This window comes from Marmota monax, unplaced genomic scaffold, assembly GCF_021218885.2.
Source record: "Marmota monax isolate L192 unplaced genomic scaffold, Marmota_monax_Labrador192_F-V1.1 WCK01_AAM20220418_F8-fsc00007, whole genome shotgun sequence".
Taxonomy (NCBI): Eukaryota; Metazoa; Chordata; class Mammalia; order Rodentia; family Sciuridae; genus Marmota; species Marmota monax.
Genome location: NW_026692781.1, coordinates 20,520,202 through 20,640,335, shown reverse-complemented (window position 1 = coordinate 20,640,335; position 120,134 = coordinate 20,520,202). Strand labels below are relative to the sequence as shown.

At 32.6% G+C, this 120,134-nt stretch overlaps 1 protein-coding gene across 2 annotated transcripts; it reads left to right on the top strand.

Moving 5' to 3' along the window:
* The first annotated feature begins 14,210 nt into the window (after positions 1-14,210).
* Calcrl (calcitonin receptor like receptor) lies at positions 14,211-114,895 on the top strand. Of its 2 annotated transcripts, XM_046447448.2 has the most exons (16): positions 14,211-14,564; positions 30,574-30,641; positions 74,842-74,932; positions 75,111-75,198; positions 76,249-76,341; positions 78,562-78,697; positions 80,985-81,095; positions 81,197-81,309; positions 82,709-82,800; positions 95,117-95,243; positions 98,020-98,173; positions 99,191-99,251; positions 99,331-99,397; positions 105,552-105,770; positions 105,928-105,969; positions 111,937-114,895. In XM_046447448.2, the coding sequence occupies exons 5-16, from the start codon at positions 76,291-76,293 to the stop codon at positions 112,147-112,149; spliced, it is 1,386 nt and encodes a 461-aa protein (XP_046303404.1). In that variant the 5' UTR covers positions 14,211-14,564; positions 30,574-30,641; positions 74,842-74,932; positions 75,111-75,198; positions 76,249-76,290; the 3' UTR covers positions 112,150-114,895. The 2 variants fall into 2 exon arrangements, with proteins under 2 accessions (XP_046303404.1, XP_046303405.1); XM_046447449.2 differs by lacking the exon at positions 30,574-30,641.
* Positions 114,896-120,134: the final 5,239 nt, after the last annotated feature.

Here is a 120,134-nt window from a genome sequence, read left to right as displayed (position 1 = left end):
AAAGTTAATCAAAAGAGATAAAGAGGGACACTACATACTGCTTAAGGGGACCATACACCAACAAGACGTAACAATCATAAATATTTATGCCCCAAACAATGGTGCAGCTATGTTCATCAAACAAACTCTTCTCAAGTTCAAGAGTCTAATAGACCACCACACCATAATCATGGGAGACTTCAACACACCTCTCTGGCGAATCGGATACAAAAACATATCAAAAAAATTGTGCACCATGATCAAGTAGGATTCATCCCTGGGATGCAAGGCTGGTTCAATATACGGAAATCAATAAATGTTATTCACCACATCAATAGACTTAAAAATAAGAACCATATGATCATCTCGATAGATGCGGAAAAAGCATTCGACAAAGTACAGCATCCCTTTATGTTCAAAACTCTATAAAAACTAGGGATAACAGGAACATACCTCAATATTGTAAAAGCAATCTATGCTAAGCCTCAGGCTAGCATCATTCTGAATGGAGAAAAATTGAAGGCATTCCCTCTAAAATCTGGAACAAGACAGGGATGCCCTCTCTCTCCACTTCTGTTCAACATAGTTCTCGAAACACTGGCCAGAGCAATTAGACAGACGAAAGAAATTAAAGGCATCAAAATAGGAAAAGAAGAACTTAAATTATCACTATTTGCAGATGATATGATTCTATACCTAGCAGACCCAAAAGGGTCTACAAAGAAACTATTAGAGCTAATAAATGAATTCAGCAAAGTGGCAGGATATGAAATCAACAAGCATAAATCAAAGGCATTCCTGTATATCAGCGACAAATCCTCTGAAATGGAAATGAGAACAACCACTCCATTCAAAATATCTTCAAAAAAAAATAAAATACTTGGGAATCAACCTAACAAAAGAGGTGAAAGACTTATACAATGAAAACTACAGAACCCTAAAGAGAGAAATAGAAGAAGATCTTAGAAGATGGAAAAATATACCCTGTTCATGGATAGGCAGAACTAACATCATCAAAATGGCGATATTACCAAAAGTTCTCTATAGGTTTAATGCAATGCCAATCAAAATCCCAAAGGCATTTCTTGTAGAAATAGAGAAAGCAATCATGAAATTCATATGGAAAAATAAACGACCCAGAATAGCAAAAACAATGCTAAGCAGGAAGTGTGAATCAGGGGGTATAGCGATACCGGACTTCAAACTATACTACAGAGCAATAGTAACAAAAACAGCATGGTACTGGTACCAAAACAGGCGTGTGGACCAATGGTACAGAATAGAGGACACAGAAACCAATCCACAAAACTACAACTATCTTATATTTGATAAAGGGGCTAAAAGCATGCAATGGAGGAAGGATAGCATCTTCAACAAATGTTGCTGGGAAAACTGGAAATCCATATGCAACAAAATGAAACTGAATCCCTTTCTCTCGCCATGCACAAAAGTGAATTCAAAATGGATCAAGGAGCTTGATATCAAATCAGAGACGCGCCGTCTGATAGAAGAAAAAGTCGGCTACGATCTACAGTCGGTGGGGTCGGGCTCCAAATTCCTCAATAGGACACCCATAGCACAAAAGTTAATAACTAGAATCAACAAATGGGACTTACTCAAACTAAAAAGTTTTTTTCTCAGCAAAAGAAACAATAAGAGAGGTAAATAGGGAGCCTACACCCTGGGAACAAATCTTTACTCCTCACACTTCAGATAGAGCCCTAATATCCAGAGTATACAAGGAACTCAAAAAATTAGACAATAAGAGAACAAACAACCCAATCAACAAATGGGCCAAGGACCTGAACAGACACTTCTCAGAGGAGGACATACAGTCAATCAACAAGTACATGAAAAAATGCTCACCATCTCTAGCTGTCAGAGAAATGCAAATCAAAACCACCCTAAGATACCATCTCACTCCAGTAAGATTGGCAGCCATTAGGAAGTCAAACAACAACAAGTGCTGGCGAGGATGTGGGGAAAAGGGTACACTTGTACATTGCTGGTAGGACTGCAGATTGGTGCAGCCAATTTGGAAAGCAGTATGGAGATTTCTTGGAAAGCTGGGAATGGAGCCACCATTTGACCCAGCTATTCCCCTTCTTGGTCTATTCCCTAAAGACCTAAAAAGAGCATGCTACAGGGACACTGCTACATCAATGTTCATAGCAGCACTGTTCACAATAGCAAGACTGTGGAACCAACCTAGATGCCCTTCAATAGACGAATGGATAAAAAAAATGTGGCATTTATACACAATGGAGTATTACTCTGCATTAAAAAATGACAAAATCATAGAATTTACAGGGAAATGGATGGCATTAGAGCAGATTATGCTAAGTGAAGCTAGCCAATCCCTAAAAAACAAATGCCAAATGTCTTCTTTGATATAAGGAGAGTAACTAAGAACAGAGTAGGGACGAAGAGCAGGAGAAGAAGATTAACATTTAACAGGGATGAGAGGTGGGAGGGAAAGGGAGAGAGAAGGGAAATTGCATGGTAATGGAAGGAGACCCTCAGGGTTATACAGTGGAGGAGGTAGAGAGAGAGGCGGGGAGGGGAGGGGAGAGGTGGGGAGGGGGGAGGGGGGAGGATGGGAAAGGCAGAGGAGCACAACAGACACTAGTATGGCAATTTGTAAATCAATGGATGTGTAACTGATGTGATTCTGCAATCTGTGTATGGGGTGAAGGTGGGAGTTCATAACCCACTTGAATCAAAGTGTGGAATATGATATGTCAAGAAATTTGTAATGTTTTGAACAACCCACAATAAAAAATTAAAAAAAAAAATTTCATGCATGTGTGATTTTGTCAAAATGAACTCAACTATTATTTATAACTATAATGCAATAATAAAAGAAAAATAAAAATAATTTTGGTGTTCAGCAAGATTGCTGTATATAAAAAACCTATGAAATCAAAAGCAGTTTATATATAATTTAAAAATAGAAAATATTTTGCAGTTACAATAGAAAGAACTCAAAGGTACCTAATAATAAATCCCATAAAATATGATTTCTAAAATATTTAGAGAAAAAATCCATAGAGAAAATTCACATATGTTATTGAAAGACATAAAAAATGAATATTTTCCTAATAAGTATAATCTTTATAATTAGTATTCAAAGCCAAATAAGACATCAATAAAACTACATTATGAAGAAACTTGGTATTTCAAATACAATAAGCCATTTTTTAACATACAGTAGTGAAACAAAATTTTAAAAAAGTCTAAGAATGAAAAAAGCCATAGAGATGGAAAAAAAATGGGTAGGCTATCAATTCAGTAGCACACCCTGAAGTTATAAAAGTTCTTGGAAAATAGAAGAGATAAAATAGAAGAAAAGTGGTAGAGAAGGAAAGGATTCTGATTTGTTCCATTTATTAAAATGGTCATCATAGCCAGCAAAGGAACTCCCCCACAGCATACCCCATCATAAACACACACACACACACACACACACAAATTTCAAATACTAACAACAAAGAGAAAATTCCTAAAAGAATGGAAAAGAACATAGAGGAATAATTCATATACAGAAGTAGAAATAAAAATAAATTCTACATCTCAATGCAAGAATAGAAGGAAGCCACAGATGATTCCATGAGGAACTCTAAAGTATAAGGAATAGCTGTTAGAATCTATTGTTAGAATTCCATTAGCTAATAGTCCTAAGCCATTGTGAGAAATCCTTTAATACCAGTTGGTGTTTCAATTATATTTATGGAGTGCTTTGCTGAAAGACAAAATTAATCAAATATAGAGATATTGAATGCCTTTACTTCACCTCAGGCTTTGGGGGAAAGTTCTGTAGTGTGAACTAAGAGATAGTTGTTTCTTGTACAAATACTGAGATTAACTTGGTGGATAAAATTGTTCTAATTTTCCTGTCCCCACATTTACTCATATTAGAATGCATGTATTAGACTAGATTGCCTACAAACAAAACCCCTTACAGTTTGAATATTGTACAATTCTATGAGAATGTTATTTTAAAGCATCTAATATCAATATTTGGCGATTCCCCAAATGTTCTGTAATGGACAATGTTGATTTTCCACATCCTAGAGTAAGGGAGTCATTAAGCAGTATATATTCAAAAGCAGCCTAGGGTGATACAGCTTGCCATCTCTAAAATGTTTATACTTGTGATTTTTCTTTTTAGACCCTAATTAATTCCCAAACATCAAAAGATTATGTGAGAAGCTCCCATGATACTATTTAATTCACTTTGACAGATTCCAAATCCCTTAATATTGGGGCTTTGTTTACTACCAAAAAGCATTTTCTGAAGCAGTGAATATGTCTACCTCCACATTATATATTCTGGAGAAAATAATTCCTGTGCAGCTGATTTACACCAATTGATCAAAGCCTTTCAGACTCATGAAAACTTTTTAAACAAATTTAAAAGAGCTCTTTCTATTTTTAAATCATTCTTTAAAAAACTAAACAAGTTTAATTAAAAATAAATTAATGTAAATCAGGCTTTTCTAGTAGAAACTATTTTATTTTGATCCATAATTTGTCCTAATAACTTTGTGTGTGTGTGTGTGTGTGTGTATTTGTAGTTGTCAATGGACCTTTATCTTATTTATTTATATGTGGTGCTGAGAATTGAACCCAGTGCCTCATGTTAGGCAAGCACTCTACCACTGAGCTACAACCCCAGCTCCTGTCCTAATAAGTTTTAAACAAACTGAACTTGAAGACAAATTTAGCCAATTTCTTCCAACATTAAGGAGGGATTATTGTTCTTCATTAATTGTTAATTATCACCAAGTCAGCTATGAGCCTCAATGTCTTGGAGGTTGTAATCCTGTAAGGGTAAAAGAAATTGAAGTTAAAGCGTAAAAGTTAAAGGGTAAAAGACCGGGTGTTGTAAAGTTTCTAAGCTGCAAGGTCTGAGTTAAAATGTAAAGGATTAGTTAGGTATTGTTAGGTTTCTATGCTACCTGCAAAACCTGAAATTTCTGTAGCTGTTAAGACAATGCTTGGAACTGCCCAGTAAATATTTCCCCTGACTATTTGGTTGTTTAATAAGGGCTCTGTGTGGTCGCACGTAGGCATTGCAGGGCCTGGACCAATCAGTTTAAATGTAACCCCCTCCTAAGGAATGACCTATCACTCCAGTCTGACCTGTTCCCGCCAATGAATGAACTAATCATGTTTAGGAGTTGTTGTTCAATTTTCCAGCGCCTCATGATGATTTGTTCTGATGTATACAAAGCCCTCCGCCCTCCCCAAAAAGTGTACTTAAGCAGTGCTCAGCCCCTGCTCGGGGCTCTGGGCTGCTTTCCCTTCTTGAGTGGGCACGGAGCCCCAGCATGCTGGTTCAATAAATCCCCCTTCTGCCAATTGCATGAGTGGTCACTTGGTGGTCTCTTTCTCAGACGTTTCGAGGGACCCTTACAATCCAATTTTAATCTGTATTTTTGCAAAGTCTATAATACAATTATACTGAAATCTCCTTCTAAGTGACAGGAGCTCTCAAGTTAGAAGCCAGAGGAAACTCCTACTTCCCTCTTCTTAGTCAAGTTCTTCAATCAGAAAGCTAAGAACTTTGACCTTCCAATAGTCTTTTATTTTTAACATTATCCCCACTCTCAACAGAATGTTCCACAAAATTTGTAAATCACTCTAGGGAAATGTCCAAAGAGTTTCAAAATATGAACAGCTGTGAGCTACCTAAATCATCCATTTTGCCAAGAAATTGCTACTCCAGAGATGAAGAAATAAACAATTACAATTTTTTTTTACTGAAAATATCTGCCACTGTTCAATGAGAAAGTCTTTATAATTGTAAAGCTAAATATAAGTTACAAAATTTTAACTGTTCATTTTGTTCACTTTTTCACAAGCTATACACATACAGACATTTAATTAGGGAGAAAATCTTCAAAATCCAGTCATCACAGCTTCTCTCATTTCTACTATCTGCCAAAAACTGTCAGACACAAATGAAGAATGGGAGAAAAAAGTCAAACACCAGATTAGATATACAAAGTATACTGGATCTGGATTCAAATCAACTTGAATTTGAGCATACAAGCTGTTTTAGTTAGCTTTTATTTTTGTCTCTGTGACGCAAGAAACTGTCAAGAACCATTAAAGGAGGACAAGTTTGTTTGGCTCACAGTTTCAGAGGTTTCAGTCCACAGAAGGCTGACTGCATAGCTCTGGGCCCAAGGTAAGGCAGAACACCATGGCAGAAGGGTGTGGAGCAGCTCAGGACATGACAAGAAGCAGAAAGAGAGCTCTGCACCTCAGAGACAAAATATCAATACCAAAGGTATGCGCCCAGCAACCTACCTCCTCCAGCCTCCTCCTATCTGCCTGAATTCAGTTACCCTGCAGTTAATCTACATGAATGGATTAATCCATTGATTGTGTTACTGCTCTTATCATGCAATTATTTCACCTCTAAATGTTCTCACATTGTCTCACATAGGAGCTTTTGGGGGATGCTAAATATCCAAACCATAACACAGGCTTTTATATTTTTTGTTTTTTGAGCAGTAGCAGTATACCTTTTTATTATGTTGTAAATTGTTTTAATTAGTTATACAGTGCTGAGAGCCATAGCCAAGTAGGAATGACGCATGGCATTTTTTGGTTGAAAGGTGTCACCAGCAAGCCATTGAGATGATAATGATTATGTTAAGATGTGCATTCAATTGGAGATTAGACCCCTACTGTGCGCCTTGGCCTGCTACTTTGGAGCTCTCTTGGGACTCCCAGAGAGTTTCCATTGGTTGGGGAAGTGCGGTAGGAGGGAATTCCGGAGGAGGGACTTCCTGTTGGTGTAGTATGTCTTGGGAGAAGGCCATGTGCATGGCATTCACGGGAGTTTTGGAAATAAAGTTTGTTCCTGCTTGAGTGGCTCGTGATTTTGTGCCCAGCCAGACTGCAGCAATACCGGAGAATGCACTTTGACATCTTTTAAATATTCACTGTTTTATCTGCAAAATGACTGAGAAAATAAAAACAGCAGCACAGGTGCAAAGTGCTTAGAATGCTATCCACTACATCTCAGGCATTCCATGAAATGGTAACCGTTGCTATTACGAGTTACTAAATGCTTAATGGTTAAAAATTTTAGAATAGTCTCTTTGAGCTATAAGAACCATTACTCAAATAATCTAGGCAATTAAAAGTTAAAGAAGGAAATTTGGCAATTATTTTTTCAATTATTTTAATATTTTTAAATATTAAATTATTTTTAATATTTATTTTTCAGATTCCGGTGGACACAACATCTTTATTTTATTTTTATGTGGTGCTGAGGATCAAACCCAGCACATGCCAGGCAAGCGCATTACCACTTGAGCCACATCCCCAGCCCAAAGTAGAAAATGTTAAAAAAAAATATACACTTAGAGAATTAAAACTTATATATTTATTGTTGAGATAATTGCCTAACAGGTAATAGTAACATTTTTAATATAAAAAAAATTAACAAGGGTAAAAATCAGTGAATGGGGGCTGGGGATGTGGCTCAAGTGGTAGCATGCTCCCCTGGCATGTGTGCGACCCTGGTTCAATCCTCAGCAACACATACAAACAAAGATGTTGTGTCTGACAATAACTAAAAAATAAATATTAAAATTCTCTCTCTCTCTTTAAAAAAAATCAGTGAATGGTTCTTTTTATTTTTCTAATGAACCTATGCAAAATTCATTTAAAAATATTTAAATGTGTTCCATGTCTCTAAAATATTTTTTTTAACTGGGAATTGAAATTAGGGGTGTCTTACCACTGAGCTACATCCCAAGTCCTTTTTATTTTATTTTATTTTATTTTTTTGGAACAGGGTCTCACTAAATTGCAGGAGCTAGCCTCAACCTTATGATCCTCTTGCCTCAGACTCCCAAGTTGCCCAGCTCTAAAAGAATTTTATTTTGAAAAATGACCTCTATTTCTTGTGCTATTTCCCTAAATATTTTGAACTTTATCTTTGTGTTCATGTGTGAATAGTATAAGAAATCACAATACGAAATAGAAAACTAGTCAAGTGAGTGTTGATGTTTTAATATCATCATGCTATTTTCTGATTTGCTAATACTGACTCCTTTCCTTTTGTCAATGTGGAATTATGTACAGGAAGCCCAAACAACCTTATTATCTGGTTTATCGTCTATATAATTTTCTTCTAAAGTATCTGAAATAGTTTGCCACCTTAAATATTTTTTTAAGTAATGGGATATGAGCATGTTGTAAAGGAGAGGTTTAGTAACTCAATGCTTTACAAACAAGCGTCAGTTCTACCAGTTTCCAATTGTGTCAAAAGCTCTAAGATTCTGTTCCCTCACCTGAAAAGTGAAAATACAACTTTCACAGGATTAAATAAAGAAAATACCTAAATCATATAACATATTTCTGAAAAAATGCCAGTCATAAACATTATTAGTATTCTGCCTCAACTTCCCTTAAAATATAACAAACCCAATATTGCTATTAGATATTATTAGATACTTAAAATATACGAATTAATCTAATACACAATTGAATTCTTGTTTTGTGCATCCATATAATTAATCCAAATAGAAGAAAGTCTTCTGACTGTAGTATTTTTATTTTCTGGAAAACCACAGGTGCCTTTAGAAATTAATTTTAAGAATATCACATATAAGGGACTATGATTAAAATGTGGACATTAACGTCAACAAATACATTATAATAAGACATTAAAATATTTCTCCAGAAAATTTCTTTGTACTTGCTTCCTTACCTTAATCCTACCTAGCTCAACCAGAATAAAGCATACTCTTAAAACATGCTTTAGATTATATGACCCAGACACTAAGTAAAACAAATCCCTTACAATAGTTCACTTTTGCCCAACATTATTTGTCCTCTCCTTCATGTGGCAACTCTTGTCTTGCTTAATGGACTCAAAACTCCAGAATAAAATATTCAGATGCAGCACTTTTACAGGTTTTGTTTACCTGTATCAGTCTTTCTTTGAGACTGGGTACCCCTCCCACATACCCTTTAATTGATCAGATGCCCTTAACTCCTAGTTGCCTGGAAGAATTATCTGCTAGAAGCTACCAGCTGTCATATACATTGAAAAATATGATGCCATTTTAATTTGTGTCTTTGTTTACACCATGTTTTAATAGTTAACTATTGTTTGCCTTTGCAATATTTTATGAGGTACCTATTTTCACTGTAAATGAACTGTTGTTTTAATTATATAGTCTACTATAAATACCCATCTAGTGTCGCTCTAGCTATAAAATGCTTTGAAATGTTTTTTTGGACATCTTCCCTACTTGTTGGAATCTTTTCATTACAGAAAAAGAGAATTTCATTTTTCTTCCTGTTAGACAGCAACATTTTGTAATTTGAGAATATTTGACACTAGAGGGCAGGATGAGACTGTAGATATCTAATTTCTCAAAGCTAAGTATAACAAGAAGGATTTGACAACTTCTAAAAGGTCTGAAGACTTTTGTGAGGCAAACACATACCATTATCCTTTCATATAAGCATTATATATAGTTATGCATTCTTTTTTTTTCCTTTCTGATGTGCTCATGCTCTGAGTTTTTTTTTAAATTTTATTTTTTAATTTGTTCTAATAAGTTATGCATGTTCTTATATTTACAACTCACATTGTCACAATAAAATTAATATAATGTAAGATATAATAGAGTGGTGTTAAATGACATGAGTAAGTTTTTGAATAAAGTAGAGAAAAACATAAATGGCTAATACTTTCACAAATTATACAATTACTATGATAATAGTTGAATAAAATTATTAGTTTGGAACAAGATTAATACCATTTGAGATCTTTTGAATCTAATGGTTAAATTATTAAAGAAAACTGTGACTTGTTCAATTAAATGCTACTTCAGTGAAGGTGTTAAATACACATTTAAATCAATCTTTTGTTTTCAAAAGCAAGATCAATATACAGCAAATAAGAGGCATTTCAGAACAAATTCACAGAAAATTCAAACCCAGAGATGAAAAAACATTTTTTTTAATGTGAAACTAACAACTATCTTAGAAATAGCAAGAATTATTTTAAACTCCTCTGGCAAAGGAGATCAAAGTCTTCCCAGAGAGTTACTCACTCTAAGCACTCCCTCCCTCCCTCCCTCTTCCTTCCTTCCTTCCTTCCTTCCTTCCTTCCTTCCTTCCTTCCTTCCTTCCTTCCTTCCTTTCTTCCTTCTATTCTTCCTTCATTTTTTCTTTTCTTCCTTCCTGCTTTGTACTAGGATTGAATCTAGAGGTACTTTACTACTGAGCTATATCCCTGGCCCTTTAATTTTTTTTGTTGTTGTTGTTGTTTTTAAGACAGGGTCTCACTAAGTTGCAGAGGCTGACCTTGAACTTGAGGTCCTCCTGCCTTAGCCTCCCAAATCACAGGATAATAGATATGCACCACTGTATCTGGTTGGACTGCTTATTTTATATTTAGTTTTCTGCAATTTTCAAATTCTTACTTCATAGTGAATATTTTTAAAACAACAGTATTATTTCCCTTAAAATGATAAGTTGCATACGTAATTAAAGTGAAAAGCTGACCTTTGATTTTGGTAATAGACAAGAACACAATCTTTCAATGACCCAGCCATTAGATACAGATTCTTTACCAAATGCGATTAATTTAGCTTTGAGAAGTAATGTGGAAAACTGCTAATATAAATTGCTAGATAAAATGTTAAAAGATCAGGCCAACTTGTTTCCTAGCTAGAATAATTTTTTGATGTAAAGTATTATGTGTTTCTTTTCAAATCATTGGTGTGTGTGTGTGGGTGTGGGTGTGTTTTGCTTGGGATTGAACTCAGGGCCTTGCACAAGCTTGGCAAACTCTCACCCACTGAGCTATACTTTCAGCCCTACTGCTGAATTTTTAATCATTCAGAGTGTACAAACTCTTATTAGGTGAATTAAGTATCCCAATATTAGTAATGACTTTCATACTATTTAGAACACAAATTATTAACTCACAATATCATAACCCAAAATCTTAATAACAATTCTGTTTTAAATGCTTTCTTTGACTTCTTATTTTTGCACTTTCACAGGGATGGCCTGTCCATAATATATTTCATGTAAAAGTGTTTCCTTTTTGTTTTTGTTCGGTTTTCTTATTTTCATAGAACTGTGCCATAGGGATTCAAAATAAGTGGTCAGCTTAGTCACTAAAAAACTAAGTAATTACACCATATTTTTGGCCTAATTTGATTAATTTTGTCAATACAATCAGTAATCCAGAGATTTTGAGTTAGCATCTTTCTGACTGTAAGGCCAGTGCATTTCACATGGTAGCCTGCATTCCCTATTGGGGAATAATGGCACTTATAGGTCTATATAGGACAAAGAGGGTAGGCATAAATCCTGTGCATGGGATTCTGCAATGGAAATGTGTGATTGCTGTGTGCACCATTCTTCACTCCTACAGAAAACCCTATTGAAAGTGCTCTGCATAGTCACATGAAGACTCTGTTGGCAGCATCAGCTGCTAATTGTAGAGAATCTGGCACTTGAGCCCTCATGTGCTTGTCAAGTATTCTGTAAATGACTAAATAGCACGACACATTCTGTTTTTCCTTAACTCCCTAAAACACAACTAGAACAGGGTCTGACTCAAAATACAGGCTTAGTCACTCATCCCACCTCATTGATCATTGAAATATATTTTCTTAGTTCTGCCAGTTTTTTCAAAACACTAATCATGTTTAAGTGTATATTTGAAAGATTTTCCACGTGTGTCTTTTCACATAATTTGGTATACTCAGATGAGCTCTCTGAAAGTCCTCCTACCATTATTTCCTCTGAAGTTTGTAAAAGGCCAACTCTTTTTAATTAATTATTTTATGTCTTATCTAATATCCTTTCCATTCCTTTTTTTATTCTAATTTGTTATATATGACAGCAGAATGCATTACAATTTATATTACACATATAGAGTGCAATTTTTCATAAATCTGGTTGTATACAAAGTATATTCACACCATTCATGGTAAAATGCCAACTCTTAATGATATGATTATTGAGATGCCGTTTTCCTGTTGTTTCTCATATGAATGATATTGACAGAAATTTATCCAAGATCTTCATGGATTACAACCATTGCGAATAGCATTGGACAAATAGTAGAGGAGAAAGAGCATTGGATTACTAATCTTACCAACATAAACTCTAAGCGTGGATTTTACTTTGCTACTATTGGGCAAATGTAATGAATGCAAAAAAAAAAAAAATACTGATTTCACATATTTACTTGAAATTATTTTTTAGTTTTTTAAAATAATTTCAAAAACTACACTTTGATCCTTTTGCAAGGTTTCAGATACTATTCTTACCATGGAAGATGCAAAGACAAGGCCTAAGATTACATAAATGTTAAAACCTATTATTTGATTTTGCTGTGAATCTTAGTGTGGGAACACCAAGACTATAAAACTTTGTCAAGACCACACCAGAAAGGATCTGATCCAGTTCTGGAACTTCTTGTCTCTTGGTCCAACCCCAGTGTTTTCTACTTCTTTCTTAGTAGTTCCCTGAGCAGCATGCTAGCTCCACATCAGAGCTCACGACAGCTTTCACTTAAGCAATATACACACTGGTTTTCTGATTGAGGAGTCCTGGTGGTGTCAGTAATGATTTGCAGCACTGAATTTTCTCCTCATTGGCTGAGGAAAACAGCTTAAAAAGAAGTATAGCTCAATGACTCTCCAAAGCAGAGCAAAAGTAAGCTCTTATTTCAAAACGTAATACTATAAAACTAGATAATTTAAATTATATGGTTATTTTTTATATCCCAGTAACCACAATAGCAGCATAAACTCAGTTGCCTAAAAGTCTTCTCTCTTAGCTATAATTGATAGCAATCATCTACTATATATCAAATTTTATGTTTTTATCATGCTTTTATATGTATTTTTAAATCAAATTTGATCACACTGACCAAAAAAAAAAAAAATAACAGATTCTGTAATAAATTTTCTTCCATAGATCCAGGTCATAAAAATGTCAACAGGAATATTTCATTTCAGAAACATGATGTTCTTTAATTTCAGTTGCCTTTGCTTCTATTCTTAGTCTACAAGAAATCTGGGCATCTCATTTTGGTCCTTAATTGCAATAACTTTCCTATATCTCTGTTCCTCTGATCTCAATTCAATATAATTTGAATGACCATCATAGCATCTTGATATATTTCTAAATGTTATGAAATTTGTTGATTCAAAGTCTTAAAGACAGAAAGGATGTCTACTGTTAGATACATTTTTTTTTCTAGTTCATAGATGAAAGAGATGCCAAGATTAATGAACTTTTAGTATTGTCTGGGTTTAGGAGTTAAAATTATCATTGCATCATATACAGGGCTATATTATAAAAAATGACAAGTACTTTAAGTTTAAAACTTTTTCCCCAGATTTTATTCAACAAATTATTAAACATATTCTGGGCATAATTATATTTGGGATTTTTTTTCTTAAAAATTAAATTCATTATATATTTTGCATTACTTTATAATATTATATGATAAAATATCCATGTTTTCTTTAAAGTTAAAGTTTAAAATATTATAATTTTTACATCATAGACAGTGAGAGTTATACTAAATATTTTAAAGTATGCACAATCATTTTAAAATTATGAATTCTAAAAAAATTATTTTCTCTAGTATTTTGTTAAATATATAGTTTGAAAAAATAATGCATTCTATATGCTCATTGGTTTTATGACACATAAATTTACATTATGGAAAAAGTTTTTAAAGTTTAAAAAGCTGCAAGATTAAATTTCTTGACATAATTAGGGAATGTTGAGGATTAAGATTTACCTATCAGTGCTCCAAGTTAGTGAGTTGGATTACAGAATTAATTCTGGTGAATGTTGGTTTTCTTTTTTTTCCATGCTCACTTTATAAAGATGTCTTAGAAGTTTTTCTTGTGATGCTTTATAAACGCTAATTCAACCTAGAAACTCTCTCTCTCTCTCTCTCTCTCTCTCTCTCTCTCACACACACACACACACACACACACACACACACACACACACAAACCCTCCTAACTCCTTTGATTCTTTTATATTCAGATTTCTTTCAAATCACAGGCAGCTTTGTTTGGCAAGTTCTAACAGAACTCACACAAGGTGAAAGCCAGCCAGCTTTTGCTGGTAACAATGTATTCATACAGCATATGATCTCTGTTCAGGCTGCTTCTTGCTCTGGTCTCAGAAAAGAAAGGAGTGCTGCTCCTTTCCTGGGGTATGCTATTTGAGAAAGAGAGTAACCTAACACTAACTGCAGGCGGGGTCAGAGTGATGTAACAGGAAGCTCTGATGTTTCCCTTCTGCTGCTGATCACTTACAATCTGACAACACTTCTAATCTACTCAGAACAACCCCTGTCTCTCCAGCAGAGTGTCACCTCCTGCCTTGGACCATCAGGCTCTGCTAACCAGAGCTCACCCTGCCTGCAGGATCACATTGCATGGCTTTCACTCTTTCTCACCTTGCCTGGGAGTAAATCTCTTTTGCGGAATCTCAGAAAATCAAATTCCATCCTGAGGCTATTTCACCAAGAATTTCCTTAGGAGCTGTGCTGGGTAAGTGCATTATTCAACATAAATATGTTTATTCTGAGTAGTGTTCTCATGTAGTTTCACAGTGTTTCTACCAAGAATTTAGTAAGTGGCATTGAAATAATGTTGAAACTGTCTCATTTATTTCACGTTAGAGAAACCACAGCATATTAACAAAAGTGCACACAAAATTTATTTACTACTGCATATTGTTATTTACAGTGATATTCTAGAAAATAAATTCACCAAATAATAAAAATCTAAATGGATTAAAAGGCATATTTCTGAACAAATACCTTTTTCAGGGAACAATGCCTTTTAAAATTATTTCTACTATGAGCTGAACTTGAATCATGACAGCAGGAAAACATTTCTCCCCCAGGAAGGGTCTTCAAACTTTCCATATAATCAAAGTTCTAAGAAAGGAGTGAAAGGGGTGAGTCCCACTCTGTGCTTAAACTTCAGGTGGAGTTAAACGTAATTAATTTAGATTCATTATATTTACCTTCTCTTCGCCTTTCACTTCTATTTAAACGTGTACCTCTAAGTATTGAACTAATGGAATTTTCATTGTTCATTGCTGCCAAATGTGTTTAAATCTCTTTTGTTAACCCTAAACTGTTTCCATTGTATTTGGATTAAGGGAAAATTGCAAAGGGGGAAAAGAAAGCACCCTAGAGTTAATTAAATGTAGATATTAATTCTTAATTTTAAAACTGTTTAAAAGAACTTGACCAGTATTCCTCTAGGAGATTTTGGGGAGAGGGTGGGATATCAAGATATCTGTGGATAAAGAAGCATAACAGAACTTTCTCAAATAAATTTATTGGGTCATTAAACAGAGAATTAAATTATGTATTAAAAAAAGAACTTCCAGAATAAAACTTACTGAAATGTTGAGATAAGACATCTGTGGATGCTCTTTCCAACAGTACAGACTGTCCTGCACAATAGAAGGAACTAATGTCTATGTAGTAAGTTGTTGGTATAGAGATTTCACAAATTTGTTGAGAAAGAAAGTGAGATATCAGATTTGGGACTAGATTATGTTGATTAGCATATTTTTAAGTAATATGTGTTCTTACCTTAATGAAATTATGTTCCACAAGTTGTCCTTCACTGGAAGCATCCTGGGCTCAATCACTCATAGTCTGGCACAGTAACAGTAGACAATGGATTCATCCTGACTAACTTCTTGGTGACTTTTTACTTGATTTTCCCACAGATTTTTTAACATAATGGAATCTTTGATTAATTTTATATTTGTGATTTCTAAAAGTATTGTGGCTGATTTCTCTCCCCTTTTCAATCTTTAATTCTACTTCAATGTTCCATGACGTATGTGTAGAAATGGGAGAAGTGTTTTAAGAATATGATTTTGTAGTCTTTAGATAATTAGAAAAAGAACTGGAAACAGCACATGACATAACCCAATGTTAGTGGTTAGTAACAAAAATTAAAACAGCATTATTTTAAGTCTGATTATGTTCTTAAAAGGTGGTATTACATTAATACCATATTTTACAATAAAGTAACTCCTCAAACTTTTCTAATAATTATTTAACTGTTAACCCAAAAGACATAATTTTCTTGCATAATTTAATCAAATATACATATCTGTACTAATAGTATAATTCATAATCTTTGCTATCCAAAATATTGTTGAAAAACATATGTAATGTACATTGAGGGTCATTAGGAAAAGACTTATTATTTGAGTAAATAACTGGAAGTTTGAAATAAGCATTCATATTTTCATATAATAAAGTTTGTTTTTTTTAAATTGAATGTCAGAGTATTAGTGCATGTTTTTATCCATAAAGTCAATTTACTTTTCTAGATGGTATTTTCCTATGGTGTCATAAAATCAATACATAAAGTCTTCTACTAGTTTTAAATATGTAAAATGAAACACAGAATTGAGAAATTCTATAACAATGAGAGCTAAAATAGATTTAACCTAAATATTCTATTTTTAAGAGATATGCTTTTGCTTATTGTTTCAAGGTCTTTTTTTTCTAATGTATTTTATCACATGCCAAAGCATTATTTTATAATTTAAGATATCAAGATTCATTTACTTTGAAAGAAAGCAGAAAACAGAAAAATCTGGAAAAATTATAACTGGATCTGAACTTCTAAAAATTATTTTAAATGAATGGCCAAGATATGTGCGCTTTACTCACTGGTGATTCCTAAAAAATATATTCGGGTTTAAATAGAGTCTACATCTTAGAACATATAAGAATATTTACATGCACCTGTGTATACTATACTATGATTTTAATGCAAGTTGGAAATAAATGTCAGTAAAAACTTAAAAATATTATTAAGACAACATATGACTTTATATGCTTCATATTGATGTTTAAAATTTATTAGATAAATACAAAACTAAATGAACTTTAGTTAACAACATTATTCCATACTTCTAACTTAGATCATATTTGGAACCCACATAGCAATAATTTGTTATCAATTTCACTTCTATGTTTAAATTTTGATAGAAATAATTTTTGTACATTGTTTCAGACCTTTACAGAAAACTAACATAATTTTAAAGGATCAACATAGTTACTCACTAAACAAAACTTACGTCATACTTTATGACTTTGAATGGTTCTTGGAAAAAATAATTCTGCTTTTAAAAATGTAATAACTGTGATGTCAACTTTTAAGAATATAAATATATTCAAATCACATTTTTGTAGTCTTTAGCTTTTCTTATCTTTGTTTAGAATTAAAGATGCTTTAGACCCATAAACATAACCATATTATTACAACAGTTTTAATGAAAAATACTCAGAAAATCAAGTTTGAGGTAAGTCTTAGTTCTTGACTTAATCAGAATGTGAGCGATACACTTAATAAGATGAGCAAATAATACACAGCTATTTAAAACCATTCTCTGTGTCTGGTTTTGAAGTCTGTGAGTGAAATGCAAACCGTAATTTTTTAGGAACATATATTTTTTTACCAAAGTATTTGCACTATGTAATATTATTGAATTATGTCAAGAAATCTTGTCATTTAATATATGAAAACTTTCTGATGCAGTTGTGTAGAAATAAAAATTTACAAGAAATACAAGTTAAGTTTGGCATATGAACCAGATACCTTAGTTCTTTCCCATTTACTCACATGGACGCCATTCCACCAAAATTATTTCATCAAGAAGAGTTATGCAACTCACAGATATCTAGGTAGTTTTCACACCATAATTTTAGTTTATCTACTTTTAAATTGGTATATAATTTTGGAGATATATAATTTTAGCATAAAATTGAAAAGATAACAGGTAGAATACAACTAATAGTAAAAATTTGGGATATAAATGTGATGCAAGCATGATATAGGAAAAAAGAACATATGGGATAATTGAATCAATAAAACTCATTTAACTAATAAGAAATATATTTTTATGTCCCTAGTAATTCCAATTTAAACAAAAAAGTTCTTAGTAAATTTATATTATAATTTTTTCACATCTAATTAGGATTATAATTTTTTGTTAAACCAGTTTAGATCAAATAATCTCTGAATTTTTCATATTTGAATAATCTTAAAATTATTAATTTATTTTAATTTAATAATATGTCTTATTGAAAAAGAAGAAATGTATTTAATTTTAAAGACCACCCAAATCTTATTCCTTTCTATTAAAAATAAAATATTATTTCTGACTGTGAACTGAGTAAGGATATATTTCCTAGGTTACTAGATAGAATTACTATCAGGTTATAAGTCATAAATATTTCCTAGTACATATATCTTCTGTAGTTTTCTTCAATTAGTTTCTTAACAAAAGGTTTTATACAAAACTAACATGCTAATATATTATTGTTGGCAAAAAGGGTCAAAATAATGCATTTATTTTAAAAATGTAAACAAGCTTTATCTTTTTAGATTTTCTTGATTTTAATTAAATGTATTCCTCATATCTTTTTATCAATTAAAAGGACAAAAATCTCAACCCAACATAAGCAAAAATAAATAAATAATAAATAACATCTATGATATAGTAAGTTGTAAGTTCTTATTTTATTAAGATAGTTGGATAGAGTCCAGTTTTCAGAGCAACCTTATTCCCATTTTAAAAAAAAATCTTTATATGGTATAAACTTTTAAACAAACTTGTAGTCATTATCTATTCATGTTGAAGTTAATCTGAGCTCAGTTGTATTTCTCAAATAAATTACAGTGACTTCTGTGTGTATCATTTTAAACATTAGTGATATGGTAATATGGCAACTGAATGATTTTTTACAAGAGTGTTCTCTTTCTTAGTCAAATGGAGGATCAATAGTCTATTCTTGAACAGTTAACTTTGGTCTTATCAATTAAAGCTTATATAAATGTCTTATCCAAGTATTGATTTCAAAACTTTCACAAATGAGTCCTAATTTGAACCCATGTTCATTAATCTACCTAAAATCAATTGTTAATTGTTAATGGAGATATGTTGCGTATAAATCTCAATTTTACTTCCATTTTGAGGGTACTTTCGTAAATTCCATAAAATAATATATTGTCTTTAATAGGAAATGAGGATTAAAAAGTATCATCAATTCAAAACTGTATTTTTTTCATAATTTTCTAGATTTTTTTCTTTATGTGAGGCAAAATAGTTTAACTTAATTAGTGGAAACCTAATATTAGAGAAACATGATTAATATTTTATTAATAAATATGCATGTCTCTTGAAAATTTATCTCAATGATTCTTTTGGGGGAGGTTAAATCTTTTCTAAAAATATGCCAATATACTTATTTAGCTAAGGAAAGAAAAGCTTACATGTATGTTTTAGAAACTCAGGTACATGTTGTTTACAAAAGTATAACCTACTGGACTTTGGTTTAGCTCACTCAAATTTGAACCCCAAATTCACCACCTAATAGCTCCATTTCACATTTATAAATGTGATAATCATACTGCTTTATAATATTTCAAATGTAATATGTGAAACCATACATGAAACATGTTTAGCAGAGAATTTAGCAATTAGTAGATATCAATAAATTTTAGTAGTCATCCTAAAACTTTTGTGAATAAGACTGGGCATGTAAATGTTTTTCTATGCAAAAGTTTATTCACCAACCAACATACAGACAATTAGAATGCAATGTATTCATAAGACAAAGAGTAAAAACAAGTGGGGTGTATAACTATAGATTCAGAATGGTCATCCTTTTGTTATGATATAAAATATGCCAATGCATGATAAAACTGATGCTGCTGATTTCTATTTCTACAGAAATTAAACATTTAGAAAATACCTTCATATTAACAATGGTAGATGATATATTATGCAGAAATTATTGTTTTTTTCTATTTGTATGCATGAAACCCAATGACTTGCATGCCCAAAGTCAAGCCTCACAGGCAAACACTGGCAGCCTACTAACTCTAAATTCTAAACATTTTGACCAACTGTTGTCTATTTTCTATTTTTTGGCCTCTTATTACTGATGTTATATGAAGTCAAATATGAATACTGATTCACCAAATGTAATCTTTGGTAAAACAAAATGGAAGAATAAATTTTATTTGTTACTTATTTGAATTTTGTGTTAAATAGTATGTAAGATGTGAATTTAGAAGACTGAGAAGACATTTATGTTGTGACTACTATAACAGCTGTGGGAGCTCAAAATAAAAACTTTGGAATGATCCAATAAACTCAATTTTTAGAGTTCCAAGTTTTTCTTGGATTTTTCTTTTTCTTTTCTTTCTTTCCTCCTCCTCCTCCTCCCCCTCCTCCACCCCCTTCTCCTCCTCCTCCTCCTCCCTCTCTTCCTCTTCCTCCTCCTCCTCCCCCTTCTCCTCCTCCTCCTCCCTCTCCTCCTCTTTCTCCTCCTCTTACCCCTTCTCCTCTTCCTCCCTCCTTCTCCTTCCTCCTCCTCCTTCTCCCCCTCCTCCTTTGTAAAAGTGTCTATATTAAAGAGACTTTTTACTTCTTACTACTACTGCCTAGTGGTAAACACATATTTTCTTATTTATTACTCTTCAAAAATGTAAAGAAAAAGCACCTGTGCAATAGAATAACACAGGTTTGGAAGACAATCTACTCTGAGTATTTGTTTTTGAATATGTATGAATTTGATTCACTTTGGGATTGTAATTAAACTACAAATTCTTTCTCAAGAAATATCAAACTAATTACATTCAGAGGGAGACTCACATTTTCTGAATAGTTGCATGAGTTTCATGGGATCTCTCTTTTTGATGGATCCATATGCTTTCCTTTATATCACCCATATAGAGCTTTTTCAGAATTACTCTTCCTTTAACCAAAGTAATATCTGTCGTAATTGTCATTTCTATTCCTGTTACAATTTAATACTGCCAGAGAATACCTACATGCAGTTATTTCTATTCAAAGATGTTAGGATTAAACAGCATAACATACAATGGGTTCAAATTCAAGGAAATCATCTTTGTTAAAGTATGGAAGGTCAGAGTTATGTTAGAAGCAATAGAAAAGAAGATATTTCAGAATACCATAACCAAGGCAAATGTAACTGTGAGCCAAGTAGGATTCATTGTATTGCTTTTTATTTCAGAAGGTTCTTAGATGATTGCTCAAAATATTAAGGAAAGAAAATAACTGATTTACCAAGTGTTGACACTTCAGAAAACACTCTATGTAATACCCTGGCTACTGATTTTATGACAAGATGAAAAAGTAGAGTGGCAACAGCAGCATGGACTGAGTTCCTACCTTGGATCTGTGTTCTTTGTGTGCATGGTGGAGGGAGGTGATGTCCTCCAGAGCAGAGGGTGGTCCTGATTACCTCACCACCAGCTCACAGCATGGGGCATCACAAATGCTTGTGAAACTGAGACCCATGCTCATAAACTCTTTTTAATCTTGGTGTATTTATTTTGAAGGATGTAGGGTGGATGGAATCGGTCCATTGAATATAAATATATATTAATTTGATGATCAAAAAGACAGTCTCTTCTAATAACTTTTAAACCAAAAACATGGAACATAGTCTGGCAAATGCTTTGGGCAGTTATAAATTTAAGGAACATAGCTGTTGTTAGGAATTGAATTAATTAAAAATGAAATATATTGAGAAAAACTATTTTGAAGATTTCAAAGCAGTTTGGATATTATAGATCTTAATATTTGATCATATCTCATTTGAAGGCCTTCCTTTTCAAATTAATAAAGCTAGACACTAGTCAAAGTTTTATTCTTAAGAAAATCACTTTGTAAACACATCTATTTTGTTTTCATGATTAATAATTTCTTATCATTAAATTGATACATTCGTATTTAACAAACCAGATTCTATCCAGCCTATTTGGTTCAAAATTAATGTATCAAAATTAACAAAGAGTTTATACTTGAGTTTTGATATAACACAAATATCCTTTAAAAACATCCAATAAGTGGATACTTTTTCAGACAAATCTTGAAAGATAAGTTTATTCACTGAGTTCTCAATGGTCTCAACTCCAATACTATGAAGAACCCATGTTCAATACCTTTGATGCTACATGTAGCTGCTGAAGCTAGAGATCCAGGTGTGTTTTTAAAAATCTATTTAATAGACTCTTAATTAAAAATAGTAGATTCCAGCTCAATGTGTCCTAAAAATGTTTTATTGAGTCTGACCATGACATAAGTCTTGAAATGGCATGTGATTTAAAATAGAATAAAGAATGTGAGCTCTTTACATTTGGACAACACTCAGCTCTAATTACCCCAAATAATAAAGACTTTAAGTATTGTCCTCCATCCTCATCTACATTTTCTTTTCAGAAATAATTACATACTGGTACAACTATGGAAGATAAACAGTCCTTAAATATAATATACAAACTTCCCTAGCTGGATTTCTATCACAGTGTATCAATTCCAATTGTAAAAATTATTTGGAATAAAATAAATTTTCAACAAGCAACAAAGGTCATTGTGTATTGCCTCACATAAGAGTATAACAAAAGTTTTTTTTTTTTTAAGTGTACAACAGATGTCAGTAAGAGAGTACTAATGTGAATGAAGTAGCTGAGTATATTTCCAAGTTTATACTTCTGCCCTTTCTGTAATATTTCTAGGTATTTCTTTATAGCAGTCTCTACTTCATAGACAGCTGAATATTTGCATTATATTATTTTGTATGCAGCACACAATATATGCTGCAGGTGCAATCCTGTAGGTGCTAGAATCATTGCATATTTCCAAATATAAAATAATCACAAAATATTCATCACACATGTACCATTATAGCATTTGAATAAGAAAAAAATCCTAATCTTCCTTATACATGGGCCTGTACTTCCTAGATTACAAATATTAGGGTTTCTTCTTCCTCTTGTTGAGTTCCTCAGTTCTAGACAAATTTCCTTCTTGCTAGAACTTCTGATATGAATTGGCACAAATTTAAAGGAAGGTAAGTTTATTATCTAGAAGTGGTTTCTTTGGGTGGAGCACAAAATATTCTCCTTGTAGATATCAACATGCTTAACTCCTCCACCTCCTCACAGTGTCGCCAAGACATAACCATTTCTATGGGGCCTACACTACCCAGTATTTAAAATCAGCTTACACTGGCACTGCCAGAATCCTCTTGCCCTCTTCATGGATTTTAGTTTGTTCCAAATTCTTTTTATAAGGATAAGCACTTTGCTGCAAACCATTTAATACAATGTACATATTCATTATATAATTGCTTATTTTCTGTCCATTCCACTAACATGTAAGCTCTACAGGTATAAAGATTTCCACCTGTTTTTTCTTACTGTATTTCAAGCATTGGTATAAGTGCCTTCACATAGTAGGTGCTTAAAATTTGCTTAATGAATAATGAAATGGATGAGTAGGTATATCTTATAGCAGTCTCTACTTCATAGACAGCTGGATATTCACTTTATATTATTTTGTATGCAGCACACAATAGATGCTGCAGGTGCAATCCTATAAGTACTAGAATCATGCATATTTCCAAATCTAAAATAATCACAAACAAATGACCATTTTATAATTCTTAGGTCAACCTAATATTTATCCCTGCACTGTCTTTCTAAGAGTGATTTTTCTAAATAGTACAAATGAGAATGTTGCTCAGTATTTTAACACAAAATTTTGAAGCCTTCCTCAAATGGCCAACAGTGGCTGGAACTGGCAGAATTTCTTGTTGAAACTGGAAATCTTGCCAACTGTTGCCTCCCAACCAAAGCCATGCTCCATAACTTATTGCCTAGTGGACAGTAGCACAGAGAGTCTATAAAAGGAAAAAAAAAGACTAAAGTTGAAAGAAAGTAAATTGTTTAAAATGCATATATGGTAGAATACAAACTATTTAATTAAAAATGCATATTTGATAAATATTGATTACTAAATATTTGAAAATAATTCTTAAAAAGTAGCTGTCAATGGCCTTTCATCATCGTGTAATTTTATAAGTTTTGACACTTCAAGCCTAAGGACTAATTTATAAATTCAATCATATATATCTGTGTCTTAATATAATCATGACTTGTTCGAGATTCTTACAATGGACTTCCAAAAGATATATTTTGTGAATTGACACAACTCACAACTTATCACAATAACCATCTTTAGCAATTTAGATTCCCCATTTTTGTTTTTGAGAATCAAAGAGCTAACTTTATTGTTTTCTATTAAAACAGAATTTCAATCATTCATTTATCAATATCAAATAATATATTTGTGATAAAGTTATGATTGCAAAACAAAGAAAATAGTATCCTAAAAAAAGATGTATTTGTTTTAAAAATTAGTCTACAAAATTTGTTTCTGGTATGCAAGAATTTCTGTTTGTTTTTGTTATTTTTTTCACTATTATATCCTAAAATCCTGTAGAGGTGCCTACACGTATGTATGTATGTAACAAAACAATCTAGTATCATACGGCACATAATCTTTGTCCCAAGTAGCTTAAAATAGAAAATAATAATAAAACATAAACTTGGCTCTAATTATAATTTAAAAGAAGAACAAAAATTTCTAATTGTAGTGGATTTGGTGAAATGGTAGAAAATATGTGTAAAAATAAATTTCATGTAAATAAATCCTTGACAGAATTTTCAGGTCAATTACTTTACCCTTATAATTTGAGGGCAAAGATTTCTAATTTCTCAGTTTGCAAAGCCACTCCACACTCCCTCAAGCTAGTACTGGTACCTACAGTGACAAATGGGTGCTCCCAATATTCTTGTTCAGAAAAAGGCAGTGCCAGATATCTGTTCCCTCTCATCAAGATTCAGCACAGGAAGCAAATATTCTTAAGAGCCTTCTCTAACAAATACTATTTGTAGGTTGCATATTCTATTATAATGGTCTAATACTAAATTCAGTATACAAACTTTGCTATAAATTTTAAATACTTTCACTACTTAAATTCCTTCCTCTTTGCATGGTTTTGTTTTAGTGGTCTTTCAGCTTTTCCATATGTTGGCTCACCATGACTATGTCAAGTATCTATTCCAGGAAATTGGTACTAGGAATAGAAACATGGCTAGCTAGACTTTACCATGAAATAGGACCTTAATTTAATTTGTAATTCATGATCTTGCCAACAAAAGTTTTTAGCAATTCTCTGATAAGTCTCATTTTAATTAGTTCCTTCTTATAACTTGTTCTTAACTTCAGATGTTTCTAAAGAATTGTTTACATGTATCACATTTTTACTCACTCTTTTAAGCAAATATTTGAAAGTTTTACACACCCAACATCTTTCTCCCTTCAAATACATCTAGAACACCACATTTTGTTGTAGCTGTGGTAATGGGGTCTTTGGCAGATGGCAAGGGTTAGAGGGCTTGGAGATTCACAAGAAAATTGAAATTAAAGGAAAATATTAGGGAGTGGAGCACCAACCAGGAAAACTGATTAGGTTTCAAAAACTTCTCACCTCGAAGATAGAAAGTTTTCATTGTAAGAAAAAAGTTTACTTAGTAATTATTGCTGTGTCGAAAGACATATAAAACCAAGTTGAGGCTGAAATGTGGACGTAAAAGAAATGAAAAGGGGATTGAGCAGAAAAAAGAGAGGAAAAGATAAAAGAAAAGTCTACCCAAGAAGATAAACTGGTTTAAATAAGATATTTTCTTTGTTAGAATAGTTAGGAAATAACCAGGTATGGTGGTGTATGCCTATAATCCAAACAACTAGGGAGGCTGAAATAGGACTGCAAATTTGAGGCCAGCCTCAGCAACTTAATGGACCCTGTCTCAAAGTAAACAATAAAAACGAGTGGGGATATTATCAGTGGTAAAGCATGCCTGGGCTCAATTCCTACTATTAAAAAAAGAAGGAAGGGAGAGAGGGAGAGGAGAAATAGGGGAAAGGAGGGGAAGGGAAGAAAAGGAAGGGGAGAGGAGCAGAGAGGAGAGGAAAGGAACAGAAAGGAGAAGAGAGGAAAGGAAAGCAGGATAGTTAGGAAATAAAAAAAATTCCAATGCTGAACCACATCATTTAAGATGGCACAATTCTTCAAATATATGACCATGGCCAAGGAGTACTCTAAGGGATACCATTTCTAGTTGATGTGTAAAAGTCTTTCAGCTGCTTACTCTAAAATTTGGGATGAAAAACTTCATCTGCTCTTTTGTTTAGGAAATGGGGTTGAGTGTTAATCCCAAGAGTCACTCCTTGGGTCAAGAGCTGAGAAGTGTTTATTAAGAAGTCATGAGAAGCAAACATCACCTCTTGGGTGGTAATCATTGCCTTCATGTTCAAAAGATCGAACCCAGTTGCTCAAGATAATGACTCTACTTTTAAGTGGAGGGGTCATAGACTCTAACCTACTGACAAGCCTTAGTTTTTCAGAACAGTTTCCAATGGTTAGCCCAGAAATTGAGCTTCATTAATTCTATCATATATAAAGGATTAGAGCTGTTTGGTAAAATGAAAATCCCTCATTCTAAATCAACCAGATCACTCTGGAGCACACAGATGAAGGTGGCACTCAAACAATTAATGGGAGCCCCACAACAGTTTTCTCTTTACTGAACTCTGTATATTGTGAGAATAAGACATTAGGTTCAATCATACAATGACAAAATAAACAAGTGAACAAGGCATGTGTTTAAATCCAGTGATACTAAGTATTCATTCTTATTGAACTACCTATAAATAACAAGACATTTATAACACTTGCTCTTTGTTTTGTGACTCCGGAGCATACTTTTCCTGTCTGAATTATTCCAATTGAAAAGTCTCAGGAACTTGGTAAGGGTACAAAATACAACTTTAAGTCAAACCTTTGCCATTCTGACTGGACTTGGGAGCAAACACACACACACACACACACACACACACACACACACACAGACATTCACACCCCTATGCTTTGATTCAAGAGTCTGTCACAATTGGTGTCCTAAAATTCCATCCATGTTTACTAGGAAAGTAACCTGAAATAAAATAGAATTTGCCAACCTAAATCATATTTGTCATATATTAAGTGTACAAATTCTTCATGTGGCAATAGCTCTGAAATCATATAAGGGGTCTAATTTTAATATTCTTATAAAAGGAAGTAAACTTTCAAATTGGATCAGTATTGTGTGAGGCAGCTCCTTCTCCCACCCCAATTCCCCAACCTGTCCCAAATATGTTATATTTTCATATGTTTTGACTCATGGATTCAAAGCAAATATTTGATTATAGAGTAAGAAATAATACTATGTATACTTTTCTATAAATTGATTCTACTTATTACAGTTCTAATATATGTAATATGTATACAGCATATATGTACTCTTTAAGCCTCTGTTTGAGTAGAACCCAGCTTGTACATCATATTCTTCTCTGATAGACTCACACATCCATACAGAGAAGTAAACCATTAAACTGAAGTTGCATTAATTATTACCTTGTTTTATTTTATGGCTTTACCACATATATATGTGTCTCTAAACAATATATTAGCTATACTATTTTTTATTGTTACTTTTATGAAAGTGAAACCATCAGGAATATATTCTTTGGGGCTATTCTTTTTCATTCAGCTTTATGTTTTTGAGACATATCATTGTCAAAATGTGCAGCTATAGTTCTTCTCTTCACACTGTTGCTGTGTTTCCTTGTATGAATGTATTGGAATGTAATTGTCCTTTGTCCTGCCGAGGGACATTTGGATTGCTTATACCATTTGGCTATCAGAAACAAGGAAGCCACAAACATATTTTCTACATATCTCCAAGTATTCAGGTCTCTTGAATTTCTTTAGGGAATATATTTATGAGAGGGATTTCAGGATCCCAGCTTTCCTTTGTGCTTGGACCAATTTATCTTCCCATGAACAGTTTGTGAGGTTTCCATTGCAGCATATCCTTTCCAATGTTGTGTAATATTGTCAAACTTTCTAATTTTTGTCAGTTTGGTGGACATAATATAGTATCTCATTGTGGTTTTAATTTGCATTTCCCTGATTATGAAGCGAAGTGATTTTGTATGTAAAATGAATTAAAATTTTCCTCCAAAATAAAACATTTGTTTCTAATTGAGTAGTAATGACTTGGACTGGAATTGTGGTCAAACCACTTTTTGCTTATAATTATTCAAGAAAAGGATAATCTCTTTTTTGTTGTACAGGGAAGGGAAAGAATATGTTTTATTGTTTTGAAAACTGGGAATAAATGAATGGGTTTCTCATCATAAACAAGAACACAGATGGATAAAGATGGATAACGCCTAAAATTATAGCTCTAACTTTCCATTTCCCGTTTTTCAATAAACTCATCAAACATCTATCAAAATATCCTTTAAAGAGTAAACAGAAGAAGAAAGTGAATAATTCCGTGTGTGTGTGTGTGTATGTGTGTGTGTGTATCACTTTAAAAAGTACTTAAAAGAATTTATGAAGCTTACAGATCTCCTGTACTTGACTGTGTCTCTCTTCTTCCTGTTATAAAATTATTTCTTATATATCAAAACATTATAGAAGACATTGGAGCTTATCTTTCACATAATTCTTCATTTTGGAAACTACTTAACCACATTTCTAGCTATTAGCTGAATTTAGCCAATGTATTTCTTCAAGGTTTTGATTTCCTCAATAAATATACTTGGGTATGTATTTTTTCTTATGGCTTAATTATTGTGCTTCACTATGGAAACATTACATGAAGAAGCTTTATTATTATAATTATTATTTTTTGCTGTATTCTTTTCTGTATTCCCAGGATTTTGTTGATTGTAATTATATTATCCAATCACTTTAGTCAAGCATACTACTTGAAAAAAAATTAACTCTTTCATGTTTTCCATAGTTATATTTATCATTTTCATTGCAGTTTTAATGATGTTTCTTTATAAGCTCTCTTATAGGGTATCAATCTCTTTTATTTATATAGTTTGATACTGTAGATACTGATATTTTTGGAAAAAAAAATTCATACATGCTAACACATAGGCTATAGTTTGTTAATACATGCAAAGCAGTTATTGACCAAAATTAGTTCTTCAATAAATTTGCCGATAATCAGAAGTGACCATTTATACATCCAAAACAAAAAAGGGTAGGAAAAATTCTTTCACAGCATTTTTGTCTGGGATGAAAAATAAAATCTTTGAACTGCACAGAAAACAAATTGTCCTTTGGTCAATTTCTATTTCTAGTGGCATTTCAAAGTTGGGAAAATACTTAAAATAAACTTCAACTTTGAACCCACTAAATTCCATATGTATGCCAATAAAGTCTGAGACTGACAAGGGTTTTTATTTTATCCCAAAAAAGATTTTAGATAACCCAGCTTCTAAATATATTATGTTTAGGTTAATTTGCAAATACATCTCTTCAATAAGACCAGACTGTGATCCTAATTACAGCATATATTTGTTTATAATCATACATAATAAATTATTAAAATGTGTAAAGTATAGAACTTACAAAGTAAATAAAATGATTTTGGTTCTTAAACTATTTTATGGCAGAAGCTGTTTTTAATAATGTTTCTTAATATTTTGGAGTGCTCACATAAATGTTCCTTTTGACTTTATAGAAATCCCTGACAATAGCACAGATTAATCTTAGGTGTAGCAACACAAGGGTCAAGTCAATGAAAGATCAAATCACAATATAAGTTAATTGAGATGAATAATTTATAAGTCACAGCTTGTCATTTTTTAAGTTGTATAAGTCCAAATACCTTTTTAACTGTAAAGCAAGGTAAACTAATTTATAGCAATACTTTGTTTTTAATAATAGTTTGAGTCTCAAAAGATGTAAACAAAAGACACTTATATAAAGTCAGTCTTTGTTTAGCAATGGATGAATTTAACTTGTTGCTCACACCCTATGTGTAAGGAAAGTTAGAGCTTATTTCTGACACTATCTACCCTCTAATTCCTTCTTGGACCAGGTCTCTAACCATGCTTTGCTTTCATTAGTCCACTCAAACCATGTGAACCCTCCCTCCAAGTATCTCCTGCCTCACAACTACTGGCCAAGTCATCCCTTCTAGGAACAACCCTTCTCTGAACATTTCCTGGCCGGCTCCCTCACTTCAAGTCACTACACAAATACAGCCTCTTCAGAAAAGCTTTCCATGACCATTCTGTCTAGTATACCACCATCACACTGGTCTCCCTATACTCCCTTAGCCTACTTTATGTTTCTTCACAGCACTCAGTACCACTGGACCTTTATATATTAGTTTCTTATTTATTTTCTCCTTATATCCAAGTTCTATGAGGGCAGGAACTGCTCTATCCCTAGCCTATAGACTAGAGCCATTTGTACATAGATTCTACTTCTTCCAAGATCTTGAAGGGGAAACATGTGCCCTCATATTTGTGCCCCTTAGAGTTGTCATTCTTAAGAGATAAGATGCCAAGAATAAAGTTTTTGATTTCTTACTAACTTAATGGTCACCTAAATATTCCTGATATATCTCATCCTAAATTTCCATTCAAATGCAGCATTTAAAATATATGTTTATGGTTTTAACAAGGAAACATACTGGGTATACCCTTAAGTTGTATTCTGTAAAAATTCCCTATCTACTAGTGAAATCACCAAATTCACAGGCATGTTCTCTTGTCATCCAGGGCCCTACGATGATACACCAACCACTTGTGCTGCTACCTCTCAAAAGTTTGGATGGCCCTACTTTCAGGTATTGCATACATTCCAAAGAATACTCATGACTAATGAAAATAATTTGCGGATTTCCAATAAAGTTAAGGATATTAAGAACATCTTAGGAACAGTAAGAAATATTTCAAAGAATAACATATAGTTAGCCTCTGATTAAAAGGATAATTTGAAAAGCAATCCAACAAAACACTGATGAAGATGGAATTATGAAGATCTGTCAACTTTCAAAATACTTTTCTTGGGACATTGGAGAGTAGAATTAACTCAATGTTCTTGTTCATTTGGTCAGATGACTTAGAGTCTTAAATTAGTTTGAATGTATCCTACCAGATTTAGTATTACTAGTAATGAGAAATATTAGCCACATACATCATGAATATGCATATTATATATAATTGATAAATAAAACTATATGCATACATATATGTATGTATAAAGAGGGAGAAAAATATATTCAGTATTATAAGATAATAGAGCTAGTTATTCATTCAAGCTACATTTCTTTTTCCTCTTCTGCAGGGTTCTTTGTTTACTGACTCACACAGTCAATGTTATACTTCTGTAAATGTGGTTAAAACTCTCAAAATTGTAATATAAGAAGATAACCTTATTTATCAAAAGGGAATAGGAACATAGAGTGTGAGTTGTTTTAAAAATTTTAAATTCCTCTCTATACTATTTTAATTTTCCCTGGCGAAGCAATCTCAATTTCAGTCCTTGGCATGAACTACAGGCTTCAGGGCATCAGACTGCTGCTGCAGACAGATTTGTTGTCCTTCGGCATTTTATTAATTGTGCAGTTTTTATTACACCTCATTGCCCCCTTCCTTACAAAATTAAAGTAGATTTCATGTCCAAATTTATTTTTAGACTGGGAAGTGTTTAACAAGTCAATAGCTTATTGTCCTGATAAATTTTAATAACATTAATGAAAATAAGGTCTACTAAATTATCTTAAATTCAAAGCCATATGACATAATTCTTTCTTCTGGATTTAAGCTGTGATTTTTCAATTCCAAAGTTATACTGTTTAGATCCAAAAATAGACTGTGTGTAATTGCTCTTTGTCCCACAGCGTATCTTTGGGAACTCATCACTGTTGTTCTATCCTTTTATGTGTCAGCTTCCTTTGTACATTACATTTCACATGACTCACTGTTCCTTAGTGCAAGGTTTGAGTACTTAAAATGCCTACTTATATCTGACAGATAGATTTTGCTTCCTGAGCTTTTTTATGTGATGTGGTGCCAAATCAAATTTTATAAGGTCCCTATTTTGCTTAATGAATATATGTAGGAAAGAGCTTATAATGGAAGAAAATTCATTTACTAAGAAGAGCTGGTTTTGACCTCCCACTGTATGAACTACTCATTTCTTCATGTGCAAATTAAGAGGATTATACAATAATTTTAGAATATCTTTCTAATGTATAATTGTAACCTATATTTGGTCATTTTCAAAGAAATGCATTGGAAGTGGCTTAAAAATAAAAGGTGCTTAAAAATAAAAGGTGCTTTAACTGCTTTCCCTTTATTAGCTTCTCTCATAAGATTTTCAGAGCTTTGATAAGATTTTTTTTGTGATAAGTGAATTGGTGACATCATAATTCTCTTTTATTTCTAATGACTGCAGTTTAAAGTGTAAGTGAATCTAAATTCCAGCTAGGAGGAGGTTGGGAAAATCATCCTGACAAAGATTAAAAATATAACTGAGAAGGGGGATTAGTTTGCCATTGCAAAGGGGCATAGAACTGAGACTAGAGACAGGACTCCTGTTCTTAAGCTCATCTACCATGGTTATGGAATATATAGCAATTCACTGAGTCTTCCTGAACTCCTAATCTCTTAGCTTATAAAATGAGCAAATTCTACTATACATTTCTGGTTGGAGCATTAGGAATATCTGACTATAACTGCTCTGACCTAAAAATTTGAGCTGGAAACAAAATATCATTTGAAGTTCTGACAAATAATGTGATTTTTAATATTTCCATCCCTCTAGTTTCAAGTACTTTTATAATGCTTTATTTACAAAATCACTCAACACACTCTAAAATTTGATAGATGGATAAGAAATGGGAAAGGGGAAAAATGATATGTCTTTGAAATTCTCTGGATTTTCACTGAGTTTACTAGTCATGCTGAAAATTCTTTCTAATGTCAAGAGAGTTAGGATATTATCTTTCTAATAAATATCTAATATTTGATAGTTTCATTTTCAGATTTAAATCTTAATTCAATTTAAGTTGAATTTCAGATATAAATTTCCCCAGAACTGTAAAGTTATATCAATCCTCTTGATTAAATAGTTTATCCTTTCCAGTACTAATGTCTTGAAATTGAATTAAATAATTATATTTGCTAATTTACATTAACAAAATTATTTGGATTCTGCACTTAATTTGTTATTTGTTCAGTTGACTTGAAAATTATTTATTACTTTGAATGTATTTGTAAACTATTTTGAGCATAATTAGCATCTTTATAATAAATTTTAGTTTGGCGTGCATTGCTACAAATATCTCTTTATTTATAAAATTTTATTTTATGACTAAAAGAATTATATATTTTCTTTGAAAGGGCTCTGTATTATGGTGGGAGAAGTGCCTGGTTCTTAAAGGTTGGGCAAGACTTTCACAACAGGGCAAAATGAAAGTTATCCCAGAAAACAATATGGATACTTCAGAGAATCAGGTGTGGGTCAGTCCGATTAGAACAGTGGGAAGTAAATTAAGGTAAATATATGAAAAAAAAAAGAATAAAAAAAGGCAGAGGCCTATGACTTAAATAAGACCTTCCTGAAACCCTGCACTTAATGTTCTTTGTGTGATTTTGTACTATTTTTCTAAAAGGGGACTCCTATGAGTAGGTTAGTTTGAGTCCAGTCAAAAGCCATAGCATACAACACCTCAGGCTGTCAGTGAGCTGGCCGCTATATATACGCTCTGGTGAAAGGGTCAGGGAAAGAAGGGACCTGGAGCACCCTGGTAAGCAATGTAAAGAACAGCCTCTGAGTACTGGCCTGGTTTATATCACATCTTTCTTCTAACTAAGCCTTTGACCTTAGCATGTCACATAAATAGAGTTGAGTTTGGTTGCCACTCTGCACATTAAGATCCATCTAAATCTAGAAACATAAATCCAAGGTTGTCTTAAATAATTTCTAAGGCCCTCCATAATTCTAGTTCTTTCTGGTCACTTTGGCTTTATCTCTATAATGTAATGGCACATTTCACATTTTATCCTGTCCTTTGATTTCTACATCCATATTTTTGTGAGAAAATAACTAAGTTAAAGAAGCCTCTATGAATATGAACTCCTCTAAACTCTTCTGGATCTTCTAGTAGACTTTTAAAAATCTCATTAAGGAATGTACTGTTAATAAAATTTACTTCTATTTAAACAAATTATGTATTAAAATCTATAACAAGTTTATTATGTTTTCTTTTGGAGTGTAGACTCTTAGAGAAAAACTGCCTCACTTACTTCTGAATTGACAACTTTTTAGTCACTTGGTTAAGTTAAGTTTCCTCATAGGTAAAACTTGTATAATCACAGTAACTACCTCATATGTTTAGAAAGTTTAATATTACTTTTTAATGTATTATTACATAATATCATTTGCCTTTTCATTTCTAGATTTTGGTGGCTACTCTGTATGTTGATAGAAAGATAAAGTCGAGGTATAAGTAGTTAATGCTTAGATTAGTGCTTTAAATTTAGTAAGTCTTCCAAAAGTGATCCCTACAGTTATTATCAATATCATCATAATCATTAATTCTAATAAAATTATAATGATAATGTAGTCTGGAAAAATTTTATAAAAATATTAATTGATAGCCACTGAGCAGGAAACTTTAAACTAAAATTTTTATCTATGTTCATGTTTTGTTACATATAAGTTTTTAAGCAGGGGGAATATTTTCATGAGAGATTAGAAGAGGTTTATGTAGTAGCAATGCAGACAACTGCAAAGAAAACATAGGACATCACAGCACAGATTTTAAAATGTCACCTGCTCCCTGTACCCTGTGGCAATCCCAGGGGCTCTGGAGGCTGAGGCAGGAGGATCATGAGTTCAAAGCCAGTCTCAGCAATTTAGCCAGGAAACAATTCAGCAAGACTCTAAATAATATGTAAAAAAGGGCTAGAGATGTTGCTCAGTGGTCAAGCCCCACTGAATTCAATCCCTGATACTAAAAAAAAAAAGTCACCTGCTCACCTAATGACCTCTCTCTACCTTTTTCTTTCTGGTTACACCTGTTCTTTAATCCCTTCTTTTTGTGCATCATTAGTTTTCCTCACTTTTTTCAAGGGATCATCTAAAATAACTCTTAATATAAAAATATATTTCAGTAGAATAAAATTCTGTGTGAAAAGGCTGAATAGTAAAGAAGAATATGATTTCATAAAGAGAAAAAAAGTATAATTTCCAAACGTTAAGAAGAGCAAGCACATTCACTTATTTTTTATAAATGTGGTAGGATATTAAACTCTTCATGTATTTATATTTCATTGGGAACATTTAAAAGAATGATACATCAGGTATAGTTTCAAATGTCAACATTTAAAATGTGCCAAAAATTACATGCTTTGCAACTGAGCTGTCAATTGAAATGGGTAGAGTTCTTCCAAAGTTATTTTACAAAAGGTATCAATTTTAAAAAAAACCTGAAGAATACTGCTTAATCCAGAGTGTTTTTTCATCTTTGTTCTTTCTCCCCCATGAGAAACACAATTAAAATAAGTTGATCAATAACATGTATATAAATTTTCTTATCATGGAAATCAATGAGTAATAATGTCATGCCTTTCTAGATACCATGCATTTGACCAGAACTACTGACTTCACTTTTCAAACTTAATTACAGGATAATGAAATTTCAATACAACATATAGAAAAAGGAAAAGTGCTTGTTGGTAATACTAGAAAAGGAATAAATATGACCTTGAAAGTGATGGGTTGAAGATATTGGAAGGGCTTCACTTTTGATATTAAGGATAATAAATTATAAGGAAGTTAAGAAAGACTAATTGCATCTGGGGGTGTATAATACCATGTGTCATAATTTCATGTGTGATATGACTATCAGCATAGAGCTTGTTTTTATTTTTGATAATAAATCATACATGTTCACATGCACAAGCTGTTAACATTTATGTTGTTATAAAAGGCGAGAAACCTCCAGAATCTTTTTTTCAAGATGGATTGACACATATAATAAACATACAGTTCAACACAAAGTATTTAGTAAAAAGATTTCATCAGATCCCAAATTTTGCTCTATGGGATTCATTCAGTCTTCCATTAAGGAACTGACATCCCAGGCCAAATTTCAGTCAAAATTCATTAGACCCCAAGTGAATTCTAATAGTCAATAAATAAATAAATCTAATAGTTTAGATTTTCCCTATGTAGAAAAATCCACATTAAAACAAACAAATAAAAACTCTTTGTTGTGCTTAAATGTTTTATTTTTGTCTCGTTTTCCATTGTGTCTCCAGGCCTTACTTCAGCTTCCTTTCAAAGCAAGTTAGTTATCTGTTAGGAATATATCAATTTTGACAAACTATTTCCTGTTCCTAAAATATGTAGACCCTATTGTGAATATAATAAAATGGAATTTTCTCTCTTTTTCTCTCTCTCTCTTTCTCTTAATGCTGGGGATTGACATCAAGATCTCATACATGCTAGGCAGGCACTTTGCCAAAGCTATACCACTTCCTGTGCCACTTATTCATTGATACAACAGAGTTACCAATCTGACCATTATTAATTTCCAACCAGCTCTTCTGTACTGATGATCTTTATATCTTTCCAATAGTACCCAGTTTCTGTCCATATTTCTCCATTAGTCTTTGGATTCTTATGAATAACCAGATGCCTATTGTCTTATTGCTCTGATATATAGAGTCCTACTAATATATTTTACAAAAAATTATTTATGCTTCTACTGCTTATTAAAAAACAAGCCAGGCACAGTGGCACATGCCTGTAATGTCATCAATTTGGGAGGCTGAGGCAGGAGGATGGCAATTTCAAAGCCAGTCTCAGCAGATTTGCAAGGCACTTAGCAATTCAATGAGACCCTGTCTCTATATAAAATTTAATAAAGGGCTGGGGATGTTTTCAGTGGTTAAGCAACCCTAGGTTTACTCCTCAGTACAAAAAATAATAATGAAGACAAAGTTGCATTTATGCATTCATGTAAAAATGAACAAACTTCTACCTAAATCATTCAAGAAATGCCTAGGACATATGAAGAAGCAAAGGGTGTGGCTTAGAAGAAGGCTCGACTGTATTTTTACAGGAAGTTCCTGCTGTGGCTAAATGTTCTTTGCTCTCTCAGACTGCTGTAGATATCTCACAAAGGAAAACCCAACACAAATATTTGCAGCTTTTAATATGCTCCCTCTAAAACACTCCTGCCAAAAAGAAACAGTCCTTGGATTTAAAGGAAATTTATGATTCCATAAGCCTGGTAAATGGACCTGCCAAATTATATATTCACATTTTATAGTGGCTGTTTGGAAAAATCGATTTCTTTACAGTCAATACAATTTTTATGACATTTTGTTATTATTTTCCAGTCTTATGTCTTTGAGGGTCAAGTTCATCTTTAAAAAAAAAAATTTAGTATTGAAACAAGGAAGCCACTTATTTCTTTCACAGTTCTATTTAAACAGTATAATCTGAATTGTAACCTCTATATTCTCTATTGGAAATCTCTTCCCCTGGTGTCATCTCTTGGCATAGACTTCCAAAAACCCTATATTCACTTCTTTTAATAGATTAGCTTTGTAGGTTCTTAGAACTAGAAGGAAACTTACAGTACTTTGATACAACTTACATCATTTATAAGATGAAAAACTGAGAAGCAGAAAAATTAAGACATTAAATGAAACACAATAGTAACTCGGGGTCACAACTAGCATTAGTGTCCATTTTTTTCATTTCATTCATTTATATTGACTATTCAATAAATTACCCACAAACTAATCATGTCTCCTGAAAGTTATTTATAAACAACACTCTATTTTTCAAATTTAATTTTTCACCATGTTGCTCCGCACATTTTTTTATATATTAAACTTGGAACTCAATGAAACAATCTCTGATATTTATTGAAGTATCCTCTGAAAGAGATTTCAGAAATCTTTCAAATACCCCAAAGCAAATTGCCATTTATTATTAAGCCTGGACTTTGGGAAATCATCCCATTTTGTATTCATATCCATTTCAATGTCCATCGAATTTATCAAGTTGTTTCCTAAGTTGGGAGTACATAATATGCTGGTTTATCTTAAATTTCAGAATGCTTATTGCTGCAAGATCTCTCATGGAGTATTGTTCAATTCTTATTTCAATAAGAAGTATGATTGACATTTATATTGAAAAATTTTTACCCTATTAGAAAACATTCTGAAATTGCTCTCCACATCCTGATATAATAATGGGGCCACTCAATTAGCATAGCCCATACATGTACTTACACAATTTGTGGACACTCTGAATATACCAAGTCTTTCAATTCCTATTTTGTTGTGTTTTTCTCTTTATGCAGCAAGCTGTACTAATTTTGTTTTTTAGCATTAGAGCCGTAAAAAAAATAGTCAAATAAGTGCATTAGAAAGGAGAATGAAAGAAAGGGAAAGAGAATAGGAATAGGAAAGACAGTATAATGAACTGGATATAACATCCCTATGTTCTTTTATGAATACACAACCAGTGTAACTCCACATCATGTACAACCACAAGAATGGGAAGTTACACACCATATTATGTATAATACACTCTACTGACGTGTATATCTAAAAAGAACAAATTTAAAAAAAAGAAACTAAACACATAATCAATGTTTATTTTTAAAATGATTGAGGAAACATCTTTTCTATCACACAAAATGAGGCTGGAATTGTTAGCAGGAGTATCAGCTAGTTTTGCGTTGGTGATAAATAAAGTACAGACTGCTTACTACATGTAATTCTTTTAATTTATTGTTTTTTTTAAATGTGCCTGAACCCTTATATAAATATATGTAAATTTATATAAAAATAAAAATGTGTGTGTGTGTGTGTGTATTCCCTAAAATACTTCAAATTGAATTGTGGTAATAAAGAGCACTCTAACTGTGGATAGAGTTGGCTATCCACTTTTCATATTTACTATGTGCTTTCTCTATGTTGGTAATAGATTTTTGAATTCGACTTCAGTGAACCTGACTTTCCTCTTACTAGTAAGATGGAACCAGGATGAGATGCTTCGTCCAACCACCCTTCCTTTTGCCCACTTCCTGCCACTCTTCCACCAGCATCCATATGTATGCAAAATGCTTTTCATTTTGCTGCAGGAAAGAGGAAATTGTTTTGTTATGTGGGACCTCACCTGCGGTGATGTGGACATGAAGGGTGGCATGCCATCTGTCCTTCATGGGACACTTGAACTGATTTGGAGCTTCTAGGGAGATGAAGATGAAGGAGCTATTTTAAAAAGAGAATGAGTAAAACTCTGCAGAAGAATTATGTTGATGTAGGGGCAACTTAGTAAGGATAAAGTCAAAGGGAATTTTCAACCAATTCCATGCAAAGCTCTGGCATCCTGAGAGTTGATGACTTTGAGAGCCATGGGAGATAATGTCAGGATAAAGTAGAAAACCATATCAAGAGTGAAGTCACTTAAATAGACACCCATGCATAAAAGATGACAAATGAGGTCAGACACTACAGAGAATAATGCTTAGTGGTCCTACAAAAGAAGATGGCTTGTGAACCAACCCATCCAATAAATATTCAGTATGCTGCAGGATGCTGGAGTCCCGTGCTCTCATGCACATGTGAAAGCAGGAATTTGTGAATTATTGATAATATGATTTGATATTCAGAGGCTGATGGGACCTAACAAGGTTTAGTCACAATATGAATTAGGAAGAATTTTTTATATGGAAAAATATGTAAATATTTACAGAGTATAGAATTGAGAATAGGATTTAAAGTGTTTGAATTTATGAAAACATTATGTAGACTATGGGAGTGCAAGGCTGATTTAAGCATTCTTTTGTTTTACATGAGTCACCTGGCAACAAGAATGTATGTGATATTTCCTGATGAAGTTATTTTTAGATGGGAAAAAGTGAATATAGCTACATCCATGTGGGTGGTCTTGCTGCAGATCTTCCTAATGCTAAGGATTAATCTATTTCTGGCTTAGTTATAACTAAGAAAGGCAACAAACATGAATTCTTGCAAGTCAATCATGATATAATAAACCAGCATTCAGGTAACCTGTAGTGTGTTTAGGGGAATCTTTCAAATAGCTTGAAACCCTTAACACAATCCAGTCTCCATATCCTTGTAGAACTTTCAATATTCAAATGTGTAAAGTCTGCCTGAAAACAAGTCTCTAGACATGTCCTGTGCTGTATTTATGCTTAGGTAATCCAAGACAAGATATGAGAAACTAACTCTCTCACCTTCTGCTCTGAACACTAGTCTTCCTTTATACCTCAACTTTCTTCTATCCCTTTTTTATACATTTAAATATTTTTTCTCCTACTTACTTGAGATGTCTTTTAAAGACACCCTGAAATGTAAATTCATGGTACCTCTCAGTGATTTTAGACTCACAACTAAGTTGTGAGAGGCCATAATGATTTGTTTTCCTCCTGGCAATAGTTGACAAGAACTTATATCTGGTTTATCTGGTTTCAATGTGTTCTTTTAATAGATTTTTTTCCTACCCTGAGGTTTACTATATCTGTAGTCAAATACATGAAGATTGCCACAGTCGTCATTTTCTACAGTAATCTTCACCTCAGGGTCAGATTCTCTATTTTTTAAATTTCTAATAAGAAATATGATTATGATTATCAGGCTATTTGAACTATACCCTCCACAAATTTCATTATACTTCCACTTGAAATATGAAACCATGGTTTAAACATAACAGATTTTTCTATGGTATGGATTGCAAATATTAGGTCAGAATCTTATGAAAGAACTATGATCTTTTTCAGAACTAGGTGATTAAATGATAAGTGATTCTTTTAATCAAACTGATTTTTGACATGAAAGACAAAAGTTTCTCTTACATTCATTATCTGGGAAAGCTATTATCTTTCAAACACATGAAATACTAGCAGATTTGTTTACTTTAATCTTCTACATAAAAAAATTTTAATGTTCTTATTCTGAAGACTCAGAAATGTTAGGATCTGTTTTATGTATTTTGGAGTACTTTCTATTAGGAATTTGTAGTTTAGTTTGACAGTAGCAAACTGCAGGCTGAATGATTCGTAGAGCAAACAGAGGTTAAGTCAGTATGAGAGCCAGCTTCTGCTTCCAAAAGGATGAGCATGTGCACTCCAGAACTAACAGTTATTAATCATAGCTTTTTAAACTGCTGTGAATAATGACAATCTCATGCATTATGTGTTATGTGTTTAGGCAGACATGATGGAATCTTTAGAGATAGTTTTATACCCCTAACACATATGAACTCAGGAAAGTCTTTTTAAACACATATTATTTTAACCTCACATAACAGAAAATATTTTCTTTTCTTAGCATAAATTGTGCTTTTGAAAACTAAAATGCATATCTTTGTTCTCATCTTTGAATAAATAAAATGACATACTAATGGATAAAAAGGAATTTAAAGTGAGATAATGTTTGAAATACCATTAATAAAAAACATTTATAAAATTCTTGAAATTTTTTAACCAGCTTTCACTTAAAGTCAACTTCTCAGAGCTGGCCCAATCCAGTGGTTTTAGTTTACTAAGGACTACCATAATAAGATGTCTCTGAAGAAAGGGCTTAGATAACAGGAATTTATTTTATCCCCCAGTTCTTGAGATTGCAAGTCTAAGATAAATGTGTTGGCTTGTTGGGTTTCTCCCCATTCTTCCCCTTGCTTTGCTGTGGCCTTCTGAATGCTACATACTCACATGAGTTCACCTGTCCCTGATGTCTTATACAGACACCTCAAATTGCATTGAGCCTCACCCTATGACTTCCTTTAATTACTTATTTAAAAGGTGCTTTCTCCAACTATAGCCACCCTGGTGGTTATAATTTAAATATACAAAGTTTGGAGGAACAGAATTTAGTTCATAACACCAATAATTTCTAAGAGATTATTTTAAAGAACATGGGATGTTCTAGAATATGAGCAAAACTCAAGAATGATAAAAAAGAAAACACATCTCTAAATCTGAATTTTACTTAATGAGATTAAATAACAATACACAACAATAGGTTGGAAGATTACCTGATCGTTCTGATTTCAGATCAACTAAATACCAATTTTCCAAATATTTTCTGTGAGCTGTCTTAAACGCAAGAGAAGAGAAGGATGAATAAACTTTGGTTTCTTTGCGAAGGTTTAAATAGCAATGGAAGTAGATATTTAAGTCATGATTAGTTTTATTACTCCCATGAAAAACTTACAGGCTAATGAAGAAAAAAGGAGAGTCAAAATCAACATGATATAATGTTATTAGTAGACAAAATATGAATATACAAGGAAAACTAAAAGTTCATATTATATTCTAGATTTTTAAAAAATGTCCTGATAAATATTGGCGAGGATGTGGAGGAAAAGGTTTGACTCACACTTTGTTAGTGGGACTGTAAATTGGTGCAACCACTCTAGAAAGCAGTATGAAGATTCCTCAAAAACTTGGGATGGAACCACCATTTGACCCAGTTATCTCAATCTTTGGCATATACCCAAAGGACTGAAAATCAGCATACTATAGTGACATGGCCACATCAATGTTTATAGTAGCTCAATTCACAATATCTAAGCTCCCAAACCAAACTAGGTGTCCTTCAGCAGATAAATGGACAAATGGACAAATAAAATGTGGAATATATACACAATGGAATATTATTCAGCCAGAAATAAGAATTAACTTATGGCATTTGCTGGTAAATGGATGGAACTCAAGACTATCCTGCTAAGTGAAATAAACCAATCACAAAAAACCCAAAGGCCGAATGTTCTCTCTGATATCAAGATGCTAACAAACAATAAGAGCAGGGGAGGAAGAATAGAAGTTCATTGGATTAAACAAAGGGAAATGAAAGGAAGGAGGAGGGATAGGAATACTAAAAACAGTAGAATGTATTGGACATAACTTTCTTGTGTTCAGAGATGATTACAAGACCAGTGTCATGTACAACCACAAGAATGGGATGTTCTACTCTATATGTGTATAATATGTTACAATACACTCTACTGTTATGTATGTATAAAAAAGAATAAATTTTTAAAATTAAAAAAAAGAAGAAGAAGAAAAGAGTTGGGTTTTATGCAATTCTCATCTCTTCTTTTTGGAATTATCCATGAAATTACATCCACAATTTTACTTGATTTTTGGTTGTTTGATTGGTTGTTTTCCTGTTGCCTGTCTTAATATCAGTGTGGAGAGTAACTTTGGGAACTGATGCAGACAATAAAAATCAAGACATTTTTAAGTGACCAGAAATAACATGGATGCTTCCAAAATTTTACTGAATGAAAGTGCTGGGGCAAAATAAGGACAGAACAAAGGATTCTGCAAGGAGACTCTGAGAACCTGATGACTCAAACCCAGTCCTGCAATATTTGACCTCAGATGAACTAAGTTGAGTCATCATTCAACTGCACAGAAGCATGCTTGATCACACTGCAGATTGGCAAAGATATTATTGGGGGTTTGTTTGTTAGTTTGTTTGTTCAAGGGATAGGATCTTGCTGTATTTCCTAGATTTTCCCCAAACTCCTGCGCTCAAGTTATCGTCCAGTCTCAGCATCCCAATAACTGGGACTACAGGTATACACCACCATGCCTGGCTAGCCGAGGTACTAAACAATAGAAATGTAGGTGATTTTGATAAGGAAGTAAACACTAGAGACTTTGAAATATTAAAGAAGTGTATCATATGGGTAACTTTATATTTTACAAACCATTGCAATAACAAATAACTCTAGGAACATCCTCTTTTCTATAGTGGTTTTATACTTCATAATTTAAAATTAAGTTTACCACATAACTGCCAGGCACAGTGGCACATGCCAGTAATCCCAGCTACTTTGGAGGCTGAAACAGGAGGATCACAAGTTCAATTCCAGCCTGAGCAACTTAGTGAAACCTTTGCTCAAAATAAAATAAATAAATAAATAAAAGGGCTGGGGATGTACTTAGTGGTACAGTGTCCCTGGTTTCAATCCTATGGAATAGATAGATAGATAGATAGATAGATAGATAGATAGATAGATAAAACGAAGTCACATAACATAGATTGAAATAAAAAAATGAAAAGTATATATTTAAACTTCCTTGTGTCCACCCTGCTCCAGTGTCCTATTGAAGCAGATTTCATTATAGTTGATATTATTTTAGAATCAGTATATTAGCATAAGCATTGTTATATTACTACTTACTCATCAACAGTCTCTTGGGTTCTGTAGTTCTTCATGACAGGTAAAAGAAATGAAAAATTATTAAGACATCTGTTTAGTAGGAGATAAAAGAAGCTTCTATTATTTCTAGCATAGGCATATGTCTCATAAAACATTTCAAGTCTTGATTTCTTTTGGATTTAAATGCAGTACAACAATAGAATTTCTCTGGCATAAATTTTACATGTTGTTTATTCTGGAAGATGTTCCAGAAAGTGGTATTGCTGGGTTCCATTTATGCTTTCTTTTCTTTTTTTTTTTTAAGTATTGCAGCTATGTTACTTTAAATAGACCTTGGGACATCAACTATGCCTTAAACTATATATTAAATGGTTTTCAAAAATGTTGCTTTGGGAGTATTTTTTTAAATCCACTTGAGTTTAGAAAATAATTCTTTATTTCAGGTACAAAAAAATTCAACTTAGAACTAATAAGAGAGCTTTTATTCAATATTTTTTCAATAAAAATTTTTATCAAATGTATACTGGCTAAAAATCTCTTTTAAGAGAAAGAATATATAGTCCGGATTACTTAAAATATATTTAGTGCATTGCATCCTTCAGATAACTCAAAATCTATCCCTAGCTGAACTCAAATCATCAGATTAAAGGGCCATATCATATTAAATTTATATAGAATAATTTTTACTGATGAAAGTGATAAGAAATGGCCCTTTGAAAATTGTTAAATTTTACACTGTTGGATTTAGATGAGAAGCATATATATTACATTATAGAACGCCCTCCTTTTGAGGATCCTAGAAGTCCTGTTAGCAATTAGTTTGGAGCATAATAGCACTTTTTCTGAGTTGTTGGATAATTGCCATCCTATTAATGGTATACTTGGTAACTTGATCTGCTAAAATGGTTGGAATCGAAATTTTAGACCATCCCTAACAAGTAAAGAGTTTTGTTTATGAAATCCATGACATTGTTAGTCTTATTCCCAGCTCCATTCCATGTCAACCCTTCTATTTGTTTTCTTTTGCCTTTTCATGTATGTGAAACTACTTGTGTTAATGAGTTTTGTTTAGTTCAATGAAACAGATCAGTATACTTAACTGGGCCTATTACAAGAAAAATAGGGAAGTTGGGAGTAAGGGAGATATTTTATGTCATTTAACACACCATGACAGCTATATGTCATTCAAGATGAAAGAATTTTGAATAATTATATACAGAAACAATAAGGGCTGAATGTTTTGTTTAACCATTAGTTAATTAACTACCCATGACTGTTGCAATATTTTTCAAACCAACCAAATTGTAAAATTTAGCTAGCTAACATAAGCATCACCTCACATAAATTTCATTTTTGGTGATGAGAACATTTAACAGCCACTCTTCCAGAATCCCTCAAGAATACAATATCACCATTAATTATGTTCACAATCTTATACAATAGATCTTTTGAACTTACTGCTGTTATGTGACTAATTTTTATTCTTTAACCAAAATCTCCCCAATTTTTACCCTATCAACTACTAAGTTTCCTAGTTACCACCATCTACTCTCTGCTTCTATGAGATCAACTTTTTAAGATTTCATATATCAGCAAGATCAGGTGGTATTTGTCTTTCTGTGCCTGGAATATTTCACTCAACATAATGTCTTCCAGGCTCATCCAGGTTGGCACAATATTATAGCTGAATCGTGTTCCATTGTGCACATATGCCACATTTCCTTTATCCATTCATCAGTTGGTGGACACTTGAGTGGATTCAGTATCTTGGTTATGGTGAATAATGCTGCAGTGAACATGGGTAGTATCTCTTCAACATGCTGATTTTATTTCCTTTGGATATATACCCAGTAGTGGGATAGCTAGGATCATATGGTAGTGTATTTTTAACTTTTGAGAAAGTACTTTTTTCTATATTGGCTATTATTCACCAAGAGTGTGCAAGGATTTTCTTCACTATGTTAGCTTTCATAGTCATTCTGACAGGTGTGAGGTGACATCTCATTTTTGGACAGGATTAGGGAGATGTTGAGCAAAGGACACAGAATTACAGTTAGATAAGTATAATAATCTCAAAGATCTATTGTGCAGCATGGTGACTAGAGTTAGTGATGCTATATTTTATTGATATATCAGACTTTCAAAAAGAATTTTTAGCCAAATACTTAATAATATGTTCATAATTTTAAAATGTTTTATAACCTAATGTCAGATTGATGTCACATAACTACTACTTTCCTGTCAGAAACACTATTAGAAGCTGCAAACATTTACAAAAACTTTGTATAGTCCAGCATTGTGGTACATGCGATAATTCTAGTGATTTGGAAGGCTGAGGCTGAAGGATTGACAGTTCAAGGCTAACCTCAGCAACTTAGTGAGACCCTCAGCAACTCAGTAAGAATTTATGCCAAAATTAAAAATAAAATGGACTGGGGATATAGCACAGTGGTAGAGCATGCTTAAATTCAATCCCTAGTTTTCTTCCCCACAAAATGTTTGTATATTATGGCATACATTTCAGATCTATGTTCTTCTTCTGATTCTTCAAAATGATTTGTTTATCAATAATTTCCAAGCAGGCCAATTTTTAAATTTGTTTTATGTGTATGGTAATCATTTTCTGTTGACAGATGTACTTGCCCGTACACACTTTGGGTAGGCTCACTGTTCTTTATGGATCCATTAAAATACTTTTTCAAAGATAAGCATGTAAACATAACTAAATGTCCCAACACTTGAGAAGCATTTGTTTAGATTTGCCTAGTGTGGAATTGTTTATATCTCATATCCTACCATCTGATGTGCTCACACTTTAACCAACAGAATTCACAAAATCCTCTTTCTCAGTATATTGCTACCAAGACTTTGCTATTACATTCTTTGCTCATAGGGCTTTATTTATGAAGTTAAGATTTAAGCCCAGAGATATTATGAAACCAGGAGGTCTACTCCTGACTAAACCAATCAGTCAAAAAAATAACTTGCAGGGCTGGGGATGTGGCTCAAGTGGTAGCATGCTCGCCTGGCATGCACAAGGCACTGGGTTCGATTCTCAGCACCACATACAAATATGATAAAGGTGTTGTGTCCACCAAAAACTAAAAAATAAATATCAAGAAAAAAGTTCTCTCTCTCTCTCTCTCTCTCTCTCTCTCTCTCTCTCTTTAAAAAAAAAAACTTGCAATTCATATTATCTTGAATTAATATTTTAAAAGTATATATATATATATATACACACACACACTATGTATACATACATATATATATAATTTTTATATATTATTTAATTTATATATATAATAATTATGTACAAAATAAATGTACAATTTATATATATATAAACTGGCAAAAATATATATATTAAATTAACTGGCAATTAAATATACTTTTTGTATATATATAAATAGTATACAATTTATATAAACTAAGTTATATATAAATATATGTATGTATATACATAAATTTTATATGTATATGTCAATTGTAAGTAGAACATCAATCAGATAAATAAGGCAATTCACTTACAAGGTTTTAAGCATAATACATGACAATAATCATACATAATAACATGACAGGCTTTCTCCCTGCCTTTTGTCTTTGCCTATAATTGTTCTCTTATTTGGAATTTCCCATTTTTTCTACTTATTCCTCAAGGCCAAGCTTAAATTTCCCCCTTCTCTGAAGCTTCGACCTTATAAACCTCCAGATCCAGTTATCTTGGATAACTTTTTCCCTGAAATATTACAGTGATTCATCTTTTTTAGCACATACCAAGATGTAGTAGTCCCTCCTTATCCATAGTTTCAGTTTCCACAGTTTCAGTTGCACATAAGCCAAGCTAAATGGAAAATTCCAGAATTAATCTATTCATGCTTTTAAATTGTGTGACATTCTAAGTAGCATGATGAAATCTCACACTGCCCTGCTCCGTCTGGCCTAGGATGAGGATCCACGTGGGCTGTTCCTTTGTTCATCTAGGATGTACATCCTACTTGCCTATTCGTGACCCATGAGTCACTTATGAACTGTGTTGGTTATCAGACTGACTGTTGTACTGCAGTGCATATGTTCCAGTAACCCTTATTTTACTTTATAATAGTCCCAAAGTGTAGGCATGCTGCCAGTTTTATTGCAGTATATTGCTATAATTGTTTTATGTTGGTGTTACTGCTGTTAATCTCTTGTTTGCCTTACTTACAAATTAAAATTAATCATAGGTATGTGTGTGTAGGAAAAAGTATAATATACATAGATTTCAGTGCTATGAATGGTTTCAGGCATCCACTTAGGTGATGGAACACATTCTAGGCAGAGAAATACTGTAATTTGAACATTTACTGTGTATAATTTGCCCTCTGCCCTAGATTGCAAATTGTCACAGTTTCTCACAGTAACTATAATACTACTGAGAGAAAACAATCAATGAAAACTAGTTAGTTTTTGATTCATGTAGAATTATTTACTAAGAGTTATTTACCGAGTGACAAACATTTGAAGATGACACAGACTTTAAAAATCTGAAGGCTATTTACAATATATAAATATTGCATTGCATTTTATATTAGGATCTTAAAGCTTCAATCATGTCTTACTTTTTATAATAGGCACCTTCCTCCTCACTTTTATCACAAAACAAAGTGCTTTACAAGAACATACAACTCTAATAATTCAGATACTATTGCATGATTTAATTTACATATATAGTCATGTCTTTTATGATGATTTGCTCAATACACTGAAAAGCAAAATTTTATTTGAAGCTAGTAAACATTTGAAAGTGTTAAACAGAGATTGTCTTAAATATTTAATCTTAGTGATGAAGAAAGTACAGGGTCAGGGAATAAGAGAATCTGTAAAGTTTGCCCAACTGGGACACCAGGTGAGAATAGTGCCATGGGCCAGAGTCACTCATTGAGGACTCCTCCAAGTCTACCCTGTGGCCTCTCTCTTATCTTTTGGATGCCTTAAGAGGAAAGTCATTCACATCCCACAACACTTTGGATTTCAAGAAATTATACCTGCTCAAGCTATTCTGACTAAAAGGAAATGCAGAAATGTGTGGAAACTAGGAAAGGGCTATATCTCACACAGATGAAATGCAGTTCTAAAACTGGAAGATTCCAGATTAATTCTCACAAGTTTCAGTTCGTGAATCTTTGTAATTCACTGGCATTGAATCTGCCAATACTGTCTCAGCTATCTACTTCCTGTCACATCTCTGTCTCTCAATGCCTCTTGTTAGAAAGGTGCTGAATCTTTCTCTGTGCCCAAGATATAGTTATCTACTGTAGTCCCATGGCTCACCCTCACTCACATCTGCTTCTTCCTGCCTGTGTCTGACACTCATGATATCTAATTGCCTCATCCCATATCCTTTCTCCTAAGGTTGGGCACTGATTCTACATCTTGACTTTTCTCTAGGTATCATTTTCATTTCATTATCTGTCATTAATCAATTCTCTCTTAATTAAAAATCTGAGATTTAAATTGAATCAACTCATCCATTTAACACTAGATGATATCATGGCTGATTTTCTACCTTGCAGATTGTTGCTTTTGGATAAGGTGTCTTGTCTGGCTAAGCAATTGTTGTAGAGGGAGAGGTGGTTTCACCTGGAAATGCTTTAATCTCACAGACACTGTTATCAATGGGGCTGGAACACACTCATAAATGAGAATCAGTTCAATAGTATTTATGGTAATGATTTTTTTTTTTTTTGTGTGTGTGTGTGTGTGTTGTGCTGGAGATCAAACGCAAGACTTTGTGCATGGAAAGCATGTGTTCTACCACTGAGCTACATCCCCAGACTTTATAGTAAATGTTTTGTTTACATTATTTATAGAAATTACATAATGCTAAGCTATTGCAGTTTTTATAGGGTTTACCACAATTATTTTAAGATTACCTAAACTGATTTTGGGGGGCTTTTTACTATATTACTTTCAGTATTTCCAGATATATCTACATCTAAAAAGTGAAAAGGGAACTATTTAAAAAGGAAAAATTAGCAGATTCCAATTATAAAAAAGATCATGATCTTTAGATTTTCATCAGTAATTGAAGTTTATCCTTTCATGCCATCTGTTCTCTTATTGCATTCCAGAAAAAAATGACAATTATTTATTTATTTATTTATTTATTTATTTATTTATTTTTTATTATTATTATTATTATTACTGGTACTAAGTATTGAACATGAAAGGTTCAACCACTGAGCTACATTCTCAATGTGTTTAATATTGTATTCTAAGGCAGTTTCTTTTAAGTTTCCCAGGCTGACCTCAGGTTTATGAACCTCCTGCCTTAGCTTCTTGAGTTTACAGGCAGGTGTCACCATGCCCAACCCACAGATATTTTTAATCAATCTTTTACCTATAAGTTTGTAAAAGGATGCATCAGAAAAAAAATATTTTGGTGCCATTAAACTCTGTGGCCTCACCTGTCATACACACAAAACAAAAGACCCTTGAGACATCTACTATGTTCTCATCCCCAGGTGTAATGACCCAAACTACCAGAGCCCACCTGGACCTCTCAACTGTGGTAATTTCATTCCATGACCCAATTCTCAATTCTTCTTCACTCCTAAAATCATTGCCACATAAGCTATGAAACTTATGTCCCTCCTAAAATCAGCAAAATTTTACCTTAGCTCAAACCAGATTGTTCCTTGTGCAGAAATCCTATTTGGTTTAATTAGTCAATGCTTTCTTCCTGTGTCTAAAAGAGTTTTTCAAATTTTTTGCACTTTCTATTCTTTTCCATCGCCCTTTTGACTCCTTCCTTTTCTCTCAACTATCAGTGTTGTAAAAGGACCAGAAGTACACAGTATACAGCTCTCCTACTTTAATATTGCCACATGTTTGCATATCAAAATCAGGGTTCTATATTTTCCTCTTTCACAATTTTCAAATAGGGCAGGTATCATCCCTTCCCTTTTCCAAGGTGGATTGCCAATGCTGCTTTGCATTCTGTTTCCTGTAATTTTGGGGTAAATTTAATATTGCTGATGTCTTTTGTACATTCAAACTCTTCCACAAAATGAGTCCCCTAAATATATTAAAATGTTCATGTCAATCTCATCTAAAAATAGCACTCTAATTCCACAGGTTCTCCCACACACACCAACCACTAAACCTCTTCTCCTTTTAAAAAGCTGAACTTCTCAGAATAAGTCTTTGTTCTTATCATTTCCTCCCTCACTCCTAACCCAACTCCCTTGGTCTTTTGCTCCTCAGCACTAATCCAACTCACTTCTTGTCAGTCCATTACGGAAACACATGTTTGTAGGTGTTAGAAGACAAAGAGCAGAGTCTTTAACAAGTTATCTAAACTCTCAGTTTGACGGTTCTGCCCCCTTCTGCAGCCGCATCTCATACTGCCCTTCGCCTACTGAGAGCATTCCCATGTGTTACCCACACTGCCCTCTGCCCCCACTTCACAGCCCTCTACATACTGCCTAGTCAGTGACAATGTCTACTTCAGATTGAAGTAAAACACCACTTCCTCTGAGAAATCATCCCCATCCTCTCTATATTAGATCATTTTCTCTATATTTGTGTGTTAATTGATTCCTGCTTCCCTACTATAACTTTATAAGGACATTCAATTTAATCTCATTTATTTATTTATTTATTTCTGAGTCAGGGTCTCATTAAGTTGCCCAGGCTAGCCTGGAACTTTCCATCCTTTTGCATGCCTTCCCCCACCCCCACCGGACCAGTGGCTAGTATTGCAGATATGCTTCACTGCACCTGGCCTACTCTCCTTTTAAGTGCCATTATTTTACTGGCAACTAATTCAGGGTCACATACTAGTGTCACATACTATCCCAAGCACATATTAGCGGCCCAAAATACATTTATTGAATGGGTGAATATGAACATTCAGAGTACAAAGTGTCATCCAGTAATTTGTAGATCATGCTTTGGACAGCTGCTATCCTCAACATGTATGCAATCACTGTGCTCAATTTATATTACTTCAAAGTCAAATATTTTCTACCAAGTCATTTTTTGTTTAAGATTATTTGCATTATTTTAGAAAGAAAATATTAGAACTTGCTTATTTTCTGACAGATACTAATATCACACTAACATCTTCTTCACTGGTCTAGAGAGCAAAACATTATACTCTTCTAGGGTTACTCCTGAATCAAAACAAATTTGAAAAGCTGACCCAATGAGGGAGAAAAAAAGGACTTGATGTTATAAACACTTTCCCAGGAAGATCAGGGCTATTATCCATCATTATTTGGTAAACAGAGTCAATTAAAGGCATTCACATGTAAAACATTCCTTTACAAAATATAAAAGACTTTAGGAGAGAGGAAGGGAAGAGGGGAGGAGGAAAGAAGTCAGGCCTCTAAGAGAGCTGTGAACATCATCCGTGATCTGAATTAACTTATTTATGCTCCCTTTAAAATGCAATTGCTAATTGTTTTTAGGAAGAAGTAAACCCTATACTTCGCTGAAGCACTGTTTTAGTTACTAACTACCTAGAGCATGGAGAGAGAGAGAGAATGGGATAAAAATGGCAAAGAAAAACTGCACTTAAAATTTTTACTTTCCCTCACCTAGCTATTCCTTAGGTGTCCCAGGAATATAATTATCTCATTCCCCTAAATACAGTTAGTAAATTATTTCATTTCTTGGACTAAAATTTTGCTAGTACCTTCTCTGAGGTGTGGAATTTTGTACAAACATTACAGTAAAAGCCAAAGTCATTCTGGATCATCCCAAGAGCAAAAGCCAAACAGCTGCAGAACACAGTTTTTAATTTTTGCTTTGTTTTGTTTTGTTTCCCATCTGTATACCACAGAGGACTGCAGCACAAGGCTATATTGAACTCATTTATTTATTTTTAAGATAGGTTCTCGAGCTTCTGTAACCTCACTTTTTAAAAGAAAGATACATACAAAATATAATTTGAGGCTGGTATATATAGTTCCATGGTAGGTAGAGCATGGGCATAAAGCCCTGGGTTTGATCCCCAGCACTGTAACAAAATAATAATAGTAATTATTTTATGGAAATCATTTTTAAACATCTTTGGGTTTTATTTTTAGATTCTCTGTTTCTTTAGTAATGTTTTAAGTGATTTTTAAAGTATATTATCCTGCTTATTAGGAGTGTCACATTACTCATTAATTAAGGCATTGGGAGGAGAAAGGCAAAACTCAGCCAAAATCAGTTTTCTAAACATTTAAATAAATATGAAAATAGCAATCTGTTGCAAAATGTAATATGTTGCATGCATAATCTGAAGTAAATGTATGGGAAAAGTTCCTTTTAGTTTGTACTTCAATGTTTAATAAATTTGCGTTAATATACATGTCTTGGGTGTAACACATATTTTTTCTCAGAAAATAGAATTAAAGAAGAGAAAGGGAATCTAGTGTAATGTCCTTATTATTATAATCTTAAAAAAAGTATGTGGTTTTGCTCAAATGATATAGAGCTTGCTTGGTAACAAACAAAGATAATATGTGGAGGTCTGGATATTAGAAAACTTAATGTAGCTGGGCAAGAAGCCTTAGAATCACACCTGTTGTTGCTAGAATAGACTTCCTTCTGTCTCCTCTGTAATCTCCAGGTTTGGTTAAAATTAGAACCTTCATTTATGCATATTCAATGTAATGCTGTTTGAATTTTTAAAATACAACATATTACTTAAATACAGTCTGTTGCTAAAGAAAGTGTTAATGTCAAAGCTTTGTATATTTATATTTACTTGCAACTTAGTCCTTATCTTACATCCAAAAACTTTTTGTTTTATTTTTAAAATTGAAATTTTTCTCTCTTAATATAAAGGTCATTGTCAGCATGATTTGTTTTAGGATTAATGGGCAAAAGTATTCTACTAAAGTTTTGAAATGTGTGCTATGATAATTAAAAGAAATATCTCATCTGAAAATGATTAAAATCTTCCTGTTATGATTCCTATGATGTTATCTTCTAATATTTTTATGTTCTTCACAAGTATGAGAAAGCCTTTCCTTTGAGAAATTTAAGTATTTTTACACATGTACAAAAAGGATCATCTCAACTAATCTTTAGTCACTATGAATACATTTGAATTGATATTGTAAAGTATTAAAACAATGTTAATTATTGTGACTGTGGACACATATTTTGTAAATATATAATCATTACATTTATTCTTTCATTTAAAATGTAGTGATAATTAATTAATGCACACTATGTGATTCCCTGGGGACAATTATTGGTAAGGCAATACAGCAAATGCCCTCAAAAGATAAAAAATTTAAGGCAGCTGTATCTTTAACTTGTATAATAATGTACATAGAAGGTGCATAAAGAAGATGTGTTCAGCCTATATGTAGAGCAGACAAAATATGAAATGAAACTAAACAAATGAGTAGCTCCAATAATGTTTCCTTGTGCAGATAAAGCCAAAGCTGAGTTTTAAAAAGATAGTCAATAGTTTGATTCTTCACAGAGCACTATCAGTATGATTGTACAAAATAATTCTATTTGCCAAAATGTTATTTTCATACTTCCATCTAAAGATTTGTCAGATAAGCTGGGTGCAGCGGCACACACCAATGATCCCAGCTCCTTGGGAGGCTGAGACATGAGAATGGCAAGTTCAAGTCAAGCCTGGACAACTTACCTAGATCCTGTTTTTTTTTTTAAAAAAAAAAAGAGAGAGAGAAGGCTGGGGATGTAGCTAAGTGTTAAAGAACCTTGAGTTCTTGGGTTCACTCCCATTATTGCCCTCCTCATCCTCAAAAAAGATTTGATGTTAAATGGATAATTTATGCATTTTAGATGTTGATTCTAGCACTCCTTCTTTTATAGGAAATAAACTGGGGGAAAACTGTCCTATTTTAACAGTTTTAGCTGCTCTCTCTCATCTACAAATACAAACATACATAAGAACACACACCCCAAATGTCAATAAACCACATCTTTACCCAAACATTTATTGGTCTTAAATACCAACCATGTCACTACAAGCAAGTTTAAAGACCATAGATTTTTAAACATGAATAAATAAATCAAGGTTAGTTTATCAATACTTCCTCCTTTATTTATTTATTCATTTATTTTTTATTTGCTTCTCTTTCTTTTCCTAACACATACCTTACATCTTACAGAATCAGAATTCTTTCAACTTTGTTTGATGAATATTTTTACATTTATTCTGTACACCTCTACTGGTTAAAGAATTTAATTCCAATTTTTAAAGGTGCATGATTTCTTACAAATAATTTTCATGAAATAATGGCAGCTACATCAAAATATACACACTATGACTAAACAAAAGTTTAGTCTTTCTTGATCTTCACAAGTCACTTGAGATGGTAAACTGGTGGTTTTTACACACACTGGTTTTGTTGCTGCTGTTGCTTTCCCTGTTGGGCACGGTGGTGGGGTGGTCTACTTCAAGTTTTGACAGGACCTTCCATGAGTAGGTGACAAAGCCAGTTACTTCACATATAGAAACTATTTTATATTAACATTTAAGATTAGTTTTTTCTAAAATGATTCAAGCATATGTGCACAAACACTGAATATGTTCTATCTCAGCCCCTTTGCTGTAAAGTCTTCCTTTAAAGAAAGCTTGGAAAAGTTGGCACTGTTAAACATTCATGTAAAATTTTACTCAAAATTACAAGTGTTGTAACTGGGGCCAATTAAAGCAATCCAAGACACTCCCTTTCTGCTGTGGGGAGAGAAACCAATTAGGATTGAGCAGTTATCATGTCTCAGACATTGAGAGATGTGAGTGTGGAGATTATCACATTTATTCTCATATCACAACTATGATATAGGGTACTATCCCCATCCCCATCATAGGGCTTAACAAATCCAGGTAAGGTTGCAATTTAGGTAACTGCCTGCATTCATTCCCAGTTAGCAAGCAACTCAGCAGGCATCCAAATCCAGAGCCATTCTGTGCAAAATCTGTGCTCTCTGCCCTGCATTTCACTTTCCACTGGTTCCCCTTTTCCCCAAATACAAGTCCATCCCCTACTGTTGTTTCTTTAAGGTATCATTATCTGCTGCCACAAGTGGCATAATATTCAGATAATTGTACTGACTCCTACTGCAGAAAGCATCATGTGAGTTTTCCAGCCAGATTACCCCCTGCCCCCCCCCACTCCCACCCCAATTGTTTTTGCAAGCCTGAAAGATTTTTGTCAAGAAAACTCCTTACTGGAAACAGACACACACTGTGTTATAAGCTACACATTTCTGCAGTTTTAGAAATGTAGCCCAGGAATGCACGGGGTACATTTTGACATGATCAACACAAACCTCAGGACATTGTGGTTATGTTTATTTGCTCATATATATATATATATATATATATATATATATATATATAGAGAGAGAGAGAGAGAGAGAGAGAGAACTTTTAGATCTTAGAGAAAAATTCCATATGATTAATTAATTTACTTTTTAATGAAATAGGGTCTAGCTGTATTGTCCAGGCTGGTCTCAGACTTCTAGGCCCAAATGATCCTTCCCTATCAGTTTCCTGAGTAGCTAGGACTATAGGCATGGCACAATTTAATTTATTTTAGGTTTGTTTTGTTTTGTTTTATTGTTACAAAAAAGATTTATTTTCTTTTGTAATTTTTTTCTATACTTGGGGAAAAATATCTACTTTGCTGTACAGATTTTTACTAGATGTCTTCATTTAGCATGGTGACTGGGGAAAGATGTTGCTTTGTTAGTTTCTTCAGGATAATTTGCATTTTGAGGAAAATGCACTGTCCTAAAATTTCAGTAAGGGAGAGGGCAGTCAGATTAGGAAAATGTTTCCCTGTTGTTGTTAAGGCCTATTAGACCCTGTCAAGCATGACAGGGCATTTTTTTTTTTTTTTAATTTAACACATCCTGCTCCAGTTAAGGCTGAGAATCAGAAAAAGTGCTTGGCACAACAGTTTAGCAGGAAAGAAAGCTATTTTAAATGTCTTTTGGGAACATGTTTGTGCAACAGGAAAAAACATACAATTGAGTTGATAATAGCACTCCGTAAAGGTTGGACTCTCCGAAATGGATTTGCCATCCTTTTCACAGGGAACGTGTTGTCCTTAAGCGGCAGTTCTCACTTAAGCACAGCTTAATTCAGCAAGGAACACTTTCCTGTGCAACTCCTTTTGCACTGGAAAATCTATTTTTACATTACAACCCAGACTTAGTCACAGGAGTAAATAATTAAAAATATGTTGTGTTTGGTCTGTGCTTCAATACAGGAGTTCATAGAGTGTGTCACGGGACAGTGTCTAGCAAATGTCTCAACTCACACACCCAGGTTCCTATTCCTTAATTCCCCAAAGAATCTCAGGTTCCTCAAGGGCTGATACCATTACCTTCCACACAGCCTCGCTTGTTCTTGAACCCATCCATGCCTTGTATTCCTAGTTCTTCATCCCTAGAAAGCTCTACTCTCTCTTCTCTGCCAACATACACTTACCCTTTGAATTTTTAAACACAAATGTTTTGAAATGTGCTATAATTTAGTCAACATATATATTTTCTCCCTGCTCAACCTCAGCAGATCTTTGTGGGCAAAATGTCAACTTTCTTTAATATTCTAGTATAAGGTTATGAGCATGAACTTCCCATGACAGGGTACCCCTTTGCTGATCTCTAGAACTTTGAAGACAAACATTCCTGTATAGTTTTTCTTCAGGCTATCTGAATTGCACTCAGGTATTACCCACCACCTCTTTCTTCTGCCATATTAGTGATTAGACTCCACCTAGATATACATCATAATAGACTTAAGAACCTCTTTAAGTTTCTTACAGTTACCAAGTTCTCATGTTCTTGTAAGTGAAAACATTTTTATAGTTCTGCCTTTGAAATCTGCATTTTTGTCTTAGTTTGTGTTGCTAAAATAAATTATCATAGACTAACAATGAAGTTCTAGGGGCTACCGATCTGAGATTAGGGTGACAGCATGGCTGGGTTCTTGGTAAGGACATTCTTCCAGGGTAAGTCCTCCATGTCCTTTCCTTGGTAGTATACACCCACCCACCCACACTCACATACATGAACACATACAAATCTCTTGTCTTTTTCTCTTTTAAGGTCACTAATCCTATCATGGTAGTTCCACCCTCATGACTTCATCTAAACTAATTACCTCCCAAAGGCTCCATCTCCAAATACCAACATACAGCTTTCATATGTAAATGGGGAGGACACAAACATTCAGCTAGTATTAGGGCTTTGCCATATAAATGATGTTGGGGGGGCACAAATATTCAGTCCCTAGAACTTTCCATTTCCATTGCTAGTCCTAGTTCTAGTCCTCATGATTATTTCTTTCCCTTACATACTTCCAATTACTTGAAGAAGACTTTTAATCTGTCTCTCTGCAACAGTCCTTACCTCTAACTTTGAATTAATCCCCCTTTTGTTATAAAATGAAAATCTTATTAAGTTGCTCTATTGTATATATATAATATCCTATACGTATATATAATATCTTGTAATTATTGTTCATCATTTGCAATAGTTTAGCGAACCTATAAGATACATGTCATCCCTTCTCCAGTTGGTGCACCTGGCAGATATCATTGAATCAGGGACTCTTTCTTACTGTATCCATACCAACTTTAACCCGCACAGCACCACAGTTCTAGATGTCGCTACCAGTAAGTCAGAGCAGGCATTCAAATAAAAATTTCTATACTAGAGCATTAAACCAAAACTCTTCTCTATGAAATAAAATTTCATCATTAAATAGCTCCCATCTTCCTGGGAAGTCTCATCCTGAAACTCTCAAACACCTGGTACTTCCAAACTCCACATAATGAATGTCATGTTCTCTATAAAGACCTTTCTTACACACTCATCTCTCTCTCTCCCTCTTTCTCATCGCCGTCCCACATTCACTCCTGTACTTAACCCACATAAAATATATAATTTCATATGATCAATTTGACACTAAAAATATTTATTGACAATATGTAGCACTTTATTACTCATAGGGGTACCTATTGGTCCTCCTGCTATGTTTTAACTGAGAGCAGAAACCATAGGGTTTCTGGAAACTTGTTATTAACTAACCTTTGGAACATATTGGGATATATTTACACATGTGTATATGTGTGCATGTTTACACATATATATACACACATATATATGTGTGTATATATGTTTTGATAAATGAATGAATACATGAATATATTTTAAAATACTAAGAAAGTATTCTGTTTAATAGATGTAAAAAATGAGTCACTATTGTGAGAAACACTTTCACCTATTCAAAACCAAAGAATGGACTAAGAGACGCAAGGTAGAGCAAAAAGCCAGGCTTTGCTTTTCTAATGGTCTTGCAATGCTGGGTGTCCTGCAAGACCCAGTGTCAAGGGGAGCAGGCACACACATATTGGGTATAACCAGCTTTTTATCCCCTAGAGTATAATGTTCCTCCCCCACGGTTCCTCATTAGTAGAATACTATGGGATTTACACTCTTCGCGAATGTCACCTAGGTTTTACCATCTCATAATGGGTTAAATATATTTATATATATATATATATATACCTACCTTCAGTTGTTCCCATCTCCCTTTGTTTCTCTTGTGGTTGGAAAGTCTTCTTGGGGTGAATGCACTCTGACATGTATACACAGCAGCTCTACTTCTTTACCTAAGCTACTCTTTCTTTCTTTTCTTTTTTTTTTTTTTTGGTACTGGGGACTGAACTCAAGGGCACTCAAACACTGAGCCACATCCCCAGCCCTATTTTGTATTTTATTTAGAGAGAGGGTCTCACTGAGTTGCTTAGCACCTTGCTTTATGCTGAGGCTGGCTTTGAATTCACAATCCTCCTGCCTGGGATTGCAGGCGTGTGCCAAATTACTCTTTCTTAATGGAGAGATTTCTCTGTTGGTCAGGAAGGACCCCTTCCCCCACCTCCTGACTGTCAAGGGGTAATTCAGGTGCCTGCACTTTGGATCTGCACACCCCCAGGCTATGGTGCTATTGTCACTTTCCCATCTGCTCTATTTGCCCTCTGGCTGCCTTTCTTACAAACCAATTTTACGTTTAAGGCTAAATACTATCTTCTGAAAATTGACCACTGGAGTTGCTATTCTTCACACTATTGAAGAACAAATTTCAACACAATCATTTTGTAGTCTTTTTAATAAAAATAGGAGGCATTATTTTTAAATAAAATGTGCATTTACCATTGAAACACATTTTTTTCTTTCTTCCTCCATATGCAGCTCTCTTCCTTCCTTTTCTCTCCCTCTCCCCCCCCCCTCCCCTCCCCTTCTCTTCCTCCCTCCTACCCCTCTTTCTTGTCTCTCCATTTTGTAGCCTCTCTCTTTATTTCCTTCCTTGACTTTTTAATTTCTATCCTCCTTTTTTTTTTATCTTGTAATGACTCCACAGAAAAGAAATTATTGGGATGAAAAATTTCTAACCTGTGTTAATCTCCAACAAAGAAGCAAAGTTTGATATTTCTCTTTTTCTTCTTGTAATATTTCTCATGTTTGATATTGTTGTTTATAATAACAATTAAAATGTCACAAATGTAATGAAAAATCTACATTTTGCACATAAATTGTCAGTTTTTCACTGTATTATGAAAATGAAATAAACTCTAAAAATGTGAAAAATAAAAGCACTGGCAGAAGAAAACAAAAAGCAATGACAAATCCTGTGTAAGCGTAGGGGAAATTTATAAGTATATAATTAACAAGTTTGCCTTAAGAACACGTAATTTTTTTAAAAAATGTAAATTCATTTATAAAAGAAAATATATTTTGTGCATGAATGAAAAATAGGTTCTGAAAAAAACAAATTTTGTGGAAAATTTTTCTTCATAAATCCATACAATTTTATACATGTAAAATCCATTTATTTTTTGTTGTTAAGCAGGAAATAATGCATCTATTGTAGGGACAATTCAGCTTTTATATCCACGATACGCTGTACTTAAGCTTAGCAAATATTTTGGTTGGTAGATATTATTTTATAACATGAATATTAACTGTCTCTAACAAAGGAGAGTGGGGATTGGGGGTAGATATTCTAATCACCTTAATTCTTCTTTAGCTATACATGCCTCTTTTGCACTTATTGATTTTTAAACAGCTTTATTAATGTAAATCACATAACTCATAGTTTACTCACTTACAGTATAAAGTCCAATGGTTTTAGTCTATTCATGGATTGTTCAATTAACACACAATCTATTTTTAGAATAGTGCCCCACCCAAGGAAGAATTCCTGTGCCCATTAGTAATTACTCATGGCTATCCTTCCTTAATTCCAGGCAACTACTAGTATTGTCTTCATTTATATAGATTTGCATACTATGGACATTTCATATAATATATCAATAAAGTATTTGGGTTTTCTTGACTGGCTTTTAGAATGTTCATTCTGCAGCAGGCATTAATACTTTTTTCTTTTATTGCTGAATAATATTTCCAGTGTGTGTACTTATCACATATTCTTTATTTGTTCATCAACTGATGGACATTTAAGTTATTCCCACTTTTCAACTATTAAGATCAGTTAATGCTAGGAACATTCATGTACAAATGTTTGGATGTATGTTTTAATTTTTTCTTGAGTATATTTTTTAGATGTACAATTTCTGGGTCATATAATAATTTTAAATTTAACATTTAGCAAAACATCTGAAGTGTTTTCCAAAGTTGCTGCAACGTTTTACATTTCTGCCAGAAATGTATGAAGGTTACAGTTTCCCCACATCCTTTCTTACACTTATTGTTGTATTTTTTAGTCATAGCTGTCTAGTGGAGATGAAGTAGTATCTTATTGTGGTTTTGAATTGTATTTTCCTGATGACTAATGTTGTTGAGCCTTTTTTCAAGTGCTTATTGTTCATTTGTCAAATCCTTTGCCCACTTTTAAATTGTGTTGTTTAACTTCTTATTATTGAGTAGTAAGAGTACTTTGTATGTTCTAGATAAAAATCTGTATCAAATATATGATTTGCAAATATTTTCTCTCATTGTGCAAATTATTCTTTTTTCAGTCCTCTGGATCAAATCCAAACCCTACTGAATGTTAGGCAAGCTCCATACCACTTTGCTACATTCCTATCCCCAAGGGTGGAGATATTTTTAAAAATGGGACTATCTCTTTCACTTTCATTGAAGTCATTTGTATTTTGGTGGTGGCTTTCTAATTTGTTTTTGTGTGAATGTATTCGTGTATGTGTATGTGTTCCTGTCTGTTTTGGGGAGTTGAACCCAGAACATCACACATGCTAGATAAGATCTGTACCACTGAGCATACCCTAGTCCCTCATTTTCTTGTTGGTACTATTTGTATGAAGAATTTATGATCTTGATGTAGTCCAGTTTGTTTATTTTTTTGTCACATGTGATTTTAATGTTATATCTAAAAATGCAGTAGTGCCTTAAACAAGGTGATAAACATGTTTTTGTCTAAGGGTTGAATTTACTCTTTGAGCTGGGTATAATATCTTGTCAGAGGCATGCATTAGCTGTGGATTAATAGAGAGCATATATTGCAAAGTCTATTTAATATTTAGAAAAAAATTACATTATAGATATATATATGGATCTAAAAGTTGGTTCTGAATTCCTATTGGCTGGGTATAAATATCCTTTGGTTCTGAATAATGATGTTCTGCTTTGGTGAAAAAGAAAACAATCTGTAAGTATTTTGATGGTATGGTGGGAGGAATTTGAAGTCATCTCACTTTACAGGTCAGGAAATGGAGACCAACCAAAGTGATTAACTCAAGAATATTCATGTTTTTCAATCATAGTTGGAATGCAAGATGAAACCTTCTGATTCCATTCTCCATAATAATTCCACTACACCAGCACTTCTCAAAATGTTAGTCCTGAATGTTTTGGCTACAAAATCCAATTTAACACTTATATTGATGAGGAATTCCAGAATTGTAGCTGACTTCAAATATGGCCACATTAGAGAGCTCTAATAATGTTATAAGATTGTCTACTAATCCTCAAATCTCAGCTAATTTTTTCCTGTTTGTCTCCATTTTTTGAATAGTTTTTTTCCATATAACAAGAAGGATGAATAACCTGATACTCATGAGCCCTATTTGCTTTGAACCCTAGGGGAAAGAGAAAATCATCCTTGATAACACTGATGGAAATGTCCCAGGGACAATCCAGATGGTGTAGTTTGCACTACCTGTCCATGGCCAAGCCAGCCTAAATCAGAGGACTGTGTTAGTCCTGACATTAGTCACTTCTCACCTCAATGACCAGGAAGGCAGTATCACTTGAACCTGAGGGAATGGATTCTCTATAGGAAAATAATTCATTTTATCAAGGAATAAAATAAATGTGCCATAAGAATTCCTGTCATTAATTTCTTAATGTCAAAATGTGCTAATAGGTGCTATATAATTTTTTTTTAAAAAAATGATTGAAAAGCTCCATGCAATAAGAATACCATAACTTTGATCAGAGACTAAAATTAAACTTAGATCATAGGTTTAAATTAAAATTCTAACAAAGTTATATATTTTCTCTGGAGTTCCTTATGTTACATGAAAGAAGACCAGCACAGAAAGACGTGTACTACATGATCTCATTTACACATAGAAACTAAAATGTTGATCTCATACAATGGTGGTTACCAGAGGCTGGGAGAACAGATGTGATGGGGACAGGGTGTAAGGTTGATTGTCTGGAATGAACAGTTATCACTGTTAAGTTATATATTTAGATAGAAGCAAAAAGCTCTGGAGTTTTGTTGCACATTATGGTAAATCTAGATAATGATAGTGTATTTTGTACATATTTTAAAAAGCTAGAAGAAAAGATTTTGAATGTTTTCACCAAAAAGAAACGATTAACATTTCAGGAGGTAGATATGTTACCCTGATATGAACATTACACAATGTATACAGATAGGAAAATATCATATAATATCCTATAAACATGTATGATTTTTATTTCAGTTAAAATTAAAAATTTAATTAACAATAAATTAACATTAATTTTTTTTCTGAAATTATTGTTGGTGGAAGAAAATAGGTTTCCTCCTAGAGTTTTACTCTTGACTTTGTGGAAGGGAAATATGTGTAAACTTGTAGTTCAAAGATTTGGAAAGATGTGTTTTGTTTCTATTTTTTGAGCAATTAATTCTTTCCATATTAGATCTCCTGGAGGGAGAGTGTTCCATCAAGTACAAAGCATTTTTTTTCAAGCTCCCTCCCACCGTTAGGTAATTGGGCTGATATTTGGACACTTGCCTCTTTCAAATAAAAAGAGAGTGGCCAAAATCACCGGAAAATGGCTAATTATGCCCACAGTGGGAAAATTATTCCCATGAGTAAGTACTTCAGAGTGTAAAATGAAATCCCAAACTTAATCACAAAATTATCTCTCTTTAATAGTTATTCAACTATCCAACCTGGAATGTTCATTAGATAACAAGTCAGCATGGACTCAATGTGAGCTTTTTGTTGTTCCATTACAGTGTTAGTAAATGCTATTGTAGTTCATTTTAAATTACAGTCAAATCTTGGAGGATTTAGAACTTATTTTAAATAGGATTAGCATGCTTTGTTCTTTAAACTGTCACTATTTATTATAATATGCTCAAAATTTTGCTAAAGCTTCATTTTTTGTAGGTTCAGTATTGGGAAATGTGTAGTATTGTTAAGTACTACACATTAAGTATTAAGTAGATTTTGTAATACTGTTAAAGTACTACACATTAAGTATTAAGTACTACACATTAATATTAAGTAGATTGACATCACATCTGGGACTCTACTTAATTTCTGCTTTATTCGATTGTTTTATAACTATGTAAATGAAATAACAGAAAAGAACCGTATTATTTCTGCAAAAGACTTAAAAAACTGCAGATGTAAATTGATTACATTCTTGAAATAAAGCATTAATTTTTCACTATAATGCTATTGAAATTATGGCAGGAAATCAAAATATGTTTAAACTTCTTTATATTTTGTTATAGTTTAGGTCTTAAACGCCCCCAAAGGTTGTATGCTTAAAGCTTAGTTGCCAGTTTTAGGGGCTTTTGGGAGGTGGTGCAAGTGGGGCCTTTGAAAGGAAATGAGGTCATTAGGGATAAGTCCTTGGAGGGCATAGTGGGAAGCTGGCCACTTTGTTCTACCATATGCTTCTATTGTAATATTTAGCTTTGCCATTTATCCAAAGTCATGTTGCTAAGTGAAATAATTTAAAATCTTTGAAAATGAAAGCCAAAATAATTGTTTTAACATTATTTATCTCAGGTATTTTGCCACAGTCAAAGAAGCTGACTAACACATATTTCTACAAATTTTAATATGATACAACAATATAGCTAGCATTTTCTGAGTTTTAAGAAGGTCATATACATTATCTTATTTTCTCAGTAGTTTTCAAGTTTAGGAATTATTTTACAGATGAAAAAATATTCATAAAGAAGTTGTCTGACTTGCTAATATATGGATGAGTTGGATTTTAAGATCAGAAAGTCTAATTAGTATTTGCAATACAAATATTGCCTCTACTTATAACTGATATCATGTATCACCCCTCTATTATGCCAATTTCAATATGTATCTGAAAAAAAAGCTACCATTAATCAGTAGAACAATATTAATATTTTTAGCATGGGAACCTTAATACTTGGAATTAAATTCAAGTGTCTTCTCTAAAACAAAATGCTTGTGGGGGGAGTAGGGGGTGGGCTATGGTTTAAAGTTCATCAAATGACTGAGTTCCAACACTAATTTTGTGTTGGTGGAACCATTCCTTATTAAAACTTATGTTTTATATTCTAAGGACAGAGTTTAAAAGTAGTGAACTAAGCCAATAAAATCAGCATAAGATCATCTCTCCAACTTGATATTTTTATTGAGAAAAGAAAACTTGATTAACATTTTACCCTGCTAAACATGACTTCACTTCCATCTCACTGAAAAATTAGAAAATGCATGATCAATAAATAGTGTAGGATGTCTAATTTAATTTTTAAAAGTATTTAAATGTATTTTTATGCACTCAAAGTTGAAGCAGTATATGCAGTTTTTGTTTGGGTACCTTACCAGAATGGCAAGTCTGAGTTGTCAAGCCATTTACCAATGTAAGTTCATAACAAAACAACAACAAGACCATCACACATGACCACATCAGTCAAGAAAGGAATTAAAATAAGAAATCTTGCAGGGAGAAGTATAATCTATCTACAGCAAAATTAAATGAGAAAGTGAATAGGTAAGACTTATTGAATAAGTACAGCAAAATGTACCCAGTATTTTTAAAAACCTTAATTGTCTAAATCTTAACTGTGTCCATTCTCCAAAGTAGTAAAATATAAGGCAAAAGGGCGAGAGAATCTGAGTTCTGAGCTTGGAGTCAGCCATAGACATCTTTGTTACCATGACCAAATCACTTATATTTGTATGTTGGACTTGTCTGTTTCATTCAGTAGAAATTGTCATCGTTGTGATTATACATTATATAGTGATACAAATAATAAGCTAGTGCTTGTTTTGAGACAAGTTAGGAGACAAGTTCTTTATATCTGGTAATTTAATATGTAAAATAATTAGGAGACAAGTTCTTATATAGGAGACAAGTTATTAGGAGACAAATTCTTTATATCTATCAGGTAATTAAATATGTAAAATATTTCAAGAAGATGAGTTATGAAAAAAATCATAGGCAACATTGACTGAGCCAGATATTAATTGACTTTATCTCTTTTATAAGTCATATCAAATTTCTAAAATAGCCAGTACTTATACACCTATTTTCAGGTTATGAAGTCAGCTTAGATAGTCTAAGTGTTAAAAGACCTGGAATTTGAAGCTGTTTCTTTGATTTTAGTGTACATCATCAAAAAGTATCAATAGAAAGAAGGAGGCCTATTAAAGGTCAAGTTCAATTGTCATTTTCTCATGGAGTAAACCAAGCAGAATAAAGTCAAGTGGATTTTATCAAAATACCCAATGTTGAAAAATCACTGCTAGTTTGTGTGATTGTCTTACACTGTGCTGAATATAATATAAATGTCAGAGGAATGACTGGTTAGTTGGGAAGCATAAAGATACCTCTTAAATTTGATGAGAAGATATAACTTTGATCAAGTCATGATTTGTATTCATTTTTCTTCCAGCTACAACAAATTAACATGAATTTCATAGTTGGAAGCAACAAACACTAATTATCTCACAGTTCTGTAGATTAGAAGTTTAAGGTGTTTCAAGTATAGCAAGCAAGGACCACATCAAAATATTGGCAGAGCTATCTTCTCTTTGGAAGTTCTGGGGAAAATTCTATCTGAAGATTCATTCAGGTTGTTGGCAGAATTCAGTTCTTGTGATTATAGTACTGAGGTCCCCATATCCTTGCTGGCTATCAGGTTAGAGGCCCTGTAGGACTCTATGGGTCTTTGCGTGTGCACTCCTATATCACAGAACCATGAACAATGGATCCATGCTTTCTCACGTTACCAAAGTTTTCAAAATTTTCAAAGCTTTTCTGCTTATTCTCATTCTGTTGCATCTGCTGCATTTTTTTAATGACTCAAAAATTATAATATGATTGGGAGAATTAAGAATACCTATAAACATCAGGTTTCTACAATTTGATTAAAGTCACTTGATAAGTAATCCACTCAAAAAATACTTTCTCCATGCCCTCTTTCTGCAGTCACTCTGCTAGGATTTGGAGCCACAGAGATGACTATGATGTCTGCCCTATTCTTACTATGTACACAATCTAGACAAAACAGGCATACAAATAAATAATTATGTGATTATGTTTTCAAGTATATATTTAAATAACTTGCTCTGGGAGTTCTAGGATAGTAGTCATGCCTGGGAGCATTGCAGAATATTTTGCTGGATTCTTTCTAGATATTCCTTTTAAATATGGTCTGGCCAGTCCCTACAGACAAATAATTATAAGTACATTCAGGTTTCAGCATGACCCAGTAAGGATGATGCTCTCATATTATGGGTTTCAAATCTGATAGGTCAAGAATTTCCTTGGGAACGTAGTAAAAATGTGGACTCCCAAGTTTTTCTCCTAAATATTCTAATTCATAGAGGTTTTGGTCTGGCCATTCTAACATTTTTCAGCAAGTTTTGGTGGTGATTACGATTCAAGTGACCCATGAATTCACATTTTGAGGAATAATCATTTAGCCTAAAATAATATGTCTCAAATAACATAAAACAAAAGAAATATAGTTTTAGTGTTTTTTTGTTTTGTTTTGTTTTTATCAGTAACAGATCTTTAAAAAGAGAAGCCTCTTTATTTTGCTTTTGTTGAAAGTGTGAGCGGCGCTGCAGGCGGTGTTTGACTGAAGCATTAAAACCTTAGACTGACATTTATTTTTCAGACTCTATTAAAAGTAAAGTCAGTTAGTAACTTGCAATAATAATTCTATTACAAAGAATGAGGTTTTGCCAAAAATAAACATTGAGAAGAAAATGAAAGGTAACCAGGTTTCTACACCCTGACTTTTTTTTTTCAGTGATACAATCTATGATAGATTGTGTAGAAAGAAGAAATTTCCATTTGCAATGCAGGTGTGGAATATTGGGATCAGAAAAGACTGTTTATCCTTTGTTTTGATTTAGGAGAATTGCAGCTTATATAATAAACCATAAGTAAGGGAAGGCATGCTCATCTTTGCTTACACAAAAATTCAGGCTACTATGGCAAACTAGATGTGTATGAGAAATGCTTCTGTTGGCTAAGTTTATGGTAAATGGATAAATATGTGGAAAAAAGAATATGGCTTCGGGCCTATAAAAATCTAAGACATTTCTGAAATGGAAAAGTAGAAGATGAAACTTTTCTTTCTCTTAATCTTAGAGTGAACATACTTTTAAATATGAGGATTAGGTAGCAATTAAAGATAAGAATTATTATTAAGAAAAATAATTAAAAGTATGTTTTGATATGCATGTACAAAATTTATGTTTTTGTCTTCTGATAAATTAGTACCATATCAACTGTTTTTGTGTAGAATAAAATATTTGTGTAGAATAAATCATAAAACATACACTATAGTAAGTTAAGAATGATTAACCCTCTTAAAACTTCAGAATTTAAAAAGTAAATCAATGAAAAAAAATAGTCAAGTAGAGTGAATCATGGAAGTTCAAAGGAATGGTAAGTTTAAAAAAGTGTTTTGATTTCCTAGGCAGCTCTATATCAACTCATTCTCTCTCTTCTCCCCTCCCTCCCTCTGCTAGGGATGGGCCTTATGCATATTAATGAGCATGCTACCACTGAGCTACATCCCCAGTCCTAAGCAGTTTTAGTTCAAAAGTTATTTCATTTTTGAGACATTTTTCATTTCTCAAAGTTGTTTTTGTGATGAAATAAATAATTTTTTTAAATGTTAATGTTGAAGATTTGGGGGAAATATAGAGCATGTTTACAAATAAGAATATATATGTATTATTCTGTTTATACAATAAACAAACCAATCACATTTTTTGCAGTAGAACCAACTCTTTCACTTTATTAAATTTGGGAAGGGAAAATAAAAAATAAAACTTACAGGATCCATGAGACTAGTACTAGCATGATAAAAGTAATTACTCCTAGTACCACTATGATTACAATTTCAAGTAGGAGTATAAATTAGAATTTCCTCAGGTCTGAAAATTTCTTTTCATACTAAGTAAATGTTATTCCCCTTGAAAAAGTCTACCCGCTGACTAAATCACTTAATGACTTCTTTTCATTATTCACTTGGCTTCTTCCAAAACTTAAATGAAAACTACTAGATATCATGTGGTAACATGCAGTTAAATTGCAGTAAATAATTTAACATCTGAAAGTGATAAGTGATTGAGAACCATTTATCACATTTAGTTAGTTAATATCAAATGTATTCTAGCAAAGATAAATTTGCAATAAGTAGAAGAGAGAACCATTTACAGAATGAGCCATTTAGCGGAAGTATGAAAAGAACCAATGACTTAAACCTAGGAATACAGTTAAACATACTTGTGAGAATAATCTTGGCATTATTTCTACTAACATGAGACTCAGTCTGAATTGAGTTTTAGCTAATTTGCAGTGGCATCACCCACATGCCCAGTCATGATCCATACAAAATTGGCCTAGAGAGCCCTTGATGAAAGGGGACATTCCTTCATAATGACCACTCACTCACTACAGGTGTCTGCTAGAAGGGAAAATTTGATAGATCCTTTTTAGAATAGATGAGTTGAGAGAATAGGATAGCATCACCTAGGGAATTGGATGTTGATGCATCTCCTGGAGAATACAGGTGTTCACTCTCTGTGTGAATGAATATCACCCAAATTTGCTGTTCTACCATTGATAAACCCAAGGCTATAGATATGCCCTGTTGATAAGAAATGCAGCACACAGTACAAAATACAACCTTGCTCCTAGCAGCACATATTCCTGATTACTAGGGAATAGGATGAAGAAAGAAAGCTATATATATTAAACCATTTGTAGAATATATACATTGTGAGTTGATAAATTCCTTTTTAAGTATTAGGGCCAGGTTGCTCTCCTTATATCAAAGAAGACATTTGGCATTTGTTTTTTAAGGATTGGCTAGCTTCACTTAGCATAATCTGCTCTAATGCCATCCATTTCCCTGCAAATTCCATGATTTTGTCGTTTTTTTAGTGCTGCATAATACTCCATTGTGTATAAATGCCACATTTTTTTTATACATTCATCTGTTGAAGGGCATCTAGGTTGATTCCAGAGCCTAGCTATTGTGAATTGTGCTGCTATGATCACTGATGTGGCAGTATCCCTATAATGTGCTCTTTAAAGTTCCTCAGGGAATAGTCCGAGAAGGGTGATAGCTGGGTCAAATGGTGGTTCCATTCCCAGCTTTCCCATGAATCTCCATACTGCTTTCCATATTGGCCGCACCAATTTGCAGTCCCACCAGCAATGTGCAAGTGTACCCTTTTCCCCACATCTTCACCAGCACTTATTGTTGTTTGACTTCATAATGACTTCCAATCTTACTGGAGTGAGATGGTATCTTAGGGTGGTTTTGATTTGCATTGCTCTGACTGCTAGAGATGGTGAGCATTTTTTCATGTACTTATTGATTGATTGCATGTCCTCCTCTGAGAAGTGTCTGTTCAGGTCCTTGGCCCATTTGTTGATTGGGTTATTTGTTATCTTATTGTTTAATTTTTTGAGTTCTTTGTATGTTCTGGATATTAGGGCTCTATCTGAAGTGTGAGGAGTAAAAATTTGTTCCCAGGATGTAGGTTCCCTATTTACCTCTCTTATTGTTTCTCTTGCTGAGAAAAAACTTTTTAGTTTAAGTAAGTCCCATTTGTTTATTCTTGTATTTAATTCTTGGGCTATGGGCGTCCTATTAAGGAATTTGGAGCCCGACCCCACAATATGTAGATCGGAGCCAACTTTTTCTTCTATCAGGTGCAGAGTCTCTGATTTGATATCAAGCTCTTTGATCCATTTTGAGTTAACTTTTGTGCATGGCGAGAGAAAGGGGTTCAGCTTCATTTTGTTGCATATGGATTTCCAGTTTTCCCAGCACCATTTGTTGAAGATGCTATCCTTCCTCCATTGCATGCTTTTAGCCCCTTTATCAGTTATAAGAAAGTTGTAATTTTGTGGATTGGTCTCTGTGTCCTCTATTCTGTACCATTGGCCCACCTGCCTATTTTGGTACCAGTACTACGCTGTTTTTGTTACTATTGCTTTGTAGTACAGTTTGAACTCTGGTATCGCTATACCTCCAGATTCACACTTCCTGCTTTGAATTGCTTTTGCTATTCTGGGTCTTTTGTTTTTCCATATGAATTTCATGATAGCTTTATCTATTTCTATAAGAAATGCCGTTGGGATTTTGATTGGCATTGCGTTGAACCTGTAGAGAACTTTGGGTAATATTGCCATTTTGATGATGTTGGTTCTGCCTATCCATGAACAGGGTACATTTTTCCATCTTCTAAGATCTTCTTCTATCTCTCTCTTTAGGGTTCTGTAGTTTTCATTGTATAAATCTTTCACCTCTTTTGTTAGGTTAATTCCCAAGTATCTTATTTTCTTTGAGGATATTGTGAATGGGGTGGTTTTCCTCATTTCCATTTCAGAAGTTTTGTTGCTGATATACAGGAATGCCTTTGATTTATGCGTGTTGATTTTATATCCTGCCACTTTGCTGAATTCATTTATTAGTTCTAGTAGTTTCTTTGTAGACCCTTTTGGGTCTTCTAGGTGTAGGATCATGTCTTCCGCAAATAGTGATATTTTAAGTTCTTCTTTTCCTGTTTTTATGCCTTTAATTTCTTTTGTCTGTCTAATTGCTCTGGCTAGCATTTCAAGGACTAAATTGAATAGAAGTGGTGAGAGAGGGCATCCCTGTCTTGTTCCAGATTTTAGAGGGAATACCTTCAGTTTTTCTCCATTTAGAATGATGCTAGCCTGAGGCTTAGCATATATAGCTTTTACAATGTTGAGGTATGTTCCTGTTACCCCTAGTTTTTCTAGTGTTTTGAACATAAAGGGATGCTGTACTTTATCAAATGCTTTTTCTGCATCTATCGAGACTATCATATGGTTCTTATCTTTAAGTCTATTGATGTGGTGAATAACATTTATTGATTTCCGTATATTGAACCAGCCTTGCATCCCAGGGATGAATCCTACTAAGAACAGAGCAGGGAGGAAGAGCATGAGGAAAAGACTAACATTAAACAGAGACGAGTGGTGGGAGGGAAAGGGAGAGAGAAGGGAAACTGTATGGAAATGGAAGGAGACCCTCATTGTTACACATAATTACATATAAGAGTGGTGAGAGGAAAGGGGAAAAAAAAAAAAAAAACAAGGGAGAGAATTGAACAACAGCTGATGGGGTAGAAAGGGAAGAGGGGAGGAAAGGGGAGGGGGGATAGTAGAGGATAGGAAAGGTAGCAGAATACAACAGTCACTAATATGGCATTATGGAAAAATGTGGATGTGTAACCGATGTGATTCTGCAACTTGTATTTGGGGTAAAAATGGGAGTTCATAACCCACTTGAATCAAATGTATGAAAGATGATATGTCATGAGTTATGTAATGTTTTGAACAACCAATAAAAAAAACCCCTATAAATTCCACAGACCTTACACTTTTTTCTCTTTTTATCTATTCATGATATATGGTTTTGTTCAGGCTGATCTCAATGTCTTCCAGAGGAATACACAGTAACAAGATGTGAAATTACTTGCCAATCTCAGCCACTATGCCTAATCTTACTCTGGTAGACATTCTTCAGTCTATGGCATAGTAAAGTTTCTGATTCTTATTATTTAATCTTTTTCAGATTATTTGGGGTAGAGAAATTAAGTAAAATACATGAATCTGTTATCCTAACTAAAAGCTCCAAATTCTGACTCTAAAAATTTATTTCAATACTATCTTAAAATAACCAATAAAGGAAATAAATGTTGATGTTAGTACTCTAAAAAAATAATAATAATAAGTATTAGGGCCAGGATGACAAGTGACCAAGACATATTTCACTAAGATATTTTGGAACACTGATTTTAAAATCTAATAGGTAGGCAACAAAATTTTCTCAAATATGGATAAAATTTTCTGAAATATGTTGGGTTTGGGAGATTTCCAAATTAATTTTTAAATATTTTCTCCTTTAATTTTTTTGAGTCCTTGTACAAATTAAAGATAATTTAATTCTGATTTGTAAAACATGATTTCCAAATAGTAATATTTGTTTATGTCTTATTTAATATTTAAATAATATTTAAATTTAATATAATATTTAAATACACATACTTTTTTATGGAATACATTATAGTTTTAAAATGAATAATTATAAAGAATGTCACTCTTTAAAATAATCAGTTTAAAATAAAATATATCTGTGAACAGATATATAAGAGAAATAATTTTGAATACAGAACATATAAAGTATATTTTTATGTTAATCTAGCAAATAATGATGGATAACTTGGCAGATTATTTGGTTATATTGCAAGAGAAATAGAACATAGCTGAAAATAGACCATAAGTCAGAAGCTGCCAAGACTTCATGACAGAGTTCAAGTTTTAATGATCATAAAATTGAGGTGTTCAATATGATTCCTTAGTTCCAGCTGAAAACACACATTTAAGAGTGGAATTTAATCAAGGATTTTAAATAGCTTTAATTTATAATTCTTTTACAAAAAGTTCTAATATGTTATCACTGACATGCTAATGAGAGTGTTAGGAGTAATACTATTTCTAACTACCTTCAACTCTCATTAATAAAAAGTATGCAAAAATCCAAAACAAAAAAAACTCATCCTTTCTTTAGCATTTTTGTTAATATGGAGTGATAATTAAAACTGTACTAAGAAAATTACATAACAAAACTTATTTTTAAAGACAATATTATGTAGGATCATTGAAAATGGATATAAATATAATTAATATAGAAATATTTTCCTAAGTTATAAATTCCTGAGGAAAATATTTTAGTAATTCTATGAAAAAGGGAAAAAAAAATGTAAATGCTAAAATTTGATAATTTTTTGTGTGAAAAGAGCATATCCAGGCTTAAAATCATTTACCTATAAAAATATGTACCTTTATAGATCAATGGATTCTTATTATGTATCTATAATTCATACTGAAATATTAATTACTTGAAGTGAATATGTTATTTTATAGTAATGCAAATATATTATAAAAATTTTTTAGAAATTGGAACAGGTTAATACAATATCATTTTAGTAGTATTCACTTTGAAGTATTTGATTTATCAAGGAATAAATCTGGCTCATTAACATACTAGTAAATTATTATAAAATTAATCAATATTTTAGGTCATGACCCTTGGATTTAAGAAAGTCTTCAAGAAAATGTCAAATACGATTCAAGAGAAAATGTGATTTGAATCTGGAGACAACTGTGTATGTAAGTATTGGAAAATTAGATTTTTCTCATGGTAAAATGTAATAAAAACTAAAACAACAGCTCATCAATTATTGGATTGCATAAACTGTGGTTTATAGTTTTTCATATATTATTTTGGTATTTTTAAATATTTGAGATTAATAAAATGTTGCCTGATTTTTTGGTTATTTTTTTTAAGATAACCTAATAATAAAAACTAAGGATAGCTGATAGAGGAGTACAGAATATTTGGAAATTGCTACAATTAACAAGAAAAGCTGCCTCAGGTGAGTCTTGGTGGGTGACTAATGGCATAGGTTATATGTACTAATTAACATTGTACACACACAGCATGTGATACAAATAATAAAACATGACCACATGGAAAAGGTTTTTAAATTTCTTATTTTGATTTTAGCCTTGTAATAAAATTCATGATAAGTTTCTTAACAGAATTAAATCTAAGCTGATAGTTGAATGTCAAATGTCTACTAAGGAAATTTTGTCAATTTTGAAAATAGTTTTACATATTTGGTTAAAAGAATAGTGTAGTCCATGGCTATACCATGACAATTCATGTTTCATAAAAAAAATAGTATGTTGCTCCTGGATCTTGTGAAGAGTAAACATTGGGAACCATACCCCAGCAATGTCTCTCATGAGAAGTAAGCTAGTGGGTGGTATTTGAAAGGTCATTTTTCATTAGCTCATAATTGTCCCTACCATTACAAATACTTTCCTTTGATATTGTTCATATATTGTAATCTTATTTCAATAATGAGGATGACTTAGGAAAACTTTTATTTTCTGATTTAAAAAGAATTAGTTTTCTATAATGAAGAATAATTTCTACTAATTGTAAGGATATTTTAATGACATATGGATGTTGATTCTCAAAAACAAATTTCATCCTTAGATGAATAAAGTCAGTAAATTATAAATTAGACCAATGCTTATAGAAAATAAAGGTAAACGTTAAAATAAAATGTGCTATCAAAATTTATGTTATGGTGTTCACTTGAAATTCTTAGTTTGATACTTCACTAATTTTATTCCAATTTGGTCAAAACAAAGAAAGCAAGATCTTTTTAATCACTCAAAAATATATATGTAAGAAGCTTTCCTGATTGCAATTTTAGTTAAATTAAGATAAAATGTATTTAATTAAGCTTCTTAGTACTTTAAATCATATTCTTAAACATTTGTAATACACAAAACTATTAATCAAATCAAAGTAAAATTATTGTACAGCTATAAAGTAAATCTTCTTTTTGAGAACCCTCTATATTTATTTAATAAATATTGATGAATTTTGTTTCTTTCATTGTCTATTGTAGTTTGATTTATATTACATAGCATATTGCATCTGGACTCTGATAATGGAGAAAAAGTGTGTCCTGTATTTTCTGTTTTTCTTGCCTTGTTTTATGGTAAGTACAAGTTCCTCTGATTGATCTATTTTACTTCCTACATATTTATAATTAACATAGTTCAATAGTGAAATTAAAGTTATTATTTGATGCATAAATTAATTACATTTCCACCCAATCAGTAGAGCAATTATTTATTCCCTTTCTATGTATTCTTCTAGCCTTAATGACAGATATAGAATGATTCAGCCCTGGGGCATAGAGGAAGAGTTTGAAAGATCAATGTTACAAATGTGTAAAATACCAGAGAAAGTTTTATTAGAGTTATGGGAAAAAAAATGGAATGGCTGTATGCAGTATGGTTGTGCATAGCAGATGAATTATTTTTAGTCAGATTTGTGGATTCTGAGTTAGAACTTTTAAAAAGCATATTCCAGCTCATTGATTTCTCTTCATTCTACCAATTGATTGAAATTATGATTGAAATAATTCAGAACCATGCATTGTATTTTAGTTTCCTCTTCCATTCACTCAAATTAGCAATCATCTGTGCTGTTTGAGGCAGGTTGTGTTTGTGTGCATGTGTGCGTGTGTGCATACTCTTGTGTACCTTTCAATACACGTGCTGAGGATGCTAGGAGAGGTGGTGGTATACAAAAGATGACAAAAAATCAATTGCTCTCCTAAAAGACCTGTAGACTTCATACATTTATTTTTTTTTCATTTATAGAAATGTTTTATTTACATTTTTCTCTTCTTCAATTTAAAACAATGACTCAGCTCTTTTCTCTTTGTATGTATGAAAAATCAAGATATATAATCTCATCTAACTATGTGCCAACAAAGAATTTCCTGTAGTGTTTCCAAGCAAACCTTACAAAGACTTAAAGTAACTCAAGAAAAATATGGAAAATCTCAATGAGGAAAAAAGTAAAATTACATTCTCAGCATTTACATTTCAAAACACTCTCAAGTCTAGAAGCTTTCTAAATTCTGCACTTCTCAGATGTTATCTTACTAGAATTCAAGAGAAAGGACGCCTGTTTCCTCAGCTCACACCTTCCATTGAGCTTGCCAGTGAGTTACACAGGCCAACACTGGTGATCTGCAGGCAATTCTGTAACAGAGTACTGATCCGGTTATTGTAATTTAGGGAATTGTGACCTTTTCTTTATAATAGTGTGTAAGCCTGATTTTTATTTCAAGAAGGAATAAAAATGATATCGATCTATGCAATTTCTACAGACTTCTTGAGAAGAATGAGTTCTGTGGCTTTAAAAAATATTGTCTCCAGCTGGGAGTATAGCTCAATGGTAGAGCTGTAGTCTACCAATATATTAGACCAGTCTAGTATAATGTCTATTATTTGTGAGGCTCTGGATTTGATCCACAGCATTGCAAAAATAAAATTATGTGGAACTTCCAAGTGTATTGGCTTGCTGTTCTGAATTTCCGTTTGTTGCTTCTATAGCAAAACTGTGCATATTATAGCAGTTTTATTAACAACAATTAAAGTAAGACAACTCAACGAATTTTAAAAAGAGTGAAAGAGTGAATGAGAAACAGTGGCCAAGTAATGGTGAAACTTGAATGATGCCACCCAGTGAGAGAATATTATTATTTCCACTTTGCTAGGTTTTACTATTTTTAGTGTCTCTTTAAATAAAGTTCTACTAAATTGGAAAAATATCTATATGTCTATATAATATATATATATATATATATATATATATATATTTCAAGTCTTTTACTGATGTATATTCAGTTAAAAACTCTATTTACCAATATTATAAATTAACTTTCCATTAGTTTGATTGTGAAAAATATAACAACTAGCAACAAATATTGAATATTTTCCATGTGCTAGGTACATCCTTCTATTAAATTGATGCTCTTTATCCTCTCTTACAATAAGAAGCTGAAGTTTGGGAGATAGGGGGAAATATATCTTGCCGGCATTCACAGAACATGTAAAATTGGAGGGATTTTGAATATAGCTCTGTGTATATTTCAGAACACATGTTTAGGCTGTCTTGCAGTCAGCTACCACAGGCTCTACATAGCCAACTCTACCTCCCAGCTCTGCCATTGGTGCCATCTTGATTGTTTGAAACTGAACATGGTGGAAATATAAATTCCAAGGAAAGTGACTAACACTAAAATTGGGGGTTTCCTCCCAGAGAGGCTGTTTATCATTCAGAACATCACTGTACTTGCTCTTTTATATACTACAAAAAATATTTTCACAATTTTGACATTGTTGTTGTTTTAATTCCTTAGATTCTAGTCACAGCAGAAGTTGAAGAAGAACTCTCTGATGACTTAATTCATTTGGGGGTTACTAGAAATAAAATCATGACAGCTCAGTATGAATGTTATCAAAAAATTATGCAGGACCCCATTCAACAAGCAGAAGGTAACCATGACTATTTAATTTTAAATGCATTTGATGAATTTTTTAAAAAAATTTCCCTGTTTGTCATTCTGGGCTCTTTGTATCTATTATTGAAATGAGTTTGTTGCTTGTTTTCTGGTATATGTGCACTTTTAACTATTTATTTATGAAAATACTTTTGTAATACATTCTTTAAAAAATTTTTTTTTAGTTGCAGATAGACACAATACCTTTATTTTATTTATTTATGTGGCAGTGAGGATTGAACCCATTGCCTCATGCATGCGAGGCAAGTGCTCTTCCACTGAACTACAACCCAGCCCTGCAATACATTTTTTTAGAAAAATCTAATAAAAATATGTGAGTGATCTTTTTAGAACCACTTTTTATGGTTTAAATATGTTTAAAATATCAAATATGTATTAATATTAATACAATGACACAAGTCTCAAGTCAATGACAATTCACCTTTAGTTCATGTAATTTGTGTCTTTTTTTGCAACCTGATTGATAATAACTTGCATAATAAAATGATGAGTACAGAAGTGTTTTTTTTTTTAATAATACTCATGCTTTGCATAGTACATTTGCTAGCAAATTTAATGAAGTCTAAGTGCTCTTGTTTCCTTTAGGATATTTTTTATTGTTTTGGTAACTCACAGAGGGACTAATAAGCACCAGGCATTTGTCTAGATCTGAAGCTATAAAGATAAGTAACAGAAATATAGTTGCCATAATTAGACAACAAAAACAGGCCCTATATTTTTTTCTGACAGCCATAAGGGTTATTTCCAAAAATATAAAATGTGAAACTCACAGTGGAACAAAGCAAAATATAGTCTATTTAGATGATCCAATTTTTTAAAAACTATCAGGGGAAACAAAGATCCCAACATTCTAATGTTCTAATAGATTGTATTTACATATGAATGAAATATTAAAAGTAAAATATTAATATTTATAATTGTCAAATTAATTTGCTTATAAAAGAAAAAAGGCATTTTTTCATGTTGAGCAACTTTTAGATTCAATTTAACTGAACAACATAATTTATTAATCTTTGCAGAAGTATTGGGATGTTATAGCTACACCAATATTCTTTTTATATTTGTCACTAAAAAGTATGTTTTAAAATATGCCAATGACAAATTATCTGATTATGACAGATAATGAATTCAAGTTCACTGCCTAATACATCTTCTTAGTGCTTTCATGAATTAAAAATTCATGAAAAATAGAAAGTCTTGGAATAAAGAAGTGTCTTTCTTCTAACTTTGTATTTTCAAAATCCATTTGGCCACAGAAACTTTCTCATTGAAAAACTTACTCATATCTTACTCAGATGCCATCAAACACCACAAAATTCTAGACCTTTCATGCTTCCTGTATTGAAGCTATAAAGATATTGAAAGTATTGAAGTTAATTAGATAGATTCCTACAGCAGTGACATTGGCACATTTGAGATGATTTCTAAAATTATACATAAAAATTTTTATATTCTATAAAATATATTCACTTAGTATTATATGGTTGCAAACTATTTAAAAATAACAGAAGAGAGAACTCTGATTATCCAAATGGCTTTTCTTACAAATTGCTATCATTTAGACATTCAGGATATCAGAATTTTTATACTCTCTTGGGGGCTAGATTAATTCCAAGATCTCTTTGCAAACATCTTATGTTTCTGTGCAAACATGTTAATGTTAAAATTAATGCAGCATTCAGGGGACCACCTCTATCTGACAATTTAAAAAAAATCTCTTGTTTTGGATTACATAGTGTTATAACATTGGAAAATTGACCAGTCGATTTTTCTGTGTCTTTAAAAATATCTATTTATTTTTAATGTAAGAGATTCTTCCTCTTCACAATGGAGAGAAATGTGACATCAATAAGCATTCGGCTCCATTTGAAAAGACAAGGAAGGAAAAGCTAGATTTGGAAGAAGGGCCTAAATAAATACTTTTCAGAGTTAAAATGGTGAAGCAGAAATATTGAATAGATTCATTTGTTTGCTTCAAGAAATACTTTCCCCAAGAATACAATTTTCTGATTTCACAGTTTTTAAAAATTTCTGGTACAAAGACATACACACAAACACACTTATTTCTAAAGCTCCTTTAGAAATTAGTTTTTCCCTATAATTACTTGTTGAAAAAGTCAAATAATTGCTATGAAATTCATGTATGTTCATTTTTTCTGTACATAAGCTTTTTTCCACATCAGTGAGAAACCATGCTTGAGACTTCATGTCTTTGGGTATAACTAGGAACTAGTTATCTCCAATTGTATTTCCCCTTTTAGGCATTTACTGCAACAGAACCTGGGATGGCTGGCTATGCTGGAATGATGTTGCAGCAGGAACTGAGTCAATGCAACACTGCCCTGATTACTTTCAGGACTTTGATCCTTCAGGTAAAAGCAGAAACTTATATACAAATCTCCTTGATACCTATCTAATAAACCCTAGGTTAATTAAATTGTTGCTTTCTTTTTTTTACTATTCCACTTTAAAGAAAAAGTTACAAAGATTTGTGACCAAGATGGAAACTGGTTCAGACATCCAGCAAGCAACCGAACCTGGACAAATTATACCCAGTGTAATGTTAATACACACGAGAAAGTGAAGGTATGTGCTGGTCATGAACTGAAATTCACACTGGCAGTCTAAACAATTGTCTAATAGAACATTGGAGAAACTTTAGTCAGTGTTCCATTGCATTATAAAGCCATTTCATAATAAAATTTGAGAAGAACAGTGAAAAAAATACCTGTGGAGTGAATTATTGATTCTGCCATTACCCTGAGGAAGTGGTACTGTTAGGTAAGAGTGTATTTACAAGTCAATGTCTCAGTATTGAGGTTTCAAGTTTTCCAAAGAAAACATACCTTAAAAGTGTAAAAAAATGTGGGGGTTGGGTTCTCATTTGGGGAGAAATTCTAGAATTACCTCAAAAATTGTAAGTAAACAGGATAAGCTCAGCATGGTTCAAGCAATCCTGTGTCCCTCAGTGAGACCTTCCTTTTCTGACTGGCTGGTAGTCCACCCTCGATTAGGCTCTCACTTTGAACACTATGTATTAAAATCAAAGTTAATTCCAGTTTGTCATAATAAAAAACTTTATAGAAAGTGCCTAAATATATTTATACTGGCATGTTTGTATAAAAACAACTTGTCACTCTGAATAAACAGTAAATCCTGATATCTCTTTTCTTTTTCTGCCCTTTGCCTGCTGAATGACCTTGGGAAAGCCATTTAATGTCTCTGTGCCTCAGTCCCCAAAAGTACAAAGTTAGATGACAATAGATTTCCCTTAATGGCTTTCACAAGACTTTACTTAGTGCAAGGAAAACACTTAGAAGAGTAGAATATAGTAAGCACTCGACAGCTGCCACCTATCATTATATTTAGGTCATGTACTCCCTGCTTATTCCAAAAGTGTTTGAAGAGAATCATAAGAATAAAATATAGATGGTAGGTTAAAGTAAATGGAAAACAGAAAAAGAAGAAAAAATAAAAAGTAAACACCATGAAATTTTTTTTAAAAGTGTTTGTATAGATCAAAATATCTCATAAGCTGCCATATTAAAAATTGCCTCTCAACCTCAAATTTATCAAAGAAAAAAAAAGAGATCCAGTGGGGAAAGCTTTTCTGGCATTTAAGTCTGAATAAATCAAATCGCCTAGTAGCATTTGATTTTAAATATAAAATGCTAGTTTCATGTTCTACGTGACCTAAATCAATAGAAGTATTACTTTATAGATTTAAATATGGTTTCTAGCTTCGTAAATAAAGATGCATATCATTTACAAATTTTGATAAGTTACTTGATAAATTTATATAGATATTCCTTATTCTAGATGTATGTATCTATTGGCTTGCAAGCAATCATTGTCAGACTATTAGATCACCTGCTTTCAAGAACAAAATCTATTCAATTGAATTTGAGCTTCTACACTTGTAGGAATATATATGCTTATATATATATTGATATCCATCTAATTTTTTTATTCACATCAATCATAGACTGCACTGAACTTGTTTTACCTGACCATAATTGGACATGGATTATCTATTGCATCACTTCTTATCTCACTTGGCATATTCTTTTATTTCAAGTAAGTACATTAAAAATTATTTTATAATTTATCAATTGTCTTAGGTGAATGCAAGTCTTGCATGTTTATGTCATATGGTGACAATATGTAAAATATAGATGTCATGTTTAAAAAACTGAATGTTTAAGATCAGTTAAAATAATTGGATTTATTTTGACTTTGTAAAATATAAAGAGGGGAGATTGATGAAATATCTTAACCCTAATTTTACAAAGTAGATTAGTTACATAAGAATCAAGTGAAGTAATGTGAAGGGAGTCACAAGCAACTGGATTTTGCCCTAAAAATTGTCAAGTGTTATAGGTCTTTAGTTGCTCGGCTTCTCAGATAGTTTTATTATCAGTATACATGTGTAGAACAGCAACCAGAATTTTGTGTGAATACTGGTACTACTGTTTATATATATTATTGAAAATATAATTTAGCTAGTATATTATTATTATTATTATTATTATTATTATTATTATTATTATTATTATTATTATTATTATTATTATTATTATTATTTTGTGGTACCAGGGATTGAACCCAGGGCCTCACACATGCTGGGTAAACACTCTGTCACTGAGATACTTCCCCAGCCCTTGAAAATATAATTTAAACATAGTATGCTTTACTTATTTTTTTTTTTTAGTTTGGGGGAATCATCATTAAAATAGTTAGATTATACTTTCAAATTTACTGGTATTTCTTTTGAGGGGGAAAGGTGCAATGGCACCAATTTCTTAAATCAACAATTGGTTTTAAAGTTCATAGTAAGGCAACTTCTATACCTTTATGTGCATGTATTATATTATACCTTTACTACATTCTTCATAATTTTGATCACCACTAGTGATTACAGAATGAGTGTGATGAACAGTCAGGAGCTGTATTTCACTGTGTCTTCATTGCCATTGTCATCATTATAGCCTTCTTCCTTGTCTTCTTTCTCTCTCTTCTCCCTTTATCATCACAAACATCAATGATGATATTGGAGCATTAGCATCTACAAGTGTATCTGGAGTAGCAGTACATCAAAATAAGACAAATTTAGACATTATCAGAGAGTAGGATTTATTTACGTATATGTAACTGCAGTCTTTAAACCATTTGTCTATCAACTATTTGAACTATATTGAATAAAAAAACCAACAATTAATGATTATGCCTCTTGGGCTCAACATTAGAATATGTAGAGATTGCATCAGAATCACCAGTTTTATAAATTTATACCTTCTTAAGTATCTTTGACATCAGCCATATAAGAATACTTTCAATAGCAGTATCTAGGCACCATTTAAAACTAAAAAAGAATCCTACTTTCAATAAAACCAATTAAACATTTATATTCTTTTTAAAATATGACATTTAATTGAGCAATTGTATCAAATTATATCAAAGTTGAAAAGTGTTTTTATACTAAAATTTGGAAAACATTTCTTAGAGATTTAACATTTACTATACTGTATTTTACAAATTACTGAAAGATTTTTGATCAAAACAACTGCCAATTCTCAGACACTGACTTCATAATTAGTATGTCACATTATTTGCATATGAAGAGCTTATTAAAATTTTATGCCTATACACTTGAATGCATGGTTAGCTTATAAAATGTTTTCTTAAATTAATGCTTGGTTTGGAGTAGAAAATCTTTTTATAATTGTCTAAAATATTTAAAAAATCTCTTCTAAAGAATGGAAACAAAGTTTCTCAAACTGATAACTTTGAAACAAAATTTTCAGATCTACAGTAATAAGTTAATAAAAAACACTGCAATGGACATTTTCAGCCATAACTTTTCCCATATTTTGCAATATTATTTTAGGCTACATTCCAGAGTTTTGGAATTTCTTGGTCAAAGGGTATATATCTTTTTATGGCTCTTGAAATACATCATCTTAAAAGTATCTCAAAATCAACATGTTCAAAAGAAATTTGTAATATCTACCTCCTCCAAATCCAAGTTGGCTTTCTTCCAGAGTGACCTATCTTCAGCCATGACACTTCGAGAAATGCAGTTGCATTTATAGGAAATTTAGGAATAATTTGTATTGCCTTTCCCTCCTTTTTTCTCCCTAAAATCCTCTTCCTAGACCTTTTGAAATACTCCCAATTTAACCAGCGTACTGAAATTCATCTGTACTGCAATTACCACCAGTCTTATCCTAGGTAGCCTTAGTAAATCTACTTCCTTCATTTAATTCCCAAGCAATGGATCCAGAACATTTTCAACCATTTAGATTGAATTAGATCTCATGTTGTCATTTTTGCTTTAAAAGTTTTAAGAATCTATTACAATTCTTATAAAATCAAAATCACTAGCATACCCTGATTTATCTTTGTGCCTGCTCCCTAGTGTTGTTAAATGATGCTAAACTTTAAATGAGGCTAAATCATGCCAAGCTTTAGCATCATTTCCTCAGTTAAATCTTCTTAAGTTCCTTTATTATTTCCAAAATTGCAATTAATTACAGAAGACATGGGGTGAGATTCTAATACCATTTGGGAGATCAACATCTCTTCAAATTAAAAGTGATTATAACTAAGATTTTTCAGATTAAATGATCTCTTTTTATTTTGCATGTAATAAGCCAAAATACCCAAGTAAATTAAATTTCTAAAAAATAAATCAAACTTATTTATGACCACAAAATACCATGCAGCTGACCCTATGGTTGAATACACATTAGAGAATTTTGTAGTCTTTGAATTTAGACACTTCTAATTCTTCATGCACAGAGCCATCTACTGAAACAAGGAAAGTTACTAGGTTGAATGGGAAGAACTTCACATAGTTAGCTCCAGAAGATTTTTGTCTCTTTATATATCCCAGGGTTTAGCATAGTACCTTCCACTTAGTAGGCACACTCAGATTTGTGGAATGAAGATGTGAACTGGCTTTGGAGACGATTTTGAGGACTGACTTTCTCATGCCTTCTCTGTGACCTTCAATAAAACCTTTGAGTTTGTCTGGCCTTTGTCATCTGCAACAACAAGAGTAAGACTAAGACTCTAAAATTCTAATCAGTAGAAGTGACTTGAGTGAAACAAGCTGGGAGACTGCAGCTAAACTGAAGGATCAGAGCCACCTTACTAAGTGCTCAAAATAAATGGCTCATTAAGCTCGACAGGGTATGTTGGTCTGCTTTTTGTCACAGTGATAAATACCTACGAGAAACAACTTAGAGGAGGAAAGATTTATTTTGGCTCATGGCTTCATAGGTTTCTGTCTATGATTGGTTGGCTCCAAGGGAGAAACATCATGGTAGAAGGGTGTGGTGAATGAAAACTACTCAGCTCATGGCAGAAAGGAGAGAGAGAGAGAGAGAGAGAGAGAGAGAGAGAGAGAGACCCCACAAGAAATACCCTTCCAGGGTATATCCCCAGTGACCTACTTCCTCCAATTAGGCCCATCTCCTAAAGTGTCCACAACTTCCCATAATGCCATCAAATTATTAATTCGTCGGTAGATTAATCCACTGATGAAGTTAGGGCCGTCATGGTCCAATCACTTTCCCAAAGCCCCACCTCTGCATTATTGCAGCATTGGGACCAAAATACAGGAGACTTGGGAGGTCATTCCAGATCCCAAAAATAACCCAGGGGAAATAGTAATCACTAGCTTTATTCCAGTTTACCTGGAAACAGTTCCTAGATGAGCTGATGTTTCACATAAAGGCATTGTGCATAAAAACAAGAATCTATCACCATACTCCTTTTGCTCCTTAATCCAGCTCCTCATGCTGCAGTCATCCTTGGTTAGTCTTTGGTAGAAGAAATTTTTTTTCTCCCTTTGGTAACTGAGGGTCACTGATCCACCCTAATAAAAAACAAGAACTATACAAAATGTTGACTTAGGGTACTGTTTGTTATTTTGTGTTTAGAAAGGGAAGAGAAAAATCTTCTACTCATCCATGCTTTAAATTAGAAACAGAGAACATGAAGCGCTATTCACCAGATATACTTGTTTTATATTAGAGCCAATTAAAGGAAAGAGTCAGAACAGGAGATAAAAAGAAAGAGAACAGAAAGGGAGGGAAAGAGAGAGAGAGAGATAACTTTGGGGTTTGCCAAGCCCTGAGAGGCAATGACTCTTACTCATAATAATCCTTGGAAAAACAAAGCAGAACCCTTTAGATAAAATAAATAAATAAACTTTACTGGAATTAGTTACAAATTATGTTTTAATTACTGTTTAAAATCTGAAAGCATAGCAAGCCTTGCTCTTACTTTCAACCCAGACAAAAGTCTCTATCTTCTTTCACATGAAAGGGAGCATATAATATTTGATTTGTATTTTTAAAAACAAAAGTAAAGTGCAAAGTATTTCATTTTAGAAGCACCATATTTAGAAAGAAATTGTTATAATAATTATGAAAAAATAAGTAAATATTGAAGAAAACTTTTTGTGAACCAAATTGACAATAATTAGTCAGAAATTAATCAGACAAGTTTAATCAAACTTATTTATTTATTTATGTATGGGAAAAAAGAGGAAAAGAGGTTCTTTTTCTTTTCGTTTCTTTGTTTTGTGTGGGGGGTGTGTGTGAAAGAACATCTTTGCTCACATTTCATTCTTTTTAAAAATTTAATTAATTAATTTTTTTTTGTGACACTAAAGGTTTGGACCCAGGACCTTGGTACATTCTAAACAAGTACTTTACCACTACACGCATCTTTGCAGACATTTCAGACACTGATTCTAAGCAATGTTAAAGGCACGTTGCATATTTGCACCTATAGAATTAATGATATCTTTTCTAGGTAGTTGCCAAAGGTGTCAAATAAAATTCAGCCAAAAAAAATTTGTATCCAGCTTGTAGACCAGAGCATTCTCACCTTAATTGTTAAAATAACCCTTAAGGACTTGTATTTATGCTTTTCAAGACAATTGATACAAACCCTCACCTCTTTTCTTAGATTATATCTGAATATATTTCATCAATATTGTGAACTGTCATCACAGTTCTACTTTCATGTATATCTTTAATTAAAGCAAGTATAGTTCTTTCTCAGAGCTATAATTTTTCTCCTGACAACTATGCATGATTCAACCTTTAAGTTCATTTTGAGCACAGCTAACTAGTTAAGGGAATCCTACATTGACTCTCTCTGTACAAATCACTTTGATGTGTCTGTTTGGGTAAATCAGAACCTGGAGATCTGCACTGTCAGAAGTTTAACAGGGCTGCATTCAAAAATAGTCATCTTGTGTTCCCTGAATAGTATACTTCTCAAAGCCTATTCACCATTATCCTTATTTTGTTAACTCCATGGTGTGATTTTTCATTTAGAAGTTCATTATGCACTAAGATCCTGATGAACATCCTATTCTGTTGTGTGCATACTTTCCAGGTTTCCATCAGCTTAACATGGCTGTTGCTTACTTAAATATAATTTTTCTTATAATATTTTTTTAAAACATACTTATTCTATCTCCAAATTAGTTATTTGCAATTAATTACTGAAAAAATCATCTTCTTCATATTGAATGTAATGAGAACTGAAAATATTCCTATTAGGTAATGTGAGTGTTGGTTGGAAAACTTTTAAATTGAAATTATATAATAAAATAATTTTATTTCCACATTGGAGTATGAGATTTGAAATGACAGAGGAGGGCAATAAGTAATGGGTTTGCTTTAACAAAGCCCATTCTGTTATAAGGTAATAGGTATTACTGGCCAATAGAGGAAACTCTCAAATATGGAAATATAAAATAGAAACTGAATGAGAGAAGTTTAACTTACTTTAAACAGTAAATGTATGATTTAAAGATATAAGTGTATATTAAATGTCACATATGTCCATTTGTATTAATATTTTCATAATATGCAACTTATTTATGGTACATTTCATCTATTTTTCTTAATCAAATTAAAACACAAGTACTTCTGGGCTCTGTGGGACATGTCTATAATGCCAGCAACTGAGGAGACTGAGGCAAGAGCATCTCAAGTTCCAGGTTAGCCTCAAAAATTTAGCAAGGCCCTAAGCAAGTCACTGAGTCCTGTCTTAAAATATAAAGGGCTTGGGATATAGTTCAGTAATAGAGTGCCCCTGGGTTTCATCTCCAATACCAAAACAAATGAACAAATAATCAAATAAAAACCATAACAGTGTGCCTAAGTTTTAACAGGAACATAATGACAATAAATCATTTTAACAAAGCTGTTAGTCTGTTTCTTGACACAAAAACTGTACACTTTTTCTTCAACACTTTATAATTTTAAGGAGAGACTAGAAAAGAGCACCATTTTCTCCCAAAAATTATATTTAACAATCTGTTTTTTTCAGTTTTGCATACATAGTTAATTTTCTCAGATCATGTCCACAGATATGACCACATGTGAGAAAAGAAGTCAAAGTAAGTCCCCAAGACTGTAGTATTCTATTAGTATTTAGGATCTACAAAAACTAGGAATGACTGGATATTGTGCTGCTAACATATGCAGATGGGAAGTGAAGATGTCAAAAACTGAGAAGGTCTTAAATCAAAGAGACAGATATATAAGAAAAAATAAAGAATACAAAACAGTGTTCCAGTGGAAGGCAGGAAAGAAAATGTAACCCAAGATAGTATGAACTTCAGAATAAAGAAGCCATTCTGTAAACTAGGTTATTTAAATTTAATTTTCTTTAACTATAGAAGTAAGGATGGGGGGAACAATGTCCTACAACACTTTGTTCTGACCCCTCGAAAAGTTTAAGCTCAGGACTTTGACTCAGGGTGTTTCCTTTGCCTATAATAATTTTCTCTCCTATCTTCTCTCATTTTAGCTCTATCTTGAGTATGCCCCCGGCCACCAGGCCCCAGTCTTTGTCTCTCTGATGATCCTGTTTAATTTCTAAAAAGCACATACCAACATTGAGAATCATGCTATTAAATTCATATGTCTATTTGTTTTTCACAGTAGTAAGAATAATATGATGTCAGGTCTTGAATTGTATAATTCCTGACAGTTTCCCCAGAATCTAGTAACAGTTCCCAGTAGATTAGTGTTCAACAGTAAACAGCCAACTAAATAATTAAGTAGATAAAAGTCTATGGCTTCCTTTAAAATGTCAATATTCAAATTCAACAGATCACCTAACAACAGTAGGATCTTGAGCAACTTACCTGAATTTCATTAAAGGATAATGATATTTTACAGGGTTATGAGATAAGATAAAGACTTTAAACTCTTTATTCTGTGCCTGCATTGTAATAAGGGCTCAAGAAATGTTGGCCCCTATTATTCTAAATTTTGCTTCTAACAGGGTGACCATTTGATTGTTTTTAGGGTACAATGATAATGAGGGTTCAGAAAGACAGACTGTTTCTTGTTTTCTCAGTTTCCTGTCTATTGGGAAACCAGAAACAGCACTGGTAACAAGGCAGTTCATAAATGGAAGGATGGCAGTTGGCCACAGAAAATGAACAGGGCCTTTCCCCATGCAGCCCTGCACTCTCATTTACATTGAATAAGAAACTTTACAAAGCAAGGACAGGGAACAAGGGGGCTTTATGGAGGAAGTGCTACCATTTCTCCTCCAGGGGGATTGTCTTGTAGTATCTTGGTAGAAACACTCATGCTCTTTCTAATCTGTCCATGGATCACAAGAAACCTCCAAAAGACAGCAATTAGAAAAAGTTCATATGTATTCCTTGTCAAACAGTCAAATGACTCTATCAGCTGCAGCTTCCATTCAGTAGACAAAGCATAGAAATACTGATTTTACTCTTCTGGTAAATTTCTTGCATTCTGCCTGTTCTTTCCAGTAGTGTTCAGACTGATATGAACTTTCCTTTCAAATATATGATTTGTGTCTTCTTGGAAAAAGACCTGCACGTTTATTTATTAAATAAGATCAATTAGAATGAGAAAGCAGCACTTTGTAAATTGGGATATATTTGTATTGCTTGTATTCACTGCTTTGATGATATATTTTGCTCATAATTAGTGTTGACAAAAGCAGTTTTGAAATTTTTAGATCAACTCAAAAACAAAATGGAAAACCAATGCAGATTTTGTCCTTAATAGTAGCAAAAATTTTGAAGATGAAATAGCATAATGTTTAGGGTCATTATAATAGCAAATGTAGTAATTTGGAGACAATTATGGAAGGGAAGAAATTCTTTACAGAAAGTAACTTAGGTTGCTAAATCCATTTTATTATATGGAAATTATCTTCCTAATACTAAAGTCTTGTGTTTTGTAACAACAACAACAAAAAATTACAGTGTCTTTATTGTTTTGTTGAGTTACTTAAAACATATGTTTTAGTATAGAGGCAATTTTATATTACTTGATGCTATTTTTTTTACTATATGTGACAAAAAATGATTTCAGTACTTGATTAAGATCAGTCATGTGATAATGATGTCAGAACATAATAGCTAAATTAACATGGAGTGCTCTCCATAGGTTGAATGTTATGCTGATCATATGGTGTGATTTATATCACTTAACCTTCAAGCTATTTCTATGAAGTTTCCTTCATTATAGATAAGGAAACTGAGGGTTAGAGATCTTAGATGACGCAAATTCATCCTGTAAGTAGATGGCAGGGTTTGGATTCACTCTCAGGTCAGGCTTCAAAACCCACTCTGAATCACAAGTCCTGACTTGATGCTACCTGTTTCTAATCATTCCAAAAGATAATTCAAAAGGCATGGTTACATTATATAATGTAATAGTGCTGTTGATACACTTGCACCAATTGCCTTTAAATCTGCTGGCTGAAATTGCATATTGAAATGTGTTCTAAAATAATTGCATGCAGAGAATGTGAAATGGAAATAATCCAGACCATGAACCATATTTTCTATTTTACGGTTATGCTAGAATAGAAAAGAGTATTGTAAAAATTGAAGAAAGCAGAAAGAGTTTTGTAAAACAGTCTCTTAGTGTATACATAATTGCCTTAAATATTTTGTGTAAAAATAAGGACATATAAATTTTAAAATAGGTAAAACTTGTTACAAGATAACACTGAAAAATACCCCTGGATTTCAGAGTCTCATTTAAACATATCATGTGTTTACCAATATATATTTTTGCTTTTCATTTATAAGTTGATTTTTTATACCAACTCACTTACATACACTAATGAATATGTTTGTAGGGAAATGATATGCATCCCTAGAAAAATCTAAGCCATTTTACAACTGTACACTGATGGAAACCATATGTTAGATAGCATCTGTTTATATTTGTTGAAGTTTTACCACGCCTAGAGGCAGAAATGAGAGAAGCTAAAGCAATAGGTTAATGTTTTGGATAGTAAGCTATATTTTCACAACATGAACTGACAATGATTTGGCAATGATCCAGTTTATCTCAGAAATCTGGAAAACTACATTCAATGTCAAGGTCTCCAAAGCAGATGTCTGATTTGGGTTGTATAGAGTGGATTTTCTAGGATGATCATAGTGTTTGGATGATTTCATAAAATATTTAAATACATTTTTAATTTCTATAATGAAATGGTTTCCAGAATCCTGTCTTAAATATTTGCTTAGTTTTGATATTAAGTTTTAAAACAATTCTAAGTGTTTTAATATTTGCCCATAATTACATTGTTTAAGTCTACAAAACAGAAACACACCAGGAACCTTTTCCTACATATTAAAAAAAAAAAAACAAGATGTCATTTTTGTTTGTTTCTATAATTACAATAATCATGTCTTTAGAAGAGAGCATATACCAACAGCTCATTTTTAAGTCCTTACCTTTTGAGATAGATTGAAGTAGGAATAGGATCATGAGAAAGTGAGAATTCAGAGAGGAATAGAAACACTGAGTATATAGAGAAGGGCAGGACATTTAAGTGTACACAAAGCAAATTAAATTATTTTTAGGAACTGGGGTTGTAGCTCAGAGTAGAGCACTTAGCAAGCATGAGACCCTGGGTTTGACCCCCAGTACCACAAAAATAAACAAACAAACAAACAAATAAACAAATAAATAAAATTGTATTTGACTAACTATAGGTAGCATTTTATTTTAATTTCTTCCAATATTCTCACACGTGGATAATAATAATATTAATTGTCACAATTAAAATATAAATTTTGCTTGTATTATAGTTCTCAGTCTGTGTCTTTCAGCTCTTGGTTTTGCCTTCATGTATTGCTACTTTTATGTTTGTTTTCCTCTACTTTGATATTTATTTTTCTTCATTCCAATGTATTCCTTAAAAATATTTCACATCTGCTGTCTAAGCAAAGTTTTACAATATTCCAGTCATAAATGGAAAATTATGAAATTTTTGTTTGCATGCACACTTGTGTGTGTGCACGCGCACACACACACACACACACACACATCTTAACCAATGAACCTAGATATAATGGTGTTGAGGAGAAAAGGGCAAAATAGCCCAGTTAAAGAAAATGTTTTTCCCTGTGATGGTAGTTGAGCTGCCTAAATTCTATTACAAAAAAAAAAGTGCATATTTGAATGGGCAAGCCATTCACCCCTAAATAATACTTGGCATTCTGTAGACATAGAGTAAGCTCAAAGCAGGCATTTAAAAATAAGAGCATATGATCAAATTTTATGTTCACAATGTCCATCATAGAAGATGGTAAACCACACATAACATAAATGATTTGTAAAGTATATATATATATATATATATATATATATATATATATATATATATATATACATATATATAATTATTATTATTATTATTATTATTATTAGACCTTTTCTACTATTACTTCATTGAGAGTAAAGAGAATTTCATTCTTTCTTTTATTGTCGAATTTCCTCAGCAATAACAAAACGAATTCTACTTTTTGGTCCAAAGTTTTTTCTTTTCTATAGAATATCAATAAATTTTTATAACAAACTTGATTCCTACCTGCCTTTCATTACTCCTATACACTTAAAGTCTAAGTAAAAGTAAATGACTCTTTAATATGATACCAGCAGTTCTCAACTCTTTCTATTTTGATGGACTCTAGCTAGGTTTCATAGACTTGCTGGTATATGACTGTACTAATCACTCTGATGATCATTCCAAGAGCCATCTTTTCTTTGAAACCTTTCTAAGAATTTACCACTAGTACCATCCAACTTTGTGGAAAGCATGTATTGTCAGTCCATAATCCTGATTTGGATTGCATTTGCTTCCATAATCTTTAAAATATTATAGCTCTATATAGAATCACAGACATAAAACTTTAAGAGATTCCAGAGGTAATATAGCCTAAAATTCATGTTTTAAATATAGAAAACCTTGATATCTGATTCTAACATTCTAAGTAGATAGCCATTTTAGGATAAAGGGATACAGTGATAAATTTGGGTGAAATTTTCTTAAAGATTTCATAGTAGGTATTTTTGACTTAAGTTGTTCAGGATGGATTATCGAGGATGACATGTTCACAATATCATTTAGTAAAATATACAAAATGAAATTCTATGTGTCTGATAACGAAATGATCCCTCATGTATCCTACATATATGTTCCGACTTGACATTAAGTATTCAGCTTCAAGTGGGTTTCAGTCTATTATCTTAAAATGTTACCTGTAACAAGCCTTCAAGGGATGCCTTATGAAGTAGTACTTGAGTCTACCTTTGAGTGTGGGTATGATAGTCATGCAGACAAGCTTAGGGTGAATGAGAATCTAAGCTAAAAAATAGTATTGTTTATCATTAATGATGACATTTTACTTGAAATGTGTTTCTACATAAACATGGACAGTTCTTTGTTTTACATAAAAGGAAATTCAGTGAAAGATGGTGCTATTTTAAAAACTTATGTGTATCTGGGGCAATGCAGAAAAAAATCAGCAAAGCACAGAAGACCTCATTGGTTGCTAAGTCTACATTTTTATCAATTCATCTATTTTAAATGCAATGATGTCTTTTTTGTGGTTAGTCAGCATGATTATTACCATCACAACAGGAGAATATGTAATGCAATGAAAAGCACATTATCTGTGTGAGAATCTGACAGAGACATCCAAAATATTCAAATTAATTACTGACATAAATTTTTGATAATTTATCTACACTGAATCTCAGTTTCTGTTTTTGGGAAGGGAATTTATAGGCTAATCATGCTCAGATATTAACAGAAGAAATTTATGTACAGGTTTTATATGGGAAATTTTCAATACCTACATATGTCTAACTGCTAAAATAACACTTTGCCTCTAGGTTTGAGGCAATTTACTTTAATTAAGATTTTATCTTGAGTGAATCTTGGGGAGATTACAAAATTAGAGCAGCTTCTGTGAATTGGAAATGTATCTTAATTGAATGATGTTTAATAAAAATTGTGGAAACATTTTATGATGTCAAAACACTTTGTTTCTCTTGCCTTGTAGGAGTCTAAGTTGCCAAAGGATTACCTTGCACAAAAATCTGTTCTTCTCTTTCGTTTGTAACTCTATTGTAACAATCATTCACTTCACTGCAGTGGCCAACAACCAAGCCTTAGTGGCCACAAATCCTGTGAGTAAAATGAAGCCTACCTTTTAGGTTCAAGGGGCTGGTGGGGAAGCGAGGGAGAATCAATGTGGGGATGAGTGTCTGGTGCACATAGCATGTGTCTAAGTAAACAGGCATGTATGTTTTCAGGACTGACATACAGAGTATATGTAGCTGTATTAGAATCCAGAAAGATAATTTATTGCTCAATATTCCCTAAAATATAAAAAGCAAATAGTAAAAGGAGGAATATATCTATTTCAATTATTTATACATATTATATAGATTATCACTTCATTTTATGGCCATACTCAGTGGAATGATGACTTTATGACACTCCATCCAATGTGACAAAACAATCAGTGTGACTAACTTTGCATAACTAGAAACAACAATATGTGAAAATAGGAACTTCAATTTGAATTGTACTTTTTGTATCACACTGACTTTAAAAAGAATATAAAACCAGGAAAATAATGAATGATACATGTCCTATTTCAATTAACATAAAATTTTAAAAAGATCTATCAAAGCTTCATTATCTCAAACATTCTGAGATTGTTTCCTTGCAAGTCATTTTTTTTAAAACACAAGTTAAAATTGCCTTATATAATTGTGCATATTTTATGCAAGCTATGTGCCTGTGTATTTTAATTAAAATATACACAATGATGACATATAAATTCAATTTTTATGATTACCTAATTTCATAATGTTTGTAGTTTTTACTATAATTTTGGATATGGATTTTTGTGTGTGTGTGTGTGTGTGTGTATGTAATGTAGTGTCATTGTGTGTGGGTGTGTGTTTTAACATTATCTAGTTACTGAAATCAGATAAGGAAAGGGATTTTCACTCAATGGGTCAATAAACAACACCCTCATATGTGTTTTATGTGTGTTTTTAGGGTAATTTCCAAAGTTCTAAAATTCCCTTCATTGTTTGCTCATGTGCATCCGGATTGTTTAATCTTGTATATGTTCCACCCTAAAGTCACTGGGTTAGGAAACATACTGAGGTATAATTAGCAATATAAAAAACTGGCTAAACATCCTGTCATTTTAGAATGAATTTCTCTAGGACAGGAGATTCAGAGTTTTGTCACAGAGTTGTAAAGCAAATTTCTAAACCTTGTATGTTTGTTACAAAAAATGTTTTGTTTAATACATGAAACACAAATTAAAGTCTAATTATTTTAATATCTTCTTGGTAAAGTGTATTATTTATTTATATCATCAATGCCATGTGTAGCAATGTATTTTTCTAAAATATGTTCTAAATTCTTATCCAAATAGTTTATAGATTAACATTTTGTTGAAATCAAGAAGCCCAATTTAAAATGATTGTGCTGTATACATGTAGTAAGAATTGTAAAGCATTAGACTGTCATTTTTTTTAAAACTCAATAAAAAAAGAACATATATAAAAAGAACATTAATATAACACTCACTTCTATTGTATTACATGTATGTTAATGCAAGTTTGTTTACTTTGACAAATAAAAATATCTAAATAAAAAATAAAATAAAATGAATATCTAAAAATCATAGAGATAAAAGTTTGAAGCTGAGGTACATTGTTTCTATAGATATAGTTGAATAATTCCCTTTTATCTTTGAGAAGACTTTAACATACTATTATATTTCACATAAAGCTGCACTATTTAAAATTTGATGTCATGCATTCTGCACATATACTTAAAAATAAATGGGTTTTATATATTTATTTGACAGGTGATACGGTGTACAATAGTAAAATTGGAATTATAAGAATCATGTTTAGAATGTAGTTTTGATTGAGGTTATGTGAGTATTAGCAAAGCATTTTACTTTTCCTCTACTCAGTCTTTTATTAATAAAATATGTGCCTGGGGATAATGCCTACCTCACCAAATTGTTACAAGGATTAAATAAAACAAAATATGTAAAAATATTTTAAGCTAATTCCTATGTAAATGTTACTATTACTAGTCTATGACACCCAATATTTATTTTCCACTACTTTTCATTTTAACTTTGTTTGTAAAGAAAGATTTTTATTTCAAGAACAATGATAATTTTCCCTTAATATTCATTGAATTTAAGACTGGAAATCAGAGTTTATATGGATAATTAATTTGCCATATATTACTGCGGGAAGTTTAAGTTTATTCCCTTCATCAAGGGAGTAAACTCTCTCTTATGCTTTTGTGTTTTAATTATCCAATACTTGAACCTCCCTCTTCCTGTTTCTGTAACACTAGAGGAGGGAAAGTGGAAACCTCAGGAAAAGAGGAAGAGAAACCATATTTTTTTCTTCTTCATGCCCACACTAAGCTTTCATATTTTGTGTTTGGATAAGGTAGTCAATTACCACATTAGAGTATTATTTAATAAGTATTTTCACTAATAGCATGCAACATTTAGATACTTTTAATAGATGGTTTTTAATATTCTTAATTTTTTCTGACAGAATGCAACAATTGAGAAATTCATAATTAAAATAGATGTAAAGTACATGTGAAATATTTACACTTATAATGACATAGTAACTAGAGTGCATTATGGAAACACAAATCTATGAATGAAGTGATTTGGAGTTTACAGAATTTTCTGAGAGACATACCATTACATATCTTTAGAGTCTGTGGCTAAAAAAATTAGAAGCACCATGAGTATAAAGACTAGCATTTACAAATCTTAACCATTAACATGTGAAATTTGTGTGAAGAGCAGAAACTTTCATGTTTCCTAAAATAGAGTATTGCTTTACATTTCGATTCACAAATAAAGACAGAAAGATCATTTCCCTCTTCCCACAGGTTAGTTGTAAAGTGTCTCAGTTTATCCACCTTTACCTGATGGGCTGCAACTACTTCTGGATGCTCTGTGAAGGCATTTACCTGCACACACTCATTGTGGTGGCTGTGTTTGCTGAGAAGCAGCACTTGATGTGGTATTATTTTCTTGGCTGGGGTAAGTGCCCCTACATACATCTGCTGATTCAACTGTTTAAGAAAGGTTTGAGAGGTGTAAGGCTTTTTTTTTTTTTTGTAATAACAATATAATTTAATATACCAGTGACTAGTTTAGGTTGACTGAATATATAGTGACTAAAAAGTAAAATGAGAATCATGAATTAGGGATCTAGTCTCTTCCTGGTGTCAATAAATGAATAAAGCTATGAAAAAAATGTATTTGTTTTCCACATAAACTCTTGACATGGAATTGTTCCCAAAGCAAAGCACTGACATACTCTGGTGTATTTTAAAAAGTAGCTGAAATATTGTAAAATGTATAAAATGCACAAACTGAATTCAACAAGACTAGTTTCCCAAAACATGAGTAAAATAACTTTTACTTATTTATCATCTGTTTAGATCAAGGTAAGGAATAGATACAGCTATAAAGAGGTTTGTGTATACATAAGCACAATTTTTAGAACATTCTTGATACCTTTATCAAGCATTTCTTCATCTGATTTTGAAAAGCTATGATTTAGAAGGTTAAAACCATGCAAAATTGCTGGTATAAAACATTTTTCTTCCTTCTTTTCAACAGAAAATGACTTACTATTAGTCTGTCTCTCATAGTAGATATTCTTGTCAGGCTCACATTTTCCCATTTTGGATTGTATACTAAATATTAGCCAATTTCATCTCTTAGACAATATATAAATACTGGATTTCTTCTAGGCTTTGGCATACAAGCAGCACATTTATGGACTTAAGCTCTGAGGTCCACCAACTCAAAATGACTTATATTAGAAGAAAATTTACACCTACATACACACAAACACAAAAATAAAAATACATAAAAGTACATTGTACTCATTGCTTGGCCATACAGGTAATATTTACTCAATAAACATATAGTGGTCAGTTTTTTTTTTGCTCCAAGAATATCTCTGACTTTCATACTTTATGACTATTTTAGGAGTTGCATCTATAAAGAAAACTGCCTGTTTTAAATTTTGTTCTCTTGTATCTGTAGGATTTCCACTGATTCCTGCCTGCATACATGCCATTGCCAGAAGCTTATATTACAATGACAAGTAAGAGACTCTCTACAGTTTCTATTAGAGTTAAATGAAACATAAATCTTCAACATAACATCTTTATTTTTTCCCTTAGTTGCTGGATCAGTTCTGATACACATCTCCTTTACATTATCCATGGTCCAATTTGTGCTGCTTTACTGGTACGTAATTAAGGTTTTCTTTTATCTCAACACTGCTCATATTTGTGAATCTTCTGGCTGTGTTACATTCTTCAGGATCTCCATTGTCAGAAATGGAAATGATGTCCTCACAGTGCTTAACTTACTAGGGTCCATTGGAGACCTTCTATTTGAGGTGTGGGCAATAAAGGCCACACCTTTTTATAAGGGATGGCAATGTAACAGGGACCAAGCAGGAAGTAGACATCAGAGCGAGACATAATGAGGGGACAGAGTGTGTTAATGGAGTTGGACAAGTGCTGGGAAGAGTTACAGGACCAATGCTGGCCTTGGTTTCAGGAAAAATCCAGCATAAAACAATAGCATCAATGAGAAGGAGCAACAGAAGAAATACTGAAGCTTCTCCCTCCTTCCATAGTCTCATCTTTTTTTGACCAAATACAGCCAATGTCAGAGGGCAATAAAGTACGAATGAAGATATCATCCCCAGATGTAAAATCCTGGGGCACAGAACAAGAGAGAAGATGGGTCTGATAAATTAGGAGGGCAACTAAGAAAATATCATTCTCAAAAGTATATAATAATTAAGAGGGTAAATTCTGATAACTGATTGCCTGGGTTTAAATTTCACTTGTTCCTCTATTTGCTGTGTGACCTTAGGCAATTAAACTAATCATTCTGTGTCTCAAATCTGTCATTCTAAGGAATATAAAAATGGTGACTTTTATAGCAACAATTAACTGTCTGAAAGTGAACAAAACCCAAAGAAATCCCATTTGTTATACGTATAAGCACACATACGCATGCATGCAAACAAATAATGAAGGAAGTTAAAGATCTCTAATGAAAATTATAAAACTGATAAATAAATCATAGAGGACACACACACTATTGAAAGATATCCCATATTCATGGATATTTACATCTAAATGATTTTCTACAAAGGTTCTACAAAGGTTCCAGTTTCATCAATAAACAGAGATGGGAAAAGTGTATAAACAAATGCAGAAGAATCAAACTAGACCCCTACCTCTCACCATATGCAAAACTCAACTAAAAATTTATTGAAAACCTAAATGTAAAACTCAAAGCTTTGAAATGCTTAGAAAAAAATAGGGAAAACACTTTAGATATTAAGATATATATATAAGAATAAGCAACAAAAGCAAAACTACACAAATAGGATTACATCTAAGAATCTTTTGCATGTCAAATAAAGCAATTGATAAGTTAAAAGACAACCTTCAGGATGGGAGAAAATGCTTGCAAACTATTCATCTCATACAGGATTGATATCCAGGACATATAGAAACTCTAATAACTTAGTAAAAAAATACAAGTCTATTTTAAAAGAGGGCAAATTATCTGAATAGATATTCCTCCAAAAAAGATATACAAAGGCTAGTGAGCATTGAATAAAAAATTTCAACATCACTAATCATCAGGGAAATGAAAATCAAAATGACACTTAGACATCATCTCTTCCTAGTAAGAGTGACTATCATCCAAAATACAAAAAATAACAAATTTTGATAAAGATGTGGACAAAGAGGTCCTCATACACTGTTGGTACCATATGGAAAAGAATATGGCGGTTTCTCAAAAAACTGAAGGTAAAATTACCATATGATTTGGCAGTTATACTTTTGGGCATATATTCAAATAAAATGAAATCATTGTGCTATACCTGCACACTCATGGAATTTGCATACATAAAAGCCAAGATACAAAATCAATCAAATTGTTCACCACAGATGAATGGATAAAAAATAATGTAGCATATATTAACAATTGAAAACTCTTCAGCCTTAGAAGGATGAAATCCTGTCTTTTGCAGCAACTCGGATGGTACAGAAGACACTATGCTAAGTGAAATAAACTAGGCACAGGAAAAGAAATACTACATGTTCTCACTCATTAGTGGGAAATAAAAAGTTGATCCCACAGAAGCAGAGAGTAGAATGGCTAGGATGGGTGGGTAGGGGCAATAGTGGGAGAGTGGATATCAAAATATAGAGGAAGGAAAGCAGTTCTCATGTTCTATTCACCATAGGTTATCAAGAGTCTATAGCAATTATTATACACCTAAAAATAAGTAGGAAAAAGTTTGGAGGTTCCCAACACATAGAAATGATGATATTTCAAAAACTCAAAATGTTAATTACTCTGATTTGATCATTACATATTTTAAATTATGATAATGTACCATAATCAAATGTACGAATATTATCAATTTAAAAATAATAACAAATATTGATTTTTACAGGTTTTAGAAGTAATATATAAAATATGCTTAGCCTGACATGTAGAAAGCACATACCAAGTGTCAAATTCTGGGTCTGTGCCTTGTCCCACAGGACAGTCAGTTAAAAAAACCAACATTTTAAAAAATATTCTTTAAGAAAATCTCAAAGGCAGATGTACTTCCTTTTCATGCACCCTCCACATACTAGGGACATGTGTGACACACTGTGTTGAAGTGTACTCTGGTACTGCCTTGCTTTGTATTCTTTGTACTCAAAGAGCCAGCTCTGCATCTTGGCTTCCTTGCTGGCTGTGTATCTCAAGGCAAGTTCTGCTTTGTTTTGTTTTTAACCTCTCAGTGACTTTGTTTCCTCATCTGTGGTGAGCCGCTTCTGCCGTTTCTGCAGACTATGGTCGCCATTACAAGATGGCGCTGGCTCCGCTGTGGTCTGTGACAAACAACTCCTTATTTGGGAGAGTTGGCGCATGGTTTTTCACCACCCTATGAGAAAGCTTCACGTGGCAGCTTCGCATTGGGGCTTGAGATGCTTTATTAAGGCTGGGAGGGGCATCCAAGGGAGAGAAGAAGAAATATCAAGGGCCTGAATAAACTGCTGAAAGAAGATTCCTGAGTTGCGTCTTCCTTGCGGGCAAGGGGTCGTGACACTCATCTATAATGAGGGAATAAGGAGCATACTTCACAGGGTCTTGCAAGGATTAAATAAGATACTTCCTGCTAAGTGATTAGAACAATGCACCAAATACAATAAACTGAAAAAAAAAAAAACTTCAAAAAGTTTCTTCATTGTAATTTCTACATGTTATCATGGTTCTGTTCTTGCATTGAATTGTCTGTTCTAAGCAGAGCTCAAAGGAATTAAATGGGTTGTTAGGGCCACCCATGAGCTTCCAGAACAAATACAAGAAAACATTTTATTCCAGAGATCTGACTGTACAGAGAATTATGTGATCCAAACTCCTAAACCAGAAAGATTTGAGAAGTTAAAACACCTAGCAAATACAAAATGTAATAACAGCTAACCCAATCCTCAGAAAATCCTGTTCACATCAACTTTAAGAAAGAATAGATGGCCGTGGTAAAATTTAAGAATATAGCCCATCAAGCTGCTCAGCAAGAGAGGAAGTGAAAATTCACTCTATTTGCAAAACATTTTTGTATCTTATTGGCCTAAAACAAGATTAGAAGCCTGTTTTTCTACCAGTTTAAATTATCCTGCCCTTGTTTAAACTGCAGGGTCTCCCACTGGTTCTGCCAATTCCAAGGTCCTGGGCGGGGCTCTAATAATTGTTCATATGGCCCAATGTCTTTGTACAACTTTTATAAATAACATATTTTAACCACAATCAGTTTCTTTCCATTCAGACTTCCTCTATCACATTTCCCTTGAGCAGGGTGGTATTAGAGTGATTGCAACACTTTCAGATCCTGCCAAGGGGAAGCTGAGAGAGGATACATTTAATTTGAGTTCACTGGGAGATATTTAGGTCACTTCAGGGCATAGTTAAGGAATTGCTGGCCATCCTTGTATGAGAGTGGCTTCCAGGAACCCTTCTATAGACACTGCGCGGATTCACCGTGTGTTCTTCCATGACCCTAAGGTAGTTTGCTAATATGAAAATGTCTTGTTTCTATCTTGCTCTTGAATTTTATGGGTATCAAAGTAGAAACAGGCTTCTCTTTATAACTAGGTTGGTTCCAAGTTGGATAAAATTCAGAAACAGTTCATCTGAAATTTGAAATTCTTGTTCCATTTTTGTTCATAATACATAGGAATATTTACAGAAAATAAAATAGGATATGATAATTATGTGGAAATGGTGTGGAAACAATGTCCAATTCACTCTAACAAAACTCTTCACAGAGTCACTAATATAAAGATTAACTCCATTGTCAATTCTCATTTCTAGTTTCATGTTTTAAATAAAGACTTGCCACTTAGAGAGGTCTTGGTGTTTAAAAAGCTTTTGTGGAGCCCAATTGTAACATTTCTACTGTATTTTTTAAAATGATTTATGAATTTATTTATTAAGATTATAAAATATTCTATAATTTATAAGCAGATAAAGGATATTGTTACCTTTTATTCTTTGGATTGATAGTGATTTCTTTTTGGTTGAAACTTTCAAATATCAACGAATGCTTGGAAGGGCCTGTAGGAGGAGGAGTATAACAGCTGGCTTGCCAATTTGTCATGTTTCATTGTTACACCTGTTCAAATGGCTTACTCTGCTTTTGTCTTTATTCTGCCTTGTATCTTTTCCTGTGTTTCTGAACATGTTCCTTTTCACAGATGTGTCATCACCAGGATTCTAGTGAGCTGTGTACTTTTGAAGCATATATTGCCATTGAATTGTCCCATGGCATAGAATATTTTTATGCCTGATTATTTTTGTAACAGCTGTCTTAAATTAGCAAATGCTATGCTATTCTTTTCCACATTAAATGAGAGATTACTGTTATTTTTCTTATTTTTTTAAATTAAGGTACATGGATACAAATTATATATTGGTCTATAGTTTGATTATAAAATATGACAGATGTTTGAAATCAGGGTGAAAACAAAGGAAAGACAAAAGCAATTAGCCCATATGAGGCTTTTCTGAAGTTCATATTCAGAAGCCTATGAAAGGCATAAAGGATAAGAGTACAGGAAAAAGACAAAAGTAAACAGTATTGACTTGAGTGAGTAAAAGAAAGAACATGACATTGGAGCAGGGATTCTTTCCTGAGTTATCTTATATTATCAAAGTTTTATGTCTCTCTTTCAAAGGGAGTGTTGTCTCTTGGAGAAGTTACTGAGGCATAGGAAATAGCAAATATGCAATTACAGAAAGTAACTTTAGAAAGTCCCATGGGATGCCAAGCGCTCTTGTTTCTAGGATGATCTGGAGCTCATGATGTGGTTTCCGCTCATGACATGGTCTCAGCATAAGGATAAAGAAGACAATATAGCACTATCTTGGAGAGTTGTTTTAATAATTATTGTTACAAAAGAATCTTATAAAGATCATTATTACAAAAATAAAGGAAATAAACTAAAAATCTGAAAATAGTTATTATGGTGTATATTTGGAAAATAGATAACATGGACACTGATAAACAGGTGACATTTATAAAAATTAACTCTTGGCCAGGTGTGGTGGTGCACACATGTAATCCCAGAGACTCAGAAGGGGCAGAAGGATCACAAGTTTAAAGCCAGCCTTAGCAAATTAGTGAGGCCCTAAACAACTTATTGTGACCCTATCTCAAAATAAAAAATTTAAACAAAGGACTGGGGATGTGACTCAGGGGTTAAGTGTCCCTGAGTTCAATCACCAGTACAAAAATAAATAAATACATAAATAAATAAATAAATAACATCTGTTAAAATAATTTCTCATTTAAATTGAAAATATTAAAAACTTTTAGTTTTTGGATCACAGAAAAATCCAAAAGCACTGCATGAGAAAATGAGCTAGGAAAAAACACTTGAATATTTCACAATGGAATGTGTTCAAAATGATTCTCTCATTATGTTTTCAAATATAATCGATGAAAATCAATGTACTTATAAATCACATTTTGAGAAATCACAAATTAATATCAATCTATTAAGTTGTAAATATTTTTGTTGTTGTTGTTTGTTTTTCAGTACTAGGGATTGAACCACGAGGTGCTCTAACACTAAGCTAAAACCCCAGCCTTTTTATTTATTTTTTTCTTTCATTTTGAGACAGGTTTTTGCTAAGTTGCCCAGGATGGTCTTAAAATTGCCATCTTCCTTCCTTAGCCTCCCTAGGAGCTGGGATTACAGACATGTGCCACCCTGGCCACCTAATATTATAAATACTGTAAGATTTATAAAATTGGAGCACCAATAATGCTTCTCTATATTAAACATTAAAATAGTGCCATTTTGGTTTTTAGGTGAATCTTTTCTTCCTATTAAATATTGTACGTGTTCTCATCACCAAGTTAAAAGTTACACACCAGGCAGAGTCCAATCTCTACATGAAAGCTGTGAGAGCTACTCTTATCCTGGTGCCATTGCTTGGCATTGAATTTGTTCTTATTCCTTGGAGACCTGAAGGAAGGATTGCTGAGGAGGTATTTGACTACATCATTCACATCCTTATGCACTTCCAGGTATGGCATTCAACATCATTAAGCAGCTTGAGAAATTTGTTGTTAAATTTGAATATAGCTTTGGTTTCATTGTTGACTGCTAATGGGTCAAGTTAGTTATAAATACATGTATCTTTTTTCATTGGGATTCAAATAGCGTTCTATTTTTCTCCTACAGGGTCTTTTGGTCTCTACAATTTTCTGCTTTTTCAATGGAGAGGTATGTTGGTTGATTTTATTCCTGTTGTCCTTTGATATGTATTTGCCTTAAAAATAAGATAGAATTATAACTTCCCTAAGAACAATTATTCCAAATTCCATTTCTATCAGAGAAAAGAGCTGTAATATTTATTATTGTAAGTGAAAACTTCCTTCTCAAGTCATATTGGAAAAAAGTCAACCACACTTTAAAATACTTCATCAGTGACTTTTATTCATCTAGTTTTCTGACCTACCAGTATATCCTATTAATTCTGGACTTTGCCTCAGGTATTATGCGAGGTGATACTTAACTTCATGGAAGATGGACTATATAACAAGAGAGAGAATCCTTTTTTTTTGCCATTCCCCGCCCTCACACCCTGACCTATTTCACAGTGTAGCTTTTGGAAAAAGCTTTACAGTGGATACAAAAAGATGAAAACAAACTAAACTCTCAGTTGTACAAGGGCAAGGTGCAGTGGTTGGGAAATTTAGAATAGAATTCTGTAATTGCTATAATCCATAACATGGCAATGTATTCTGAATACTTCTAGATTTTTATCTATGGCTTTCTTACTTGGGGGTTTGAGAATTTAAAATCTGGTACTCTATTACATACATATGGATATTGTTGTAACTCAGTGGTTCCAGCTTTAGTTTTTCATATGTTTCTAATCTACTTGACAAATTTTAACCTGTAGGATTTTGGCAAACTCGAGTACACTTTAGAAATCCAGATAGTAAGTGAATGAGAAGTGGACAGTTGGTAACTGGGAAGCTATCATAAAGCTTCATATGGGGAACCAGATGGCATTAACCTTATGAGAATCAGTCCTAAAACACAAATCAGCATTGGAAATCATGGTACATGTCATAGAAAACCATGAAATATTGTTTTGCCTGGCTTAAATAATATTTTATGTATATTTCTTGGCAAATAATTCAATTCATTGCTTATAGATTAAAATTAAAATATATTGTAATTTCAAAATATACATGTTTAGTGTGTATATCTATATTACTAATATTGGTATGTGGAATATCAGCACATATTAAGTGCTTATTTCCATGATTCTGACACACTGAAAACAAGATGTTGCTATTTTTTCAAAGTCAATGAGAAGTATGGATGGAACACTATTAGGATAAACAGATACATGATTTGTTTTGAAAATGAAATTCATAAAGTCTTTGTTATGTACCTCTGTAAATATACTAGAGTACACATGGAGCTAGACAGTCCTCTATGCTGTCAATATAGGATGTAACATTTAGATAGAGATGAGAATGATCTGTACACATGCCAAAGAATGTACATGAAACACAAAAGGTCTACCTCTATTCCTACAGAAGCAGAATTTATTTTTATAATGTGTAATTTTTAAATAATCACTAGCAAAATATTTGGTGATAGGAGACAACATAGAATAAACACAGTGATGCATTAAAAACCCAATGGCTGCTATATTTTGGGAAATGCTCCGAATTTGGGAGTAGGTGTTTAATCTTTATTAAAGGGAAGTAAAAACAAGTTCTTTCTACATTAATTTCACAAGGATTAATGTAAACTAGGGCATGTAAAGATTTTTGTGCAATGTTCCATCATCACTAAATCCTTAGTATATTATAGATCCCTTAAAAGGTTTGTTAAACAACTTATTTTCAAAAATACATGTACAAATGGCAACATTCATCATATTGGAATCAGAATCTCAGATTGGCTCTTTTAATTAGAAAGGGTGCCTAGAGAATATCAAAACTAATGCTCCACACTCCTGTTACACTTTATCTGTATAAGCAAAAGAGACACAGGCCCTTGATCTTCTGCCATATCCTAAAATTGAGAACATTTTGGCATTGGAAAATTATAATAATAATAAGCCTGTGAACCAGGTTCTTGCCAAATCCTTTGGTTCTTCACAACATCTCTAATATCTGTCCCTTTTTCTTTATCTCTGGAGATACAGTCCCTGTTTGTGTATGATTCATCTCTCATCTTAAGAAATACTATAATCCCTCCTTTTTATCTCCTTGCCTCTAAGTTTTTCCCACTTTCATAACATGAAGAAATAGTGCCAAATCCACTTTGTCTGGTTCCAACTATGTCATGTTCTTAAAACCAATCTACTCAGGCTTAGTTTCCTTCTTGCTTTCCACATTAGGTCCAGTGGCTTGCCTTTAGACTAAAATTGTTGGCTTTTTTTTTTCTTCCACGTTTTATTTATTTTTAGCCAACATCTTCCTATTGGTATTTCTCAATAGTTAAACAACAGTGGCTTTACAAGTGCTCTGTCCTCTTTCCTCTCATCCCTAGTCTACACAGACAAAAATGTGCACTATTAAAGTGAATGAAAGACTGGCTATCAGAAGGATATATTTAACAACAATGGAAGGTAGATTTTTTTTTAAAGTGAACAAAAATATTTTCTGAGAACAACTGAACTCACATTTTATAATGATAACAAGTAGATTTCTGTGTGAAGCTCTATTAAAATTTTTAACTGATTTAGATTAAGGAGCAGAGACTTAGATCCTTATCAGGTATTAACAAGCATATAAGGTTGTGATGTTATATTCTACATATTTGACTAAATTACTTGCATGATGCTAATAAATAAAACAACAAAAACATACTCAAATCTTTAATAACACTTCATTTAAGTTTATGAAGTGGCCACTTTAATGTTCTGTTGAGCCAGTGTGATCTTGTATTAGAGGAAGCAGATAAAAATGTAACATCCTAATAGAGAATAATATAAACAAACAGAAGATTGCAAGGCTTCTAATTAGATTTATTTTTAACTTCAGTAAATAAGAACCCATACTTCAGGACACTGACCTTCCATGGTTTTTGTGATAATTTAGTTGCAAAGAAGAAATAGAAGGATGGCCTTTATCAAATATATTTCAAGGCAAAACATGCAAATATTTCAAAAACTATCTTGTCTTTTAGAATTGAATTTAAGCTTTGCTTTTGGGGGCTTGCAGCTAATATGTTTCTTGTGATCAGCTTCTCAAATTTATGTAGAATCTTTTCTGCAAAAGTGTGCTCTACTTTCTTTCCACCTGAAGCTATATTTCTGTATTCAGTCAGTCCAACAATAGCAGTAAAGTGAGGAGGAATTTATTACATATAAAAAGAATCATAATAAAAATAATTTTTATCTGCTATCTGTTATGGGTTAGATATGAAGCTTCCCCCAAAAGCTCATATGTTAAACAATTCTAGAACTTTCAGAAGTTGACTGATGGGTTATGAGAGTCTTAATCTAATCAGTGCATTAATCCAGTTGGATGAATTTATTAGGTGGAAACCATTGGGTGTGGCTCTGGGATATATATTTTGTCCTTGGTGAGCCCAGTATGCTCTCTCTCTGCTTCCTGATACCATGTCCTAAGCTGATTTCTTATACCACACCCTTCTGCCATGATATGCTGCCTTACCTTGCATCCAAAGCAATGGACTGAGATCTCTCAAACCATGAAATTTTCCTCATATACATTGATCTTCTCAGGCCTTTTGGTTAGAGCAGAGAAAAAATTGACTAAAACATCATCAGAAGTATTTAGAGAGTCAAAATTATTATTTTTTTGTTTCAAATCTCTGTTTATTTATCTAAAATTCATAATCTAAAACTATTGCTGCATCCTGCACACCAAGGGATCAGTAAACTGAATGGAGATGTGAACTGGCTGAGAAATTAAAAGTCTGAAATAATTAATAAGAATTAAAAGACAAAAGATATAGAAAAATAGTTTCATGGCAGGGACCCAGTGGATGGAATAGGCTCTCAGTCTGTTCCCTAACAATAAGTGGGGTTCCTTGGGTTTTATTTATAGGGAAGCACATCAAAGAAATTTATTGTGAGAAAAAGATTTTTGAGGTAAATAAGAAGAAAAAGGCCATGGGGACCAATTGGCCTGAATGGAGACTTATCACTTGTGCATTAATTGAAGAATTAAATAATTCCTGCCTCCTCCAGGCAACTAGCCACTCGAGGATATTTGGGCGCTCTGGTACCTCTTTCCACCTCCAGGGAGTTTTATTTGAACCTAGGGCTGTCTGAACCAATACATTCTGCAGTATCTCAGAATTCTTTTTGAGCAGGAGTTGTTAAGGCAAGTCTAAGTGGTCTGAGATTGGTGAGATGACACTGAGAGTTCTCCAAGGGGCACACCTCTGCTTACACATGGCTCAGAGAAGCCCACAGTTCATTCATAAACTATTCCATTTGTCATTTTATTATGTTCTTGAAGATATTAAATATATAGATATTATTTTTAAAATTTCTTGATTCAAATTTTTCTTTGGAGGATTTAGAATGACTAAACCAAGAGCAAAGTATCATTGTTTTTTGCAAGACAAAAGCATTTATTGTCTAAAAATGCTTGTATTTTCAAAGCACATCTACCTGAAAATAAATTATTTCCTCAGTTTTGTTTATCATATAGAAAGAAATGAGCTTGAAAGTCTTTGTTACTGAACTTTGTAATAACATAACTTTGAAACCCAAGTTACAGCATTTGACTTATAATTTCTAAATCACAGAAGTTAAATGGAAATTTTAATAACTCATTTTGAATTCTAACTATAGAAATTGTTCACTCTGAATTTGATGCTTCCTTTTTATTTTCTACATTCTAAAACATAAAGAAACAAAATGTGTTCATTTTAAGTGACAGAATATAAGAGACTTTAACAGGACTTTGAAGATATACTGGCAATCCCTATTTGTTACAGAATGTAATTTTGAGAAGGAAATACAATGAAATACATTTATAAAGATTTAATAATGATCTGCATATAAGAATATAGTCAATAGAAAGTTGAGGAACTATATATAAGGAGAATATAAAGAAAATTGAAACAGTTACTGAATAAGTATGTTAACAGTATATGAATTACTGGAAAATTATTTTAATATGCTCAGAGTTCCTTTGAGGAAATAATCATAGGCTTAAAGACCTGTAGAGAGTTTGGAGAAGACCAAACAATGCACACTTAAGGTAAAAGTACATAGGGACAGAAGGATTGGGCTACTAACCTTGAAGCAGGATACCCCAAGCCAATCTACACACATATCAGTCCTGGAATGTCCAGTTTATCAAGTTCAAGGTGTATTTCAATATTCTTATTTGGACCCACTGACTTAATATGAGGAATACCAGCCACACTTGGTGATGGACACTTATAATCCCAGAGACTCAGAAGGCTAAAGCAGGAGAATAGCAAGATCAAGGCCAGCCTTAGCAACTTACTGAGAATCTGTCTCAAAATAATAAATAAAAAAGAACTGTGGATGTAGTTCAGTATTAGAGTGCCCCTAGGTTCAATCCCAGTACCAAATACACACACACACACACACACACACACACACACATACACTTTTAGGGTCTTAATGTAAACTAAAACACAAAATCTAGACTCAATCTCTAGCTCAAATCAGAAAATAAATGTCACTAAATTAAAAATTCACTCATGGAAAGGAGGTTCCAAATACACAGACGTGCAGAAGTAAAATTCCTAAACTTTTTTCAAAGTATTCATCCCATTTACAACTATCTATTCAATACTTTTCATTCTTCTAGGAAGTAAGCTCCATGTGAAATGAATACCCTGCTCTTTCATTTTCAGAGTGTAGCCCAATTTCTGGCATATGGTAATCATTAAATAAAAGATTGCTATTTTTTATATTTATTATATTTTATGTTTTATTCAATGGCAATAAATATGTAACAATTATTAATAATTCAAAGACAAGGCATGAAATAAAAATATTAGAGAAGTATTAAAATGTAATAACAATGTTTCTTAATGTCAACACAATTTACTTAATTTTTAATTAAATAAGAAAATGAAGCAATATTATTCAGTAACATCAATGTTTTTTCAAGAACAACTTTTCTACAACTTATTTTGCTATGTTTTAAATATAATATCTTCACTTCAATTAATGGATTTCTCTTGTTTCTTTTTGATTGATAGGTTCAAGCAATTCTGAGAAGAAACTGGAATCAATACAAAATCCAATTTGGAAACAGCTTTTCCCACTCAGATGCTCTCCGTAGTGCATCCTACACAGTGTCCACAATCAGTGATAGTCATGAATGTCCTAGTGAACACTTAAATGGAAAAAGCATCCATGATATTGAAAATGTTGTCTTGAAACCAGAAAAATTAAGTGATATAGTTATATGAAAATAGAGGCATCATTGCCTGCTTCATGCCAATCTTAACTCAAGGATTTGGACCTGTGATTTTACAGCAGAAGACTTCAATATTAAATGAATTTCTCTAATGCCATAAAGACAGCCTTCAACTTAAAGGAGAATTGTGTTGATAAATTTTTGACAACTAGCTCTATGTGGGGAAGAAGGCCCTGATTTAAAGTTTGCCAGTAAATACTCTGCTTTGGCAGATTTCAAACTACCAACTTGACATCACTGAATGTGGAATTGGGAAAAATGATAAGCACGGTCGACTCTCATGAGCTGATGTGGGTCAGCTGCAGCACATCACTGCAAGAACTGACAGATGAGTAAGACCAAAGGTTCACATACACATTGGGTATAACATTACTCTCGTCACCTAAGGAGACCTAGCTAAGTTTTCCACACTTTGAAGAGAAAGTTAGTTTTTACATGTTGGCTGTTTAAAATCTTAATCCCAGTGTCACAGGTGCAGTTGATTTTTGCTTACCCAGAAAGCATTCTAACCCTTTTTTGTAATACCTTTTCAAATAGACCAGACAGAGTTAATTATCCCTGTTGGCTTACCCTCTTCTCCCTAAGAACAGTAACAGAGTTTCTATGAGCTATTCATTTGCTGATACATCACGATTATATCCTATGGCATGTGCTTTTTTGAGACTTAGTGAACAGGCTGCATGATATGTGATCCTACTTCTGTATCATTAGGGAGACATCCTGGTTAATGCTATAAAACTCCTAGCAGCTACTTCCTGCTTTGCTATAGGAGTGGGAGGGAATAAGTTTCCCTGAATCTGTAAATAGAAATCTTTGCCCCTTCCATTTCTACTGTGTAGACAAATTAGCAATCATTTTAGATGAAGGAAATCAATGAAGGATTTCTTATTATCTTGGAAGTTTGTAAAAAAAAAAAAAAAGGATTGTTGTGAAAAATGAGCTTGTAAATACTCCAGTATTTTATTTTATAGTCTCAAATACCCACTACCTAGGTAATTTTTTTTAAAAGTAGATACGTAATGCAACAATGTATACATGTTAATATCTGATACTGTGTCTGGGCTGACTTTATAATAAAATAGAGTCTGGTATTCTATATTTGGTAAATATTTTAAGGACAACCAGATGCCAGCATCAGAAGTTTGAGAGCAAAAAATAAAACAGAAACATCTATGGTAAATATAAAATATTTATTTTAAAAATGAAAGGCCATTATCTTATTGACATATTAGTTTTTGTAATTCATACCCTAGTGGGTGTGCTTGACATATTTTCCTTCCATTTTGATGATGAACTCACATTATAATCTAGAAATTTTCAACAACTACTAATAAATGCCAATTTACTCTCTGTATGGGTTTTACCACATTAAAATACTATTTTACTGACTTATACTATATGATTAAATATGGGTTTGGAAATGTCCCAGATTATTAAAGAGAAGAAACTAGAGGAAGATACATATCACAATGTTTTATTAGGGAACAATTGTCAGACATTTTTTCAATAATTAAATTAAGATGGTAGGAAAACTTGCTAATGAATTAAACTGACATTTAAATTGGATTCAGTTTTTCTAATGTTATTTTCACTGGAATCTCCAAAGAACAACAATGACTTCAATTAGTGAACATCAATTTTAGGACAAGTTTTTATGTGGAGTGTTTTTTAAGTGTGTCAGCTTTAGATGGATTGAAATAATGATCTATTTATCATAAGTTGTTTCTTAAGCCATCAATAATGTTGAGTTCTGAAGTCATTTGAAATTGTCAAGGAAAATTCTCTAAATTAGTAAGAATTTACATATTAAATGGTCTGGTAAATGCATTTATAATTTATCTATGCATGTAAAGGTATCATTAAGTTAGTTTCAAATTTACAAATTTCATAGCAAGCTATTATAAAAAGGAACGCAGGCTGTTCTGAACTTTCAACTGCCTAAATTATACAAAATTTCCACTTAATAAATTCAATTTTAGCTATTTATTGTCAAAGACACAGATTCATGTCTTTTGCAGACAGTGTCCATGTATTTCAGCATTCTTCTAGACAATCTGTCAGTTTCAATCATACACGGCAGTAGAAATGTTGAATTGTCAGAGAGCATGTTAAAATGATATTGTAATTTTGAAGTATTTTTATTGTGCTTTGATCTTATTTAGTGCGGATGAGATTGAGATTTCTTTTATTGCCAAGGTTCATCTGATATACAGTGCTCAGATGTACCAATCTGTGATTGATCAGTATTAGTTTTATACTCAAATATTTTAAGATTAATATTTTTAAACAATAGATTTCTCTAAAGATGAACTGCTAATTAAGATCTTTGTATCTTACTTGTAAAGAAAAATGATTCTGATATTTTTAAGAAGAAAACTTCTTCGGTATCTAAAAACTAATTTGTGAATTTCTTGTTTTTAAAACATAGATCTGACATTTTCCTGCAATTGTGAAAGTCATATTTTAATTTTCTAAAAATTCTATTTTGTCATTTTTTTCAAAAGTTGTTTTCTAGTGAATTCATTACAAAACTTCCAATCTGAAATTTATTGTTTGTTCAAATGTAACCTAATGAACATGGAATTTCTGGTTGTAGTGCTATATGTATTGATCATAAATTTTAATGTGAATTTATTTTAATTTTCTCTTGGTTTTAATCTGCTAATAGAAACATTATCTGTAAAAATATTCAAGGTATTATGATCAAATAAAACAACTCATGTTATACCTACTTAAAATGTCTCTGTCTTGACTTTATGAAAATATTAAAGTTACCAGTTAAAGTTGACTTTCACTCATATATAATGGAGTGCTAAATAATTCAATTTCTAAAAATAAATTTTAGAGTGATCAATGGAATACTTCTTAAAATCAATAGATATATCTCTTTTACACTCCTTAAGGTCTTCAATAAATTCACTAGTAAGTGAATTTAATAAACCAATTCAGAAAAAGTTATGAATTTATTCTCAAGTTAAGAAAATACAAATGAACTATAATTTATACAAATTCTTTCTTATGCCCATAGGAAGGGGAAAGATGCCCAAAATAGGAAAATGTGTTGGAAATTGTCTCCTTTCTCCACTATATTCCACTATGTGGTTTTGTATTTAACACTAGAAAAGAAGAAAAACAATTATTAAAAGATTTTTTTTTAAATAAGAAGGCATAGTCATAATTTTCACAAGTGGAAAAAAATGTATGAGGACTTTTGTTTAACTCACTAATAAATGATGAAACCAGTAACAAGTTACAATCTTTTGAAGGACAATTGAAATTATCATATATATTTGAGAATTTTTAAAATGCTGCAGTGAATTTATAAATAAATGCAAAACTGCTCTATTAGTTGCTTTTTACTGAATAATTTCTATTTCTGTGATCAAGAGTAATATACACAAAAACACAAAAAAATACAAAAAAAGAGTAATATACATTTTTATCAGTTTTATGCAATTAACATATTGGTAAAATAGCTCAAAATAATCAAAGGTAGGTATATCTCAGGAGGGCACACCAGTAAGCATTAGAAAAAACACTGTAATAACTCATATATAAGTAAATAAATAATAAATTGTGGGTCATCTGATAGCTCTGAATTTAATTTGTGTGTGTGAGTGTGTGTGTGTGTGTGTGTGCTCGCGTGCACGTGCACTTGAAGGCGGGGAGATTAAATACATATATATCCATTTCAAAGATTTTTGAATTTTTTCTTATAATTTTTCCTTTTTTGTGTTTATAATAGTTTCAAACAAACAATATTCTTGATTCAAACTACTGCTAATTTGATAGGAGTTGACTTGCTTATTTACATGGCTAAGTGGGAGTGTTAATGATAACATAGACATTCTAAGTTTGTTTCATAAATCTAAAACTTTACTGCAATTTTTAACAGCTTCATTGAGATACAGGTCACTAACCACATAACTCATCTACATAGTTATTAGTGTATTAGTAAATTTTAGTATATTCACAGATACATGTTGCCACCACCAAAATTTCATTGGATTTTTATGAACTTGAGAAAAATATATATTTTTTAATCTACTCCTCATCTGTTCCCCCTTCCCTGCTCCTAAATCAGTCCTATGCACCATTAATCTATTTTCTGCCTCAATAGATTTCCCTACTCTAGAAATTCATACTAATGAAACCATATCATATATTATCTTTCTGACAGACTTCTTTTGAAAGACTGCTTCCAGCATCCATACATGTTTTTGCAACTATATCTTATTTTTATGTCTGAATTATTATTTTATTTTATGTCTGAATATTATTTCACTTATGGCTATGCCATATTTTATTTATCCATTTGTTTGTTGATTTGTGTTGTTTCCAATTTTTGGTTATTAGCAATAATGCTGTTATAAACATTTATGTTAAAATTTTACTTTGGACATGAATTTTTATTGCTCTTAAGCATATATCTAGGAGTAACTGCCAGACTGTTTTCTCATACAGCTGGACAATTTTATATCCCCACCAGCAGTGTGGATCACAGCAGGACTTTGATTATTTGACATGCTTCCCAAAACTTTTTATTACCTATGTGTTTAATATATGTGAAGTGGTGTCCTGTAGTTTTATTTTTTATCTTCCTCGATGGTTAAATTTTTGGAGCATCTTTTGATGTGTTTATTGGCCATTTGTATATTTTCTTTGTCTAGTCAAATAATGAAGAACACTTGTGCATTTTTAATCAGGCTATCTTTTTATTACTAAATTGTAGATGTTTAATATATATGACTGATACAGATCCTTCTTCTGCTAAATCCCTCATCTCTCATTTTGTGGTTTATTTGTCACTTTCTTGACTATGTCCTTTGTATCACAAAAGTTTACAATTTCTATGAAGTACAATCTATTTGTTGATATTGTATCTAAAAGTCTTCTCCCAAACTCAAGGTTCCTGCAATTTCTTCTAAGGGATTTATAGACTGCATTTTCAGTTAAGTCATTGGTCCATTTTGAGTTATTAATATATACTATGGTTGATGTCCTTTTTTTTTCTTTTAAAGGTAACTTCTAAAATACCATATCATATAGTTACAAAGGGAACCATTTAACATCATAATATCAAAAACTGAAGAAAAAAATCTGAAAACATACTGCCTTCTATATTAACTTGGAAAAACAGCAGAAGATAATTTGGTTATCATAATAATTCATGAAAATAAGATTGAACATTAATTTTTAAGATAAATACCATGCTGATATCAAGATAATTAGAATTTTCAATGTTCAGGAAAAATTTAGTCTGTACTGCCTTCAAGAATGGTAGACACACATGCCTGTAAGAATAATAATAATAATAATAATAATAATAATAATAAAATGCTATGCTAATATATATATAAATATATAATAAAAATAACATCAGGATAACATAAAAACAAAGTACTTTTATTTCTTTCAAAAAATCCAAAAACAAACAAATGAACAAAACCAGGTAAATAAAGAAATCAACACAAAAACAAACAAAAGTCTCAAGTCATTCAGAGGTGAAAAGTAAACATACTTAATAGTATTAAGTGTGTACCAACCAGTCAGAACACATGCTTCCACTGTGTTTTCATACTATCAGCCCCAAAACTATGTCATTTTGTCAAAAATTGCTGAGTGTGATATAAATTCACAATATTGAGCTAATGGTGTTATCTTAAAACAGATATTAGGTTATAAAACATAGACTTTTCAAAAAGCATAACATGAAGAACATTATAGTATAAAATGAAGTTCCTCCATACAGATTTTACAATTTAAATGGTATTTGTAACATAGTTCAGTTTACTTTCAAAACAATGTTTTGAACTAAATCCTTTACATTAAACAACATTTTTTTTTTAGTTTTTTTAGTTTTGTGGTTATGGGCATGAACCCAGGAGCATTGCCTCTTAGCCCTTTTAAATTTTATTTTGAGGCAGGGTTTCACTCAGTTGTACAGTATGGCCTTGACTGTGTGAAACGTCTGCCTTAGCCTCTCATGTAGCTGGGATTTCGGGTGTATGCCATCAAGATAGACTGCAAATTTCATTTTGAATCTATGAAAACTACAAATCAAAGCTATAATTCAAACTGTGCAAATAACCTCACAACCCAGAAACAGATGTGATTATAAAAATTGTTGAGTTAAATCTGGTATCATCGCTCCCAATTACAAAATACAATTTTCTGTTTCAATTGGAGATTATATAAAAAATAATCTCAGTTGACACCAAGACAACTCCTCCCTTGGATCAAAATTCCCATGTTAATTTTCCAAAAGTGTTATAAACATTCTGCTAACTAGCTTGAAACATTCACCTCAGCTTAGAGCATGCAAGGAACAAAGGATGAAAACAGAATAGCAAAAGAGAAAGTCACTTCTATGTCAACTTGTCCCCATATGTACTGTGTGGCCAAAGCACTGCAACACTCACAGTGGAGACTTGCAGTCTTCCAACTCCAGAGAGTTTCAGAAGTGGGTACTTCTGGCTGCCCACCCATGCTCCACAAAGGCAAGATACGCCCTGTGAACAAGCAACTCATTGCAATTCAAACACCAGGGATTTTCTTTCTTTTATTCTTATTTTTTTAAAATATGATGAGATAATGAGCAACTTTGACTGAATCCAGTTAATATTGAGAGGATCATCACCTCAGAGTATTTAAAACATCTTCTCTTTATTTAACAACAACAAAAACAAGCAAACAAAACCCTATTTGATTCAGTTCTACACACCCAGGTCACTTCCTAGACTGCAATTGACACTCTAGCAAGTATTCCATGAACTCAGGATGACCATTCATTCCAGTTTGCTAAAGGGGCTAGGTATGTTGCTTGCTCTCATGGCATTAATTCCAACTCAGCATTTGCAATAATAGCCTCAGATCCATGAAAAGGGATCTCTTTTTTTCTCTGCACTAGAGATCCCAGCTCTCACCTTACTCTAGCTTGACCTCCTGACTTACGATGAGGAGCTATTTGAGCCAAGAAAAAATGTCCACCTAGAACTTAAGCCTACTCTTATTACCATGTCTTGGGTACCTAGGTTCTCGGAGATTCCAAAGTAAATGGTTTATTCATATACCCAGGAACTGCATGACGTTTTGTTTGTTTTCTAAATTCCCCTTCCCAATGATGGACCACACCACTTCTATGTGCACTCTTAGCATTAGTGAGTGGCCATGTGATAGCTGTTTATATAGACAGGTGGACAGAACTCAGATGTACAGGCTGAAGTGTGTATTTAGGTATACATGCAAAGGCCCCATCTGTGCAAGGAGAAGCTGGGAATGAATTCAAAGAGAACTTCTGAGGGCCAGGTGACATTTCATCCAATACTAGCATGCATATGCACAAATCTCCAAGGATTCTGAGATTTACCAGAATTTGAAACATTTTTTCTTAAAGAATTATTTGTCAGATATAGAAAGTTATTTAATTGTTTTATGGCTTCCTTTATATATATGAACTATGTCAAATATATTAGTTCCCATTTGGACTGTGAAAATAGGTCCCCAAAATATTGAGGAAGAGACCAAATATTTGTGCCAGCTAAATGCATCCTGCTTTGGTAATAAATATGTTCCTGTATTAACATCTGATCTTCTCTGGTTCCTGGTTGAAAATACATATTAAATTGTTCTTATGTATTAACTATTCACTGTCTTTATTACTTTCTTTGCTTCTTTCTTTATTTGTCATATTTCTATTTTATGCTTTCATTATGCATATCAAACCTCACATTTATCTGCTGTTTTCAACAGATCACAATTTAAAAATTTTAGCAACAACCATGAAAACAGGAAGTATTCTACACACATTATCCAAATAACTGTATATTTTATATAATATAGAATTCTACATAAAATTATCTATATTCTATATTATATTTTCTATATTCTTTATAATCTATAGTTCAAATATTATACCTTCATGGCTTGTGAAGCATAGTGCACTCCTTAAAATAACTAATAAGTTTGCCTTGTTAA

Coding starts and splice junctions, on each gene's coding strand:
- Calcrl (XM_046447449.2), top strand. CDS start 76,291: ATGGAGAAAAAGTGTGTCCTGTATTTTCTGTTTTTCTTGCCTTGTTTT. Junction 76,342..78,561: donor TTTTCTTGCCTTGTTTTATG/GTAAGTACAAGT, acceptor TTAATTCCTTAG/ATTCTAGTCACAGCAGAAGT. Junction 81,310..82,708: donor ATACACACGAGAAAGTGAAG/GTATGTGCTGGT, acceptor CATCAATCATAG/ACTGCACTGAACTTGTTTTA.